This window comes from Amblyomma americanum, chromosome 6, assembly GCF_052857255.1.
Source record: "Amblyomma americanum isolate KBUSLIRL-KWMA chromosome 6, ASM5285725v1, whole genome shotgun sequence".
Taxonomy (NCBI): Eukaryota; Metazoa; Arthropoda; class Arachnida; order Ixodida; family Ixodidae; genus Amblyomma; species Amblyomma americanum.
The window spans coordinates 41,930,284-42,074,462 of NC_135502.1; the positions used below are offsets into that span (position 1 = coordinate 41,930,284).

At 45.8% G+C, this 144,179-nt stretch overlaps 3 protein-coding genes, 1 long non-coding RNA gene and 1 other non-coding gene across 5 annotated transcripts; 3 read left to right on the forward strand and 2 right to left on the reverse strand.

Annotated features, from left to right (window-relative positions):
- Positions 1-27,236: 27,236 nt before the first annotated feature.
- LOC144094673 (uncharacterized) lies at positions 27,237-31,425 on the forward strand. The gene is made up of 3 exons (XR_013306540.1): positions 27,237-27,374; positions 28,903-29,019; positions 31,230-31,425. It is a non-coding gene; the product is annotated as an uncharacterized LOC144094673 (long non-coding RNA).
- A 4,958-nt stretch (positions 31,426-36,383) lies between these two features.
- On the reverse strand, positions 36,384-36,456 carry TRNAV-CAC (transfer RNA valine (anticodon CAC)). The gene has a single exon. It is a non-coding gene; the product is annotated as a tRNA-Val (tRNA).
- A 938-nt stretch (positions 36,457-37,394) lies between these two features.
- On the forward strand, positions 37,395-60,306 carry LOC144136687 (cytochrome P450 3A8-like). The gene is made up of 14 exons (XM_077669217.1): positions 37,395-37,596; positions 40,477-40,573; positions 41,637-41,689; positions 43,581-43,677; positions 45,111-45,227; positions 47,350-47,438; positions 49,157-49,302; positions 51,533-51,648; positions 53,773-53,917; positions 55,270-55,430; positions 57,344-57,435; positions 58,428-58,571; positions 58,700-58,862; positions 59,469-60,306. The coding sequence occupies exons 1-14, from the start codon at positions 37,529-37,531 to the stop codon at positions 59,547-59,549; spliced, it is 1,569 nt and encodes a 522-aa protein (XP_077525343.1). The 5' UTR covers positions 37,395-37,528; the 3' UTR covers positions 59,550-60,306.
- A 9,104-nt stretch (positions 60,307-69,410) lies between these two features.
- Positions 69,411-91,275, forward strand: LOC144136688 (cytochrome P450 3A24-like). The gene is made up of 14 exons (XM_077669218.1): positions 69,411-69,700; positions 71,796-71,892; positions 71,962-72,014; positions 72,123-72,216; positions 74,209-74,325; positions 74,486-74,574; positions 76,364-76,509; positions 79,747-79,862; positions 80,149-80,275; positions 81,004-81,164; positions 83,027-83,118; positions 83,232-83,375; positions 86,234-86,396; positions 90,386-91,275. Exons 1-14 carry the CDS (start codon positions 69,627-69,629, stop codon positions 90,464-90,466), a joined length of 1,554 nt encoding a protein of 517 aa, XP_077525344.1. The 5' UTR covers positions 69,411-69,626; the 3' UTR covers positions 90,467-91,275.
- Positions 91,276-104,872: 13,597 nt separating this feature from the next.
- LOC144136689 (cytochrome P450 3A24-like) lies at positions 104,873-127,409 on the reverse strand. The gene is made up of 14 exons (XM_077669219.1): positions 127,251-127,409; positions 121,618-121,714; positions 121,498-121,550; positions 121,306-121,399; positions 118,893-119,009; positions 115,829-115,917; positions 114,703-114,848; positions 113,833-113,948; positions 112,124-112,253; positions 111,823-111,983; positions 110,461-110,552; positions 110,200-110,343; positions 108,517-108,679; positions 104,873-106,184 (listed from the first exon to the last, which is right to left on the reverse strand). Exons 1-14 carry the CDS (start codon positions 127,322-127,324, stop codon positions 106,092-106,094), a joined length of 1,569 nt encoding a protein of 522 aa, XP_077525345.1. The 5' UTR covers positions 127,325-127,409; the 3' UTR covers positions 104,873-106,091.
- Between the last annotated feature and the right edge of the window lie 16,770 nt (positions 127,410-144,179).

The window sequence follows — 144,179 nt, forward strand, 5'->3', positions numbered from 1 at the left end:
CTGTACGTGACTATGCAACATGGTTGTATTGTGAATGCATGCCACTCTGAATCATTGCCCTTTAGTGTGATATCATCCAGAATGCCGCTTCGCATCGTGCCCCCCTCCTTTTTATTTTACTTTTTATATATATTTTTCTTTTTCTCACCGCACCATTTCGCTCGTGTGCGCTCGGCATTATTCTGCACCTTGTAAGTTCGACACGTGTCCATGTTCCCTCGGTATTTTAGATGACCCCTGATTACATAACTTGGCGCTTTTGCGATTGCATGACTTTGCGCCATTTTAGCTTTGTTATATCATCATAATTGGTGCAGATAACGATAACGTCACCATATAAATTTAAGAACCTGCCCGCAGCTCAGTTTCTTCATACGAGGCCGCGGTCCCCGGCCGAAACTTGAAGAAAAGTACAAGTGTTGCTTGAAGCCTTCCCTTTTTTAAACGTGTGTTACATTCTCCAATCGATGGCAGATCTGAAGCGTTAGCGTCGTGTTCAAAGATATAGTTCGTAGGAATTAAAACAGGAGCACAATTAAAAGCAGAGTTAGGAACACATTTAGGAGCTCGTCTAGTGTTAAGCGTAGTTGTTTCAGTCATTTCGCACTTGAGGTAACAGTTTCCGCGTGATCGCACTCTGCTTGGCTCATGCCCACGTACTCTACGTGACTTTAATGAAAAAAAAAACGATTGAAGTCGCCCAGGCAGCTGCCGACTAAGACCTCCTACCCTCTATCAATCGAGCGCATTCCTGAGCCTTCGTTCTTGCCGTTTTAAAGAATTGCCGAACACTTTCTGCCGAAAGGTCAGCTGTGGAGGGCGTGTGGAGGCGAGACGATTTGTTACTGCAGTTGCCCTGTTGTTTCCTGATGGGCGTGGCCGCGGCAGACAAGCTTGGAGGCGTACAAACAACCGTTTTCTGGCACACGCCCACTGCTTGAGAGTCTGGCTGGACCGACGGAGTAATAGGCTGAGCGCTGCATGTCTACCTCTGCGGTGTCCCTCTACGCTACAGTATCCCGGGTGCTGTCGAAGAAGAGAGTGAAATATGTGACACTTACTCCATTTATCAGAGAGGTCACACTAGCTGTGCAGTGTTTCACCTCTACACTGCGGCACGCGGGTCTGCTCCACTTTTCGGTCTTTGCGATGGGTGACAAATATGCGCTAAATTTCTTTTTACATGGTGCTTGGAGCAGGGGACACACCTTAAGGACATCCGTGTAGGGATCACCATCGCAACTTATACGTATCACGCCTCTCGTGCAGTAGGGCGTGACCCCGGGATAGAACAGTCTTAGACAAACGTACCTCTTGCCAGGAGGTACCAGCGGATCAGGTGCTTGATATAACGCATGGGGGCCATAAGCTTCCGTACATCTCCGGAAATGTAGTTTTTAGTCTAAATCTCATTTCAGAGATCATGGCTCTGCCATAGGTTCTGTTGAGAATGAGTATGAGAATTAAAGGAAAAGAGCACATAATGAATATTCGCGTGGAGTTGGAACAGATAAATAAAATAAAGGCCCTTGAAGAAGAGAGCTCAAGGTGTGATTGTTATTTTCTATGCCCCTTCTACTTGGGTCACATCGGCCTGTAGTTTCTTGAAATAAATAAAACTTGTAACTGCGCAGAGACGCCCACCATCGAAAAACCCTTCGTCACTTCGTCAATGCCGTAGTTACAATACTGATTCCACACTCAAGAATAAGGCTGAAAAGATGAAAGCGATCATGAGCAGCCATTCGGTAGGAATTTGGCAGCCAGCGAGTTGCAAGGCGCGAAGCCAGCTTTTGAACGTTACCGAAAATTCTGGCAAATGTAGTCAATCTGAAAAATGGCGATGGAAGACTTAGGACGAAAGTGAATCACATGAACCGGGGACCTTACAGCGATAAAGTTTGCCTAGGGGTGATTTTTTTTTTCGGATTTTGGAACGAAGAAGAAAATGCGTCCACGACAGACAATGTTCAGAGACACTGCCTTTTCTACCGCGCTTCGAGAAATGCAAATAGCACCGAAGACGGCGGCTCACACAGACGTAGCCACACAAGAGGTACATGTATTTCTATTCGGGGAAACGCGTCTTTCAACGTCGGTGCGACCTACTTCGACAAGTAGAGCGCAGTGATCAACTAACCGTTTGCTTTAAGTCTTGGCTTTTTTTTTTTTACTCGTGCAAACCTCGACTCCGATATTCATGGCGATTTTTTCGTGGATACCCCGATGTCGGTGCAGGTTTTCGGTAGCATCAAACCCAAGGAAGACATCTCATTAGGAGCTAGTTATATATACATCGCTGCTGTCACTGCACACAACACTAACGGAAAGAACACACTGTGCTCTCGGCGCGTGTATACTCCCATAGTGTGCCTGCTTTAAGCGAAACTGCAAAGGAGCTTCTTAAAGCCTTTTTAGGCCAAGGCGGTCATCCAAGCGTCCCAAACTGGACTAAAGCGTGTCGGCTAGTATTGTTTAGCTCCAGTTATGCTTAATGCTTCGTTCTCTCGTGTGTAGCGGTTTGCCCCAACTGATTCTTAACGTCCCGCCATATTCTTAGCGTCTGCATCTTCCGCGATAGCCCGCAGAGGAGATCTGACGTCAGGAAAAGGACTCCTCTTAGCGGCGCCACCTAACGACCGCTAATGCAAAAGTAGAACCGCACAAGCTCTTATATCCGGAGAGACTGGCAATGAAGAGAAAGTTTAAGGAACTCGTGCCAAATAAGACGAAAGTGTCTCACGTGGGAGAGTTCGCGATAAAAACGCAACGGGCGATTCTTCTGGGAGTTCTGTTTTTTTCCTTTCAACTCTAACGCAAAAAAAAAATCAAGTGAACTTGCATGCCATTCTTAATTGTGTGTTCGTGCACGTCCGCAGCTCGACACAAAGCGATGCTTGTGACATGACGCATCATGATGCACAATCACGCACTCTGATGATGCACAGTTTGCATCGATGCAGCAATTTCGCCTCGCAAAAGAACATACGCTTAAATACCTCGCAAGCAATGAAAAGCGGTTTACCATTTTTTAATACGTGTTCAACGCGTCGCTAAAAGTTAGCTTTAGTGTTTTCTCATTACCTAGCGCATTTTTTAGCCTAGTCTGTTGGTTCTTGCTCAATTTTAGGGCGTTGGATTCGGGTTTCGTTTTCACATCGTAAGCCTGCTGCATCTTTATTACTTTGAACTGTAAACTTTCAGAGTGTGCGGAGTGTACCCTGTTAGTTACGGGCAACTGATACGCGAAAAAGTGATCTACCTTCCTCTCTCCTCTTTCTATCTCTCCCTTCGTCCCCCTTCCCACGTGTAGGGTAGCATTTCGGGAGTCGTGTAATTAGCCTCCCTGTCTTTCCGTTCATCATACCCTCTCTCTCTTATTACTTTGGATGGTGCCGGAGGTGTGGGGTGCGATGGCCAGTGCTACCGGGGACCCACCGGTGATACAACGGTTTCCTTGGCCTGGTACTCGGCTTTTCTGGGTTGAAACTTTCGAAGAAAGGGCCTTCGGCCCCACCTTGAGTCGACAAAAAATGCCTCGTGCCATGGCGCTCTTTGGCCAAAGCTGCCTCGATGCCATAAACATTCCCCACCATCATCACTTTGATGGTCAATGCGACTCGTATAAAACACACCTCAGTAGTTCGTGTTTATGTTGAGTGTCCTGCTTTTCCAATTCGATCTCACCCAATCTAATCTAGCGATTCCAATCTAACGCTGATGCGCAGGAAGTGAGAGTTAGTCAAACAGGACCGCAGCCAATGGCACGGGACAAAAGCAACCCAACCAGACAGAACAAAGGACAGGACAGGGGTATCCATTTCTGGCGAACATCCTCATGGCCACTGCAGACAAAGCATAATGGACTCTCCGCTCAGGCTCAATGGGGCTCGGATTCCAGCGTCCCAGTATAGAACCGCGACTAATCAGGCAACTCGCAGAGACGTGGCTACACTGGCGCGATGTCGCAGTCGATATGCCGCTCTTGGACGCCGCCGAAGGCAAGCCAATTAGGCGAAAGCCCCGCCGTCAAGTATATAGGGACGACGAGACACAAACGACGCCGCTTTCTTTAACAACGCGCGTCGTATTGTCTGCCTAAAACTTCGAGGTCACCGAAGCTGCGCGGTGTATAAGTGTGGGTTTCGCTTCCCAGTTTTCTCACTGTTCGGACATTCTCAATACGATCTTAACGACAGCGGAGAAGGAAGGCAACTCATTATCCTCTTTCGAGGAGCTGAAAAAAAGATAGGAAAACAAGAGCTCCCTTAGGGAGGTAGTTTCTCGGGCCAGCCGCTTTTTGAAGACTGCATTGTTCGCAGCCTCCGCCATGGCGACGAGGGACCCACTGAAATGAGGTTGAAATATTAATAATAATTGGTTTTGGGGGGAAAGGAAATGGCGCAGTATCTGTCTCATATATCGTTGGACACCTGAACCGCGCCGTAAGGGAAGGGTAAAGGAGGGAGTGAAAGAAGAAAGGAAGAGAGAGGTGCCGTAGTGGAGGGCTCCGGAATAATTTCGACCACCTGGGGATCTTTAACGTGCACTGACATCGCGCAGCACACGGGCGCCTTAGCGCTTTTCCTCCATAAAAACGCAGCCGCCGCGGTCGGGTTCGAACCCGGGAACTCCGGATCAGTAGTCGAAATGAGGTTGCTTAAAAAAAAAAAAAAGCTGCGCTCGACGCTTAACGCCCATGGCTGTTAGTATTGCCTTGTTTAGGGCATTTACCTGCAACGCCACCACTTTTAAGCAAGGTGAGGTTGCCGTTTAGGAAGGTACATTTGCATGACATTACCCCTCCTAATTAAAGCGGTGAGAGTACACCAGCACATTTTATGGCGGAATGGAGTCTGAGACCCTATATCCATTCGGCAGGTGGTGTCACGAACGGCGTCACGTGCGCTGGTGCCACGAGGTGGTGTCACGAAGAAGACATCCAAGTTTCTTGCGTTTCGAAGTGCTATAATATATTCGCGGTAAATTGTTGTTAGTTTATGCTTGTGTTCAAATGATACAGTTCTGACAGGAACACAACTAGCGGAAAGCGCCGGTTTAATTTCTGCTGTTTGCGAATTTTTTTTCGGCGCTCATCAAAGCGACTGGACAAGTTTAAATGATCCTGTTCCGTGAGGAAACGCTTTAGCGGAAGACTGCTGTTTAATTGCTGCCGTTGTGGCATTTTGTCACCGCGCATAAAAACCACAGCGCAGCTTCAAATGTTACTGTTCTGTGCGGAATAATTTTGGCATAGGCACTGGTTTGATTGCTGACTTTTGGGCAGTTAGCATCGTGCATGAAAACAACACCATAAATGTGCCCTTGAACTCTGCTCTTCATTGATACGTGGTATCGAACACGTGAGTTTTAATGTTTCTAGCCGAACACAACATCCGCTGAGTTTCTGCGGCCACAAGTTTCCCGACACAGCCAAACCTGAAGATTGTAGGCACGGTTTGTTGCGGAAACCTGGATGACTGGATAGTTTGAGCGGGAAAAGACAATTAGAATTGTCGCCTTATCGTAGCCATCGCCGAAAATCAGGTAACCTGCCCTCATGGTTAAATGCGTATCATTCGCAGTGTAAATGGGGAGATAGTGCTAAGAACTGAGCAGAACAATTTATGTGCAATTCATGCGCAGTTTATGGGCATAATAGAGAGACTGTTTTGCTATGCCTTGTACTTAATATCACAGTGGCTCCCATCACCTCACATCATAGTGGCTCCCATGTTGAAAAGCGGCGCGTTTTCCCAATCCGCTTATCGACACCTGCTTTGATCTGCGCTGTGGACATTACGCCTGCAGCTCTGCCATGGTGCCTGTGATGTCGGGTGCACGTTATCTATGGATATATTTCAAGCTTATATCACGAAGCCATCGCCGTGTTCACCTCGCAATAAGTTTCATGGGTTCACAGGAAAAGAAAGTTCACTGTTCTCGCGAGCATGGAATGCCGGCAGTGCTAGAAATAAGGGGGGCGCTGAAACGGTGTTAGGGAGAAAGGGGACCGCCTTGGTCCGCATTCGTATACCCAAACTCGAGAATCCATTGCGCACCATACACTGCCCCCGTCACGGCGGGATCACGGGCATGCAGCTTTCCCCGCACGGGGCGTATGCCAGCACCATGCATGTAAACAGACCATCTGCACAATGCACGGCGTCCCAGAATCACAACGAGGTTCGCTCGCCTCTGAGAGAGACCGCCTTGAAAGAAGCACGGTCCGGCCTGAGGTGCCCCCTCCTCCGCCTAATTCGTTACTCCATTATTTTCCGTTCGCCTCCGACGTCTCCACGCGATTTGCGTCCATCGGTTCGCGCGTGCTTCGGGTACACGCGTGCTTTTTCGCGAGCCTGCTTCCTCTTACCTCCCGGCCTCTTCGGTGAGTAATGATTGCCGTGAGGTAACATGCAGGCAATGCAGATTTGCGCCGCCCCCGTGACGCGTGTTTCTTGTTGTGTATCGACAATGAATGAGCACGTGGGAAAGGCGAATACAAATTGGGGCCGGCGTTTGTCCAGACCTCAGGTGTAATAGAGGACGATGCAGCAGCCGTTCTTGTCTCGCAGCAGTCGCCCCGTTAGGATAAAAAAGAAAATCAAGGTAACGGAAATGTCCACTGACCGGAACTGCATGGAAGCGTGAAAAACGGGACTGTATACCAGTTCGAGCCAAGTAACAGACACTTCTCATTGTCCTGCCTGTTGCCATGGCTGCAAATAGACCGTCGACCGTATGGTCTTGTCGAAACCGGCAAGTGACGGCAACGTTTTTGGTCGTCTTTTTCTGTTATCACGATAGCAATAAGGCCCTTGTTCTGCAGAAAATCCGGCATCGTACGTCGGTGTCGTCGTCGTCTGCGTTGTGAGCGAAAGAGCAGGTAGCCCCCGCCTGCCGCCTACGTCGCGTGACCTTGTGACGTCATCACAACCTACCCATCAAATTGTGAAAAAACTTCCCACTGTGTCAAGTGGTGGTCAAATTATTGTGTGGCCTCGAGAGGTTGCTCCGGAAGAGCAACCTGGTTCTCACAAACCCCACCAGTGTCTGTGTTTGAAACAGCCACCTGCTGGGGCAGTGGCGCATGGCTGCACCACATCGCCAGGAATGGTATGATGACTCCCTGCTATCTATGAATATAAAGAAGAGAATGACCAATTGCGCATATAGGCACAACCAATAGGCGACAGAGAAGTACTTGCGCGGGAGGGATCTCCAATGCTACCACAAACTCTATAGAAGGATGCGTTAAGCGTTATGTAACGAGGTTTCTTTAACGTGTGCTGACATCGCACATCACACGGGTGTTTTTGCATTTCGCCTCTTTCGAAACGGGGCCTCCGCAGCAGGGCATGGATCCTAAGACCATACGTATCAGTAGTCCAGGCCAAAGCCACTGAGCCATCGCACCAAATAATCGCGTTTGTTTTGTTTTCTGATTAAATTTGTTCGCGTTGCATTGATGTTCACGAACTTTAAAGACCTTATGACACGTTATTGCTCTAGTATGAACTCATCGCCCTCGCTCTGCCGCCTGAAGCGAGGCGGTTACAAAACTTTGCCACGCGAGCCACAAAAGCGGCCATTTTAATTCTTCAGGCGACATATAGCAGGAATTTGTTGCGCGTAACACCAGAAAACTACGAGAACAACGCTGCTGCACGAAGCCATGACGACCCAGCAAAAGTGGCCTTGCGTTTCGCGGACAAACTGCGTGCATCTCTATATAGCAGCGCTGTTCCCCAGTCTTACAGAAGGTCGAAGGCGATCAGAGATCACCGCATGCGACAATTCGGGCAGCCAGTAGAAAGCTCAAACCCGCTCGGAGAGCGCTTACCAGGAGCGCGGCGCAGACAACAGCAGCGGCAGCAGCAGTAGCAGCAACAACAACAAAACAAACGAGAACAAAGTCAAGGTGAGCGCGCGCGGCACACTATGGGAAAGCGCGGGTATGAAAGCCGCCGCGGGCGGTGTTATTGGCCTCGAAGCTGGGCGACGTGCTTTCTTTCTTAATGCGTGATATACGCGGCAGCGGCGCTGGTTACGAGCGGAACTATACAGGGAAGCAGTGAGCGAAAATGCGACATTGGAGCATGAGCATCGTCAACTGAAACACCCGAGCGTTATGCCTCTAGCTTGGACGCAGTGGAAACTGCCGCAGTAACCATACAAGAATCTATGAATCTATGAATCTCATCGAGACCGGTGACGCCCGGTCTGCTTTCGGGGATTCGTTGCCAGCCATGATAAGAATACATGCTTCGCGGAATATCTTCCTTCTCGCAGCATTTGCTCCGGGCCTATAGGGGCGGAGCCGGGGGGAAAGGAGGAGAGAACTGCGTAGAAAATAAAGAAGAAATCATTCTTTAAATATGAATTCCCAGCAGTTTGGCGCCCAAAACAGAGCCAAATAAAGGCTGAACTTTCCATTTAAATTTCTTCTCTGGAAAACGGTACCGCCCGGCGATTAACACACTACAAGTAGGAGGTGAATCGGCTTATTGCGGGCCAGTAAAAAACACAAAGATGCAGCATAACAGATAAAGCGAAGGTACTTAGAATAATCTCGCTGCCGCTCTCCTGACGCTGTGCTTTCATCTGACCTCCTTATGCGCACTACTCAACACTACAATGCAGGGAATATCGTGTGAGAGATCTGCAGTGAGCGAGCACCCGTCCACCATGTGCGAGCTGCCAGTTCCCACCCGTCTAGGCCGCAATAAACACTGAGGGGAGTAGCACTTGCCTTCAGTATGGGTGTTGTTCAATGCAAAGAGGCTGGTTCGTTTGGGTGTGATGTTATTCTAAATGACATAGTATTTGAATGGTCTACAATACGCGATAAGTGAGTTGTACTCGTCATTCGCCTCGGCAAACGCGCGATGATATGAGACAAGCTTCGATGTGCCGTGCAGGCTCTCTCTGTTTTGTGCTCCTCACAATTGCCTACGATAACAATTCGTTCTCCGTAGCTCTGTCCGAGATGTGCCTGCACATCTGTAGTCAGGTTTATGTTTCGGTTTTTCTTTCCCTTGTTCCGGGTACGGCAGATCGCAAGCTGCACATAAATAACTGACGTCAAAGACTAAATTTTCATCACCTAGATATTGATTTTATGGGATTGAACGTTGCGGAAGAACAGTTCAGAAAAAACAACAACAAAAGAACTCACAGTACGGTGACCTGGTCACCACTGTGCATCGCGAGATTCGGTGGCAGCTGTATTGACTTCTTTGCGCGGGACATATGCACATGTGTATAAACCTGTATGAACCAGACTTTTTAATTTTCCACACATACCCGTTATTTGACCAGCACTACTCTCCAGTCCGCCGCTCCAAGCACGCAGTGCCACCGCCGCTAAGCCTCTTGCCGGGCGGCGCGTATAGCAGTAGCAGCCTCAGACGGAACGTGCCATACACCTCCGCTCTCGCCGTACCCTCACCCTCCTTCCACGGTAACCACCGTCTGTGTGCTTTCCATGGCAACCACCCTGTGGGTGGCTTCCGTGGTAACCACCCGCCGTCTACGCATTACTCTGCTCTAGCCATACTTTCCTTCAACGGCAACTACCTTCCGGGTGGTTCCCATGGCAACCACCCCAAAAACATAAAATGCAGGTGTGGCCATCACTGTCCCATTTCGCGAGTAAATGCGTGCATCGACTCAGATTTACGGGCGCGGATCCCGCCGGCAATACGCTAAGCAGCCATTTACTTCAAAACGGTGGCAACCCAAGCTTTTTGGCAGTCATGTCTTTAGTTTGATTCGATTGGACGGATTATTTTCAAATTAAATTTTCTCGGTGATAAATGCGTCTTTTGCTGCAGGAAAAACGTGAACATAGCCAGAAAAAGTCACGGAATCAGTTTTGAAGTGGAAGCTTCGCTACGCTAGGTTTTCAAGAGGGCAGCGTCAGTGCAGTCACGTGACAGTGGTGGCACGTGACTGCCACAAGATTGTAATGACCTACTGACGTCATTACAATCGGCCTACCGTGGTAGGTGGCAACTGCCTCATCGGGCATCGGGCACTTCATCGACGCTTTACAGACAACCCAATCGGCAGTGTGTGGCGTTTGTGAACGTAGCAATGCAAAGGAAGCTTTAGCTTCTCACCAGGGTTAACCAAAGTTTAAACCACGGCTATTTTTTTATAAAGAACAACACTTGGATGGCGTTATCTTCAGCATCCATTTAACAGCTATGGCTGTAAGACCAAGAAATACGAACACTTCAAGACTTTTTGCACTTCCATAAAGCGACCTCGTCGACCACGGACAAAGCATTCTCAGTGTTTATAGTGCTTCATTCCCATTAGTCAGAACGTTATCACGTGGTGGCGCAGGAGTGACCTCACTGAGTTTTATTCTAGGACCGACAAACGGCCGCTCAAGTCCAGCATTCTTGGGCAAATATTTAGAATATTAGAATACTTTAAAAAACTGTTATGGAACTTTTGAATGTAATGATCTATTCTTTAGATACGGAGCAAAAGCCTTTCTTCTGAATTTTTTTTCCATTGCTCGCATCGAGCAGTTAAGACTACCATGAGAAAACGAATGGGGAACGCTTTTAACGATAGCAAAAACATTATAAAAATGCAAGCCTGCTTATGGGAGATCCGCGGTTATATAATTGTTATAGTGAAATCTTCGAATATATTAAAAAACTGTGTTCGCAAGCTCTTTCCCGTTGTAAACTGCTGTCCAGAATTGCTGGGTGTGATTACCCACGACGCTGACAGCTCCGGAAGAACTCCGGTACGCAGCTATCGCTCTAAAAAGAAAAGAAAAGAAAACGAAACGATGAGGGACGTTTTGCCGCCTCGTCTATTACCGCACGTGGCATACAAACTCAGGACGAGCAGCATGCAAGAAGAATGAGAGTGAGTTTGTCGCGGGAATTGCCTCGTCGCTCATGGACAAGGCGTGCGTTCAGCGAGGCGTGAAGACAGAGGCGCCGATGAAACTGACTGAACCAGCAGCAGAGGCAATGCGTCGACGCGTTCTGTCTGTGTACGGCACAGTGCTCGGGCGCAGGCCGCGTACGACGGCACTTTCTTTCTCTCTCGTTCTTTTTCTGCCCACCCGGCTGCAGAGCGCTAAACGGGGAACCAGCTGCACGGACCGCACAGGGGGAAAAAGATCAGGCGGGAGACAAGTGGCATACTTGCGAGACGACGGCGACCAAGATTGGCGAATGCAACGCGCGGGCTGTTGTACGAGAAGGCGGCGGCGAGTTTAGCAAGGCATGAATCAGCTGCCGTCCCGACCGACCAGCGGCCGCGGCGAGGTCCTCGATGGGCAGCGGCCGTGACCAGTGGGAGGCGAGTGGTGTGACCTTGGGGTCGCTGTGAGTGTGGGACACAGCCTCCACAACCGTCTGAGGTTGGTTATCTCGGAAGGCTAGCTCTGGACGAGGTTTTATGACGAAGCGTCCTCCAGGATTGCGTGTATGAGGTCCCAACAGCAAATAAATGAGCGTGTAGAATGAAGATGCGTCCAGCAATGTCTAACGCCAGTGCTTCTCGGGACTTGTGTGCTTGTTTATGGCATGCCCTCTGAACATTATTTATTTATTTATTTACTTATACCTCGAATGCCCCTCTTGGGGTATTACATGAGGGATGGGTCGTTACAGCATGTCGATGATTTTTCAGCATAGTCGCATAGTTACCAACAGAAACGGAAGCTATTATTTAACTTTTTCGCATCCCTAGCTGTAGCTTGTCCATAACTGCGCTGCGACATCTGCGTGAAAATGTCGAAATGGTGATGTCGTTACGCTTTATGACAATCGATTGAACTTTGAGCGGCCAGGTTATCACTCATCAGTCAGAATGAGTGTTTTAATTAACGACCCACAGGCGTTTTGCCACAGTAAACATAGAACCTCCTATGGTCATGCTGTGCTTTTCTTTTGTGGACAGAACATGTGTAGGGGATATGCAGGCGCATTAACTCGCATAAAGCGATGCGAGAGCAACAACACGCCGAGCGCAGAGAAAACGGAGATAAGGAGTATCACGTGAGCGATCGCAACATTAACGCAAACCTGAAGAGAGTACCTCTCATTTCTATAGGCAAGGTTCTCACCTACCAATGAGTGGCTTTATTCAAAGCTGTTACAGCGCAGACTGTCGAGTTGTTCTGAATAGCATTCCGCAAAGACCATGAGGGGATGGATATCGTAGCGAAATTATACCTAACCAGAATACCGTAGTAGAGCACACGGTACTTTGGAAGAAGCATGTGCTTGCTAAATAAGCTATTATTTTATATCTCTATGTGTTCGCTTATGGCTGCTCTTACCTCATAACACATAGTCACCAATACCTGATGGCCATTGCGGCGTTTACATGAATGCGATAGATGTCGACTCGAGTCCACTTTAGAAGGAAAGGGCAAAACCACCGGGAAAAGAATAGAGGACGAGACGCATCTTTGCTTCTCAAAGCCCGCTCTTTCTCTCGAAAAATCGACTCAAGCCGCATTCTGTCGCATTCATGTAAACGCGGCTCATAACCTCGCGTTTCAATAATAATAATTGGTTTTTGGGGAAAGGAAATGGCGCAGTATCTGTCTCATATATCGTTGGACACCTGAACCGCGCCGTAAGGGAAGGGATAAAGGAGGGAGTGAAAGAAGAAAGGAAGAAGAGGTGCCGTAGCGGAGTGCTCCGGAATAATTTCGACCACCTGGGGATCTTTAACGTGCACTGACATCGCACAGCACACGGGCGCCTTAGCGTTTTTCCTCCATAAAAACGCAGCCGCCGCGGTCGGGTTCGAACCCGGGAACTCCGGATCAGTAGTCGAGCGCCCTAACCACCCTCGCGTTTTGCTGGTTAGAAAAGCTTAGCTCGTCCCACAAACGTACCCACCACGATTTGCATGTGAGGCGACATATAAGCAAGCGTTCGGGCCGTTGGAAGCCCGCGAAATCTAGTTATTACGACGAGCACAAATGCGATCGCTGTTCCGTCGACTGTCGGACCATGGTACAGTGCAGGACGCGTTGGCCGCCGCGAGAGCTGTCTGACCAGCACCTGGTCCGCTTCGCACCTGGTCCTTTCCCCGAAGCGTTTGCATACTACAAATGCACGCATGCGAATCGTGCGACACACTGCCCCTGCAGAAGGCACACACAGCGAGCCCAGCGCAACTGCAGTGCGCCCGCTACCCGCAATCGGTGACCCCATTTTCGCAACCACTTTCCATCGCGGCGATGACGTCGGACCCTTCGGTCAACAACGAAACACCGTTCGCGCGCGCGTGCGTCCCGCGCGGGACCGCAGAAGAGTCGCCCTCCCGTAGCGATCTTTGGTCGCAGGTGCACTCACAGTGGCGCGCCACGCCGCTGCTTGCCCGCTGGGCTGCCGCCGCCGCCTGCATCTTATCGCAATGCGGCAAATTTAGCCGACCGCGATGCGCGCATGCCCGGGAAGTGCACGTGCCTTACGTCAGCGACAGTTTCGTTGTTCCTTGTGTCCGGCGGCAGCGGCTCGTGACGGAGATTGCGCGCCAGCCACTCCAAACATAGAAGCGTGCAGTGTACGAAACGTGCACCGGGTCACGAGGCGGAAGAAGACGCGTGTTGCAGTACGCTGAGAGGGCTTCCCTAAGAGTGACGGCGACGTGGAAGCTGTGCAGTCAGTGTGTCAGTGGGGGTCCACTGCGCGTGATTCGTGTCTCGCAGCGCGGATCGGAAATTATTCGAAGTTGAGCCACGCTTACTTTTTCCTAACGGTCGCGGACTACAAGACTTCGCCCCTAAGAGCGGAGGATTAGGATATGTGGCATCGACATTATTTCTAACAGCAGACGAAACGCAGGCAGCAAGGAACTTCGATTGACATAGCAAGGAAAGATGGATTCACTGTTATGGAAAACGAGGAGATGTTATGCAGAACGAGGAGATGGTATCAGCGTTAAAAAAGAAAAATAATAAACAACTTGAGGGGACACAAGCTCTGCCATAAGGGTATGACGCGTTAGCGTTAATGGGTTAATGGTCATGTATGCGGAATTGGTAATTCTCGACTAATACCACACTGGCTAATACCATTCCTGGCGCAGTGGTATAGCCGTTAAGCGATGCTCCATTGCTTGTAAGGCCCCGGTTGCCCTTCCCGAGCAACCTCACGCTGTCAATAATTACTTTAACTGCCACGGTGGTCAGTTCGCTCACACTCCGGTGGGCAGATTGTTATGATGACGCCACAGGGTCACATGACATATGCGGTCCCCCCAGGCTGCCGGAGCGGCTAATGCTCCGGCCGCTCCGTCTGCGAGGTTTCAAAAAACGGTCCCCGTCAGTAACGCCGACGACGGACAAAAAGCTTTCGAGTTAAAAGGCATTCAACATTAGCTGTAGCTGTGCCGACGGCCGCATATCAGCGCAAATTATTTTAACACTCATTTTCCAGCGTTTGCTGCGCATGAAGTCTGTCATTACTGTCATATGACAGTGAGCCGACAGATCGAGCTCGACAGTCGTGCGTGGGCTGAAGGAATTGTGATGCAGTGGGGGCCCAGTGCAAAAAAAAAAAAACTATTTGAGGATGCTTTATCAGATAAGCACATGCAGGACAAGCGACATGAACACATTTATAACCATTTCTTTCACTGATCGCAAATTGCGTTTAAATGCAAAATTTTATCGCTTTTAGATGAGCAACCTTAATCGTAGGAGGCTAAAGTAGGCCTGACTTATTGAAATATGCTTTTACGCTGATAAGGAATGAAGAAATAATAAAATTAATAAAGTTATATGAAGACGTGGCGAAGCTCTGTCAACGACTAGACTCTATTAATGCCAGAAATGTTTCTTTTTCAAGCAGCTTACTGTTCACGATTAAATGCTCTACCATAACATAGCACGCACTTCAGAGGCCTTGTGTAAAATTAATGGTCTATAGTATTTTCGCGTACTTTTGGTCTTCTTTCTAATTTGCATTCATTATCTCGTTTTGCTTCTTGTTTCAGACATCCTGAAACCAGTTATCATTATCGCATTCGCAGCTTATTTTTTTCTGCGTGAATGCTGCATCTCACGAAGCGCTACTGTCCAGACGTTAAAGAGGGAAACAAGAATCACGAGGTACAAATTATTAATAAAACGAATCTTGAAGTTGGGCAATCTTGAAAACGAAGTTTGCACTAAAGTAAACGAACAGATGTTTTTAATGTTGACAGTTTGTTAAATCATCCTTCTGCGTTTATTGACGGCGTTGCAGCACGAAACGACAAAAACGTGTGAAAGAGACAAGCACGCCTTCGTCAGTATGCCCAGAAGATAGGCCCAAGAATCAGCTCTCTTGAACTCTTGCACTTACCGGCTAAACTTTCCCGTCTTCACGAATACCGATTGCGGGTACGAAAGCAGCTGTTTAAAACACACACACACACACCAGCCTTTCAAGCTACCAAACGGCTTGTCGCAGAAAAGGCAGAATGACGCGATGTGCTGTTCCTTTTTTCATGACTATCACGCGAGGCCTCGATCCGTCTTTAAATAAATATCATTTCTTCGCTTGCAATGACCCCGTGCGAGGTTACGGCTGAAGCGCGTTCCAACGGCACTACCAACGTCAGGTGCTCGATCATGGGCGCGCCTGTAAAGGTGGCACGAAGCAGATGATGCCCGAGCACTGCGCATCCTGGATGCTTCGGGCTTGAATCAGTCTGCTTTCCTTTTTTTTCGCGCGTGAAAGCGTGATTCATAACTGTTTCTCTCTGAAGTTCGCTTGTATTCCGGGAACGTGCGAGCGCTTCCACACGTGGAACGCGATTGTAACTCTGTGTGGCTTGTCTGTGACAAAGCCCAACTTCGGTTCGTTTCTCTTTATTGTCTTTTCTTTGGTGCGCGCAACCAGCGGGCGCTGCCAGTCAGTTCTGACTTTAGTTCTTGATAGAGCTTTTCCAGTGGCTCTAGTTCTCACGAGAAGAAACTGGAGTTTTTCTTGTCTAAAGCGTGTGCGTTCCGAACGACACGCGTACCTCAGGGACGCGGAGCGATCATCACTATTTGATGTAACAGGCACAGTAGACAAGAGTATAATTATACCTAAGCGCAGTACACAGTGAGCGCAATGAACCCTTTGATCTTGCGCCTATACAAACGCATTAGCTCGGAAGTCATTACGAAGACCTCTCGTCTGGGAATAATAATTGTTTTTTTGGGGAAAGGAAATGGCGCAGTATCTGTCTCATATATCGTTGGACACCTGAATCGCACCGTAAGGGAAGGGATAAAGGAGGGAGTGAAAGAAGAAAGGAAGAAGAGGTGCCGTAGTGGAGGGCTCCGGAATAATTTCAACCACCTGGGGATCTTTAACGTGCATTGACATCGCACAGCACACGGGCGTCTGAGCGTTTTTCCTCCATAAAAACGCAGCCGCCGCGGTCGGGTTCGAACCCGGGAACTCCGGATCAGTAGTCAAGCGCCCTAACCACTGAGCCACCGCGGCGTGGTCTGGGATCGTTGTATCAGGATTCCGGCGCTCTTTGAATAACCCCATCTGTGAATGCAACTTGTCTGAAACCTCCCCAATATACCGCCTCATACCCCGCAATGTTGTTTGAGCAAGTAAAACCTCATTTATCAAACAGTGAAGGAACCGCCATGGGATTCTTACATATATAAGATGCCTTAGCAAGCATATCTGAATACAGGTAGGCAAAATACATACAGACACTGCATTCTTTCGTGAATATTATGTATTTGGACCTTTCACTAGCCGAGCTGGCTATGGGGTCCAATCAAGTTTTGATGTATTGGTTTTATAAAATAAAATGATGATGATGATGAAAAACAAATGTTTGCTGTAACATATTTCGAACCTAACGTACCCGGTGTGATAGACCTCTCTATGGGGACGGGAGGGGGTTTTTCGGTTGATATGGGGGTAGTGCTTGCATGTGGGTTTAGGAAGTGGACCCTCGAGAAAAACGAACTTTTTCGCCTCGCGAATTTTAACACGAGCAGTAGGTGATGGGGTAAGTCTAGTAGATAATAGGCTTACTTAGTTTAAGGGCAATGTACTGGCTTTTAGCCTCTGCATACTGCCCTTAAACTTAATCATAAGTGTTTTTCTGGAACCGATTCATTACGGTAGCGCATTCAAGTGACAATAACTTCGGAGGTGGTCGTAATGCTGTCGACGACACACGGTTTCATTTTAGCTTTACAGGTGCTTGGCTGGGAGAACCGCATCACTACAAAATAATATGCAATTAGTGGTCCGAAAAGTTATTGTGTGCTTGCTGTGAAATGTAGGACTTACAACAACAGCTCGCACCCCGTGAAGAGAACGAATTCATTGTATTTGTAGCGCGTGTAGAAGCTCGCGCATGGCTCTCACTAAGCATAACAAGTGAAACTCTCTGTCTGATGCTCCGTGCCTTGTCATAGACAGAGAGAGAGAGAGAGAAGTCGTTGCCAGGAAGAAAGAAAAGGAAAGTGCACAGGCCTGCCCACTGGCTCAAGCCGAGCCACAATCGCTACCACGTGCAGATAGTAGGAGAGTTGAAAGATGGCGTAGAAAGACAGTATAGTAAAGACGCGCTAAAGACAAGGCCGATCCCGGAGGCAGTGCAATAACGGGCCAACCGGTGGCGGGAGTGAAGCATCCTTCAAACTCTTCGCCACATTTCCAAAAATAAGTCCAATTGGACCCGTAACAGATACTCTACGGGGTCCGGACAATCGCCGTTTTGTCATATACAGCGCTCACAATTCTAGCATGTCTCTACTTTGCACACTTCTCAGCTTAAACTTTCACAATATATTAACTCGGTATTCCCCGCTTACTTTGCCGCTAGTGATTTCAGAGTAATTGTCCTGATCTTACGAATTCCTCTTGATTCAACAAATACTTCCTAGCGCAATGTAATGATATAACTCTTTAAAACTGAAAGAAGGTTCTACTTATGCGTTACCGGCCATTGATCAGTACGAGAGAGATAGAGAAAAGGCTGGAAGGCTAAACAGGCAGTGCTTGTTTAGCTTGTGGCAGGGGATAAAGGGACCGGGAGAGGATGAGGAGGAATGGAAGGATTTAGGATTTTATGGGGTTTAACGTGCCAAAACAACTCTGGCTATGAGGAACGCTGTAGTGGAGGACTCCGGGAATTTCGACCCCGTGGGGTTTTTCAACGTGCACTGACAACGCACTGTACACGTGTCTCTAGAATTTCGAATAAAAGATCAACAGTATGGATTGTGTACACGGTACCCATTACACATTACCCATTAGTTCCTAGCAAAAGAGGTTCACAGCGAGTGCAGTCTTTGAAGATCGCCTCTATTAGTTCCTAGCAGACGAAGGTTGAAGACAAGGTCTCCGAACCTTGGCCTCCGTTAACGGACCTGATTCCAAGAGGCGGAGTGGTTCGTCCAGAGACACTCTTGGAGTGCCAAGGCAAGGCTTTTTGATTACAGACGGCGCTTGCTCGCGAGGAGGCGGTTCCGATAAAGTCGTTCCTAAAATTAGCTCCCTGAATTCCGCTGCGCGGTAAAAGGCGTCGTATATCGACCGTAACGTTCCCAGAAGGACTTGCCGATGCGGGACGGGTCCGAGCTGGCTCCTCGGCCATTGATCAGAGACACCCAAAGCGCCCGTAACGTCGCTTCAACGAGACCGCCGTAATGCTGCCCTCGGACTGTCTGATTTCGCGGGAATGTGTTTCAAAGGCGCAGAGACCTGCAATTACTGAGCTGGCGGACCTGAACAACACGGCTAGGCGCGCGCAGAAAATCAGAGCTTCTAAAACGAGCTCAGTGGAGTGGCGAGAACGTATTACCATAGAGACGGGAGCAACGCCCGTTCGACGTCGTCCGCTTAGACAATGCTGTCGACCGTGAAATAAGGTGTAACCACGCGAGCGACTATTGACGTTTTGATGACCCTGAATAATGGCTCGTGTATGCGCTGCAACAAGTGCCGTTCGATGCCCCACGAGAGGGCGCCAGGAGGGGTGGAGAGAAAGAGAGAAACAAAGCAATAAGACGGCAAAGACGACGATTAACCCGTTTCCTGCTGACATTTTGACACTCGCCCCCACTTATCCCTCAATAGAAAACAAGGGTGTTAAGAGTCAATGGTCGCACCGACGTGGCCTAGCCAGTTACTCCGAGAAGGACGTCAAGCCTTGTCAAGCCCGCATCGAGGCGATCCTTGCTTTCTCCGTTGTGATAAGCAGAGACAGGCTCGCCATAGGAAACACACGAGAAAGACGCTCGGTCACATGTTAAGAGCGCTAGCTTAGGCGGCTTTATTTTCTGCAGCCATAATCATGCTAGCGTTATGCTAGCATTAAGCACGGAACTTATAACCTTCCTAAGGAAAATATCAAGCTCGACATACTACTAACAATAAAACAGAAATAATAATAGCAATAGTTTGTTATGACGACAGGAAAGACGCAGAAACTGTCGCATTCAGGGTGGACCCCCGACAACTCCGTGAGGGAAGAGATTTAGAAAGGCATTAAAAGGACGAAGCCAGAAAGAGTAGCTGTAGAGTAGGGCTCTTTAGGATAGGGCACAGCTCAAGGATCCTTTACTGGGGGTGACTCAGCCGCGTGAGAAACTTTTAGTGACAACACAAAAGGCAACACCTTCATTTGTTTAGTTTCTTATTGCGTTTCCCTGCAAAATGTTACAGTGATTGCTCTGCCTGAGTGCTGAGTGAATAAAAATTACAGACGGCACTTAAGACTACTCGTGTGCTTTGAGGGCGAAAGCATTAATTTTTTAAATGATATATTTCCTTGCTTTCTAATGACACACCTACCCGCCGAACCTCATCACACATGTGGTTTGAGGGGCCGTTTCATTCAAAGTGACCCACAATATACATATTACTCTAAGCAATAACTAGCAGTTCTTAAAATTGACCTTGCGAAGGCCTTTGATCTTGACCGTGACAATTTTCTGTTCGCACTTTTACAACACGTTAATGTTGGTTCAGTCGCCTACGAAGGAATACGTCCTTTCTACCATAATTGCTCCACCCGCTTGATTGCGAATGGTTGCCTTTCATAACCAGTGTCCATCTTTTCGTCTGTCAAACTGGGGCGTCTGTTCTCGCCACTTCTCTTCGCACTCCACTACGCATGAGCATTATGCAGAGTAGTACCATTCGAGGTTTCAGTATCCTAGACAATGAGCTCAAAGTATTGGATTATGCAGCTTATCTGGCATTCTTCTTCGCAGACAAGCCTAGCGTGGATGAAGTTGTTCAGTAGAGCGGATAGCTTGGCGAGTCGTTACATTATTGCAGAAACAAAACCAGCGGGAAGGACGGCGACACAGAACAGGAACACAGGAGTCGATAGTCCAGCGTCGTCCTGTGTTCCTCTTCTGTGTCTCCGTCTTTTGCGCTGGTTTTCTATCTGCAATGAAGTTGTTCGCTTAACTGAGCAGTTTGGCACAGCTTCGGGTGCCAAGATGAACGCTCCAACAGTTGCGGACTGTGGTTTAGATTTTTGGGATCCACACCAGCTGAATATGCTGACGTGGCATGGACGTGTGTACCGCCCAAAGTACCTTGGCGTCCAATTAAGCGCGTACAGGCACAGTGAAAACCACTGGAACGATCGCATATCGGCTGTACAGCGCTATGCTCAGACATTTGTCCCCCTAGTCGGTCAATATTCGGTAACGCTACCGCTTGTAACTTGTAAAAAAATTTATTATTTTTTGCAGAGTATTCACTTCGCCATCTGTTCACCGCTTCCACAGAGTTATTGCAACTTTTGTTTTAGGTTCTTCCATGGGACCCATGTGGTGTGATTATTCTTTCCGACCTGTCAGCGCAGGTGGGCTAGGTTTAGTCCATATTTATGTGCGGCAGATTTTTGTCCACTTAATGTTTTTCGCGACACTTCCCACCGGATACTTCGAGCGTGTTTGCAGACAACGTTTAGATAATGCTTTGCCCAGACTAATTGTGTACTCTAACTGCTCTGACCACCCGTGTTTATGGGTTTATGCATGAGGTATATTTTGCTGTGCGCATTCTGTCAGTCCGTTTTTCAACAGAGTTCTTGTTTTCAGTGTCGCGAATACGTATGTACAAAAAGTTGATTTCAATGGTGTTCTCTGCTTCTATTTACCGCTCAATGTAATTTGGATTTCAGGGACATCATGTGCTTATGCAGGTGCGAAAAAAGATACTTTCACCGTGCGCTAAGACTTTCTTTTACAGGCTACACACGGAAACATTTCCCGTGAAGACTTGGCCTCAGAAAAAGCAAATTTTCGTCTCGTCTCTGAACTGCCACCTCTGTGAAGTTCTTGAAACAACTGAACATTGCTTAACCAATTGCAAAGACGCAGTTCTATTCTGGGATATCTTGCAACGCACCTTGAAAAAGCGATTTTATTTGACTTCTCATGCCATACGACACCTTACCGGGGAGCAGTATGTTGATGAACCTCGTAATATTTTTTTTCTGATCTGATTACGCAGCTTATGGAAAACTAGAGTGATCGAGCGGCACTGGGAATCAATTGTTTCGATGAAATCTCATTTCTGCCAAACGATTGATAATCTCAGAGAAGTGTATGAACAGAAGGACTTTAAAAAAGAGGGGCACTCCCCTTTGGTGATGTGCTCAGCCTTACCTCCTGTCTAATGCTCTGCTGCCCTGTCTTTTTTTTTTAGATGTCTTTCGTGTCGTTTCCTAAAAGCTTTGTAAGTAGTTGATGTAAACAGAGCATAGTTTCAGTTTAGTAAGTACCATGTAAAAAAAAAGCGGCTTTGTGGCCTATGGGTTGCGTGCTCGCCTTACAAACTGAAGGTCCTTAGATCAATTACCCGCACCTTCAGAACATATTTTCTTCTTTGCTGAAGACGTCACTGGGGGTTTTCTGGGCCACTTTTCCCGGATGCCGACGCCGACACCGGGTTTGGTTGTTAATGGGCCATATAAGGCTTTCGCATTAATAATATGTCCGGCACCGCTGGGCATATTATACTGCAGCGCAGTGTCAATACTCACACCGCTTGTTCGTTTCAAGATATGCTTCAGAAGCTGTGAACATAAATGTGAACATATCCCATGCTTTGGCCACTGTGATTAAAGATTTCGGAATGCATTTTCGCACACCGCGAAAAGAACACGGCATAGGAAGCAACATAGAGCTGGACGTTGGTGCGTTAATCGTTTTTTACTTTGTGTTCCTTTTCCTGCCACGGCGGCCGCATTTCCCCGCAGGCTGTGAGGAAAAACATGGTTTAGTGCTTTTATTGAAATAAAATTAAGAAATCGGAAGGAAAAGATGGATATCGGCTACGGAAGCAGCTATCAAATATCTTAAACACCTAACCTGCGGAAAGCGGAGATAAAAGGTGCAGGGAAGAGGATAGAGCGGCGCAATACAGATAAGAGCCGTAGCGAGAATGGATATTTAGAGAGCGTAATTACAACAAGGCCACATTCACATGCATGGACAAAAAAATGGTTGTGGCTCAACTCAGCTGAGCCACGTTACACGGAGCGAAAGCTGGATTAAGCATGGTTAGACATGGTTAGACGCCGCTGCCCTTTTCCGCTTGAGATAATATCTTTTTGCCTGTGCCTCTACCTCTCCAGACGTACTTCCCGTTCTTCATCGGTTCCGTCAACTCGACGAGCCCGCTTTCGCGACTTATCGCTAGCCGACGCGGCTTCGTGACGCTCTCTGTCGTGGGGATCGCTAGAAGCAGCCCGGCGCCTCCAGTGCTCAGTCGAAGAACTTGTCCCAGTGACCGGTAATGGCTCCATGTCTCTGCGGTGTGTAGGCGGCCAGCGCTGGCCTTTATTCAGCAAGAGCGAATCATATGGTTAGTCACGTGACACAGGTGGCGAGAGCGAGCAGTCGAAGCGGCTGTCGGCGCAGCGGCGGAACGAGCGGTAACAGCTGCGACAAGTAACGTGGTATGACGTCACAGCCACACCTGCGCCGAGCCTCCAGTTAGAGGTCAAATCCAAGCATCTTTTGACCTTCAGCTTTGCATGCGAGAAGCAGAGCTTTGCTCCAAACCGATGTGCTATTGAGACAAATAATCGGTTGTATTTACGGCTCTTTCATTAGCCGGTGAGGAAATGACACCTCATACTTCAAACCAATATATAATTATAATTGGTTTTTGGGGAAAGGAAATGGCACAGTATCTGTCTCATATATCGTTGGACACCTGAATCACGCCGTAAGGGAAGGGATAAAGGAGGGACTGAAAGAAGAAAGGAAGGAAGAGGTGCCGTAGTGGAGGGCTCCGGAATAATTTCGACCACGTGGGGATCTTTAACGTGCACTGACATCACACAGCACACGGGCGCCTTAGCGTTTTGCCTCCATAGAAACGCAACCGTCGCCGTCGGGTTCGATCCCGGGAACTCCGGATCAGTAGCCGAGCGCCCTAACCACTGAGCCACTGCGGCGGGTGCTTCAAACCAAAGAAGCCGAAATAGCTGGAATTAGCATTGTGTTCTGGTTAGTGGCTTTTGAGGAAAGGAAACTGAGCGATTACTGTCTAAACTTTGACCACTCTGAGAGGGAAGAGGCGACGGTGGGAGGGAAAGAAGGTGCCGTAGTGGAGGGCTCCGGAAGAAATGAGAATTTTTACCCAAATTTTATAAACGTGCGAAAGAAGAATTGCATGAATAATAACGACGATGATGATGGAAGTTGATGAAGACGCTGATGTGCAACGCACAGCGCGAAAGTGGGTTGCAGTTTGACACAAGGCGTTTTCGGCTGCGGTGATAACCTAGTGGTCTCGCGCAGTGGCTAGCGAAGCTGATCTGTTAGGGCCGCTGCGGGTTCAAATCCCAGTCGCAGATATTTATTTAATTTATTTTGATTTGATTCTTTCACTTGGCACACACCCATAAGCATCGCAAGATCTCCCTCACGGCGCAGTAACTGTCTCACATATTTCGGTGGACACCCGAACCACGCCGTAAGGTAAGGGATAAAGGAATGAGTGAAAGAAGAAAGGAAGAAGGAGGTGGCATAGTGGAGGGCTCCGGGATAATTTCGACCACCTGGGGATCTTTAACGTGCACTGACATTGCCGGTTAAACTCGCAGCCGTGACGCAACTTTCAAAGTGAGACAGTTGCCTCGTCTTTCCATTCCCGATAAATAACTACACTTGCCACCAATGTGATATATGAGAATTAAATAATTCCGATTATTAATGCAAAGGCATTACTACGCTATGTCCCGTGTTTCATGTCCGCAAAACTTGTCCGCACGATTACGTCGTGCTGCGAAGATAAATGCGCAAAAGTTTTATTGTGTTAGACCATGCGTGAGGACATCTTGTTGTGGTAAAAATTTGTTTCAGTTGTTGTTAGTTAATTAAACATGAAAATCACGCTTAGACGTCACAATAGCCACGGTCGTCGACATAACATCTAGATGCCACAACATCCACGGACGTCGACATAACACCTTGACGTCACCGGATAACATCTGTCTGTCTGTTGGGCCAGGAAGAAAAGGAAAGTGCACAAGCCTGCCCACTGGCTCAAGCCGAGCCACAATCGCTACCACGTGCAGATAGTAGGAGAGTTCAAAGATGGGATAGAAATACAGGAGAGAAAAGACGCGCGGTATAATGACCCAGGCCGATCCCGGAGGCAGTGCAATACCGGGCCAACCGGTGGCGGAAGTGAAGCAACCTTCAAGCACTCCGCCACATTTCCAAAAATAAGTCCAATTGGGACCCGTATCAGATATTCTACGGGGTAACATCATAGAACGCGTACTGGTGTGGTGGAAAAAACCCGCGTTCTAGAAAATTCCACAACGTCACATTCGCTCACGTGACTACATGTCTATACACCGAAGCAACGCAATGCTTTCGCATTCCTCCAATGGGGGTCGTCGCAGTGATCTTTTTCCAAGAAGAATGTGAGGAATCTGTCAGCATGCCTACAAAACAAAGACCAAACGTGGAAGCGCATAAGAAATAGAATTTACTCAGTCGCGTGAATTTTTGTCTTTATATTTGCTGTGCTCGACGAGAATAAAGTTTCGAATAGTTTCGAAGATATGGTTTGTGAACGAGGGCAAGCTTCCATGCATGGGCCTTGAGCCGAGACAAACACACACATTTTCCCAGGACGCGCTTGACTCGGCGCGCGTAATCACCGTAATCCCCGAACCAGGAGTGGACGTGTCGCCCGACCGGCTTCGACGACACCACGAAACCCGCGCCAAAGAACGGAGTCAGCCTTGAAACCGGCGCTGCTCGCCGCCAGCCGGCGGTGCGTGGTTTCGCGATTGCATAAACTCGCCGCAAATGCACGCGCCAACGCGGCGTGCTTATGCAGTGCGTCCAGAATCACCGCGGCGAGGGACGCGGAATGCGCGTGAAATGCGGTTCGCGTGTGCATGCGCGTTTATACGGACGCACGAGCACGCATCGAGTAGCCGGCGTCGAAGGATATAATACACACTCGCGCACTCGGCCGGTGCAAGCTTCGCGAAAAGGCAGGGTTTACATTATACCCTGGCTTCATTCTTCACGCACGACGTTTACAGACATGCGTTGACTTTATGGCGCATTCCTGTAGGGACATGCACGCTTCCCAGCGCCCTTCTACGATAGTCACTGTACGATTTTGTCTGACACTATTCACGCTGTATACGAACAAAGATGAAGGGAGAAGAACAGACGGGAAGAAGGCGATCTTACGCAACTCTCAGCCGCCGGAGTGGCAAGATGGTGATGTTTTCGTTTGTTGAAAGTTTCACCTTGGTGTTTCGTTTATCCAGTTTCAAGGTCTCTCCGCGAGGACAAATCGTAATGGTCGTGGCTAAGCATCAAGCAACGGCGAAGGTATATGTACGCATATAATGGGAGAGGGGGTGAGGGGGGAAGGGCACAGCCAATTTTAATGGCCGCCATCTTGGATTCGAGAAACTCTGCCACCATTTCGTCCCCTGACGTCATACTGCGGGAGGGGGGGGGGGCAAGGGGGGAAGGAATAGGAGAGCACAACCAATTTTATTGGCTGTCATCTTGAATTCGAGAAACCGAAACTATGCCACAATTTCGTCCCCTGACATCATACTCACATAGTTCCACCTCTATGCACCATATTGGACCGTGATGTCAGCATTGGCACGCGTCAAGTGGTTTTTTTCTGCAATGCTATTGTAGATGGCGCTACAAGTCTTAATGCGAGATGTGCTGTTTTCTAGTTGCTGCCACAGATGGCGCTGTGATTTCACTGCGCTAGCAGACCCTACGAAATCTCGAAACGTGCTGAGTAAGAGCTCACGCTCTTAAAAGGGTTTAAATCAAGAACAGCCATGCAGAGCTCCGTCGTACTGGCCTTATATTGTATGCGTATCTTCCTAGTAAACTATTCCGGAGCCCTTCACTACGGCACCTCCTTTCTTCTCTCATTTCCTCCTTTATCTCTTCCCTTACGGCGCGGTTCAGGTGTCCAACAATATATGAGACAGATACTAAATAATGTTCACAATGTTCAGACTGTCAAACCAACAAGCCCAGCAACACATCCTGATCAAGATACTGCGCCTTTTCTTTTCCCCCCCAAAAAACAATTATGTTCAATTTTCATTTCAAGGGACGAGGGAAAGCCGCGGACGCCAAAAATAGTCCGTTTTCCTGGTTGAAAACTCAGCTGTCATGAAAAATGAGGCTTGAAATTCTACAAGCAGTTCTCTATACATCATGCTCGACAAATTTCTCAGCCTTGTGAAAAGGTGCGCTAAAGAATTTTGCAGCTTAGTTATAAAAGCATCTGTAGCGAGCGAAGAGCTGTTTCGCTGACGTGCTTTGAGGCTCGCACCAACCTAGGGTGAAATAAAGCAGCACAGCCGCTTCGTCTTGCAAAAGATGAATCCAGACACTGGCCCGCCATCTGGAGCACTAAAGGCTACAGCTTTGTGAGCCGTCACTTGAGATTCTATCAGGTTTTGTTAAGTTTCGTACAAAGGGTTCATGTCCTCCAAGCATAGAGCAGATTGCCAAGCCCTTAGCAATTATACCTTTCATGGCTTCTGAAATCGATGAATAGGATAAGTTTTCAGAATCCAGGCGCTCAAGCAACAATGTGTCTTCCACATACACTTTAAGGCTTGCGTTCCCGGTATTGTAAACAGTTTAGCTGGTAGGGAAGTCATCCAACCCAACAAAACCCATTTGCCCTCTCGTAAATAGCTGATGAATTTTTTGTGCATGTTTTCATTATCAAACGAACATCGCTCATGCGCTGCCGCCGCCCACGACAGAGATCTCTTTCTACAGGCACAACGCCTATTCTCCAGACGCATGACCTGACGACGGGCCAAGCATCTCCTCGCCCCGGGCTGCCGCACGCAGTCGACAGACAGTGAGTGATTTCTGCTGTGCAGCACGGCGCAACAAAATTACTTTCATTTTCCTGTTCGCGCATCCTGTAACGACCGGCGGTTTGACCCCAGACGACACAAAAACACGAAAGAGCCTTCTTGGCAGTTTTTTTTTTTTAACCGACGCAGTTGTGCGAGCGAACGGGGTTAATCACTCCGAGACGATTTGAAAGTCTTTATTCAAACGGTGAACACAATTGTCCGACACGCTGGCGGCAACCGAAGGAAAAGTTGAGGACAAGAGCTGACGTGGAACCTATCCACGAGGTCCGTCCGACGCGTTGTAATGAGCTTTTGACAGCACGCGCGCGATACAAAGAAAGTAAAGGAATAAAAGCGCATGGGGCCGTGTTGAACGCGCGTGCCTGCTGTCGGGTCTGAATCTTTGTCATGTGTGTAAAGAAGAAAGAAAGAAAGCCCGCGGCCATCCGAGTGAATGACGTAAGTGTCTCGTGGCACACGTCGTTCAAACAGGCCGCAGCGCCCGGCTGAAGTAGCGGGCGAAGTTCGCAGCTGGGCTCGAAAAATTTAAAATGGATGGTGACTGCGCGGAGGCGGCAAACGGAGAATTAGTTCGGGTGTACGCGTGTACGGGTGTACGGGTGTACGCGGACATCAAGAGCGAAGGTCCCTGCCGCGGTCATGTCGGAAGCGGTCGGACGTGGCCTCCTTTTGGTTCTTCCGCAGTGAGGTTTCTTATACTCGTTGCTTGATTCGCCACTTTACGCGTGCTACGTCAGCGGCATAAACCCTAGCAGTGAGTGGGAGTCAGATTATAGTGTCAGACAAGAGATGACCAGACTCGCAGAACTTGCTTGAAACGAATTGCTGGGCTAAGTGGTACTTCATGCTTACGTTCACAAAGAACTACAATAAACATAGACAACAGGAAGTTACCACAAAGTGCAGTCGGCGACTGTAGTCGACTCTGCTTTTTAGCACGGGTTGTTTACAACGATGGCGTCACTTAGTGTTCCTCTGTGTGTGGATGTGATGGTTCTGCGGTGATTTATGTAGGCAGATATTAAAGGACCGTGTTCACTACGCTTACCAGACGTTGTGCTTTTTCACCACCTAAAAGGTTTCTGTGGATTCTGCGGCTTGCTATTGAAACACGTTGGATGAGTTGAATAATGGAGGGTCCTTATCTTGTTGTTTGATTACTTTCACCTAATTTATTGAACACTGAATAAAATGTTGAGTGTAAGACCCCAGCTCGCTGTCATCATCGCTGCCTGACTCAGTTTCCTTCAAAATAAGCGATTATATGGCGTTTACCTTATTGGACAGTGTATCGACAAGCTGCCTTTGTCAGCGCGGTGTATGATTGTGAAGCGTGCATAAATATAACTGAAATGCACGTTCTGGGAAGTTTATACCAGCTGTCAAAAATCTGACAGCTGCTTCTCGTAGAAAGACACGAGCCCTGATGGAAAGCTGGTTTGACCGGTCATTACTTCCTTGAAAAGAAAAGGTGGACTTCGACTGTAGAAACTTGTTTTCTTGCAGATGTGTGCCAAAGTAATCTACGGAATCATCTTGGTGATATTCATCGCCGCCACAATATCCAGGGGCTGCTTGCAGAACAGGAGGTTTTACAACTTTTGTCACAAGAGAGAGATGCCGGTACGAATGCAATACCTGTGTCTTCTTTCGTGATGTACGACAAGGCGACGGGCAACTTCTTGCAATGAGTGGTGCTCTGTGCACATTTTTTTTTAGTTATGGACCGCTGCACTAACGCCCAAAAAGTTAGATGAAGGTTGTAGATGCGACACAAGACACTGCAACAAATTGCATTGCTCTTATTGACTATTGTCGTCTGTAACAGATGACAGTAGGGCAAAGCTGCCCTTCAAACCTGTCATGCCCATCTTCTTGTTGAACACTTTTAATTTTGATAAATGTCTCTTTCTTAAGCTTGCTGTGATACAATCGCTAAATGAGCTCGCAGACGTTGTTCTGGCGCTTGTCATCAAATTACGCCATATTATGCCAAAATGAATAAACAAGCCTGATTTTGCTTGATACTCAGCGGCATATTTCATTTCATGCGATAAACTACCCATAATACGTATGAAGCCGTGACAGCTGCGATGTCTGAGCATCGGAGTTTATGTGGAGGCTCCTGAAATTATTTCGCCAATGATTACCAAACGTCCCTGAACGCAGCACTGGGGTCCTTGAATGCTCTGTAAGACGGCACTTTATTTAGACATATGGAAATTTTTGTTGTCACTCATAGTTCCCACTTCCCCGACTCAAGGGAGGGCAGAAAACCTTACAGTTCTTTTCCTTCTACAGCGCAGCTGTTAAACGCCTGTTCTTTGGGTTCAGCGTCGGTGCTGTCGCAGTAGTAAACGGAGGGCGGTTACCGTGGAAGGAGCTTAGTAGCCTCCTGGAGGACGGTATCCGTAGAGAGTGGTAACCTCCTTGAAAGAGGCTACTGAGGAGGGAGAAGGAGGAGGCCTACTGTGAAGAGAGCAGAGGAATGTGGCACGCTCGTCTGCGGCGGCTGCTTATGCTGTGTCACACCTACTTTACAGTGCCGTCTGTTCTATAAAGAGTGTCTTTTGTTTCTGGGCTTTGTTGTCATAGGAAATCGAGGGGTTGTGGGCATGTTTTTTGAGCTCAAATCCGAATTCGGGCTATTGAGCAAGAAGTTGAATAACTCGGGTTTTTTATGCTATTTACTTAGTTATATATAAAATACAAAGCTATAAATATCATTGTACACAATGAAACAGCTCACCCGGCCAGATGTGATCTTTTACTTTATAACAATTACTTCGTCGTGCACATCACCGCCTCCATGAACGACACTTCTGCATCTGAGCTGCACCTATACCCTTTTCTTACGCTGAGATAACGTTCAACTTTACAGCGATCATTTTAAACCCTGAACCGCGCTGGAGCATAACGTCGTCAGAATGGATAGCCCTCGGTACAATGATGCCGATGAAACACCACATCAATACCTGCGTTCACGCCTCTCGCTTCCAATGCATGCATGTAGAAATTTCCCACAGACTAGAACAAGCGTTGAAAGATGTTTAAAGCCATCAACTGATAGTGGAAAATGTCACGCTGGAATAACTACAAGGCATACGCTATTGTTTACTTGCAGTGCCTTGAGCCTTGTCCATCGGTAAACTATTTATTTCTGGTCTTTCGTTTTCGAGTAGAAATCGGTTATAACTCAGCTTTTATTAAATCTCTGGTGCCAGTCAAAATGGGCTGAAATCGAGTTTTACTCGAATACGAAAGGTCCTGTTTATAAGCGGGGAGAGGATAATGATAACTGATAAAATAGTTTGTTAAATATTTAAATGGAGTAAATTAACAAAGATGTACATAGAGAAAGTTTTAGATGGCTTACTTTCCCAACGAAGAGGCAGAAACGCTGATTCTCGGTTTCCTTTGATGAGAATTCCAAAGTCATAAAATTATACACTCACCGTTTGCATTGAGCGGCCATTAGCGATTAGAGCACGCGTTCCTTCTGCGCTTCCAGCCGAAGTTGCTAGTTATTGTGCTCTTAAAACTTCATCTAATGGCATTCTTTGCAGCAGCGGTGGCGCTCGAAACTCATCGCAAAATGCCTGCTGTACACTTAGACGCCAGCCCACAGATCACCACTGTTATACGTGTCGAAGCATGATTTGTTGTATACCGCTTACACATACATGCCAGGTTGCATATACTCGAGTGTTTGTGAAATAATTTTCTGTCTGTATTCCAGCGCCTTATGAGGCATCTTTAAACCCGATAGGTACTGTCGAAAAGCGGAATGTTGCGGTCGAACCCTTCCTCACAGCCTGCGCGCTTCTTTTCAGTGCATGAACCACACGGACTGCTGCGATGGCCGGTGCAGACCTTCTCCCATTCCACCGTACAAGCTGAAGTGTTTCTGATAGGCCAGCAGGAAGCTCCGGCCCCATCACCTAGAGAGTCAGCGCCGGTTTTCCTTGGAACATCGGGAATAAAGATTTTGATCAAGGAAATTGAAGAACGAATAAAGAAGGGAAAACAAGTTTCGAACTTACATACCTGAACGAAAAGAAATTGACAGTATGATGCGGCAAATCTGCGAACGCAGTGTGCTTATGCGATTATGATTTTGGTGATTTATGCTTTGCGTATTTTGCTTTTGTGAGTTTGCCGCATTTCTTTGCCTGAATTCCAGCCAGATCATTTCATCCTATCTTGGTTTATACCTTGGCGTTGTAGGCGGAGGTCTGGGCACTCAGTACCAGACCCCCATGGGTCGCGTTTTGGTTATGTCGCGGAACTTTGAACAAGAAAAACTAAAGAACTACTAAGTGCACCCCCCCCCAACCCCCCCCCCCCCCACAAAAAAAAATTTCACACTTAATTAAATATGCACGATTAAAAAGAAGCCAAATACTTTGCGTTCTGACACCTATACCAGAAGACATTGAGCCTCTAATATGTGTTTTTTTTTGTCTTTTTTGGTGTTTTCAAGAGCTCCAGTTCTGAATAACTATCAACCTGGGCCAAAAACAGCTCTCCAGTTATCGAGGATAAAAAGTCTTTTAAACGCTTCAGGAACAGCCGTTTTTGGTGCAGTAGTTTTTCCAAAACCCTGTGTGCAAGCAGGCAAGTCGAAGAATAGTATTGTTTTATGCCCACGGTTTCTTGCTCACTCCATTCATGCCAACAACAATTATTATTAACAAGGCATATTATTGAAAATTAAATGCTTTTCTATTTAATACGAGCTAAAAGTTGTTTTTCTATCATAAGCGACAGGGCCGTAGCGGTGGCGCAAACGTCGTGAAAAATGTAGTGTTGGACCCACAGGTCTGCGTGGTACTACTGTATTTCCTAGACAAGGTATACGCGTAGCAGGGGGCGGCAGAAAGTTAGGTGGGCGGATGAGATTAAGAAGTTTGCAGGCAAAGGGTGGATGCAGCTGGCAAAGGATAGGGTTAATTGTAGAGACATGGGAGCGGCCTTTGCTCTGCAGACGGCGTAGTCAGGCTGATGATGATGGTGATGAGGATGGTTGTATTTAGACACAAATCAAGAGCTGCAGATATCATCACTCCGCTGCAAAAGCTATAGAAGTGACATGCTGGATGTTTCACCTAAGATGTTTGCAATATAGACTTTTTTTTTTTTGGTTTGAAAAGAGCTTTTTTCGCCATAGCATTGTCACCGGTGAAGCGCATCAGAATACAGTTAAGACGCGTTCACTAGTAGCTTGGTTAACTAATATTTAATAATTAACCTCTTAACGATTACTGTTGGTCTAATTATTTATTGGAAGGCGTGTAGCCCACCGTAAGTAATATCCATGTCAGTTTTTAGAATTTCGAAAACGCAGTTACCATCGACGTTGTGGCTCAACATATTTTGGTAGCATTACCCCGAAATACACATGCGCTTTCGTGAAGATTGCAGGCAAAGCAACCCTTCAAGTGCATGTAACTAGCAGAAATAGACAAAATTTTCCGGGCAACAGCACCGAGGGTAATTTCGTTTGCGAAATTCTATAAACTCATATGATTATTACTTACGGTGTGCTACACGCCTCAATAAATAAGAAGACTAGCAGTTACAGTTAGAAAGCTCAATATCCAGTATTGGTTAACCAGCCTACTGGTCAGCCCGTCTTTGTTGTATTCTGTTGTGCTACACCGCTGAGAATGCTGTGCCGAAGGAAGCGCTTTCCTAACTCAAAAAACCCATTTTTAAATGTTGCGGAGCAGCTCGGGTAGTAGTAGAAAACATTTATTTCAAAAAGGTAGGATATATAGAGAGACGAAAATACAGATTTTTGGGTGGAATCCTTACACCCGGTATGCGCTCGTTCGCTGTTGGTCTGCTATTCGTCAGTCTCTCTCCCTCTCTCTAATTATCTCTCTGACGCTCTCAGACACACACGCACACACACACACACGCGCACACGCACACGCACACGCACGCACGCACGCACACACGCACGCGCACACGCGCACGCACACACGCACACACGCACACACACGCGCGCGCTGTTGAAATTTAGCTGAAAAGGCCAAGAAACAAAGAACATGTGTACCATCCAGATAGAGGTTATTGCAAACGATGCATATGGGCGCATGCTTTGCAGGGTGGGTAAAGGCTTATTAGCGACCGAAGATACATTCAGCTTAGACCTAAATAGCTATCCGACGCTGTCTGTCCACAAACGGCTGGTGCATTCCACGCGACGGGACGCCGAAAGCATTTGCGCGATCACTCCGGGACTTTGCGGAAACAATTTCCTTGATGTTCCTGACAAACCTTGACAGCGTCCTGTTGGCAAGCCCAGTAAGGGCCTTCGAACTACTCTCTCCTCTGCCTGTGTCCCCGATTTCGGTAGTCGTTCTTTCTTCAAGCATCCAGGAGGAAGCGGGGTTAGCTAAGTGCATGAAAAGGTCAAGAGTCCATAACACCGCACGGGAGATTAGAAACTGCACAAACGTCATAGATTATGCTCGTGTGCTCAGTGAGCACGAACGGTGTTTTTTGGCCTTTCCTGCGACCTTCATTGATTTATTGTTTCGGATAAATCTTACTTGCTTATCTGAAGCAACTTTACTGACCGGTTGCGCTATTAATAGCATGAACGACACTAAATCAAATTTTTATTTCCAAAATTTTATTTATTCATTCCTTCTAGTTGTTTCGAAATCTTTTTGTTTGCTTTCCTATGTTCCGGCCTTCCCATTAATTGCTCAGTAATTGAATTCGGCACCTGGCGGCAGTGGGTCTCTCCCCGAACAATCCAGATTCATATATCCATTGGACACATGGACCACGTCATCGTTCCCTCCTTGATTTTATTAGATCAGCCAACCTTTCTTCATTTATTTAAGCATCGTAATCATCCCTCACTTTATGCATTTTATGCCCTGAGGCAATAAACATCGCATAAAAAGATTGCTTAACAACGAATCAGAAAGATGGTTATATTCTGAGCAAAACAAAAAAGTTTGCTCACCGCAACTGCATCTCAAGTGGCCTTCGAAACCATGCATTGTTTTTTTTTTTACAAAAATATGATAATATGCATGCGCACAGCACGCAACAGCATAATGAACAAACGCAGCACCCAAAAAACACAGTACTGGTTCATCACCTGAAAGTACGCTTGATGTGCCTTCACACTGCTAAGAGTAACACGCATATTAGGAGTGGAAAAGCCGCTGGTCAACACTAACAACAAATAAAGCAACATACTTTCCAACCGTGCACAGCCTACACTCGGCACTCGTATTTATTTTTACATATACTGCACTCTGGGTGAGGCTACTGCAGGAGTGGGGATGGGCGAAAGAAAACAGTGATTAGCAACAGAATACGAACACAAAAATCAGAATGTTAACAACAGACAGTGGCTTCCAGAAAATTATTCATGTGTAATGAATGGAAAATTTCAGACAGTGAATTACAGCGTTCAGTGTTCAAAGGAAAGCTGCACTTATACATGTCAGTCCAAAGATAAAAAAGAGCATAATTAAGTCTATGCGAACTTTAAGTGATGGCACGCTTGCTACAGTATACTGTCAAGTGATGTAAAACTTTGAGAATTAACCAGTGTGTGCAGCAAAAGCAGGTATTCTCTGAGGCGGCGAGATGATAGCGTAGTTTTCTATTTCTGGAAGATGAAGCGTACTCATTTCTTATAATTCGATTATAATTGTTTTTTTGGGGAAAGGAAATGGCGCAGTATCTGTCTCATATATCGTTTGACACCTGAACCGCGGCGTAAGGGAAGGGATAAAGGAGGGAGTGAAAGAAGAAAGGAAGAAAGAGGTGCCGTAGTGGAGGGCTCCGGAATAATTTCGACCACCTGGTGATCTTTAACGTGCACTGGCATCGCACAGCACACGGGCGCCTTAGCGTTTTGCCTCCATAAAAACCCAGCCGCCGCGGTCGGGTTCGAACCCGTGAACTCCGGATCAGTAACCGAGCGCCCTAACCACTGAACCACCGCGGCGGGTCAAAGTACGTACTCATTTCTTCTGAACTGTTTCTTGCTTCATAATATCGAAATTCTTATGACGATTTCAGATGATGTAGCAGTAATCAAGAATAAGGCGGACAAGCGTTTTGCATGCAAGCAATAAGCGCCCACCGCTTGTACGGTCTTGACTAATCACAAGCTGGGTGTCCGGCATGGTCTGTTGTTAAAAAATAAATAAATAAATGATTGTAGGAGGAGGATGGAAAGTAGCAGAAGTTGTGCGCGTAAGTTCAGCTTTGATAACTGCCAGTGATTTACGTAGGTGAGCACTGCCTACTTAGCCCATCTTCACAAGCTGTTCAGTTTAACTGAAATGTATGCTGCCTGCCACTCCTATTTTAGATTCCGCTGGTTTCTCTGAATTTCGGAATTTCTGGTGTTGTAAATGGGATTATTATTTCTGCAGGGGCCTTCCTATGGTGTCCATATGTTTATTCAACATAAGCAAACTTCCGGCTTCAAGTTCTGGTGAAGAAAACGGCGAGGTACTGTATCCTTCCGAACGCACGAGCACTGACATTAACCACCAGTAGAACACAGTATAAAATCAGGAATGCTTGATTGTTTAGAATAGCACTTCCAGTATGGCATATAGCGTGTTGGCTCAAGCATACAAAGAAAATTATAATTAAGTTGGGAAGCATTCAGCGCAAAGCAGTCAGATTTGTTTACAACAAATACGATCGCTACACTTCACCTTCAAAATTTCTGGAAATGGCTGGTTTACCAACAATTTGGAAGCTGGCCTACAACAATCCACTAAAAATTGACAGTAGCAAGTATGTGCCCTCATCAGAAACAAGAGCTGCCAGGCACAAACACAAGAAATACCTGGAGGAATATAGGTTCCACATAGACACATTTTGTTATTGTTTCCCATATGCAATACGGGGATGGAACACTTTGCAGCAAGAACTTGTGGATTCCCCATATATCACCACGTGAATAAAAAAAAAATAAAAAGGAAAAAAAATACTGTTTCCGCCCGGGATCGAACCGGGGACCTTGCGCGTGTGAGGCGCACGTGATAACCGCTACACCACGGAAACCAGTTGCACATTGTGCTGCATTGAACGGTGAGTATCAGAACACGCACTTTTCGTTGAATAATGTCGCTTTATAGTAAGGGAACCTTAGGAGTGCGATTTCTTCCTCAATTTTGCTGGTTGACCGTGCTATGTTTAAACGCTTGAGGCTCTTGAGGCGCTGTTGACAGATGCTCGCCTTAACCTACGTCTCCTTTCGCTCACTATCCTTTACTGCTTATGGTTTGTCAGCATGTAATGATATGCGTCATTGGAAATAAAATGCCTGCACTGGACGATTTTCTTTTGACGTTACAAATGAAAACGGGTCAACGGTAGTTTGTATTCTAAACGAAGGTAGAAGGCTTACGCATAGCATGCCGGGTATATTGCGTCGTCCGATTCTTACCGGCTTGCCTGTGCTAGGAATCCAGCAGAGACATAAACAGAGTGAAACTGTCCTCCAACCTCCCCCCCCCCCCCCCTCCTTAAAAAGAAAGGGGGGAAACTGCACTGCCATGTTAGGCCCCTGAAGGCCTGAAGTGTCATGCGCTTGCAGTGGTTGCATCATCTTCTTAAATTTGCGCGCCCTCTTGTGTTTTTCGTACCCACTGGAAGAAGACGCCTTTGCGCGCCCTCTTGTGTTTTTTGTACGCACTGGAAGAGGGCGCCACGTTTCCTCGAGGAGGACAAAAGCACGGTGACAAAACCGAGGACCAGTGGACGTCAGACGAGAACGGAAAACAATCGTTCATTCATTAATCGGTTTTTGTTGGCGAGGGTGGCGGGAGCCCTGAGGGGCAAAGTTGAACGGTTAGTTGATTATTAGTGCTCTGGACTCGGTTCGGTATAAGTGGCTGCAGATCGAAAACTTGCCAAGAGATGGCGGCAGGTTTCCGCAGCATCTCGCATCGCACGTGGACGCGCATGGTTGCGAAAACAGCAGCGACAAAAGAAACATTTCCTGCTTGGATGAATCACGCAGGTCGGTGTGGGCGGAGCTGGCGCAGAACGGAGTTCCTGCCCAAGTAATCTGACACAGGCGTACAGACAGGGTGCGTACACAGCGAAGAACTACGCCGAAGCTTTAAGTGACATGGCGGTGGTGTTCGGGATTCCGGATTGGGTTATCTTGGTATTTACCGCGATCTTCTTCCTCTACCTGTGAGTACAATGCAATTTTTTCCTCTTTTTTTTTCAGCCAAATAATTTAGGATGTAATGACAATTTTTCTGTATTATTTTAGGCAACATTCGTAGGGAGAGAGTCCAAATTTCCTGCGCAGTTTGTGAAATATGAATGTAAAGAATAATTTGAAATCGTTTTTTGTGCAAAGCGTTGCGGCCGCTTTACTAGATAAACGTTTCCACATGCCTATGCCTCATCTGGAGCACTGCAGTGACCACTGCAAAAGCCGCTCTTCCGCATGCCGCAGCGGTCAGCTTTCACTTTACGCAGACAGTGTTGTCTGGTAAACAATTCCAAGAAGAACAAGAATATTTTTTGTCAAACAGAAAAATAAATAAAATTTTCTCATGGCTTGACACTGAACAAGTAAACAGCATCCGTCTCTCAAGGAGAAAAGCATAGAATTCTAATTCTAGGTCGCATCTGTAGGGCAGCGTGAAATTCTTTCCGTAGTACCTCCCGTAGGTTATATGCTCACTAAGCCCGTAGTAAAAAATAAACAAGATCCCAAAGTCGGAAAGAAACAGATTATACTTCTGAAACCCAGTGTGCAAGTTGTGTCTCCAATTTTTTTCCTTTTTTAAACGTTTAATTAGCGTATGGTAATTCTGATACCAGATATGACTGACATACCTTCTGCTGCGTTTTGAACTTTCGGTTGCGCGCTGAGGAATGTTCAATATGGAGGAAATGAAAATTCCAAAGCACTAATGGAAAGTGCAGTCCCTTCTCTGCATCGTGTGCTTTTGTGTGCTGGTTTCACTGATTCAGATGTCATTACTTGCTTAAAGTCATTTCATGGTAGCTGGAATGCATGTGAATCTGCTTTATTTTTCTCTTTTTTTAGCCGGAACCTTAGAAAGAGCTCGCGTCGGCTCCCAGCTCTTTCCCTCCCGAAGGGGAAAAATTATACCTTGATCATACTCACTAGATGGAAGCACAGGCCCACAAAGAAGCCGAGGAAGAGCTTCTCGCGTCACTAAACTTTCAAAAATGCTGCTGCCTTTTTAAAGCAGCCGCACCCGCGATTCTTTTGCCGAATATTGGACAAATTTTCTGTAGCCGTGTCTCCAAACGGCATTTAAAATCCTCTATTTCCATACGCAGCAAGTGCGAAGTGAATCAAAACATCTTAAACACGGCACTTTAAGATCAGATTTCAAAACAAATGTCCTCGTTTCCATGAATGTGGACTGCGAATAAAGTAGGCGTATAAAGTGGAACCTTGCTAATTCTAAATAGAGGGATACAAATCGTGTGCTCTGATTTCGCGCAGTCAGAATTAAAAGAGCATCTAAAGATTATGATGCGCCGAAATTAACCGTTCGAATAAACCGAAGTATCGAATTAAGTGAGTTGTAATTAGAGAGATTGACACTAATATGGTGAATAACGTCCGGTGAACCTCGTGGTTGCCAAGAACGGAACTGACAGGTTCCAATTTTCATTTAGGTACTTCTAACTGTTGCAACCACATTTTATTGTACGAACAACTTTTCTCAACGAAAATGCCCCCGATGTCAGGCTTGAACCAGAGCAAAGGCTTTAAGTCGCTTGAAGAGAACACAACGGCCGCCTGTAGCACTGAGCAGGAACGATTATACAGGATGATACGGGATTCCAAACTCTAATTTGAAAGCAACATCTTTCAGTGATAGAATGAAAAAAACTACAGCCTTGGACGCAAAAAGTTATTGAGCACCCCTCGTACTGCGGCACTGCAAGGACGCCAGACTAATGCTTTTCCCCGCTACCTGGGGTTTACAAGCAAATTCCGGCTGTACCGTTTGCCATGGATTGAAATTTGAACGATTATGCTTTTTTTTTTTTAAAATCGGAGCAGTGCTGGTATCACAACGTGGCTTTTTCGTTCAGCCCACTCTGTGGCTCCTAGCCCTTCTGCTGTTGCTATTCCACAGCGTGTAGGGCTGCGGGGTCACCCCGTTTTCGTCCACGCACCGTACTCCATCTGTGACCTTGGAACCAATTGCGCTGCCCTCTCTCCGACGGCCGTTTACGACAATGGCCTTGATCCGCTGTCGCAGGCGGCTCTGGCGTTCTGTCGTTACTCACTGACGCTGTCACTAAGCGAAAATATTCTGGCATAGTATTCGCTAGATGCACGATATATAAAAAAAAGAAAAATGCAAACAAGCTAAGGATGAGTATCGCAAAGACTAATTAAACGACCACAGTGTTTAGATTCACATCAAACATCTGCGACATTACCCAGAAGCGAGGGAAAAAGAAGACTTGTAGTTTGGACTCGCAGCACTTGCAGGATGCACAAAGAACAATCAGTACAAATGCACCTTTCATGCCATGCATGCGTAAATCGTTCGTCGGTGGCATAGGGAGCTATAAAACTCCAAACGGCCAGCGCACATATTCGAAACGGCGCCCTGGTAGCCTCCACGAGCCATGACTGCTGACCACAGTGCGAGGAAGCCTAAAACGGACAAAAAAAATTGATATATATATATATATATATATATATATATATATATATATATATATATATATATATATAGCCATCACGTGCTGTCGGTGTTTGTTGAGAGAGACGTCCCTCTGAAGAAGCGGTTTATCGGTCGCGTATATGCGCATTGCAACTACGTGTAGTCCGAAGGATTAGAAAATAATGTCGCAGCGAGGGCTGCGGTTAATGCAATTCATTTGCACGTAGTAACTATTAGAGGGAACCACGTCGAGGGTGGCTTGAGTAAATGGATGCCGCGGCGTTATTCTGTGCCCACACTAACAAGGAGCCGATGTATCTAAGCGGTGCATTTTTGTGTGTGCGTTCAGTTGATGTGGCTGTTCCTTTGACGTGCTTTTGTTCCCTTCATTCCTCAGTCGTGTGTCTCGACACAGAAATCACTGGAAGAAACAAAATGTTCCCCACGAAGGCTACGCCCTCCTCTTTGGTCCGATGCTCAAGATCATGCGAAAGGTAGGAAAAAAAATCTAGTGTTTTGTGAACTTTTGTAAATCAGGTTTGTTTCAAGATGAATGCTGAAATATTATACTAAATTACTTGTGCAGTTCATCACTGCATTGAACGTGTTTTCTGCAGTATTATTCTGCCTTTTATTACTAAAGCCCTGAGCCCGACTATGCGGGATATATAATCCCAGCTGCGGCTGGCGCATTTTGATGGAAGCGGAACGCAACAACGTTCCCGCACTATAAACACGAGTACGTCAATATGAGAGTAAAAAGGGGAGTAAGGTGTCCTCCAGTGCACTCTATTTTGCAAAAGGGAATGCGCTATAGAGGACAGCTTACTCCTTTTTTTACTCCTTTCTGTTTGGAGTGCGCAGTGTGAGTGCGCATTAAAAATTACCCTCATCTCTCATAGCTCATGCGCAGCTCCGGGACGTTAAGCCTCGCACACCATACCGTATATTACGGAGCCCACAGAACACACCACGCGCTTCTGGAAGACCTTTAGGCTCATTTACTCCTTAAACAAACAAATAAAACAAGGAAGAAATAATTAATGCTTTCGTTGTACGCTTCCTGCTTCTCTTTACCGCGCATGATTGTGTTAACATGAGTGCGCGGCAGGTGATGTTGCTGATAACGCATGCGCAGGCTCTTCTTTGTTGTGAGCACTGCCATAGGTGGAGAAAGTTTCTTTAAATAAATATAATATTGATTGGCGAATTAGGACAGACATAAAAAGCACTACAGCACCCTTGCGCGCAGCCACTATCCAAAGAGCAAGATCGGCGTCGTTGTCACTGTCATAGTGGCGCCGGTGCGATGAACTCTGGGTGCAGCTAGTGCTTTCAGCTGTGGTGGTGCGCAGTGGTAAAGTATAGGGCGCTGGATTATGGCTGAGAATCGAACTGCTAAGAAAGGAGGGTATATTATTTGGTTATGGCAGGAGGCGTCCGGGATCATAAGCAGCCGCGCAGTGGTGAACAATAAGTAATTCGAACCCTCTAACTATCTTTCTTACAAAAAAAAAAACCAGCAGAGTTTTCAACAGTTTTTGTTTTTTTACGCAGCCCTTTCATGAGCTAGACCAAGAACGTTACGAAAAGTACGGAAGGATTTACGGGTGAGTTGGATACAAGTGCACCAGGCTTTTCATGTCTCTAAAGTTCAAGTTCCTTGTGTTCAGTATGCTATAAAAACTGCTGTTTACTGATGAAAGCCTCTTTGCAGCTGTTCACAGGCTTTGTGGCATTTTTTTTTTTGTGAACTGAAGCTGTTCACAGGAGAGCGACACCGTTATGTTTGCGAGTAGAAAGAAAGTTTATCGATACGAACACAGGCAAACAATATTTGTACATGTAATCCTTTGTAGCCAAAGGGCCGCTTCCACAGACGAAAGATTCCACAAACATTGCACACACAAAATTAAAAATAAAATCGAGAGAGGACTACATCACTTTCCGTCGCCTTAGGGCTGGCGAATAAACACAACTGATGAGAAAGATGACGGTATATCGGGGACCGCATTCACTCTACAGTCTGTTTACAGCGTTCGTTTTTTTTGCGAACAATGTCATGTCAGGGGGGCAAATGGGCAAGAGGGCGCGCCAAAAGAACAGCAGCTTGGTTTGCAAAAACGTATTTTCCCGTCCAGTCTCTCTGCTGAGCGGAGCATCGCGAGGTTGTCCGACGATGAGTATTTTTTTGCCTAAGATTGTCATGAGCGATACTTAGATAAGGTCAAAGTGCTGCGGCGCTCGCCACTTCTCGGACCTACAAGCGATTTGCAGCTGGAAACAAGTGTCTGGAGAACGTGCGCTTCGGAAGTATTTTCATGTACCGTCTTTGCCAGGAGTGTGCTTATCAGCCGTAGATTGGTTCTCCTACGGCACTCCTAAAGTCGAAAAGGTCCCGAAACGTGAGGACGAGGGCAGTACTTACCTTACACAGATTTAGGACTGAAGGGCTTGTGACTTCGACACTAGCGCTGCTTTGTAAAGGCCCATCAGTAAGCGACTGTCGAACCCATACGAAGTGTGGTAAACGAAGACATTAACGTACGACGCACCCGTGCCTTATATAGATGGGCGACTGGAGTCTTAACTGCAAGAAAGCAGATTTGCTATCTGAAGTAGGGACATTTCTAGTTTGTTTCCTCAAGCTCACTTTCTGTCTGACAAACGTATGATAGTATTGCTAGAACATACCATCCCGGGTAAGCGTAGCGCTGAACAGCGACTGCGACGCGCATCAATAGAGCAAAACAGCGGGGTAAAACATGTTTTTCCCCACATCGAATAATATACATCCAGAGTATACAAGGGTGCAGTTAAGCGATGTAAGAAAAACAGCTTTTCTACTCGGCCAAGACAGCGCCGGAACGGGGTATTTTGGAATTCCGTGTTGGGGCTGTACTAGAGCGACCATGCTACTGGTCTGCTCTTGTGAGCCGTTTCATACAAAAGCTAGCTTCCTAAACACGAAATACTGCGCTCGAACAAACTAATTATCTAATAAGAAGTTCTTAGCGTGCTTCTCGAGATCACATGCCCTCCGGACATTTGAGCGCTCGATCAGCCATGATTCCAGCACGATTCGTACGGAAGGACGCTAAAGCAAAGCGCTTACTTCTTCACGCGAAACATGCCATGCACATAAGCGTACCCCGCAAAAGCGATCGATCGATTAAGCCATCCCTCGTAGCAACAGTTCGCCGGCACCGAGAAAAACTCAGCGAATTGTCACTACACAAGACCTAATCTACTGCATCATGCCACCACCAGCCGAATGTCTTTGCCAACCAAGCCAAGCGCGGATCCCTTGTCTAGGGTACGCCACAATTCTTGTCTGAGCGTGTGGTTGGAGAAGTGTTTAAAATGAAACTTTTTTTTTCCTGCTTCTTTACGGACTCACGGTTAATGAATTGGGTGCATAAACTGCGATGTCGACGTACATGTCTTATGTGGAGATGTTATCAGTAACACATAACGCGTGCATTAATTGTTTTGTCGCAGCATGTTTGAGAGCGGAAAGCCGTCACTGTTTGTCGCAGAACCTGAACTGGTGAAGCAAGTATTGGTAAAGGACTTTCTTATCCTGCCAAACAGACGAGTAAGTATAGTGGTAATGTGCCTGCTTACGCTTGAAGCTCCCTCCTCAAAATCCACTATTGTCAAATGTCGCTTACTTTGGGAAACTCTCCGGATATCGTTTATGAAATGAACGGACAGACAGAAAAACTTTATTTCTGCAAGTGAGGTTTAAACCCTGCTTGGTCACTGGGCCACTGCGCGGTCCCACACTGCATCAAGAAGGTCATGTCGGGACATGACGTCGGCAGCCCGAGCCACCGCAGCAGGCTGCGATGTCGGTTCTGCAGACGTAAGCAGGACCTCCCAGTCCTCCCAGCTCGAGGTGGGGTGCTGTCCCTGCGGGGGAGGGTCAGCAGGGCAGCCGAGAAGGATGTGGGAGAGTGTGGCGTGAGGGTCACCGCATAGGGGGCATGCAGGGGATGTGCCACAATAGTGGGATAACAGCTGAGGGGATGACAGAGAACGGGTCTGGAGGCGTCTGAAGAGGATCTGTTGGGAGTGCGTAAGAGAGGGGTATAAAATGAAGCAGTATATAGATATTGCCGGCCTGAATAAATGGTTTTGAGGATGCCGGCATGCTCCTCACTTCGCCAATTCACAAAACAAAACCAAGCCAGAAAAGAAGTGCATTAGTGTGATTATGGGATTATGGGGTTAGTGCTGCAACTATACTCTACGGCACCTTCACCTGGCAATGAAGGAAAGCCTAAAGGGCAGGAGCGCCACTAGCTGTGCCATACCGGTAAATAGTAGTTCGGCCAGATGACAGTGCGTCTGGACGCATGACACGTTGCTTTCCCTGCAGTAGGCTCATTCCGTTGCCGCAACTGGCGCCATCTATTGAAGCTTCTTGTAGCTAGACGTGCCTATCAAATTTGTTGTAGTCAAGAAAACTTTTTCCCTTCACTTTCAGCGCGGAAATTTGGAAGTTGTGTTATAAATGTGCCTTCAATAACAAATATTGACAATATATGATATTTTGGGAGAAAATTGATAACTAAAGTGGAGGAGGGGCTATATTACGCTGCGTAGGAAGAAAGGGCGTGTTTCGGCGCCGTAGCTTCCGCTCCATTGCCAGGATAAGTTGCCTTTTATACTGCAGCCACCTGCAACCTCCGTAGGCCGCCAAACAACGTGGCTCTTTAGCAGTAGAGTGCTCACAATTGCTTTAAGTACGCTGTATTTGCGTTACACCTTGACTTATATATATATATATATATATATATATATATATATATATATATATATATATATATATATATATATATATATATATATATATTGTTCGAGCTGTGCTTTAGCCATGCATGTTTTTGTAGTAATTTGCAAAATCTGCCATATTTAGCCAGGTTTTGCTCTCTTTTCCTTGTGCTGTACAATTTTAGCGTCTCTAACAAATTGTAACTTTCTTTTCATGTGCCGTAGCACTAAGATGTTTGTTTTCTCTCCCAGTCGGGGGATTTCTTCGAGCCGCTGGTCGACAATATGCTCAGCGTGGTGGCGTACCCTAGATGGAAGACAATTCGAGGCTGTTTTTCGCCAGCGTTTACATCAGTGAAACTTCGTAAGGTGAACTTTATACGTTTTTCGGCAGATAATTTGGATCGCCAAACAAATTCGCTAGGGCTAATCACGTGACCTTTGGCATGACACCTCAATTTAATGCGATTAGCGTAAATTGAGAATTGAAGGAATTGGTAAGTAGTCTTTATCATTCGCAACTGCAGTTCCTGAGGACTTTCAAGATGGTTTAACCATTTCTCAGAGCGAGTTTCCTATCTATTTCTTTTTTTGATGGCGAAGGCCCAAAATTCGACTTTAGATTAGGTCGCTGGAGCGAAGTATATGTGAGAAGAACGTGTATTTCATTGACTACTCGTGCGATGGCCGTGGCCCCCTTTTATCGTTTTGCGTTGTTTTTGGAACGTATTCATTTTTTAAGGCGCTCAGGAACACTTTTAGACGACAAGTCTTAAAGTCTTGTGTTCGGCGACTTTATTTGCAGCCGCGTGGCTGCGGTCAGGGTCTAGAAAGGGTCAGCCGACAATTCTTGAGCATGGTAACTGAACACAGTTGCACACTCGTCCGATCATTTGCTGATGGACATCTGAGCCAAAAATAGCTGCTTAACGTGCAAGAGAAAACGTAATATCTTGGGTTGAAAATTGTGGCATTCTTCCTTGCTTCTTACACGTCACAGTCGGTACATGGCAGCTGCTGACCGGAATATTTTAGCATCACGAGCAGCAGGTGCTATGGATAGCAGAGGAGCGCATAAAACGGACGGAGGAACTGCCGAAATGCACGCGCTTAAACCGGCAGTTGGTTTAGGCGAGCTGGAGAAAAGCTCATACAAAGCAAGATGATTGGCTGAAGCGTCACGAGTACTTGCAGCGCCGGTGCAGGCGCGTATCCCCAACGCTGTGCATAGGTATGACAAGCATTTTCAACCTTGTCAATACTATGAGAGATGGAAACCAAGAAGGCGCTTAAAAACAACATTCGACCGTGAGTAATTGCGCTAATGCGGATAGTCTTCGAAATACTCTTGCATTACGGGCCATTGGTACTCCTTCATACTACTAAACATATTATGGGGCTTTGATTAAAAAATCTCTTTCAGGGCCTCTTTTAAACGAACACACAGGACAAATAAATGATAGCTTCTAGTCATATGCTACCGCGTTCTAATTACAAGGGGACCAGTCTAACCGCAAACGGAGTTTTTATAAGCTACAAAAGACCCCCTCCCGCCCCCCCCCCCCTAAAAAAACAACAAAACAACAGAAAACAGGCGTTTTCATCAGCGGCCGATATCACAACTAAAATGCATGCGTAGAAACCCATTTCTGGGCGCGGATCCCACTGATCCCATCGAATCCCACTACGTTATACCGTCGTTCACTTCAAAGCGACAGGAAACCGCAAGGACGTCACGAGTTTGGAAAATTTTTTAAATTCGAATTTTTGGGCGATAAATGCGCCTTTTGGCAGTGGAAAAATGCCAACGTAACCAGAAGGAGCCATAGGATCAATTTTTACTAATAACGGTAATTTTGATGGAGTTGTCTTTAACGGCATTTGTTCCACTGAAGCACAAAATAATGTTGCTGAACGCGCTGGAGGAACAGGCTTGATATGAAGCGATCTGAGCACAATAGTTTCAGCAAATACACCTTGTATCCTGTCGTCTGCGCCAAAAATTTTGGAACACAAGCGGCAACTGGAGCGTCTAAATGTGTTTGGCCTCGGATTGGGCCACGCCGGAGTTTTGTAGCTCAGGAGTAGAAGCCCTCAGCCGGTTGTCATTTCAGCAGGGGTCGAACTGAATGTACTCTTTGGCGGGCACATGCGTGAACACATGAGCAGCAAACTCTGGAACCAACGTGCTGCGTGTTCGCGCACCTCTGCCCTTAACTTCGTACGTTTACTAACTTATTTTTCTTTATAAGCCTTTGACGTATCCATCAACTTTCGATAATGCAAAATTGTCGAGTCCTGAATATGGGTACAAAATGTGCTTTCCCGCTTGCGATGGGTTACGTGCTTGTGTGATTACAATGTAGTCTTACGGTACTGGTAATAATTTTCCACCGTTTAACGGACAGAGAAAGCTAACAATACCAAAGAAATGAAGAGACCAACAGAAGCAATATTCTCATCCTTTGTCCTGGTGCCACCTTTTTTGCAGATGGAGGACCAGATTGAAGCTTGCACCAAAACTACGGTGGAACATCTTCAGAAGGCAGCGGAACAAGAGCGTGACGTCGAATTAGGACAGTATGTAGATGTGGAAGCCTGTTATTCCGTCCACTTTATAGTGTTGCAGGACTTCTCGAAAGGCATTACCAAGACAGAGGTTGGCTATGCCCCTTTTCACTAGTTTCGAATGGGAAGACGTACAAGGCAACAAGCCTATCTCAGAACTAGAAGCGCATTTCCAACACATGTGGCCATCGTTAGAAAACCCGCTGAATGAATCTAAAAAGCTAATGCCGTCATCCTCCGGCGCTCTGTAAGTGCAAGTGCAGTAAGTAGAAGTGATATTAAAAATGAGTGAATTGTCACTGACGACCGAGTCGGCACTTTCATTAGACGGTAACTTTAAAATGACTAAAATTTCGTCGACATACCTATAAACGTTAATGACTTGAGCGTCAATAAAGTTTCGATGCAACCTTTTGGCAGAACGAGATATACCAAATGTTTCCGGGAAGCCCACTACTAATTTTTAAAAGATAGGTTTTTCGAGATAAAGCGACGCTTTCTGTGGCACACATTAATGCCGGTGTTGGCAGATATCAGAAAACAGGTGATCCATGCTAACTAGTAATGTGATTAAGTAACTATAATAGTTAACTTTTCAACTATTGCAGATAGGTTTCTGGTTGCAATTAGAGCTTTGTAGCTGTCAGTTAGTAATAGCCATAGGAATTATTAGATTTCAGATTTAATAAAACACGATTAGTCTCACCTCTGTGGCTGAATAAATTTTGCCATTTCTCGCTCGAGGGGGGAGTGGGGGTGGGGGGGTTGTTAAAAAGCATGGTGGATAAGAACACCGCCAAGAAAAAAAAAGGAGTGAAAAGGGGCGGGGGGAGGGGAGGGCCCTGAGCTATGATTCAGGCGGGGGAAGGTGGTGGCGACCCTTTCGGACTCCCCTATGGATACGTGTCTGCTTCTATATAAACCTGGAGTAGGCTTCGCGCTACATGATAATAAATCATAACTAACACGTCAGAAGCTCGAAAAGTCTCAACTGCATTGTACAGATTCGCTGAAAATAAATGCCTAGCTAAAAGTGGCGTTGCTTAATGTGAGCTTTCTTTTGTTGTACGGGTTCACTCTCGCTCTACCTGCCTTGTTCTTCAAGCCACCAAATTAGAAAAGCCCCCAGATTGTTCGCTCTAGTTCAGCGGCGCAGAACATTCCCGTTTAACCGCGCTTGTGTGCACGTGATTTGACGAGTCTATTTCTGCTACTGGCACGCGTTAGTGTCCCCTTATAGTGACGGGATGATTCATTTTTATTGTCCTCACTTTGTTTAAGCCTTTACTGAGTGGAATTATGGGTTCTACTTGAATTCATTTTAAAATGCAGCCTACATACTTCATGCAAACCATTTTTGAGCCTGAGAAAACATGGAACTTTATGTAAGTACAACAGATTTACTACACATCCTGGTCGCATATTCACTCTACTCTATTGACTTTGAGCCGAAGCCATGCAGAGAAGTTTCCTTTGACACGGTGCCTTGTCGGTTCGATTTTGCAAATTGAACTAAATTTTCTTGTCAGTTTCAAATCTCGCGGTCTAAAATAGGTAGTTGTCTGTCTGACGTACTCGTTCTTCTAACTACACAGTACATTGCGATGACGCCACTTGTTTCACATGAACTGGTTTCATCGGTTTCGACTCACTGCACCAAATGAGGCGGTGTGTGTGCCTGAAGTGTTCAATTAATGCTGGTGATGACCAATGCTTTCTCGTAACTGCAGGTTCTTCGGAAACTTTTCACTGGATTTGATTGCACGCTGTGCCTTCGGAACACGCATCGATTCCCACTCTGACGAGAGCAACGATTTTGTCACTTATGCCAAGAAAGCGTTCGGCAAGGACTTCTCACTTGGACTTATCATTTACTGTAAGTGTCCTCGACTGTACTAAGCGAGTGCTTCGTTGTTCAGGTCTACTTGCGTTCGGTTATTTTATTTCCCCTAATTTCACCTGTAGTAAGGTGAATACTGCAACCGTATTTTTTTCCCATCATTTCACTTCGCTTCCTCTCATTTATTTTTTGGCCTCTGCATCATTATTTTTAATGCATTAGAGAAATTGATTTTTGGTTTGCAAGAAATTTCACATAGAAGAGGCACTCTGAAAGTTTTTACCTTTCCGTACTGTGAAGAAATGAGCTTAAGAGCGCTCAGCTCTGACCGGATAAAGCCCTTCATGTAGCTGTTGCTGTAAAAAAAAAAAAAACGTACCATACTGCTTCTGTGCTGTCCTCCTTTCTGTCCATTGTGTTCGGCGCGCTAGAACAATATGATTTCTTCGTTATAACCGTAGCTTCGTTATAGCCCGTGTTGACAGAGCTTCCAAGGGCAATCATTATTCATTCGTTATATCCATTATTTCTTTATAAATCGTTTCGTTATAACGAGGTTCGACTTCACTTCGTTTTTGCGCGAGATTTTAGTGCTCCTTCGCTATCTTAGCGTCGTAGGCATTTGCATAGACGAGTGCAGACGGCTTGCAAGGCTAGTTTATTTATTATTTGCAAGCAATAATAACATGCCGGGAACCGTGCCTACTGCTTAGTAATTTAATTCTAAAAACATTTGCGCTTCTAACGCTCCCCCAAGGCGAATAAGTGAAGTGTCAGTAGGTGCAACCATCCTTCATGAACGCTTTCTGACGCCCTCGTCTCAGGCCTGCTGCCTATGTCATCACAAAAGATGTCTTACTCTCGACAGCGTCGGCTACTTGGCTTACATAGTCGGAGGTAACATTTTCACAGGCCAGCACAAGGACGCCTAAACGTTGTACCCGATTTAGGGCTTCAGAAGCCCTGTCACTTCTATTTGAAGCCGCTGGTAAAAAGCAACTGGTTTTCGTTTCCATCTGCGCTCATTGCTTAAAATTTTAGATGGTTTTAGAACAAACGTTAGCCGAAAAGCATCGAGACGCCGCTCCCTTTGATATGCGCGGGAAATCACGTCGAACCTAAATCCTATCGAAAAACCCAGTCCGTTACCTGTGCGATTAGTTATACCAGAAAACGCGGCCTGTCTCATTGAAGTGGCATGCTAGCAGGGACACTGTCGCAATAAAAAAAAAAAAGTGGCGTTGGCCGCAAGGCTTAGCGGCGCAAGCTATACTAGCTGTCGAAAATTCTTGATAACGGCCACTCAACCAGGGTGTTTAGACGATGGGCATAGTACAAAGTTGACTGGTGCGATGGAAGTTACGCGCGCATAAGTGCATCTTAGGTGCAGATAACAATTTGACAATACGTATGTAATTTTGTGCCTGGATTAGAAGTGTTGCCAGAGTACAAATGTGTTCTTGTGTCAAGTTATTGCATTATCACAGAATGTACTCTACATGCACAGGAAAATGTATTTCAGTAGATGAAAGCAAATACACGGTTTCAACCTCTTTTAAAGTTGCGAACTGCGAGGTTTGTTTCTATGTTTAACCCTTTTTGTTTAACCTTTTTCAGCTATGCGTTAGTTGTCAATTTCACATGTAACTCATCTTGAGTGTACTGCTTTACATAAGCACTGCCACGTATACTACACAGTAGGCTGTTGAGTAGTGACCCACTAAGCACGTAGCTCATACTAGGCACTTCATATTATGCGTCGCCGGTGCTTTGTACTCATATGTAGAGACAAACACTTGATCTGGCCAGGGGCGAAGTGTCACCCGCTTTTTAATGGCGTAAAATTGCGGAGCTGCGTCGTAGAAAAACTAAGGGGACACTTAACCATCATTATGTGATGACAATGCACTAGCAGTAGGTCTTCTCCTTGGCTTTAATTGCTTCTTTTGTTGCTCTTATCTTCTCTTCAGATGTTTTTCTTATATGCCATTATCACTTTAACAGTCATTTTTTTTTTTGGGAGGGGGGGGGGGAGGGAAGAGAGGGTTCTTTCCGTGGCAGCCACCTTCCGGTTTCTCTCTTGTCGCCCCTACAAGTGGAGAGGAGGATTTCACTCTCTCCATTTTGACACCTGCCAAGTGTACACACCAGAACGCAGCCGTATGCCGAGCACTTTTTCTTACCAGTGGAGCTTCTACCACTAACACATTAAAATAGCCACGAGACCTGTCTGAAGTATCGATCCTTTTGTTTTTCTCTGCCGCAGTTCTGCTTCCGGGAGTGGCGAAGTATTTGAGGCTAAAGATTTTCAATCAAGGCACCCTTCGTTATTTCAAGAGCCTGAGCCAGAGCGCCATAAAGGGCCGCCTCGACTCGAAAACGGTGTGTAGCAGCAGCTGCATTCGAGCCTGCAGTAACGCTAATAGAAAGATAGCGTTGTTTTATCGCGAGGCTGTAGAAAATTTGCAGCGTGAGAGAGCATGGGCCCTTCCATATTTCGTCACGTGACCTTTCCTCCATCGACGGCGCCGGAGCTTTGGCGCACTGCTACAACGCGCTGTTACGTCTCTTGCTGTGGGTAATGAACTGGGGAACGGCAGAAAAACTTCGTGTGATTTTGTATGTTATGTGTTGGGGCTGCAAAATGTTTCATACAACGGCATGATTTAGTCGTCATCATCTGACTGCCCGCATAGGGTCGAATGTGCCGACAAAGAGGTCAGTCGTCTGCGCGCTTTTTCATTTTTTTTTCACCAATTCAGCGTCTAACGCTCTTTGTGGACTACCTATTTCGTTGTCAAACTGCACTGGTTACAAGAGCAGCAATGTCTGGGATCTTGCTTTCCGGGGCTCGTTGTTTTTGTCCGAAGAAAATGTGCGTGCAGACTTATTGAAATGCTCAAGTTTGGCCTTATACACAAGATTCGCAGCTGAATACATACGCGCGTGGGATAGCCTGATCATTGCTATTGCCCAGATATTATATTATCTTCCAATAACGTTCCAACTTCCAAAGGAAAAATATGCACGTTGCTCAAAGGCCATTTGAAGCGCTCAGAGGCTTTCGAGTGTGATCTGGTGAAAGTAAGACTGAGAACTGTACGGGAGTTTAGGACCCGCAGATGTAGCCAACTGGAATGAGCTGAAATGTACAATTTTTTTTTATGAGACAGCTGTTCCGTGCATATGTGCAGTTCTAAAAGCATCGATTATTCGATGCACGGGATGAGTGCCGGCGGACGCGAGTAAGCTTACAGGCACCACATATTGACCTGCATTCTCCGCGGGGTGACTTCATAATGAAGATGTTCGCACTAATAGCCGAAAGTGTATTTTTAATACACTGCAACAACAACGCGGCGATAATACAACGGTTGAGTATATAACTGCAGTGAAGATCACCAGCTCGTTCTCGCATTCCGCTAGTGCCCGCGCTGAAATAAACTGGCTCGTGGGGGTTTGTGAAATTTTTGGCACTTTTTTAGTACAGCAACTCGTATACGTTATGTCCTCGCCGCCACCAATTTTAACTTACAAGACAGCTCACAGAATAACGGTGTCCTGTTCCAGGAAGTGCCCCGTAAGTAAATAGAGTAGTCAATTTTACCGCCAACCAACCACAGGAACATCACCTCCACTTCCCTGCACCTTGCTTGAAAAATATAATTAACATGCGTACTTATTCAGTCGTGCTAAACACTAACTGACGTTCGTACACAAGCCGCGAATCAGCGTCTTGCACCGCCCACCAGTGCTTTTATCGGCTGCTCCGAAGGCCAGGAATGACGGCCGCCCAAGTGGTGTTATATGTTGTGCGAAATGCTCTCTGTAAACGGTCTATAGCGATCACAGACGGTTGTCCAGACTTTCAATCAATCAATCAATCAATCAATCAATCAATCAATCAATCAATCAATCAATCAATCAATCAATCAATCAATCAATCAATGAATGAATCAATCAGTCAATCAATCAATCAATCAATCGCCCGATCAGTGGACTTGGGGCTAATCACGCTGCATAAGAGAATGGGTATTAATAACACCCTGTGTCTGTATTGCCCATATTCGCACGAGTACTGGGCTAGCTAAAACTCGTGCATAATGCGCACTGCCTGAATAATGTCGCTGCTTCGTCTCGTGAGATGATAAGAGGTCAGTGTTTGCGTTGTACGCACGGCATACGAGATGCACGTGATATTTCCACAGCATCCGCATTGAATGGCACTGCAGAGTACTATTTTAATTCAGCATCCTCACCTGATCGTAATCTTAAGAGGACTGTAAAGCTGCAGCCTCATGGTTCGTGCAGCGTTCGTACACAAGACACATTCAAGAAAAATAAATGGCTGCTCTGTTCTACACCTTGCTGCCTTTTCCGCGCATATGACTTGGGCATGCTCCATGAGAACTCCTCAGAATGACACCATAACCCCCTCAAAGCTAAAATGACCCTCCTTTCTGCCCATTTTGCTAACGTCTCCGCACTCATTTTCTTTTTTTACAGAGACAGGATGATTTTCTGCAAATTCTTATCGATTCTCAGAAAGGCACTGATGTGAGCGATACTTCCAAAGAAAACACTGAATCGAACGAAAGAATCTTTGACGTGGACTCAAAATTCACGAACTCAGAGGGAGTGTCATCAAAAGGTGGGCATGCTTTAAGTTCGCTTACAGGACAAGATTAACAAAACAAGCAGGCAGTAATACCTCTGTTACACTGGCGGCGTTAACCATGGTCTGGCACGTGCACACATCAGTACGTCAGTTAGTCTAGAACATCAGGCGTCTTACTTGTACAGCAAAATGCACTACGAGGCGTCAGAGCTTCGCAGATAAATTCAATGAACAGAGATAACAAAGGTGGCATGTGGTCTTTAAGTGGACTTTTACAGCTTGTCGTATCTTGACAGCGATTCATAAGTAGCTAGATTACATGTCATCCAGCCCATCTGGCGCTTAATTACATAACACAGTTCCCAACTGTTTGATCTATACCAAATATGTGCTTTTCCGCATTTTGCTACTGCCAGGGTATGTCACAGCAGACCCAGGAAATACACTCTTACAATTGCGGACGTGAAGAAACTGGCATCTGTTCAGAAAAAAAAAGACTGCTGGCTTTATATTCCACTGACATCATAGATATTTTTTTGCCTTCTCGTCTGTCTTATTTGGGGCTGACTCCAACTTTCCTCATGGCGTCGCAGATAATGTTTAAAGTTTTTGCACACACTACCGCTCTGCGACTTCAGTGACTTGGTAACTATTAAAATTTTTTAAAGCAGTCATCATTAACGAGCTATCACGAATTAAAAATTTAACCTTTAAGTCCACGCAGGAACACGTTCAAATGCAGTTTATTCTTCTGCGCACTATGGAAATTTGGAACTCCCTTCCAAGCCCTACTCGTACTTTGAAATAATTATTGCTTTCTGCAGATCTGTAGCTTACGTGTTCTTATTTTACTTGTATTCTTGCGTTTTAATAGTATCTCGATCATATGCTGTGGATAGTTACAGTTGTGTCTGTGCGTTGTTTTTTCTTTCATATCTTCCTGCTTTCGCCTGATAGAAGACTGCAAAACGTGAAATAAAAGAAAATAAATGCTTCAGATCTCCTTGCCCCGCCGCGGTGGCTCAGTGGTTAGGGCGCTCGACTACTGATCCGGAGTTCCCGGGTTCGAACCCGACCGCGGCGGCTGCGTTTTTATGGAGGAAAAACGCTAAGGCGCCCGTGTGCTGTGCGATGTCAGTGCACGTTAAAGATCCCCAGGTGGTCGAAATTATTCCGGAGCCCTCCACTACGGCACCTCTCTCTTCCTTTCTTCTTTCACTCCCTCCTTTTTCCCTTCCCTTACGGCGCGGTTCAGGTGTCCAACGATATATGAGACAGATACTGCGCCATTTCCTTTTCCCCCAAAACCAATTATTATTATTACTTCACATCTCCGGTGCCCTGATTGTACTTTTGTTTCTTATATTTCCTTTTCCTTTCACCAGCACTCAGTGAAGATGAAGCAATGGCCCAGTGCTTTATGTTTCTCGTAGCGGGACAAGGAACGACGTCATCGCTCGTTGCCTTCACCTTGTACCTGCTGGCTCTAAACCCTGAAGCCCAAAATAAACTCAGGGAAGAGGCAGACCTCTGCGTTCAAAAGCACGTAAGTATAGAAATCTCAAGTATTGGCGGATCAGTTTTATTTTTGTTCTCGCTGGTTCAAATCGTCTGAACAGGCTACAGAGCGGGAAACAATATCATATAGTGGAATATTTTCTTCCCATAGCTCGCTGTGCAGTTTAACTTGAAAAGGCAGAGTGGATGAGGGAACAAACGCGGGTTAATGACATCCTAGTCGAAATGAAGAGGAAGAAGTGGGTTTTGGGCAGGGCATGTAGCGCGATGACAAGATAATCGATGGCCCTTAAGGGTAACGGAGTGGATTCCATGGGAAGGGAAGGATAGCAGTGGGAGGTGCATTAGAAAGTTAGGTGGGCGGATGAGGTTAAGGGTGGCCGCAGCTGGCGCAGGGCAGGGTTAGTTTGAGACATATCCAATATTTTCGGACAAAAGTTTTGAAAATTTGAAAATTGTAAGGTACTGCTATGGAAATATAGAAAGTAATGGTCCATTCTTCTGATATATAGCAAAATCTTTCTTTTAAAGTGTTTCCATCGATCGCATTGAACAAAACAATGGGAACGCTTTTGACGACCGAAAAAATGTTAATAGAAAAAAAATTTAATTACTGCCGTAGGGGGATCTGAGGTTATAGTGAAATCTCATAAAAAAAAATTGCGTTCATAAACAGTTTCCAGCTAAAAAATACTTTTGTCCATAATTGTTGGTCATGGTGGGCGCAGTCAGGCTGATGATGATGATGATACTGGATGGAACATAAACTGGATGGAACACTGGATGGATGGATGGATACTGGATGGAACATATGTTTCTCAACCAAAGACAGTCCTCTTTATTCAACGGAGGGTTGTGTCGCGTTACATGAAATACTTCACCTAACATAACAGTATTAATTTGGTTCTGTAACGTAATGAATTCATGGATAGCTAAGGGTGCGTATAAAGCCGCGAGTGTAAGCACCTCGACTGGCATCGGCAAGTCGCACCAACCCAGATGTCACTGAAATACGCATTACAACAATGGTAAACGTTCGGTGTTTTTTTCTTACTTCCGCTTTCCTTCTCCGTGAGCCAAGTAACATGACATATCTTCATTAATAAGGCCGACCTGTAAGATTTGTTTCATTAAATGTCTGCCTTTCGTCATCCTTACTTTCCATTCGATTGCTTTATTTGTCATCCTTTTCCCTAGATGAGCAGATATAGAAGGGTAGGGTGGAAAGTGAGGGTGGGGACCACATGATCCCTTTGTCTCGTCATGCGAGGAGGAGGATGAGCAAGAAAATGACGAAAAGAGCCTGCGTTTTCAGTGCTTCCCATTCTTAAGGCCTCTTCCGGAAGGCGGCGTCCTTGCAGCGTTGTCGGCGGTGCGAATTTACGCATGTACACGCCAGCCATCCGTAAGCCGTAGTTCTGTGCAGCCCGGTTAAGAATTTTCATATATCCTCGAAATTTCGCAAAGGAATAAGAAGTTTCTGAGAGCATTTAACTCTGCTTACGTGCAGTAATGCGGAAGCATGGAACTTTCTGGACCGCGCGTTTTTTCCACGACGGCAGTACGCGTTTTATTTTTTAAATTTTTTGCTGTTATTTTTATTATTTTATTTTTCTTTGTAAATTTTCTATCTTTATTGTATATTTTTATTTTATTTTCATTCATTTTTAATGTTTTTTGCTTTTCATTCCGTTTTATTTTGATGACGTCATCAGTTTGAATGACAGCTATAGTGTGACACTTTTATGCGAACATCCCCGCTGGCGAGTCATGAGCCTATAAAGGCTTTTGCCTTTAAAAAATTACAAAGAGGAAAAAATGGCCCAACAACCATCTTTCGACATTTCAACCTCCTTGTCGCAACCCGTGAAAATGTAGTGAATACGCGCATTGCAGATTGTGTTCGTATGATTAGGCTGTGTTGGAATTTCCTTTGTGCAGGGAGAATATCCTTCGATGGAAGTCGTGTCAAAGTTGGAATACCTGCACGGAGTAATATCGGAGACACTGAGGATGTTCCCGCCAGCGTCAAGGTCAGGACGTCTGAGCATTAGCGCTGATTTAAACACAAGACAGCAATGAGCATGGCCTATAGGGGAAAGTGATGACGTGGCCACCAGTTGAAATTTCAAGTGAGCTCTCAGAATGATGGAAAATTAGCGCTGTTATCCGGTCTTAAGGGTTTTTCGGAAAACTTGCTTCGCACCCACGCCAAGCCTTGTCAGCAAAGGGAGTCTTAAGCGACTGTTGTGTGTTATTTCTGTTCTTTTGTTATGCCATTTCCATCCAAACTGCTTAATTCGAGCAATGGCACCAAGTCTGCCGTGAGAAACACACCTCGTATAAATTCGCAGTTACTGTACGTAGATTTACTGTTCAATGATTATTCATTCAAAACAAGAAAGACCTCGCTAATAAGAGCGGTCATGTGTGTATACGCGAGTATAACTCAAGAACGAAGCGGAAAATGCCCCTCAAAGGAAGGCCTCCATCCAATGGCGTCTACCGATTGTCTAGACGTAGCGGTCAATCTCTGGTTGATCGCAAGTCATACTAGGTCAATCTCATGTCGCGCTAGCGCTATGGAGGAATAACCACGGAATAACCGCAACGGCGTGAAAATTGACTTTCATCCGATCATAGTAAATCCGACTACGCGCGCTTAAATAAAGGTGCAGTATATAAGCTCGTTTATGTCGCAATGGTTTTTTAAAACGGCTCCAGTGTGACTTGAGAGAAACGTGCGAGTTGGTGTTCGTCAGCGAAGTGGAAATCGGTGCCTGCTGTAAAGGCGTCTCACAACGTCACATCGAATTCGTGCGCATGGCACAATGTTCAAATCATCTGGCCATGCTTAGTGCATTCAGAGTCAGCACTATTTTTCGATAATTTAATATTAGATACTTGTGCATTGCTTTTTTTTATCACTGCAGCTAGCATATTGAAAGATTGCTGGGTTACAGCACAAAGTAACCCGTATATATGCTCCAACACCTAAAATATATTCTGCAATTTTTCCCAACAGACTCGAGAGAGAAACTATTCAAGATTACGTCCTCGGTGACACTGGCATTAAAATCCCGAAGAACTGCGTGGTCGCTGTACCAGTCTATGCAATACACCATGACCCCGACTACTTTCCCGACCCTCACGTTTTCCGTCCAGAGAGGTGAGTGACCGGTTTAAGCGTACACTTCCGCGAAGTGCCGTTATGGAGTAAAATACCGAATTCTGCGGAAAAGATGGCAGCAAATATTTCAGCATTGCAAGCAGCACGGTGACCTGCCCTTTTCCCAGGTTCATGAGTGAGAACGCCAGTAACATCCAGCCTTTCACGTACCTGCCATTTGGGGCCGGTCCCAGAAACTGCGTGGGAATGAGGCTCGGTCTACACGCTGCTAAGATGGCCGTCCTGCATTCGGTTCTCAACGCACAATTTGTGCGCACGGATAAAACGAAGGTACGTTTTTTTCCCGCCAGAATTCCGTAGTGCACCGACAAACAATGTCTTTTGTCCTAATTAAGTCGGTAAATTTTCTCAAAAATTAGTATATTAAACTGAAACAACAACCAGCAAGTGTTCAGCAGACAAAGAATTGGAAAGAGGTGCTCTTTATGACATACATGACGGGAGCCAACAGTCACCGAAACCAAGGAGCGTAGGAATCAAGCGAACCAAGGGGAGCATGCGGGATAGATAGGCAATGAGAATTTACTTTATTTCATCAAGACGACTGAAGTTTGCTGTTTTGACTTCTAAATCTCATGCTCATTACTGAACCAGTATCTACGTCATACACAAATTTCAGTGGAATGCATCTGCTCTCAATTTAGACACTGTCGGTATAAGTGGACAGTTCCTCAGTGAATTTTAAGCGTTATTCTGTGGGTATTTCGCAAGCTCTCTTGATTCGTTTCGCTTTCATGAATGCAACATTTGCATTTTACGTGCCTTCTACATAAAAACTGAAACAGAAATGAGATTTTTCTGCACATTTCTCAATTCTTAGCAGCGCGCCCCTTATGTGCTACACTGCAGAAGTAAACAAAGATGCGTCTTTTTCAGGTACCTCTGGACTTCTTTAAAGGCTTCGGCGTCATGTCCTCTTCGGACATAACAGTCGGCGTGCGGAAACGTGCTTCTTGAAGCAGCTGAAGCTTTTGCTCGACATATTTCAAGGTTTCACGTCCACGATGGTGACTCTTATGACACTTGGGTATCAACAGAGTGAAGTCCTCTTGGCGTTGGGAGGTGGCTTGGCAGTTCAGAAGAAAGCTTTCGTTCCTGGACCAGAACGAATTGTTCTTTAACTGCGAAGTTTCTGAGGAAGCTCTATAGCCTTTCCTTGTAGCCGTATGGCTACGCTTGGGTGGATGATAATGAGTAATTACTCCCTTATTACAAATCTACCCCACCTTGGGGGATTGTCCTAAACATTTGACCAACCTAGTTCAATGTAGCATGTAACGCTGCACCCAGGTACCTAACTGTACCGACTTGTTCTATGTCATTATCTCCTATCGATATTTCGGAAGGTACATTCCGGCCTCTTTTATATAAGGCGATATAGAGATAACATACTTTTTGGCTATACCCATCCTAGCTATATTCAGAGAAAGTATATTTGTGGAAAACTATTTATTGACGCGTTGAATTTCTGAGTTTAACATATGTGTGCGGGTTTGAATGGACTTATTAGCAGCCACTAGTGAAGTACCGTGAACATACGTAATGCACGGGTATTACTTAAGCAATCAGGTAGGATGTTTATGTCAAGCGTGAAGAGTATTTCTCTAAGAATTGAGCCATGCAGAAACGGTACGCGAACGCGTGTTCGTCAATAACACATTGTCGTTACTCATAGAGATAATTCCTGAATAAATCAAGTGATCACAACCCTGAACCCATATCTTTCTAGTTTTCCCGCATAAAATGTTGAAATTTTTGTGTCGAATGCTTTCTTAAATATCCAGGAATGCATACATGATAAAATATTGTTACTACTGGGTGCTTCATTAATTACATCAGCCACAAAAATCGCAGCTATGGCAGTATGACTACAAAACCATGCAGGGATAACAGAATGTTATTTTTAGTGAAAAACACACTGAGCAAAAGTGACCGTTAAACCGATTTGATAAGAGATCTTCATGTGTGGAAAAGGCCGAATCAGGAAGGATGTGGTTTAACGTTGCAGCCCGAATTGTTGAGTTTAATGTAAACTATACTTTCCTAGAATGGCCGGAGCATGAGTGTATCCGCTTGCTGAAGTAAAGCATTTTCCATTTACATATAAAAGCAACAGCTTTCCTTCTGTGAATTCTGTATTGATTACTCTAATATATATTTCCTCTGTTTTGTTTCATTTTGGTGTGCAAATTATTTCGTGCTTTCATCAAGTTTAGTACAGTTTCTGTCATCCAAAGGCATAGTGAATCGTAAGTATATATATATATATATATATATATATATATATATATATATATATATATATATATATATATATATATATATATATATATATATATATATATATATATATATATATATATATATATATATATATATATATATATATATATATATATATATTGTGCAATGCTATAATCAATCAGCACAGCCTTAATTCTATTGACACGGCTGCGGCAAAGCTGATTCACATCCATTTCATCAAGGTCTTTAAGGTTGGCTTAAATTATTATAATTAAATTATAAATTATGTTCACGAATTCACACATGCTGTTAGAAATCTTAAGACTCCCTTCTAACCATAATAGAAAAGCAACGGTGAGGTTATCTGACGCAGCTGTGCTGCACGCCCCAACGAGGCTGCGAAATCGCTTAACACATAGTCAAGACATGTCAAGCTATACCTCGCAGTTCGTGCGGGATTAAAAATCAAATTGGTAAACTCAAAGGAAATTATTAAATCGTTGTATTTGTTACAGCTCGGGCCTAAAGTATCTTTGTTAGCATCGCAGACGATAATTACATTTTTGTTCATTTCCGTTTTGTGCATAAAAACTGATTCGATATGATTCAGGAACGCATTGCGATCTTGATGCGGGCGATCTTGATCTATATCCAACACCTACCACGACAACTTCAAGTTCAACAAACACAAGCTGCCACTGTCGGAAGCATTAAATAAAGAATAGTAGCAGTGTTCAAGGGACTTTGTGATGTGCAACCTAAATGTAGAAACTCGACCACAATATGCTGACACTGCCCTGTGTACTGAAGCCTTTCTTTCTCTAGCACAGGGTCTGGTCGCATTAAATAGACCGAAGATTAAAGCGGCTAATATTTTGGCGCATAATCTAATTTGTCTCACGGACGCCTAATTTAACCCGACAGAAATAATCTGAAGCAAAAACATTAGTCTATGACACCTGGTGTATGCTTGAGAAAATCAAGTGACTACGCACTAAACGTCGCTACACACTTCAGAAAACAATTCAAGGATATAGAAACTTGACATTTCGAAGAAACAATTGGGTATTTTTCCTGCCTAAATATTATTGGCGCGCCTCCTTGGGTTATGCGGATATTTTACAGTAGCAAGTGTGCTTAGTTTTTTGAAGAGGTATGTTTAATGGTATCATAATCACGATGATACTAGTTCGCGCAAAATTAGTTTCATGCATTGTTCAAATGCTGCACCTTATTTTCCCAATCCTACACACAGGGCTTGTTTCAGCCAGACTTTTTTGCATGGCAGTACACAGTAAAATACCCCGGCAGAGTTCATTATAAAGGAAATAAAAATAACTATATATTTAAGGACTGATACTTCCTCAGGCAGGTGTTTTTCCGCGAATATCAGTCCAATGTTAATGTTGGCAGCACTGCCTGCTCATAATTTTATCCTTTCGACCATGAAGTTCATACTGTAGGGCACTGGGCACCGTCGGACCTACTGATATGACTGGGAGTCCCAGCTTCTTGTCTTCATCACAAACGAAAAGGGGCGTTTTTAAGGGTTTTGTTTCATTGTTATACTTTCTGTGGACAAATTTTTTAAGCCTTGTGTTTTTGGAACAATATTTGTATGCAAAACGGCGTAAAATTCGCGCTTCAGAAAGGAAGCATTGGCTGCGATATAACAAAAAAGATCTCACCAGGCAAAAAACACCGTTAAATACCTGGAGTTTGAACAGATTCTTACAATAACCTGGCGGGAAATTACAAACATTACTGTTTTACAAAAGCTATATACGTACTGCAGGAAGGGTTACTAAGAATAATTATGTAAACAGACGCGTTATATTTTAAGTGCTATCTCGACTTGATGTCACAGAGCAACAAAAGAGCGGCCTTTCTTAGGGCGCTTCGTTGTGGTTAAGCAGATAGACGACCTGGTCAATATTTTGATAGAGATTTGACTTAGAGGAATGTATGAAAAAAAATTGGCTGTGGTTTAGCTTTGGTTAAACCTGGAGTGACGCCATAGCTACAGCTGGCCGAGTGAAACTTGGTCACGTGACCAACCAGGGGACGAACCACGTGATCAGTCACAGCGCCGCGCCGCCGGCAGCTGCTCCACAACACGTGACCAACCACGTGACAGCATGGCGGCGCAGACACGGCATGCCGGCGCAGCCACAGGGTGGCAGTGCCGCTACGCTGAAGGCTCGAAATGCTGCCGTAATGTAGCTATCGCTACAAAAGTGCATGGTTGGATCTTTGCTACTGACCGAGTCCGACGCAATCAATCATTACTATCATCATTACCTTGACTGCACTCGCTGCAAGACACAGGCCTCTTCCATATGTCTCCAATTAACTCTGTCCTGTGCCAGCTGCAGCCACTTTATCTCCGCAAACTTCCTAATATCATCCACCCACCTAACTTCCTGCTGCACTTTACTACGCTATCTCCTGACGCGATTATCCACATCGCGTAAACGCATACGGGTTTCTTGTCTACAACGAGGGCCGCCATAAATCGCTACCACTTGAGTAGGCAGCAGAAGATATAACAGAGGGCAGAATGCAAAAGTGTTTTCTTCCGTTCGGTTCTTCAAGTACAGAGTAGTCTATATCTGCAGCGATTCCAGTAAGTTAAACGGGTGGCAGAATACTTACTTTCTGTTATAGCCACGTTGCTTTAGTCAACATTACGATTATATTTCGAGGTATGTTGGCCCCTAGAAGAGCTAATTTACTTTGCTACAGAACGTTCATAGTTTTTCATTTGTCCTGAAACGTGAGTTTTGTCAATATTGACAGCACGGAATGCTGCTGACTACGCGGACGTATGTGCTATCGAGCCGCTGCTACCTGGCGTTTATCAACTGTATCGCACTGTGTTGGATGACACGCGGTGGACTTCTAATCTGCAGATATAAAGCGCACGTGTCAGGCCCTCGGTTGCGCAATGAGCATACAACAGGTGGCGGCATGAGCCGCGAAGGAATCATAACACAAGGCTTGAGACAGAGGTCACACCTGCGAACCGAGATAAGAGACCTCGATTAGTCGATCTTCCCTTTCAGCAGCTATCTATCAGCTCACCCTTGACTTCCTTCTGATCCGCGAAAATGCGCCTTACACGTGTCGCCAAGACGCACACAACAGAAGAGTCATCGTGGTCCGCAAAGAAACACGAGCTGAAATAACGGCCAATGTGCGAGGGCCTCCCTTAAACGGCGCACTCAAGTCCGCCGTTGCTTCGTCCGAGCAAGCAGGTGCAGGAAGGCAAACAACTTTGTGGTTCCAGCTAAGCATTAAGCTGCATGCACACCCCAGAACTATGATACGTGACGCTCCTTAAAAGCTAAAAAATATACAACAAAACCAGCGGCAGGCAGGCAGGCAGCACAAAGGGGAAGCACGAAAACACAGCGCAGAGCAGATTTTCTAGAATTCCTGTAAAGCTGACATTGATGACTTGAAACACTACAGTCAAGGCGATGATCCGTTGAAAGGACATTCACACTTCAAGTGATGCGACGTGGAACGAACTTTGCTTGTGAAAAAGGCGGTCACAATCAGGCATGTGGCGGAAATGTTGCCAGAGGATTGCGTACGATGCAAGTTTTCCACAATGCCGGGATTAAGATTCAGTAGAAAGGCGAGTGTGACTAGTTAGTAGCTGGTGCCTAATCCTAAAAACATAAAGACAACTGAGCAAGCTGTTATCAACCCGGAACATGAAGACCCAAGGTCTAGACTTGCAAACAGAAAGAATTTATCTTCCTAGTGCCTCCATCACGAAGGTCGCTTACCAAAATGGACTGACTCACGGCCGTCCCGTACTCTTGTTTGTCGAAGTCTGCGGTGCCATGACACAGCAGCGGTGGCCTGGTGGTTTGAGCATCCGAGCATCCGCCTCGCATGCGGGAGGTACGGTGTTCGATCCCCAGTGCCGCCAGGTACTCACTGGTGATACAGTGGGTACAAGCTTTCCGCTGGTCTAGTGCTTGGCTTCTTTAGGGTGAAATGTTTGGAAATTAGTTTCTGACCCACCCTGAAAAGACGAATACACCTTGTGCCAAGGCGCGCTTTGGCCACAGATGCCCTTGCACCACAAAAATTATCATGAAAGAAACTATAGTGGGTGTGTCACAACAACTGCCCACCAGGACATGAAAGACAAGCGCTGTTAAAAATCATCGCAAAACAATGCATTTTTTTTCACAATCGCCACGTAACCGCAGGATCAGCTTTTATCAGTTACGTATAGTGTTATTTAACAAGGTCGCATGTCTGCTTGTGCCATTGTCTAGCTGTGGTGAAGGTGAAGCCGGGGTCTGCCTTGTATTGAACATGTCGGCAATGTGTCCCGAAGTCTAAATTACACCCGCTGCGGTGGTTCAGTAGAATTGGCGTTCGGCTGCTGATCTCAGCCCCGCCGCGGTGGCTCAGTGGTTAGGGCGCTCGACTACTGATCCGAAGTTCCCGGGTTCGAACCCGACCGCGGCGGCTGCGTTTTTATGGAGGAAAAGCGCTAAGGCGCCCGTGTGCTGTGCGATGTCAGTGCACGTTAAAGATCCCCAGGTGGTCGAAATTATTCCGGAGCCCTCCACTACGGCACCTCTCTCTTCCTTTCTTCTTTGACTCCCTCCTTTACCCTTCCCTTACGGCGCGGTTCAGGTGTCCAACGATATATGAGACAGATACTGCGCCATTTCCTTTCCCCCAAAACCAATTATTATTGCTGATCCCAAGGTGGCGGGACTGAGGCCAGCCGCGGAGCCGCAATTCCATGGAGGCGAAATGCAAAAACGCCCGTGTATAGTGCGATGTAAATGCACGTCAGAAAACCCAAGGTAATTTGTCCGTAGCCATCTACCACGGCGTGCCTTGGAGCCTGTGCCGCTTCGGCACGGTGAACACCACAAATGACATACCTAGTAGTGGAAATTATGTGTATATCCTACACAGCTGCCCCAGAAGGCACATAACCTCAAAAAAATTTCACAAGCAGCGTTTCTACTGCGTTCCTGCCAGTTAGTGGACTTCGAGCACAACGCGAATGACGTTGTTTGGGAAAATAAAGTGCGAAAAAGTGGTCTTACTTTGCTGCTATCTTTCGTGCAGTCTACTTCTCTGGACACGAACCAACTAGTCCGCGAGCACGTTCTATACCGGCGCTGTTTCGTTATTGTGACGGTAGGCTCGACTGATCCCTGCAATAAGTAGTCGACGCAGTCATACCTCGCTTGTCTATAAGGCCGGCTTCGAATTTCGCCTTATCGTTAACAAAACAGACTTCTTTGAATCCGGCTCAAATGAAATAAACGAAAAGAGTTGGGACTGTCTAATATACTCCACTTAAATATGTGGCAGGTGCCCAGTTATCGAGAATAGGTAGCAAACATAGCTACTTCCGCGCTGGGTGGACTGCAACGTACTGATATCAGCAGAAACGAGGTAGTCGAGGGGGAGGATATCAGTAGAAAAGAGGTTCTTTCTTGACACAGCCATAACCGTATCGTCTATGCCATGATCGTACTTCTAAGTACCTTCGGCCACAGTTTAAATAGCCCGGTATTTGCTCGCATACTGGTGTATAGGTCGGCCTCCAACTTAGGGAGCAGGAAAAAAAAATTACAGCCGATTTAGCTTACTTGGCCAGATGCGAAGAATGGACGCTAGCCGGTCGCGTTAAATTTCGCTAGCAGTTCAAGTCTACGGTTTCAAGGTCATGCTTCAGCCAATGATCGGCGAAACAGATGACTGGGGACCGTAGTGGTAGCGCACTGTGGAAGTTTAAGACAGTTCACCACATTTAAAGAGGGTACTGTGATAGCGGTATGTTCTGCATTCATTGCGCACGAATGTAAATTGATAAAGACAATGATATGCAATGCACAGCACTCTCTCGATCTTGATACATTTGGCGCGATTCTCTTGAAAAAGTAGGGACTCATGAAACCTCTGCGATATAATGGCGGTAGCAACTGCCGTAACTTCTGAATGCGGGAAGACGGCCAGAACGCGGTATTTTGCGCCGTAGCTTATCTGGTGCCAATAGAGTGATTTAGCATAGCGGTAGACGCTAAAACTAGTTATTCTCTCCCCTCATGTTTTTATCCGTATTTGCGCCTCGCCTGCGCCGTGATTGTCGTAATTCTCGATTGCCGAATATGAACAGCGTCACTGAAAAAAGAAAGCAGGGCTATTCCTTACACGCGAGTAAATACGGCACATACGACGGCTACGTTACGCATAATGCTCTGATTTGCCTTTGAAACTTGCCAGCTTTGTACGAGTAGACGAGTGTGGCGATAATCACAGCGCGCAGCCTTGTTGACAACGCTGACGCACGTAGTACTATCGGGTAGACGGTCCTCGGCGTTTATCAGCCGGTTTCCCAGCGAATAGCATTGGTCACGAGAAACAGACAATCCGTAGGTCAAGAAGATATATAGCTCCGATTACGCGAATTTCTCGGTAATAATTGCGCCAGCCCGTGTGAAGCACTTTCCAGCGCAACGCTTAGCTGAAGATGACAACGCGTTTCTCGACGGGTGAAATAAGAAACACCTAGAGTCGCCATTTTTCAGAAAACTCCTGCATGCTGATCGTTGAGGTCGAAATAAGCTTTAAATGAAAAAGCAAGGCGTCTCAGCTATTGTGTTTATCCCGCTGAGAGGCTACTCTGGGTAGGGAGTAATGAATGAGATAAAAAAGAAACGCCGATGGAGGATAGTGCTGCATGTAACAAAAAAAGAAAAAGAATGGTCGTGGAATTTGGGTGTAGATATTTCTAGAGTGGAGACAAAAAAGGCTTAAAACTTTTATGAAAGGTTGGTGTCTTGAAGATATAGGTAAATAAAAAGTTTAACGTACTTCACTGCCGTGAAGGGCAAAGGAAGCGCCCTAATACACTTTTAATTGCCAGTGGCATTGTGATAACTGCCTCACTTTTTAACTGGCAAGTAATAACACGGCAGTAAATTTTAAAGATGGTTCGTTCCTTTCCTTCGAAGCAGCTCAGGCCTCTCCGATCGCGGTGATGAAGCGGGAGGCGATGATGCCGATGATGGAGAAATATATTTACAAAAATGCGAACTAGCTGCCGCGGTGGCGGAGTGGTTATGGCGCTCGGCTGCTGTCCCGAAAGACGCGGGTTCGATCCCGGCCGCGGCGGTCGAATTTCGATGGAGGCGAAATTCTAGAGGCCCGTGTACTGTGCGATTTCAGTGCACGTTAAAGAACCCCAGCTGGTCGAAATTTCCGGAGCCCTTCACTACGGAGTCCCTCATAGCCTGAGTCGCTTTGGGACGTTAAACCCCTATAAACCAAACTAAACCAAACAAAAATGCAAACTGCAAGTTGCAGGAGCAGAGTCCCTGAGACAATTACAAAATGTGTAAGTTAAACGAAATGTTCTCACACAGAGAGACAACACTACAGGACCTTACTTTTCGACCGAAAATTTCGCTTAAAGCCTATAGGTATTCTTGAAGTACGGGCTATGCTCGGAGCCTCTATCTAGACTGCTGTTTAATGCTTTTTCTTACGTTTTTAAAGCCTTCGAAAATAAAGAACTTGTTGATGTTATTCTCTCGTTCTCGATGTCATTGAGAATTGTGATTTCACTCGTGGAATACTCGATGTACTGTCCTTCTAAACTGCAACTCTTGCACACCGATGGCCTAGTTTCTTCCTGTTGGTGACACATCGAAACCATTAATCGGTACCTCTTCATCTTTCCATGTATCAAGCATAGCCAGTAAGCCACTCTTCCGTAGGACTGGATCTGCGCCTCACGGTGCTCTTACTCCGTAGGTGGTGCATAAGTCGCTTGCCAGGCCACATGCCATTTAATGCGACAGCTTTAAAAGCCTCGTCGGGAAAAAAAAGCATTGTCGGTCATAAAGTTCGCCCATTGGTTGGAGGAGGGATGTGACGTCACTTGCGGTGCGATGACGTCACGTCGGGTAAATGCATCAACAACTTCTGATGCTATCACATTGATTGTCAACACCTAAGGTAAATAGGTGTCCCTGCGAATTTTTTTGTTCTTTTGACGGCGATGGCGTGATATGGCTCTACCTCTTGTTCCACTGGCGCGCACCGGCGCTCCCGCTGACCAGTGACTTGCAGCTGGTATTGAGTGCGTTGAAAGTTAAAAGAAAAAATACCCGCTTTATTGCAGCATAGCGGAACTACCTTTACCACGTACCAAGTGCGCAGAAAGTCGGTTACTAGCCAAGAAACGCGACTGTCTAAGCTTATTGTGTGACGCACGTTTAGAGCACAATGCCGTCGTGACTGCCATGTGTTTGAGAGTCCTTTGTGCGGGTCTATCTTTCTCCTCTCAAAAACTTCTTACGCCCCGACTGCTGCAATTCATAGATTACATTTAGCCTCACTACGCCACTGTTTCCATAAACACTCGAAAAGCAATCAGCTCGCCGGCATGCTTGCCAGGCCGTTCCGACAGATTTGATAAGGAGGATGAAAAGGTTCGATAACGGACGGTGGAGCAAGAACGATAGTCCTCGTGCACAAGTACGCATTTGTTCGGGTGCATGGCGTCGCTTGACGCCTGCGGCAGATAAGCACCTGCCCGGTAGTCCAGTGCTGTGTCTTGCGGCAGCTTCAACGTAATCACAATAATTTCATCCTGTTATCGCTAGCCAATCATCTATAAGTTGGAGACAAGAAAAATAAGCACAGATAGCTTGCAATAAGAAGACAAACTGCCGCAGCTGCTCAAACTACCCCGAATTGGACTGAAGCAGGAGCCGCAGCCAGCCGGCGGACATGTCTTTTCCGAGCTTCTTTGTTTTCTACGACTGGGTATTTTTGATCATCGCCATCGGCTTTGTGCTGTACTGGTGAGTAGCCCAGCAATATACGGCACCTCCAATCTGCATTTAAAGAAGTGCAGCGTAACACATTAAAGCGCCAAACCCTGTAATGCCCAGTTAATAACATTGGCGGATAAAAGGCCTTTCCGAATTTCGCTGTAACTGACCCCTGAATTACAAAAGTGCGAAGTGCTGATTACTTATTGTGAAACTAAAATTTCTGCGTGCTTCAAATGATAAATTAGAACTAATTTATGCAAGTTCGAGGACGACAAAATTCTGAGCACGAGCTCAGGTAAATGCGAATTTGTCGACAGCAAAATTCAAAGTCACTCCACCGCCACTGAGGCTTCGGTGCGCCCGTTCATATTTTAGGCTGTTTGTCGGTAGGATCAGCTTTTGCAGTAAGAGACCTTTCGGAACGCCACCTCCAGGCTGCCACCACTTCGGCAATCATTTCACAAATATGTCCGGAAGTGCGCTTTTCGGAAAGCTGGGAGGACCTGATATGCTTTCGCCACCACAAACGGAAGACTCTTGGCATTCATGTAGGCTGCACAAAACGTGATGCACCGGGAATTACCAAGTTGGGAGGCAAGGATAGTGCGCAAGCTGTTAGCCGATGTGTGCAGTCTGTGTCACCCTTGCGCAGAGCGGTCGAGCGGTACATCGCCCTGCATAAAAATCGACACCTCATCGCCGCTTGCGTGGAAGTAAAGTCACACAGACCTGAAAGCAAGTTAGGCGCGAGGACTTTGCCCGAAAAGAATGGTCTGCTTTCTAGTTTCAGATTTTAATGCGTGGCGCACACTGCTAGAGCGCTGTACACAAGTGTGACTCAGGCTGTACTGCAAGTCGGAGACACAAGGGACACGTACAAGGAAAACTAATGTTTCTTGGGTGTGCGGAACGGAGAAGTCTATCGACTTTTAACCGAATGAGCCAATGGGAGAGTTCTGTGTTGTAAAAGTCGGCGGGCTACTGCCATATTGGTTTTCTCATGCACTATGGTACCAGTTTCTCTGCACTTTAATGAGTGTGAACGGACGGATTGTTGCGCTACAGGGACGGACTTGAAATGCATTGCAGTACCAGCATGCTGTGCGCAAAGAAATCAGCGCGCACACACGCACACGCACGAATACATGCACACGCAAAAATGCTTTAGGGAACGCAAGAACTACCCGAAAAAAAAAACAACCTTTGTACAAAACTGCGCCGGCATCGGGAAGCCTCTTTTCTCGATAAGTTACTCGTAAAATAATCTGAATACATTTGATTATAATATTGGTTACGGGATTTTTTAAGGGCTAATGTCGAACAGTTCTACGCAGCTTCATGAATCGATTGAATGAAATTACTAGAGAGCATTGTTCATATTTTATATTCTGCTCTTATTTCATATTCGGTTGCCATTCGGGAATTGCTAGTGCGATTAGAGAAATTTAATCGATTCACGAAATCTATTTGAGTTAGGAAACATAAGTTTCACTTGCATTTCAAATAAATGAGGGAGTAGCTCACGATGGCCGTTAGAACTTTCCACATAGAAAAAGGCATTACAGCGCTGTCGCCACCATATTCCGCTATGCCTTCTTGTTATCATCGGAGGGATAGCTATCTTTTCGCAACTCGCTATAATACGAATTCTAATTTTCCATGCATCTCCACCAGCCGGCTCGGGTGCGGAAAGAGTGCGCAAGAGGGAGGGGAAAACGGAGGCAGGCTGTCGAGCAAAGGTAGAGAGAAGTTCACGTTAGGTTTTGTGGCCTTAAAGATAAAGGATACCATGCTGGAGGTTCTCGTGAGTTGGAGCTCTTGCATGTAGCTATTGATTTCGGTCTGTGCGGCCAGGAGTTTCGTACAATAGCGCATGTAACCTAATAAGAGATTATTAGGAAATCGTATTTGAAGAGAAGGAGGACTATGTATCTTTACTGATATGAATTGCGTTCTTCGTACAGATGCCTACATTTATTTTTTATGCATCACTTACTTGGAGTATTGCTTATCTTGGATAAGCGATTCCATGGAGCACCGTGTCGACTAAGTTGTCTTAAACTGGAGTGTGCCTGAAACCTGTGTTTTAGAAGTAAAATCTTTGCTTCTTTCTCGTTCGCAGCCGGGCAACCAGATACCGCAACTATTGGAAAGACCAGAACATTCCTTACGAGAAGTTTTCTCTTTTCTTTGGCGCACAGTGGAAGCAACTGTTCAAGGTGAGATGACTTTGTGCACTTTACCGCTCTCACCACCTTCCGTGACAATCATCTGTTCTTTTCTTCCAGCCGCTGCACGCTGCAGACGAAGAGCTTTACAAGAAGCATGGCCGCCTCTTTGGGTAAATAGGCTTTGCGATACCTGCTCATGGGATGGGCGAGGTCAATCGTAAGCGCGGAATACAGTGACTGCTTGTCTTTTTTTCGCAACTCTTTTGACTTGGAAACAGGTCCTTCGAAGATGGAAAACCGGTACTTTACGTCGGTGACCCGGATATCCTCAAGATCATTATGGTTAAAGACGCGGCACTGACTCAAAGAAAGGTGAATGAGTTGCTTTTTTTAACATTTCCATCTTCCTTTCCTATTTCTGCGTTTTCTCTTTGTCTTTTCTCTTCTATGGTGTTCCTGTTAAACAGTCCTTTCAAACAAGCCGCTAGGGCGCAAAGCATGCGCCCTCTCTCAACAGAAGGTTTAACCAGAAGATAATCATCATATTGAGATGAAGTGCATGGTTGATGCACTTGATTGCGAACCACTATAGTAACAAGCTTTCGAAAGTATAGCCCTTGTTAAGTGTAGTTGCTGCAAAAAGGTGTTCTGCATTCCACCAGGAAGCTGAGACACAAAGCTTTTCCTGAAGGCCTACCTTGCCAGAAAATCGAGCAGAAAACCCTTTAGCCATGCGATACGGCCTTTCAGGATTGCTCTGTGGCCACTTAAAAGACCCGTGTTGTACCTCAACAACGGCTTGCGCAAACGTGGAGGTTGAGACAACTTGTGATGAAGCGTGCTGGCTCGAATAACTTAATTACAAAGGTAACTTTCAGCGCCTGCTTTACTCCGGCCTTCGCTTGTCGGCATAAGCTGAAACTTGACTTTGAAACTGTGCGGTAAAATATAAGAGGGCGATTTATTTCTTTTGTGTGCGAATGCTCCGGTCCTGGGAATCGCAATATAGATCACTCACGCTCACTGTGCCGTATCACTGCATTACTCAGTCACTATATTTTTTTCTGTTAGTTTTGTACAAAACTCCGTCTGACGGCGAAAAAGTTCATGATGCGCAAGAAAAGAAGACAGAAGCGAAAAACGCCAACATTAAAATTATGGCAACATAAATGAAAGAACTTATTGGGGTGTCCGTGAACGAGCTCTGTAATTAGGCATACGTCTAAGCTAGCACGTCCCCGCTATGCTAAAAACCTCTACTAACTTGTTTATTGAGTAGCGGACCTCAGAGCTGTGCTACGTATATCTCCTTTCCCCCCGTGGCTAAAGTTCTAAAGCTAACACTTTTGCGTTGATTGGCTTCGTCTTTATGCGTGAGGTGTCTCGGCTGTGCTCGCAACGATTTCGAAGCCATGCATCAAACGACCTGAACACCATGCTCAGAGAACAACCTATAACGTTAGAGGTTGAAACCTCCTCCAAAAACGCCTGTCATCTATGTCTCAATAACGATTTCAACACTTCCTAGATTACGAGCCACTTTTTGTGTTCAGAAATAGGGCAGTTTCGTGCAGCACCTGCAGATGGCAGTTGGAATAGAAATTCACGCACGTAATCGTGTACTATGTGGTAGCGTACGATCTAGGCGAGAAGATGTTTGATATGTGTGCTAAGTTCAAAATATCCTTAAAATATCTGCCACAATGTAGACGATGAAGAGGACGTATATGTTAAAGATTCGCGCTAGTTGAGGTTATCTCCGTATAGCGAGACACCAAGAGAAATACTTAATTATGAACTTTAACATGATGACCATGCGGGCCAGTTCGTGTAAATCAAACATATTGATACCAGCAAACAGTCGGGATCACCCAGAAGGAGTACACGCACGCACGCACAACTGCACGCAGGCATACACACGCACGCACGCACACGCACGCACAGGCACACAATACAGGACAAAATAAATTTTTCCTCTGAGTACTTAGACAGCTTGTGTTGTGTTTCTTGCCAAACTGGGTAAGAGATACTTTTGCCTAACAAAGCAGTATTGATTACTAATTTTTAGCTATCCTTCAGGGCTCAAAACGTATGTGATGTGATGTGTCCTCCTTTCCTCTGACGTGCCGCACTTCTTAGCATCACACTCGCCGTCAGCAACAATTTCGTCGCTTTAAAAATGCGTCACGTATTTTCTGTCCCTTCTGTTGCGTAATTCTTTTAAATTAACGACAATAGAAAGCGTGAAACCGCTGCAAATGATTTGAGCGTCAAGTCAGAGAATCTGGGTGTGGTTCCTTCTAGCGCTTCCATAAACAGTGTGCATAATAATGAGCTACCATTCTTGATTTCGTTTCCTTGCAGAATTCGAAGTTCGACGACCCTATCTTAGATAACCTAATGATCAACACTGAACCAGAACAGTGGAAGAAGCTCCGCACTGCGACGTCGCCAGCGTTTACAACGGGGAAACTGCGAAAGGTACGCTGCACACCTCTGATGTATGGACTAGAAGATAAATGAATGCCTTTGATGACGTCTGCGGCATTTTACGCTGCCCTGTGTGGCTGCATCACCGAAATGATGATCAGTGCAAAACTTCGCCAAAAAGTTCGCTCTCTCTGTTCTGTTCTCCTGACAGATGCAAGCGATCGTAGACAGGTGCGCTGCACTCACCACTCAGCGCTTACAAGAAGCCGCCAATATGACAGAAGACATCGACATGAAGGGGTAAAAAAAACACTTTCAATTTTGAAAAACAGCTGAGGCGCTAAGCTGAAATTATAATCAGTCACAAAAAAATCAGGGGGCACTTTGTTGACCTAAAGCGCGGTGAGGCGAAAGCCTTTAGCGCGGTGTTGCTGTTTGTGTCACTGATGTGTGGTTAAGATGTCAATTAAGTACACAATTGTTTGTGAATCTTAAATGCTGGAGACACTGCAGGGCGTTTGGAAGGCATCCATCTGATTCGACGACTTCCTGCAAACACTCCCCAGCGTCCTAGACAAGGAGAACTACACGTGCATTGGCAGGAAGTAGCGTAGTCGTTAGCACGCTCAGCTGCGGAACAGAAGGATGGTGGTTTGAAGCCCATCGTTCACAATTTGTTTTTTCATATCGTGTTGAAGAGTGTCACGGACGGACGGACGGACGGACACCGCGTGTATGAAGTATTAAAGGCTTTCGCCTTAATATGTTAGTAGGAGCTCCAGTCGGGCAGCGATTTTTACTTTTGGTATAGTGTCGCCACTTGAGTAGTATCTTGTCTGATTATGCCAGAGTTGTGTAGATCTATGTGGTAAATCTGACGGCCCGTACTCAAAGTCGTAATCAGTTCAGAGATTATCGCAGTTTTATTTTTTTTCGGTCGGCCAGGGCCGATAAACCTTTCCTGATGTCATGGTCTCTTACTCTCCAATAAAAAATTCTTTTTCTTTTTCTCTTTCTCTTTCTCTTTCTCTTTCTCTTTCTCTTTCTCTTTCTCTTTCTCTTTCTCTTTCTCTTTCTCTTTCTCTTTCTCTTTCTCTTTCTCTTTCTTTTTCTTTTTCTTTTTCTTTTTCTTTTTCTTTTTCTTTTTCTTTTTCTTTTTCTTTTTCTTTTTCTTTTTCTTTTTCTTTTTCTTTGTCTTTGTCTTTGTCTTTGTCTTTGTCTTTGTCTTTGTCTTTGTCTTTGTCTTTTTCTTTTTCTTTTTCTTCTTCAACTCGTGCATCTTGTTGAGCCTTCTTGTGCATATAAACTTCACTAGGGACACTTCAAACCAAGTATGTTATGCCTGAATTGACCGTCTTGAAGTCACATCAGGTTGTGCGCTTAGATTTCGGCTTGTACTGTTGTGCTTTTATTATTGAAACACAAGAGAACGACCGCACTCACTGTTAGCAAAGGTCCGCATGTTTGTAGTTTCATACCGACGAAGCACGCAACTTCAAATCCACTGGAAATTAATAGGGCAGCTAGTGTTTACCGAAAGCTTAGAGAATGAACTGGAGGCGCGTCGAGATACAGCCTGCGCGCACGCATTAACTATACCGTCAAGGGCATATGCTTCATATGTGCCTTGCGAGAGAAAGTGGAGAATATAGGAAAATTTAAAGACAAAGTTCTTTAAAAATACAAGGACAGGCGCACAGGTCATAATTATTGATCTGCATCCTTTGGCCCGCCGCGGTGGCTCAGTGGTTAGGGCGCTCGACTACTGATCCGAAGTTCCCGGGTTCGAACCCGGCCGTGGCGGCTGCGTTTTTATGCAGGAAAAACGATAAGGCGCCCGTGTGCTGTGCGATGTCAGTGCACGTTAAAGATCCCCAGGTGGTCGAAATTAATCCGGAGCCCTCCACTACGGCACCTCTCTCTTCCTTTATTCTTTCACTCCCTCCCTTATCCCTTCCCTTACGGCGTGGTTCAGGTGTCCAACGAGATATGAGACAGATACCGCGCCATTTCCATTCTTCAAAAACCAATTATTATTATTATGCTGCGAATGTTTCAGCTACGGTTTTGTTATTGCTTTTCTTCGAAGATTCTACGGCCTCTTTACCTTGGACGCCGTCGCAAGCTGCTCCTTTGGAGCCAAGCTGTCTCCAAAGTCTCCGGAGGAAGGAGCGTTTGTTAGCAGCGCGAGGAACGCCTTCTTTGCCTATGTGACGCCGTCAGTTGTACTCAAAGGTGAGAAAGACTTTAGTGCTACTCGGCATTTCCCTTGCCGAGTAGCACACAAGCGCAGGTAGTGGCTTAACAGGCTTTCTTTTAACTCGCGATAAAATGCGTCTGCGACCAAGACCATCATTCATGACACCTACGCAGTAAACCTACCGATGAAATATCAGCAGCTAGAAATGTAAGACCATGAAAAAAAGAAAGCTTCAAAAATTGAGGAAAAAACTTTTTTTGTCCGGTTCTTTTCTGCACTTTTTTCCTCTACATAAATGTCCTTACACCTCTTGTCCTTACTTCATGCTGTCCGATTGGTCTGAATGGGAGATTTTTTGTATACTTTCCTCTAATATACACTTATTCTGAGGCAGCTATGTGCAACAGCATGCACTCAGGAGACTTCGCGTGACCATTGTGCACGTCTTATAAGCTTTCTTTTGAATTTCGCAGAAATTTAAAGACTGAAAAAATTACAGGACGATGAGATGCAGCGACTATGGAGATAGGGTGGTTCTAGGGTGGCGGTAGATGGGTAGGTAGCCCCATGGGGTGGGGAGTCAGCTGGTGTGTGGTGCTTCTGGAAGGCAGCTGGTTTTCGCACTGCGTCTTCCAATTGCATTTCGCCGTCGCTTTTTCGGTCCGCTGATGCGTTGACTTCAAGTGGGTGCTGGTCTTGTGAAGGGTGGAGATAGATTGGTTGGTGCGGGTGGCGTTTCTAGACGGCAGAGTTGGATGGGAGGTTCGGAGGTGGTTGGCGGGTGGTGATTCTGGACTGTGTAATAATAATAATAGTTGGTTTTTCGGGAAAGGAAATGGCGCAGTATCTGTCTCATATATCGCACACTGCGCCATGCGTAAGCTTCTCTTTCTGACGATAGACGCCAACTTTTACTGCGTCAATAGAATCTGTGCCATTAGGCAAACATGCCGGCGTGTGTGTCTGCGTGGCCCCTTGGTGAAGTTTCCGGCGCCGGCACGAGCTGAGCACGAGCGAGAAAAAAAATGAAAATTAGTTTTGAGAAAAGGAACTGTGCAGAGACTCATTTCACGATGGACACTTCAACAGCGCCGTCTGGGAAGGGATGAAGGAGGGAGTGAAAGAAGAGCTAAAGAGGTGCCATTGGGGAGGGCTCCGGAATAATTTCGACCACCTGAAGATCTTTAATGTGCACTGACATGGCACAGCACACGGGTGCCTTTTGCGTTTCGCTACGGCGCTTGGCTACTCAGCCAGAGTACTCGGGTTCGAACCCGACCATGGCGGCTGCGTTTCCATGGAGGAGAAATGCAATGGTGCCCGTGGGGCTGTGTGATGTCAGTGCCCGCTAACAATCCCCCAGGTGGTCGAAATTATTCTTGAGTCCTCCCCCGCGGCATCTCTGTCTCTCTTCCTCTTTCACATCCACCTTCCTTCCTTCCCTTACGGTGCTGGGAGCACAGCTGGGAGCACCTGTCATTGCAGGGCAATGGCGCATCGCTTAACCGCTGCTTTGCAAGGAGGGGTATGAGGACTCCGATCTATTAACGTGAAGTAGAGAATGACCTTCTGCATACGTGGGAATTAACCCATTACGCTATTGCGTCATAGCTTTAAGGCGGAGATTAAGCGTTTTCTGCAATTTTATTTTGCGTTTCGATTCCATCAAAACGCGGTCATCGCTGCCGGGTTCGAACTCGGGTGCTTCGAGCGCGAGCAAGCCGAGCGCGAGAACCGCCCCTAATGAGAGGCGAGAGAGAAAATATGCATTGGGGTTGCGGAAAGGAGGGCGCAGCGACGCCCTCAAGCAAGCGGCGAGTAGTGAGTAAGGATCATGTCAACCCGTGCGCTTCATCGGCCGATCCAACGTAGCGCGCCTAGTAAGGCGAAATAATAATAATAATAATAATAATAATAATAATAATAATAATTGGTTTTTGGGGAAAGGAAATGGCGCAGTATTTGTCTCATATATCGTTGGACACCTGAACCGCGCCGTAAGGGAAGGGATAAGGAAGGGAGTGAAAGAAGAGAGCGTATGATACAACAAATGTAGGAGATAATATAATCATTAGCTTTCCATCAAGCCAGCTGAAGTAAAGCGAAGTTAAGTGCTGAAACTTTCAGACAGTGGAATGCGACAGAACAAAAAAAAATGGCTGTGGTTTAGCTATGGTTGAACCTGGAGTGATGGGATAGATACAGCTGGCCGAGTGGAACTCGCTCAGTCGAATTGCAAAGTCAGTCTTTCGCCGCTCCGTTTCGCTGGGCGTTCCTTCTTCATCTTCGTCCCTGGACGTGGATTCACTCTCTCCCTCCCCCTCTCCACTCCCCCCCCCCACTCGGTTTCGCCGGCCGCACCGCGCAGCCGGCAGCTGCTCCGCACCACGTGACCAGCCACGGCGCCGCCACGATGGCCACGGGCCACGGGGTGGCCACGCTGAAGGCTTGAAATGCTAGGGTAACGCAGCTATCACTACAAAAAGCATCAAATAGAAAAGCATCATCCTCAAAGCGCGTTCTGCTGCGTTTTTTATGGATGAAAAACGCTATGGCGCCTGTGCGGATGTCAGTGCACGTTAAAGATCCCCAGGTGGTCGAAATTATTCCGGAGCCCTCCACTACGGCACCTCCTTCTTCCTTTCTTCTTTCGCTCCTTCCCTTATCCCTTCCCTTACGGCGCGGTTCAGGTGTCCAACGATATATGACACAGATACTGCGCCACTTCCTTTCCCCCAAAACCAATTATTATTCATAACGCAAAGACGCCCGTGTGTTGTTCGATGTCAGTGCACGTTAAAGATCCCCAGGTGGTCGAAATTATACCGGAGCCCTCCACTACGGCACCTCTTCCTTCCTTTCTTCTTTCAGTTTCTCCTTTATACCTTCCCTTACGGCACGGTTCAGGTGTCTGCCGATATGTGAGACAGATACTGCGTCATTTCTTTTCTCCCAAAACCAATTTTCATTTTCTCATCACATCACACCATCCGAATGTCTGTCAATTTTTTGAGAAATGCAAAAGCAGACACTGCAATGACGATGATCATATAACAGAAGACAATGAAATCTTACGGGGTGCAATATTTTACTTACTTCGTCTTTAATCGCAGTGCACAACGATTTACTTTGAGGAATTCACAAATTTAATTTCGCTTTGGATAAAAGTATTTCATTGCCTGGAAAATGCAAACCGTAACTGCCGCAGCAGCATCATTCATTGATCAGTGATCATGCTGAAAAACTCCATTATTTTATGCTCTTTCTTGCAGCATTCATTCAGAAGCTAAGCGAAGCCTTCCGCAAATCCATCTTCAACGAAAACGCATTCAATTTCTATAGAGATGCAACAGTGGATATCATAAAGAAACGCACAGAAAACAATACTGTAAGTATATTTTCTTCAACCGGTAACTGCACCTAACAGAACGGAATGCTTATTGTGGAAAATTGATCGCAGCGTATTGTAATTGCTCGTAACTTAATTTCTGTGCGGTCGTTAGTAGACTGCTGCAGTCAGACGACGGGCCCAGAGCTGTAGTGCAAAGGCATTTGTAGATGTGCAAGATCATCACCATTTTTATGTGACGGTAGCGCCAGTCCCGGAAACATAAAGAGGGCGGTGCTTCTGCAGTTGTTTGTGCTGTTGTCTTATACTCTTTCCCAACCCCCAGCGGCACGAGGACTTTCTTCAAATGATGATGAATGCCAAAGAAGCATCAAAAGAAGCGGCAAATGAGGAGCAATCAGTTTTTAGCCCTGAAGGTGAAAGTGCGCCAGTCAAGCAGAAAGATATCAAAAGTGAGTGCACCTGCGTTTATTTATTTGCATTGTCGATCATGTGATGAGGGTCTTAATTATACAACTCTTGTAAATTCCTGCATACGATTCACTGATGTGGCAGTATATGTGCACGTAGCAACAAAGCGCTGTTTTGTTGAGGTAGTATTTCGTAAGACGTGCCGAGATAGAAGTTTCGCTTTCAGTGATGTGTCTAGATCTAAAACAAAAGGACAATTGCGTTAGTTTTGTTTTATTTTTCGGCACGTACTGTACACGCGCTTCTTACTTATCAACAACGGGCAGTCACTCAATCCGGCGCTTGCAGGGACTTACAACGGAGAGCCTAATATAAAATCATCTAAGTTCACAATTAAATTAAATTAAATTAAAGACTTGCGCCTAGTTTTGTTTTCCACAGTGCATAACTCTGTTCTTATTAACGTTTGCATGTGCTCACCTCGGACCACAGAGCGAAACAAAAATTCACAGGGACACCTAACCCCATAATGTATCGGAAATAGGATAGCGTTAGCAGCTCTTGATGCCCTTACCAGAAGTAACGGCACATCCGGATCAGTGACGTAACGCCTGATCTGGTGGCATCACTTACCCCCTGCCAACGGGCAAATTTTACGACCGGCGATGAATTTTGGCCTCATGTGCGCTTCTAATGAAAACTTGCGCAGTTCACTCATGGCCCTTAACTCACTCTCACTTCATTTCGCCTTTGTGCATCGCCCGTGAAGACCTGAGCGAAGAGGAGGCACTGGCTCAATGCGTACTATTCTTCCTGGCGGGCCAGGACACGGCCTCCACGACCGCTTCGTTTGCCTCATATCTGCTGGCAGTCAATCCGCACGTCCAGGACAAGCTACGAGCCGAAGTGGACGAGTGCTTCCGCAAACACGTGAGATGCCCTTCCTTGTACGATCTCGGTCCTTTCCTCTGGCTCCGTCTTCCTTCTTCGATCTCAACTTTCAAGCTCGGTTGTAAGAAATGCTGCCGTAATTGGCACGCTTAAAAGGTTGCCTTCACGAGTCCTTATACAGCGTCACAGCTGAATCTCATTAGGCAAGAGCTGGCCGTAGATCTCTCAGGTCAGTGTGACGACATTACGTGGTGTGGAGTAGTGCTTAAATAATCACGTTTAGCACGAATTCAAATCACACTTCACTTCCATCAGCTTTTCCCACCAATTAAATTTTCAAAAAGAGAAATGGCGGCGTTATTTGCAAGCCTCTTTTCCGGGCATGCAAAATACACCACTTATGGAAACATACAAGGTTTTCAATAATTTTCACAGCAGGGGCCGCGGAGCAGGGGCCATAAATACTTATCAATCCCGGCAAGATATCTGTTATCACCTTAGAAAAAATAGGTTCAGGAAATCTCAACATCGATTACATAAATTAAATGTTCACGAATTGTATCATAACTGCGATGCACATAGCTATTCCTCAGTGCGGAAGCACTGCTAGGCGCATTTTCCGATTTCGGGCCCTGAAGCCTGCTTTGGGGAAGGCGGCTCACAGGGTTATGGGCAACCTCCAGATGAGTACACCTGGCAGGCCTTCACCTCGAAGAAGGTCTAGATGAAGGGTACACTTGGGTGAAGGCCTTCAAGGTAAATGCCTGCCAGGTATAGGCCTTCAGGGTAAATGCCATCCGGGTAAAGACCTTTAGGTAGAAGGCCTTTATGGAAAAACCTTTAAGCCAAATGCTTTTAGCACGCAAGGACCTGAAGTGCCCACCGTTACTAGTGCTACTGCAGAATATTCCGCGCTTAGCCGTGCTAATTAGTCTTAATAAAGTTTGGAGAACAAAAATCTTGCAGACTATTCCAGGCGAGTCTCTCAACAGAGTTCAGTTGTCTTCACTGAGCTAGGACATGCCGTGTTTTTCAAAAGCTTTGTTACATTTAGCTGCGCCCCTATATGTGTGTGAGCGCGTTATGAAGAAGCGACTGATAGGCGGAAAATGTGGCGGAGAGTTTGAAGGTTGCTTCACTTCCGCCACCTGTTGGCCTGGTATTGCACTGCCCCCGGGATCGGCCTCGGTCTTTGTACCGCGCGTCTTTACTATCCTGTCTTTCTATCCTGTCTTTCTAGCGATTGTGGCTCGGTTTGAGCCAGTGGGCAGGCCTGTGCACTTTCCTTTTCTTTCTTCCTGGCAACAACAGACAGACAACAGACAGCCAGACAGAACACAAGTTTTAATTGAGAGCGAAATAATTTATCAGTAGCTTGACGGGAAGGAATACAGACTGCGGAAGCGACAGCAAACGAGAGGCTGACTGGAAATTGCGTGCCAAAACATTACAGGCTTGAAGATCATTCGATGAGGGGCCGTTTAAAGTAATTCGGCGCCGCTGACGCAAACTCTCTAAATTCGGTGTACAATACCCTTCGCATTTTCAGGAGCCAGCTCGAGTTTTTTCTTTTTCTTCTGTAGCCGTTTTTTTTTTTTGCTGCCAGATAACGAGCCACGGCGTGTCTTCTTTTTTGTTTGTGGTTAGGGGGGGGGGGGGGGAGGGGGATAAGGATTGTGCATTGGTCATTGAGGTATATTAGGAGAAGGATGGCATTTTATGCAGTCCCATACTTCGTGTTAATGTGTAATAAATACGCTTCAACGCTAGAACTTTTCTAATTGTACACGGAGAGACTATGCACCACGGGCTTCCGCCTTCAACTTGAAGCCTATTAAATTTGTCAAAAAAAAATTCACAAAGTACCCTCTTATTTCCTCCTTTTCTTCTCCTGATTCCAGGGCGGCTCACCGTCTTACGACGATGTTCAGAAGCTCCCCTATTTAGACTGCGTCGTGAACGAAACCCTGCGAATGATGTCGCCGGCACAAAGGTAATTAAAACACAAAAGCAATGTTCTCGCGTTCTGCGATGTGACAAACAATTTTTTTCTCAGACGTGCACCTCATTAAGCCTGAATTCTGAAGCTTGCACTCTCTCTGACAGAATTGAAAGGGCACCGACTCAGGATTACGTTATCGGTGAGACGGGAATAAAAGTTCCTCGTGACTGCGTCATTGTGATACCCATCCAAGCAATACACAACGACCCCGAGTTCTTCCCTGAGCCGCACGTTTTCAAGCCTGAAAGGTAAGTGTCATTCTACAACGGAGGCAAGACTGCCCTTGTCCACTCTCATGGTTATAAAAATCTGATTGAACGTGATTTATCAAAACGCCAATATAGAGCTGCCATTGATATCTTCTTAGATCCTATGTGCACATTCATAGTCGTGCATTGCTCGAAGTATGCCACTGCATCGAGCTGCTGCATTCTTTGGTTACTCATAAGTACTGAGCTTTGAAGCGCTAAAAATGAGCGCATAAAACGAATTTATTCACCGAAAGGCAACAATAGGCCCTAAAATTTATGCTGAAGACGCAACCAATTTCTGATTTCGCGAAAATGCTGAGGTCATATCGATGTTCAAAAAATAAAACTAAACGAACGTTTACTTGCGAGGCCTGAAAGTCAGAAAAAGATTTGTTTTCGCCAAACGCTGCGCCAACCTTCAGGTAAATTTCAGGTTCCCATAAAGTGAAATTAGACTACCTAATGGAAGTGGTCATTCTTCTAAAATTAAAAAATTGCAGACTAGATAATTTATTCCCGCCGATTAGCGCCAAAGTAGGCCACAGATGAAGGCAGAAGGAGGAAGAGAAGAACTTTAATTGAACTGGAGAGGTCTGCCTGGTTGTCGGCCTGGCATGCTACTGCAGGAAGACAGAAGGTGATGTCATAGTGCTAATTGAAGCTCAAAATTTGTGGTTTTTGGTTTATGAGGGTTTAACGTCCCAAAGCGACTCACGCTGTTAGTCTTGCGAGCCTTTCGGGACCCGCGTCTTTCGGGTTCGATCCCGGCCGCGGTGGTCGAATTTCGATAGAGGCGAAATTCTGGAGGCCCGTGCACTGTACGATGTCAGTGCACGTTAAAGCAACCCAGGTGGTCGAAATTTCCGGAGCCCTTCACTACGGCATCCCTCATAGCCTGGGCCGCTTTGGGACGTTAAACCCCCATAAACCATAAATTTTGAGCTTCAATTAGCACTATCACATGGTCTTCTGCATTCATCTGTGGCCTACTTTGCCGCTAATCGGTGAGAATAAATCATCTAGTCTGCAATTTTTTTCATTATAAAAGAATGACCACTTCCATTAGGTAGTCTAATTTCACTTTATGAGAACCTGAGATTTACCTGAAGGTTGGCGCAGCGTTCGGCGAGAACAAATATTTTTCTGATTTGTTTTCATCCAACTCTGCGCCAACCTTCCGGTAAGTGTTTAGCGGCTGCCCTTTTTATAAACATGAAGGTAATAATCCTGACAAACTCCACATAAGCTTGCTATTTCAGTGGTGCTTTATAAAGACCCTGCTCAGCGCCTGTCCGAAGATCTTTTTCAGTGATGGTAGAGAAGAGGGGAGGAGGAAAGGCAGGGAGGTTAAACAGAAGGGTGTTCCGTTTGGCTACCCTGCACTGGGGAGATGAAAGAGGGCCGTAAAAGAGCAAGGGAGAAAAAAGAAATGCCAAGCTCTCCAAGCACATTTATATGCGATGAAAGTCGCATGCCGCCGCAGCAGAGGCTTGCATACCCTGAGGACGGCCGTGGACTGCGACCTCTGTACAACACCGCGCCTGCCCTTCGCTGCCTAACTCAGGGCAGTCACCAAGCGCAGATATTCCACCTCGAAGGAAGGCTGCTTGCCGTTGGTGATGTGGATTATAAACTAAGACACACGGCAGTCTCAAACTCTTACTTTTTTTTTTTTAAAGCGAAAGCCTTACTAACCCACTCCGTAGCTTCTTCGCAGTGTGCGCAGTGTTCGCGAGTTTGACCTTGAACCGAGCATAAACCACGTGACAGCTATGACGTCACTCAGCCGCCGTCGCTGCCGCCGAAACCGAGGGTTCGCCTGTTTTCTATAGGGCCCCGCCGCGGTGGCTCAGTGGTTAGGGCGCTCGACTACTGATCCGGAGTTTCCGGGTTCGAACCCGACCGCGGCGGCTGCGTTTTTATGGAGGAAAAACGCTAAGGCGCCCGTGTGCTGTGCGATGTCAGTAAACGTTAAAGATCCCCAGGTGGTCGAAATTATGCCGGAGCCCTCCACTACGGCACATATTCTTTCTTTCTTCTTTCACTCCCTCCTTTATCCCTTCCCTTACGGCGCGGTTCAGGTGTCCAAAGATATATGAGACAGATACTGCGCCATTTCCTTTCCCCAAAAAACCAATTATTATTATTATTTTCTATAGGCCGTCGGCGTTCATCGTGTTCATTGGCGTTGGCATTGACAACGTTCTAGACTCCGATGATTTTGAGGAAAGGAAGGCCGCATAACTGGCTCCCTGGGTCAGTGGACGCCTCAATCACGCTTTGAAATACGTGGCGGTGGCGAGAGAGAGAGAGATGTGGGCTGCGTGAATTAGCGCTGACAACCTTGTGGCAGACATGCGGCACTACAGCAATAGGCCGCAGCGTTCATTGGGTGGCCAACCTCTCCCGATCAACCATTTAACTGCCAGCTGCCAGGGAGGCAGGGTGGGCGCGCTGCCTATCCAGTGGGCGGAACGTATGCAACGTTACAGGCGCCAAGCCGCGCCTAGTTGCCCGTTACACCACGGATTTCGCTCTCTAACCAGGTTCAGCAGTATTTGAGCCGCAGCTAATTTTTCAATGCGGACAAGTTACGTTCAAGTCCGCAAAGCTGCAACACGGAGAGCACCAAAATCTTTCCTCCGAATGTCGCGAGATGAATCCAGCGCAAGCACCATTCTCAGAAATATTTTTTCTAGCTGGAGCAGTTTTATGCCCTGATTTACCTCGGATTGCTTTTATTAGCTGCATAATGATGTTTAAAACTTTCTCCATGTTTTGTTCCTTCCCTTATGATGCTGATGGCCTTGAGTGACGGTTTGTCTTCATTCACATTGTTCTTTACCTACACGCAGGTTCAGCGCAGAGAATGTCAAGTCCATCCGTCCGTACACTTTCATTCCGTTTGGTGCTGGTCCCCGAAACTGCATAGGAATGCGATTCGCTTTTCAGCTTGTGAAGACTAGCCTAATTCACGCCGTCCACAAAGTGGAGTTTGTGAGAAGCCCCAAAACCAAGGTGAGATGTCTAGAACAATATCAGTGAGTCAACAACCGATCCATTATCTGCCAAAATATATAGGCCTGTTTGTTCTCACATTTATTCATCGCGAACAACAATAACGATGTTGTTTCGTTATGTTAGAACTCATCCGCTCTACCGTGTCTACTAAGTTGAGGCTAAACCTTTCAGTCGTTCTAATGATGATCCAGAGATTTTTCCAGCGTGTTGAACGCTTACATTTGTAAATCATAGTTATATGCATGCGTCTTTCATGCATCATGACTACTTGGAAGCTGCTTTCTAAATTTCAGAAGCTTATTTCCTAAACAACCAATTTCGCATTTGAAGATGAGCTCGAGAAAAGCTCGGGTGCTGCAGAGCTGATGCGCACTGCTAGACAGGTGTGCCAGATTGCGACCGATGCCTGTGCAGTCTACAGATGGGCACTTCAATCCGTTGTTTTTTATGCGAATTATAGCCTAACCCTCCACCCCTACATGACAGTCTTTTAAGCTCTCCTTCATGCCCAGCTTTCTTAGAGATTCCGAAACTAGTGTCATCTGCCGGCTGCCGGTACTGAACTCTGTGCAACTCAAACGGGATATTTTATACCTGTTATTTTCAGGTAAATAGGGCGGCCCGAGAGATTCTGCGCAAACTTGGTGATTATCATAGCCGACTCTATCTCCTCACTGCAAAATCTGACCGATCAAGTGCTTCCTGCACTTACATGAATTACTTTCGACGGCCACAGAAAATCAGTCAGATGCACTGAAAATTCTTAATTGCCGCCGTCGATGGATGGATGGATGGATAAGGCTGAACCCTTTAATTCAGGCGGTGGCTCCAGCCACCTAGCCATGACTTATGAAATATTACTCTTGTCTTGATTTTAGCCGCCAATCAGAAAACCTTCGCTTGGTTACTTCTACCCGCTTAAAATCTACTTTCCCTTCACTGTCTTTAAACCCCAATGCCTTGGATAAATCAGCCCCACTGCCTTCCACTGTAGGGTGAAGCCCTTTACAGAAAAGTATCAAGTGTTCAGCCGTTTCCTCCCCCTCTCCGCACGCAACGACAACGTGTCTATCTCGAAGTACCTGACTCTATATGTCTTAGTCCGCAAAACGCCCGTCCTGGCCTCAAACAACAAAGATCTTCCCCTACAATTATCATAGATATTTTCTTTGGCAATTTCCTGCTTAAACATCCTGTATGTTCCCAGTGCCGATTTCGTCAGCATCCGTTTTCCACAAAGCTCTCTCTGTTTCTTTAACCTTTTTCTTAACCGATAATTGCTGATTTGCCCCCTTACTGCTGTCCAGATATTTGCTTGTAAATTTTCTAGTTCGCTTTCTCCATTCCGTGTCAACATTCTTTATATACAGGTATCTGAAAACTTTCCTAGCCCACCGCTTTTCCTCCATCTTTCTCAATCGTTCCTCAAATGCTATCTTACTGCTAGCCTCACTGCTCTCGAAAGACGCCCATCCCATATCACCCTGTACCCCCTGATTTGGTGTATTGCCATGTGCTCCCAAAGCTAGCCTCCCTACGCCGCGTTGTTCGATTTCTAACCTTGCTTGAACATCTGGTCTCATGCACAGGACCGCATTACCGAAGGTCAGGCTAGGAACCATCGCCCCTTTCCAGATCCTTCTTACCATTTCATACCTATTGCAATTCCACAGTGCCCTATTTTTCATGACAGCTGCATTCCTACTAGCTTTATTCAGTACACATTTTTCATTCTCTGTCAGATACTCAGCACCGTTATTTATCCACACCCCAAGATACTTATACTCATCCACTACTTATAGCGTGAACTCTTGTATTCTATGCTCGCCGCCCTCATCATTAAATATCATGACTTGTTGTCAGCCATTAGTACTATATCATCCGCGTATATTAGTCCCGGTAATGACTGTTTAATCCATTCCCCTTGCTTGAAAAAAGAAAGATTGAACCCTAGTCCGCTCCTCTCTATCTTGGTCTCTAAACCTTGCAGGTACAACATAAACAACAAAGGAGACAGAAGACATCCTTGCCTAAGCCCCCGCTATATCTCTACAGGCCCTGATACATTTTTTTCTTTTTATAAGCACTCTGTTACCTTTATATATATCTTTTAAAAGATTAATTACTTAATGTTCCACATCCAATGTGCCCAGTATGCCCCACAAATACTCTTGAATAACGTTGTCTTAGGCTCCCCTGATATCCAGAAAAGCTAGCCATAGCAATCTCTATACACTGCGTCAATGAAAACAGATTGTCCTCCAACCTCCTTTGTTTCCTGAACCAGTTTTGTAGCTCCCCTAGCACCCCCTCCTTCTCCCCCAAGCCTGCAGTCTGTCCTTTATAATCTGCATCACCACCCTGTAAACCACAGATGTCACTGTTATGGGACGGTAGTTACTTACGTCAGCTTTGTATCCCTTTCCCTTTATATCATGTTCACTCTACTTAATCGCCATTCATCAGGGACTTTCCCATCCACTATCATTTTATTCACTACCTGTATTAATGTTTGCTTGGAATTTGGTCCTAGCTTCTTTATCAACATAATCGGAATACCATCTGGTCCTGTTGACATGCCACTAGGAACCTTCTTCTCTGCCCTTTCCCACTCTCTTTGCTCAAGTGAAGCAATTGCAGCAACCGGTCTATCCTCCTTCGATAAATTATGCCCAACATTTCTTTCTTTAAATTTTTCTGTAATCCTTGTTCCTATGTGTCTCATTGCTTCATCCCCTTCTAGTCTAATACCCTGATCTGTAACAATGAACATTTGCTCTAGCCTAGTCTTATTACTCATTGCATTTAGGTGTTTCCAGTGTTCGAGATTTTCCAGATTCAGTGTTCAGCGTCACTTGGCATGTGGTGGCAGCCGTGGAAACTAATAGCGTTTGTCCGGGTTTCATGGGATTGTACAACCATCTTGCAGCGTATTGTTTAAGTCCACGGGCATACAGCGCTCTCATCACCCTGCTGTCTATAACAGACCTTTATTTCCCTGTACCAAAGAAGAATGAAACCAACCACAACAATTTGCGTTCCAGATTAACCCTTACAAATTCAGGCAAGTGCTAACTGCCTGGCGATATCATAAAAGCAAACGTTATCTTGCGTCCTTTCATTGCATATACAGTATTGTTATTCCTGACTAGTCTGTACTGTTACATTGCTGATTGTTTAGTTTGCTGATTGTTTACTTTTACGCCTAAGTCGTCTGCACGCGGGGCGCACCGTGGATACGGAATGGGACATCGCTGTAACGCCCCTCTGTGTTCCTGAAAAAAAAACCTGCTGTCCCGCACCAAGTAGCTCATCGCCCCATGATGCATTGCGCGCCCATGGAGGTTCAGTTGCAGTGCCGCCAGCTTTCCCTCTAGTTAATAGTAAGAAACTCTATGCGCCACGGGACTGGCTCACGCGTTGGTTGACTCTTCCCGCCTACCGCGTTGAGTTAAAAAAAAAGAGCGGGAGCCGGGACGTTTAATACGATTTAATTAGGGCAATCGGCCGCACAGGACAATAATTCCAAGTTTCTAAGAATGCCCGGAACGTGTAGACAGAGCTTCTGCGGTAAAAAGACGAGTTCAGATTCCTCTTTAGTGCACCTTTAAGTGTCCCCTCCAATGAAGGAACACCTGCTTTCTCACGTTTACTGGGTTTAACTACTTAAACCCACACGATTTTTTTTGTTATGGTGGCCATTTACTTTTTGTGCGTACGATTGTACACAAACTATCTGCTCCCCCCCCCCCCCCCTTTTATTCAATGTACCGTTAATCAATGTTATTCAACTGGATATTTAAAGATGAATGAATGAATGAATGAATGAATGAATGAATGAATGAATGAATGAATGAATGAATGAATGAATGAATGACGTTCATAACCATTTCATGCTGAGTTACTATTCGGTTTTTACCTCAGCTTTTGCTGTACAGCGGATTGCGTAACAGCTGCTTTAATCAATTCATATACTGTTTCTACAGGTTCCTCTCGAATACACGCCAGGATTTGGCCTCCTGCATCCCAAGGATCTCGTCGTGGGAGTGAGGCAGAGAAGAAGCTAGTGCACTATATTCGTTTACAGGCGGAGCGAAGTCTTCCCCGCCCCAAAAGTCCATAATCACACCCGTCTGCTTTCTCCGCAAAGCCCTGCTTTACGTTCATCTTATAACCAAAAATTCATTAACCAAACTTGCCTGTTTTAAGCGCACTTTACTTGCGGCACAGCGCAGCATCTAACATACAAAACACTGATCCGACCGATCCCAGAGGTCGGCTTCCATTTTGAGCTCGGCTGCATTTTATGCAACCTACATAAGGTTACGAATGATATTAAGAGTTTTCGGTAAGATACGAAGTCTAGCGGTTTCATGCCACAATCATGACTAACTTTTCATATTCTTCCCAACGAGCTGTTTTAGGCCTCAGCTTTCTTACCCACGTTACAGTGACTGTCTGAAATCTCTGTGCAAACCGTCACCTCTGTTTATACCACCTCAAATGAGTATTTATCTCCGGTTGTGGTATTGTACTAGCACATTTAGGAACAGCTAGCTCTTGAACAGCTAACCTCGAATAATATCGACCATCTTTCTGCCGACCGTTTGTGCCCTGAGACAAATTTTCTGAAACCGCTAATAGTCTTGACCTTGCTTATAATTAATTGCTGCTTACACTAATCACGTCACTGGTGTCAGTATTTATTACCTTGTGGTCGAAATTGCAACTTTACGTTTCCGCCCCTGCGATAGCCCCTGGCGGCCTCCAATGCGTAAAAAGAAATGAACAAATGAGTATTCAAGGGTGAACCATGCATTGAAAAATTGTTTTTCCGAAATAAAGAAATGTCGACGAAAGGCGTACTCCACACGTGTGCTGTAGGTCTGTATTTTTTTGTGCTTGTCTGCCTACATTTTTTAATTATCTAGGTCTTATCTAAACTACATGTTAAACGGATTAGCCTATCTTAGAGGGTGCTATCAGCGTCCACCATTGGGGTTTCTTGCAGAGACTATAAGGAAAAACAGTGTTGCGATTGTTCAGCCACCCCTAACAGGCCGGAAAGTGTTAACTTCGCACTTGCTTTGGCTAGTGCTTGGCTAAAAATGTGGATTCAAGCTCAGAAATGCCCTAGCTCTTTCTTCAGAAAAGTTTTCTAAGCAAATAGTTTGTGGAATGCCAAAATATGCCTAGAGCCGAACGAAATGTTCACTGAAATAAATTTTATTTAAGATAGCAAAAAAAAGAGCGGCTGAAAAGAATTTCATTGACATGACTCAAGAGAGTAGCTTCTGATCTTTCCTTTTTCGTTAATATTCAGAAACATGCACGGGCATATAACAGGTTAGATCGCGATCGACTGCGGCGTTCTTACATTTGAATTTCGATAGTGCTGTTTAATGTACGCTATAACCTATAATTTAACCTAAACCTTAAACAGCCTTAGTTTCAGGTTAAACTTGCCTAGTCTTTCCTGTATTGAAAACATTGGTTGCACTGATATCACTTATGAGTGGTTTTGATTGTGCCGAAGGCACTGATCGCGCCCCACTCCAAGTCGCCAGCTATTTTTCTACTGCCGAGTAAGTGTTTTTAGCGAAACACTAGTAAAAAATTACGAGACACTTTGGCAACTGAAGTGTTGAGAGGCGAAAGCCGACCATTCTGTGATAATTTTCACTATGCCGTGACGACTTCCGGTGGATGGGACGTCAAACCGTTCCCGTGGCTATATTGATAATAATAATAATAATTGATTCTTGGGGAAAGGAAATGGCGCATTATCTGCCGCATATATCGTCGGACACCTGAACCACGCCGTAAGGGAAGGAATAAAGGAGGGAGTGAAAGAAGAAAAGAAGAAAGAGGTGCCGTAGTGGAGGGCTCTGGAATAATTTCGACAAGCTGGGGATCTTTAACGTGCACTGACATCGCACAGCACACGAGCGCCTTAGCATTTTGCCTCCATAAAAACGAAGCCGCCGCGGTCGGGTTCGAACCCGGGAACACTTTGGATCAGTAGCCGAGCGCTCTAGCCACTGAGCCACAATATATAAATTTTTAGAAAATTTTAAGTGTTAATCACGCTTAATTACACATTTTCCCATCTAATTTGATACAAATCCGACGTTTTTCCGAGCATTCTGTGAAAATTTTTATTACGCTGTGACGACTTCCGGTGGCTATATCGATACAGTACCCGTGGCTATATCGATACCCAAATTATACATCTTTCGGGGATGTTAAGTACTAATTACGCTTAACTACACATTTTTTCATCCAATTTGACACAAATTTGACGTTATTCCGACCATTCTGTGACAATTTTCACTATGCCGTGACGACTCCGGTGGATGTGACGTCACACCGTTTCCGTGGCTATATCAACGTCCGCGCTATTTCGGCGCAATTTCTACATTTTTTACTGTAATCAATTAACTAATGACTCTACTGTCATAAAACATGGCTTCTTGGTTCATTTTTTCGTCCTCTATCTGAAGCAATCATTCTTTTTCTACTATCTTCTTTAGTTCCTGAGTTAAACGTGCGGCACCCTCTGCGTACGGACGGACGACAGTACGAGCCATTAAAGGCTTTCGTCTTTAAAAAATAAGTATGTAGTGCATACGCTGCATAAAATAGCTGCAGGGACTGAAACCTCCTTAACTGCGTTCCTTACCCCACACGTTAAACTGTCGCTCTGAGAACACAGTTTTTAGAGTCGTTGTTTTCAAATAAATTTTGCCCTTGTTTTGTATAAGGACTGTTGGTGTGGCAGCCTTTCCAGTTTTGTTATTACGGACCGCAGAAAGTGGCTTCAACCATGCGTTACCTGCAACAGGTTCCCTTCCATGTTCTCCTCAACATGAATGCAGAACGTGGGCGGTATTTTTGTAACAGTATAGGGTCGGTGTTGTGAGCGAAAATCACGAGCATGGCCCGAAGGTCCTCTTTTGGAGCGCCTGGGATACCCTGAATTTCAACATTCATGTTCCCCCCGTACTGTTTTAGTTCAACGACCTCTCTCCTGACCACTGGAAGTTCTTTCTTTAGTTCATGACATTCTTTGCTACACTGATCGCTGTCATTTTTCGCTTCATCCAGTTCACGACGAAACACGTCGACATCAGACTTGAATTCCTCGAAACCTTGATTGAGAAAATCAAGAGAGGTGCGCATCTTCCCGAGATCAGCGTGAATTCATGCGTTCGAGCTGCACGATACCGGAACAACTTTTCGTATGTCTGCCGCAAAAGAATCCAGCTTATTACAAGCTCCGACAGTACTTTCACGACTTCATTTAAACTGCTAGCCTGTTCTTCGCGAAGGGCCGAGGCTATTTCGCCTATGCTTCTAGTCTGCTTCTCACCCATTCTATCTGAAGTGCACACAAGACAAAAGTTAGCACCTTAACAAAAACCAAGCCTCCAGCACAGAAACACCAAACGACAGCGCCCTTGGCAGCAGCAGCGACGGCACGACAATTATATCCGGGTGTGAATGTAAAGGCAAATTTCACAAACCTGGAATAGGTAGAAGAGCCCAGTTATTCCGTGTGCGCCCTCCGTCGGCGCCGCTACCAAAGTAATCGCAGTCCGGGCGGCAACGCCCACTACATGTGCACGATAAGAAGTTTCAACTTTGCGGCCGGGCCAAACTGGCGGCAGTCCCGCCAAAGTCCATCAAAAACGCAGATATTCGCGATGTCAGGTGGTACCGTGTTGAAAAAAAAAAGGCCTCTTTCAGCGCTTGAATTCACGGGAGCCCCAGCGCTGCATTGCAGGTCGTAGTCTGGAATAGGTAGAAGAGGCCAGTCATTCTGTCTGCGCGCTCCGTCGCATACGGATGACGGTGTATGACGGGTGACCATCTGTCTGCCTCCGCGCTCTCGTCGTGGAATGTTCCTCACGGGACATTGAAAGGTGAATGAATGATGATGGTAATAGCCGTTGCATACTAGACAACTCGAAAAATTAACATGCAGAAAACCAAGGTAATGTTCAACAGCCTAGCAAGGGATCAACAGTTCACAGTTGGCAGGGAGAGCCTAGAAATTGTCCCGGAATACGTCTACTTAGGGCAGGTAGTGACAGCTGATCCGGATCATGAGAGGGAGATAACTAGAAGGATAAGAATGGGGTGGAGCGCATATGGCAAATTCTCGCAGATCATGAGTGGCAGTTTACCAATTTCCCTCAAGAGGAAAGTGTACAACAGCATAATCTTACCGGTACTCACCTACGGGGCAGAAACGTGGAGGCTAACGAAAAGAGTTCAGCTTAAGTTAAGGACAACGCAGCGAGCCATGGAAAGAAAAATGGTAGGTGTAACGTTAAGAGATCGGAAGCGGGCAGAGTGGGTGAGGGAACAAACACGGGTTAATGACATCCTAGTCGAAATCAAGAGAAAGAAATGGGCTTGGGCAGGGCATGTAATGCGAAGGCAGGATAACCGCTGGTCTTTAAGGGTAACGGAGTGGGTTCCAAGAGAAAGTAAGCGTAGCAGGGGGCGGCAGAAGGTTAGGTGGGCGGATGAGATTAAGAAGTTTGCAGGCAAAGGGTGGATGCAGCTGACAAAGGATAGGGTTAATTGGAGAGACATGGGAGAGGCCTTTGCCCTGCAGTGGGTGTAGTAAGGCTGATGATGATGATGATGATGATGATGATGATGATGATGATGATGATGATGACTAGACAACTACTACATATGTGCAAACAGAATATTCTTTCTTTGCGGAATCGAGTACAAAAAGCCTAGCTTTGCAACCAAACGGAATAGGAATAATGTAGTTAAAAACCGATTCGAATACTAATCAAATTGTGAAAGAACCGAATCAGATACGAATCGAATTTCTGTTGATAATTCTCTACTTGTGCGGATATTCGTACAAAGAGAAAATTCATGCGAAACAGTGAAGCGAGTGCGACAACGGTTATAATTCATGGAGTTATACCTGGTAGCTATCCAAATAGGCATCATTGTTCTACACTTGAGGATGCTCTGCACTAAGTCAGTATATTAACTTAATGACCATCACATCTGACGCGCAGAAAAATTACATCTTGTTTCTAAAGACCACCGCGAGAAAACTAGCTCCGAATCTAAGCTGATGAAAAGGACGAAAGTTTGGGCTATGTCCTACTTCAGTGGGCAGTTAACCTTCGTAGGACGTCCTGCGGACATCCTGAACGTCCTCAGGACGTCCAAAGGAGTTTTAGTGCAGATTGGGGTACGGTATCGGCGTGAAGGCAGAGCTTGCTAAACCTGGCTGAACCTTGTGGCGCCACCCAATCATTAAAGCTGTATGTATGAGCAATATCAACGCCGCCACACGAATAGACAGCGTCGTTGTGCCGAACGCTCCTTCCAGCGCAAACCTATCGGCACCTTGCTGCCGGGTGCCGCACAGGGCCCTGTCTTATGAAAAATTTGTCCTAAAGAACTGCGGCGTGCGCTGTCCGAATTCGTGCTGATTATCCGGAACCTATTCTAAAACATGTGATTGTATTCGATTCGGTTCGCATAATTTTGAACAATTCCTATTTGATTCGATGATGATGATGGATTTTTTTGACACAAGAGCATCTGTGGCAAAAGAGCGCCATGATGACACGAAGGTATTTTCTTCTATTCAAGGTGGGATCAAAGACCCATTTCCCAAGCATCTCACCACAGATAAGCCGAGCACCAGACCAGGGGCAAGCTTGCACCTATTGTATCATCGGTGTGTACCCGGCGGCACTGGGGATCGAACCCCGCACCTCCCGCATGCGAGGCGGATGCTGAAACGTCTAGGCCACCGCAGCGGTAGCCCTGTTTGTCGGCTATTCGAAAGTTTTCATAATCGCACACCCCTACCTTGACATAAGCTTTGCACGTTGTGCACTGACTTCGCAGGCGCCTCTTGAGTAGCTGACAGGATTTGGTATCCCGCATCCCAAGGACCTCGTCGTGGGTGTGAGACCGAGAAGTCGCTAGCCCGGCGTCTGCTACCATTACAATTTTCGTCGCGAGCTGAATAAAATATTCGCCGCCTGAGAAGTCCATACTGTATCCCTTCTGCTTTCTGCGGGCAGCCTTGTCCTACTTATGTTCAAATCATGTTCAACACTACACTCTATACGCTTGCCCATTTTAAATTCACTTTACGTATGTCAGAGCACAACACTATGCTTCTACCCTTACAAAAATTTCTTTAGAAAGTCTATAGACTGTACATAGACTTCTTTCTATAAAGTCTATAGACAGTCTTTAGACAAACACTAGAGAACAGTAGATATACAATACAAATTCTATAGACAGTCTATACACAATCTATGAATTTATGGCCATACACTTTTAGTAGACTTTTGTCTTTAGACAGTCTATAGACTATGACTAGACAAAGAGAATTGTTTATAGGAAGGAAATAAAGTCTATAAGAAGTCTATAGACTGTATATAGACCATTTTTGTAAGGGTAGTACCTAAATGAAATGAACGGCGGCGCAAACAAGGACGCTAACAAGAAATAGACACCACATGCGCATACTACCAACTGTTTATTGCGCGGAAAGGTGGCATATTTAAACATTCAGATCAAGCATGCGACATCGCATTATCGCTCCGAACCCAGCACGTGCATTATGCACAAACTCGCCCCTCAGGCCATTTTTTTGTAGTACCTAAACACCTCACCCGACCGATCCATGAGTACGGCTTGCGCTTTATGAAGACCTGATATGATGTCAGACATTATGAGCGCTGGATAAATTTAGCAGAAAGCTAGTTGGCTTTTGCTGCAGTTGTGAGTGGAACTTTCTATCTTTTCAAATTGCTTGATAGGCATCAGCTCAGTAAGCGACACCACGATGAGTTCCTGCAAGTTCTGTATGCACTAACTTCTCTCCTTTGGCTACCTCAAATGAATATTTGTATGCGGCTACGCTGTTGTCAACAAGTAGCAATTATAAATGACATATTTCTCCCCTATTTCCTCAAAGTGGTACACTATCCTACCTCTGCTATTTCCCTTAGCAGGCTGCGGTGTGTAAAATAAATAAAATGAACATGAAAAGCATCCAAGGGTGAAGCAGTGAAAAGTTATTTTGCTGGGAGCAAAATGCTGACGAATGCCGCACTAAACAGGGTGCTAAACGTGCGCTGTAGGTACTGTCTCTCTGCTTTTCAGCTTAATATATCGGTCACCCTATCACTGTGCTATGTGGGTCTGCGACCGGATCTGCAACCGTTCAGCCACGAATGAAATGACAGAAATCATGAACTCCTCATTTGGTATGGCCAGTGCTTGGAATGTGATTCAAGAGCAGGTGCAGACCAGCGCTTTTCTAGGAATATTTGCTTACAAATGTTTCGGCGAATATTTGAATAAACATAAGACTATACTTGACAGTAATAAATTGTGTTTAATGAAATGAAATAGATATGTCTGAAAAATAACTAATTTCGTGATGCGGTCTGGTTTGGTGCTCTCGTGAACAATTTGGGAATGCCGACTGCGAATTGGCTGCAGATGTGTGAAGTTTATGTAAGTACGTGGTAAGTGTTTCACATGGTATGAAGCTGTGCCAAACGATCGGGCTTCAATCCTTCCCTCTTCCTCCGAGATGTGGCGCCACGTTCCCTGCGTGGCGGTTACCTACTTTCGAGTCAAAAATGAGGGAGAGGGTAGGAAGAATCAAGCGGCTCAATAAGCTCATGTATTTTTTTTCCACCCTTTTGTAAAGATAATATTTGGTAAAGAATTTTGATCAGAGTAGGTTAAGCCTGACGTGATACCCTTCAAATTTCGTAGGCGTGCATATCCGTTTGCGCTGCCTGGCGGTGGAGGCGCTGTGCGTTTTTTGGCGAGTTTTGAATGCCGTTTTTGTTCATACTGTAAGGAAATGACGTCTCTGACGTGTGTACAAATACGCATGACTCCTAGATCAGCTAGTAAAACGTCGTTAGATGTTTTTTGAACACGCGGTGTGATTAGCACCACCGGTGATAAATCGCATTTGAGAGGCGTGGTTTCCGCGAGCCATATCTGCTGTCCGAGATACGCTATCAGTTCACGAACTGTTATGAATCTGTAGCGTTCTCAGCAAAATTCAAGCTGCTCGCTTGTGGTCTTTAGTACCAGAACTTGTGCTATGCCTGACACCCTTATATTTTGACCTAATCAATTCTTCACACTCAGCGCTTTCGAAAGAAGACAGAAAACAAAGAAAAATTATGGGAGCGTTACGTCACGTAAGAGTGCAATGTGATAGCATTGTGTTCTGTATCCGTAGCGCACAAATGCAAGATGATGAAGACGACGCCTTCCAAAGCACAGCCGAAAGACTGGCAGTTAAACACGCTAGATGTTAAACTTCGGCGATGGCGCAGTGTTCCGATGACGTAGCCAGCGAAGTTAATCTGTGCGCACGACAGCAAATTCGAATTCCTCTCGCGACCAAAGAGTGTTTCATTTATTTATTTGTTACGTCATTCACCCGTCCTCGCTTGCCCTCTACGATAGCGATGCCGATATCATAGCACCCTCCCGGCTTCTCCGGCGGTGATAGGCTATCATATTTGGCGGTGCGCAGTGATTGGTGCTTGGTGGTCATGTGCCACCTGTGACGTCATCACTGCCTCAGTCAATCAGGAAATTTCCTGACATCCGACGGTAGTCTATCGTACTGAAAAAGCAAAGCAGACAGGCTGAAAACAGAGGCTAGTTTACCTGAGTGCTGGTGGGCAGTGTGGTAGGCAGTGCTGGGGTGCAGTCCCTCATGTAATGCCCCATACCCGAGGTCTTTGAGGTAATAAATAAATAAATAAATAAATAAATAAATAAATAAATAAATAAATAAATAAATAAATAAATAAATAAATTAGTATTGTGATCTATTGCACAAACATTTAGCATGAAAATCTTTTAGCCTTAATTCTCGGCGCTCGCACCGAGAAAAACAGGAGTGGGCAGTTGGAGAAGCGACAGCTAAGAATAAGAACTTGTATACTGCGCATCTCGACGCATGTTAGTTCGACTGAGAAACTGGTTTAGCTAAGGAAAGACAGAGTAAACGCACGGTGGCAACCCTGAATTTCTTTCTAGTGTTGCAATGCGCCGGTTTCAAGCTCAGCTGCAGAGAACCTTTCTTTAACTCCATGGTGTTCTGGGAATCACACGAGAATTCTAAAATAGTAGGAAGAGCGATTGCATATAAGAGTCTTAGTTTGTTTTTGTTTACTTAGCCCACATGATTCGCGCGTGCGGCTGCTGCGTCTTCAATTCCTTCATTTCGCATGAATGAACTCAATCTCCATCCCTCTTCGTCGACGGGCCCGCCATAGGCGCAGCAACGCCTTCAATTGGGGGCAATCTGACCTAGTCTAGTTTACAGAGGGGCGGCATTATCGGCGCCAGCGAGTTCCAACGGGACGCCAGTGCAGCCCCGTATGCCGCGTGCTCATCCGGCGACTGCCTTCAACGACCTCACGCCCACATCCTGTAAACTTGTGCTACTGATGGTATACGTTGCGTGAACATAGGTGGCGTGGCCACCGCATCCGTATACGCAGTGAAATAATTCTGTTTGAATGTCTACGCTCTACTCTGCATTGTAAAAGATGTTGTTGGCCTCGGTAATGGGCAAGAGAATTTTCTAAACCACGTTAACGCGTTGTAGTGCCCGTGATTGGTCATGACATAGCTGTGGACCACTAACTGAAAAGGGAGGAACTATAGGGGGACTGCAGGGTGGCGTATCTTGCTCAGAGCACTATAGCTATAGTCCAGTTCATACCAATGGTTCATCATGTGCCATGGCCGTTGGTGCGCTCTCTAGCGCCTTTGGCGCAGATGCAGTAACGAAGCTGTGGATGCAATAGTTAAAAATGCGTCCAAAACAGCGTACGTCAGTTGGTTATTGTCTATGTTAGAGCGAAGCTTCACGGACATTTTTAGTTCGCCGAAGATTAATTGGCTTCTTCGACTTTCCTGATTATCCTCTTGCTTTGAAGATTATTAATTACAGGGCGAAAATTTCTGCTTTACAAGAAGCAGCAACGCTGCGCGACACGTAGACAACTCGAACTGACTTCTCGAAGTTCAGATTAGAAAAAGAGAAGCCTTTTATTTAAACTGCTTGTTGTGAACTCTGTCTTTGGTGTTATTTCCTGTCCGCGCAGAGCGTAATCTCGACTACGAAAGTTTGCAAACTACGGTCGCCGTGAAGAAAACTTACATCAATTGCAGTGCAGAGACATGCAGCGGGCAATTCAGAATTAATATTTATCCTAGCGTGTGCTAGAAATGCGGCGCACGCCTGATATATATATATATATATATATATATATATATATATATATATATATATATATATATATATATATATATATATATATATATATATATATATATATATATATATATATATATATATATATATATATAGCAGTAAAAAAAAAACTCATGGCTCTGGCGCTCCTCCAAATTTCGCGGCAGATGCATCAGTGCGCGAATCAGACATGTTACAAAGGCACACAGTTATTTTTTTTTCTGCTTCAAATAAAGCGCTCGCAACAATTCGCAAGCGAAACGCAAACTATCCGACGACAAATAAATTGCGTAAAATAAAATTTCTCTTTATTCGGGACACTCTACAAGAGAGAATGGCGGTCCCAGTAACTGGTAAGTCCACAGCTTGAGCATTAAAATACATTGGGCAAAAATCATAAAAAAAGGAAAGACAGAACACAAATATGCGTTGATAAATAAAAAAGAACAATACGAATGCTGCTCGGCCCATAGCTCTATCTATAGGAAGTTTGAACCGATTGCAATATAAAATAAATGGGCCTGAGACACTGTAGATCCTCCGAGGAAAAAGAAGCAAACAAAAAAAAGAACATGGAGACTAATCCCTACTCACAAGTAAAGGAACACAGCCAAGGTAAGTATCAAGAGACCTTGTCCGGAATCGCAACTATAGCCGCCATCTCACTTTCGAAGCTTCTGCGCAGCGTATACCTGCTCAAGCGCTCTGCCCCAGACGCTCTAACCGTCGACGCGAAAGCGTTCGGCAACAGTCCCGCTCCCGACTAGCTTACGCTCCAAGCAACGCCGTATGCCACTATTCTTTCGAGACTTTCTTCATTCGTCGCTTGTACTATTGCATATAGGAGCGCTTCGAAGTGCGATGGGTCGATGATGATGAAGTGCTGGCTGGTCCCCTCACAACCACTGGACACCACGTTGATGCCACCAGCGAGAAAAATTGAAAACATGAAAACAGACAAAGAAAAAAAAATTGACACAAAGCACGCCATCGCACGCTCACGCATAACGAATAGAGACTGAGTGCTCCTGCTCACACAGTGCTATCCACCACTCCACCCAGTGAGCCTCTTCTTAGGCATCCAAAAACGGGTTATTCATTTCGACTGCGCTGACTGCGCTGCCTTCGGCAGCATTGTGCTTCTTCGTTATAACAGCGCCATCGTCGAATGCGCAGAAAGCAAGCGATTGCGTGACTGTAACCAGGCTGGGAGCGGCTCCAGTGCAAGCTGCGCGCTCTTCGAGGCGATCGAGGCACCCTAGATGTACCCGGGGCAGCCTCCCGTGGAAGCTTCCCGCCATCTCTCGGCCGTGAACTGAATGATGGCAACCATTTTGTGGCCTCAAGACTCGAAACCACCTTCTAATCATGGAGAAAAAGAAAATTGCTTTTAACCGATGGTAGATCGTTATACAGAAAAAAAAATGGCTGTGGTTTAGCTTCGGTTAAACCTGGTTGAATAGCGAAAGCTCGCTTAGCAGCTTCGGCTTCTCGTCGTTTTCGCAATTGTTCTTCTCGTTGTTTCTCTGTTTCCAGGGCACGTTGCAACCTCTTTCTCTCATTCTTTCTAGCTTGCCTACCTTTCGCCTTAGAATTTAACTGTTCCGAAGCAATAGAGCAACTAGATCCAGATATAGACTCTTCGTCGGTAACTTCCATGGAGAGACTGATCAACCAACGCGTAGCGCACCGCTATATATCCCAGTGAAGCCGCCACGGAGCGAGCGTAAGGCGAGGAGGTCGTCATATCAACGGTGAGACCACCTGTTAGGCGCGGTGCCGGCTCGGGGGCCAAGGCACACGCGACGAGCGGCTCCCTTCTAGTACAGTGCTTTAGAATATTCTAGAGCACTGTGCTTCTAGCTGTTGCGGGGAGCAAGCTGACGCCACACGTCGTCATAGCAACGGAGAGAGCTGACGTCACACCACCTGCTAAGCGCAGCGCCGGCTCTGGAGGGGCCATGGCATACGCGACGAGCGGTTAGACTTGGCGCAGTCTAGCTTTCGGAATAGAAATGTTTAATAAATGAATGAATTTGTGTGATATTAACCAGGATGGGACCGGCTCGAGAACATGCTGCATGCGATGCGCATATGCGCATCGAGGCGATCGAGGCCACGGAGGCATCCTCGAGGCAGGCGCCCGTTACCTTCCCGTGGATGCCTCCCGCCATCTCTCGGCAGAGAGCTGACCCGTAGCAACCAGTTTGTGCCCTTAGCATCCTTGCCGATGCGCGATCCTTATAAAAACTAAATGGATGAATGAATTCTCCTTTTCTCGTTTATTTCTTCTCGTAGTTAGCTGAAAAAGTGCAGCCCTCTTTTCGAACACTCCTGAACATCCGATTTCGCAAAATTAAAAAAAAAATAATTACCCTAACGGGCTCGTGTATCTTACGAGAGCCAGCTTCTGACCAGAGCGAGCACCCAATTCTGGCTACCTCGCTCCCTATATCTTAATGAAATTCTTGAAACTTCTATCCTTGTCGCCCCCGGTTGCTTGAAGCTCAGTGCATGCCTATTCCGTATTAAAAGCCATGAAATACCTTGCGATGGTAGCACACTTAACGTGCTTCTTGACCGCGCTCTGGATATCATCACTCTCGTGCCAAATAGTGTGTTAGAAGCTGCAAGGACATAGTCGGTGCCGCATGGGCAATGCGTCATATCCTCGACATGATGTTACAGCTCGCTCCAAGTGCTCAAATAGGGAACTTTATATATGTGGTAAAAAATTTTGCTGGAACACACCCGTATAAACCGAAGAAACCCCCCTTTTTTTACGGAACGCGTGAAGAAAGTTCAAACGTGGAAGCGTGCTCCGTAATATATTAACCGCACTTGTATCTACTGCGGGCACTGTTATGATGATGTTTAGACGTGGTACACACTGGACGTAGCCGGAACGTCCGTATTGGGATGAAGACGCTTGAACATTGTGATGACGTTCTCGGGACTTGGTAATGTCGTGACTGTGTCCTGCGGCCGCTTAATCCAAGATGCTCCGTTCTTGTGGTTTTACACCTACATCTTTAGTGTTATGGGAGCCAACCAAAGCTTTATGCAAAACATTTTTGTGCTATATTGTCACCTGAGACACAAACATCAATAATTATTCTTCAGCAATGAACGGTAACTAACATTTTAAGCCGACAATAAAACTAAATATGCTTTCTAACGTTGCTGTAGCGTTAAGCACTGTCCATGTGGCAAACTGCATGGCACAGATAATGTTTCACGCTGACTAATTCTGTTACAAGAGAGCTGAAGAGAGCCATTGATGTTCATGTTGGCAGAGGCTTTGTAAAACATATTATCGAGACTATAGGCTCCTAAAATTGTGTGCCCTAACTTTCGAAAGATTTCTCGAGGACCAGCGGAACGCACAAGTGAAGACTCGGTGACGGGTGCGTGTGTGCATGTCTAATTTTTCTTCGACATCACGTGCGCAGCTCATGGTATTTGTAGCTATCACCTCCTCTCCTCACGCTTCCCATATTACTGCCATTCACTTTTGCCCTTTCACCTAGTGTGCAGTAACGACCCGGAAGCAGGTTGCTGCGGCCGACTTCTCCATCCTACCTCGTATTAAAGCTTTCTTGCGTCGCAGGCCTCTTTTCAGTTTCGGCAAACACCGCATACGCTGCATCAGATTAACCAAAGCTCTGCAGAGCCAAGCCAACCCAAGCCTTAGGTGGGCAAAATATCTTCGACCCCACCATGACGTTACTGCAACTACGAAGCTGGAAGGGAAACGTTGTGTTCAAATTCGACGGGCCCATCTAGAGCTAAAAAATAAAATAAACCATTGCATGCAAGATTTTTCATAAATGTGACATTTCATCTTTATTATTGCATTCTTGAGAGATTTCGCATAGCCCTTCAAGGTACCCAACTCTCGAAAAACGCGAGTTACATTGGTTCTTTGTTAGCAGTTCAAGTGCACACCCAATGTGAGTTATCACACCGCCTTGCCTTGACTTTTGTCATAATTTCTCTTAATTTGTTGATTAGGTGGTGATGACGATGTGTAAGCACAGTCAAAGGCAAAATAATTTCAACCACGATTCGACGGTCAGGTCCTCTGACGCGTTAGCTAGCGAAATATATTGGATGTTTTGATGAATATGAAAGTAATATTTACTTTTTCTCTCACACATAAAGGCATCAAAACATTTTAATCTTCGTTAGACAACGCGACAGAAAGGCTAGAACACAGAAGCGTTTTCCTTATTATTCTGTCCGAGACTGTACATGCGGGTTTAGCCTTACAGTGGCCTCTTAGCGATTCTCAAGTTGGAGTTTTTTAATTGAATGAAGGCGTCGCTACCTGTTGCAAACGTGCTAGCTTATCGCAGTGACTCAGTCTGTCAACAGCTCCTGGTACATGTCTGTCGCGCATTCCCTCCCTCTTGCTTGCTGCTGGTAGCTAAGCCGAAGCGAGCCGGTCGCCTGTTTTATGTCTATACCGGTGCATGCGTCAGCCGTCCCATATGCTATCAAGCCGATAACAAACGGCGGCCAGTTGCCTGAAGACGCCGCCTCATGTGGTCACTGCCAGTGGTGCGGTCTCCAGTCGAATTTTTAACAATACCACAGTCCCATATGGCCAGTGTCCTCTAGAAACCTCAAGAGCGTTTTGCCACTGCTCAGCGGCTCTGTTGGTGAATCCTCATGCTACAAAATGCGACAGACATGCTCTATAATTGTTATTTTGCTAACACAATATCGCTTTCATTACATTAAAAAATTGATGTACCTGCTTGCTTTACATTTATAAACAAAACCTGTCACCCGTGTGACGTCAGTGCTGTGGTAGACGGAAAGCGTGCAGGTTTCCATTGGACGACCTGTATGGTGTCCAACAGTGGCCGCTACAGTTTGTTCGTAGGCAAACTTTTGAACCGCAAGTGTTTCCAAGTTTGCTTATCTGTACAAAAACTAGGCCCCCATTTCATGAATAGACAGAATCCAGCCCAAGAAAAAGACGCAGACCTCATCATTGAATACGTCTTTGCGTTTATAATGACAAGCAGGTACCGGTATCAGCGTCAGTGCTGCATCACGTTTGTGACAATGTGGCGTGAAGGTGTCTACTCGATTGAACGCACAAGCACACGAAAAAGACAAAAAACACAAGCGGAAGTGAAGCAATTGGCTTAGCGAAGCTACTGACACTTCTTTTTTTTTTCATTTTTCAACAGCTTCATTTTTGAGCCATGCGGCTCAGCGAGGCTGCTGCCAAGTTTTTCTTTTCTTTCCATTTTTCAACGACTTCATCAGAACTTATGAATGGATAATAAGAATAAAGCAAGTAGGAAAAAATAGATTAGGGTGAATGAGTTCCCTTTAGCTCGGCTGGGTTGATTTCGTGGGGTTCAATCAGCAACTGGCCGACTCCTCTCCCTGATGCCCACGATGAGCTCCTTGGGTACAAGGAGACCGAACCCCGGTAGATACTCGAGAGGAACCTGCGTGGTCGGTGCAGAACGAGATTTAAAAGCGGGTAAATTTGCTGTGACGTAAAGTAGCTCCTGTACACTTTGCTCAAAAAGAGCAATTCAAAGAGCATCAAGTAAAATTAGAAATAAGTTGGACATCGCTCGTGGTTTCGTGCGGGATTTCGAAAATGAACTTTGGTTTCCTTCCAAAGCGAAACAGGTGCAAACATGCCAAGTAGTTGAGTCGTCTTTCTCGATACCATCGTTGTCATTCCCCACCTGCTACCTGAAGAGCAGGTATACATAGAAACAGCACAAACGAATGCCTACACATAATATAGATCCTACTTCATCATATGACACAGATCGTTGCCTTCGGGCTTACGTATCTATTGAGCCTCTACGAAAAACCATAGATTTAATTGTGTTGCATGTTTTAGGACACGCGGAAAATTCAAAAGCAATCTGAAAGAAAAATGGCAGCCCACCCATCATTCACAGTGGCAGCCTATATCATCCCCTATAATTTTACATCATTATCTTGTTCTTCGTCGCCGTCTACAACCAGCTGTTTGCTTCGACCATTCGCTGCCGCTGTATGCAAAGCACTTATCCGCCAATGTGCTAAACGGTCTTCTGGAGGAATATCTGTTCCAGTATTCGAGCCACGCTGCAATTTTCATAGATGCCTCTCAGCAAGGCGAAAAGGCGGCGGTAGGTGTTTATTCCCACACACTCGATTGGAGTTATTCTCTCCGGGTCCCTGATTATACACCAATTTTCGCTGCTGAATTTCTCTTAATTGGTTTGGCCCCTCAAAAAGTTCCCTGAAATACTTCTCAAGTGATCATGCCTCATCCAGCATGCTCACTTGCCTCTCAGTCTTGGTAACACTAGAAAGTTCGGCAACTAGTCTCTTGTACCGATCCCTAATGTACTTTGTACCACGTCGTGTCCAAGAGGTGCGTTTTCAGTGGATCCCGGGGCACTGTGACTTTACTTCAAATTCGATGGCCGATTTCTTAGCGAAATCAGCCATCAATAGGCCTGTTGCCCATGTCGTTCCGAACCTCACCCTGCTGACGACGTCTCGTTATGAACGCTACCAAATACACCATTACCTGAGCCATGATCCCATCCTTGGTACAGCGGATTTCGAACATTTAAAATTCCCATGGAACATACGTTCTTGAGCATCAAGACAATATGAGGTTTCCATGACGCTGTTGCGCTGCAGGATTCCTCGCCTTATTCCATATTTATGCCGTTCTGGGTTCACGCCGTCGAATCTATGTGCGTCATGCGGCGACGTTGAAACGATAGATCATTTCATCCTGTCCTGCCGGCGGTTTGCACGGCACAGAATTAAGTTTTTGCAAAATCATCTCTCTCAATTAGTGCTACCGTTTACTCTTGTGGTCCTCCTCTCCTTCCGTGCAACCCTCAAAGGGCATGCTATTAGGCAGGTGTGTCAGCTTCTTCACAAGTATATTATTGAAACCGGGAGACTTTTGTGTTAGCTTCTCGATGCATTTTCTTTCCTCTCAAAATTATGTTCTTTCCGATTAATTCTTTAAAATTTAGTTATTCAACCACACCGCTTCGTTCCCTCGATTTTCATTCTGATTTCCTCACGATCTCTCAAAATGCGTGATTTTCTTTATCTCTCAGATTCTTATATATTTATGAGCCGCTTAAGATAAACCTGGATGAGGTTTTTCCTGTTTGGATCTGCACCAAACCCTGCCCAATCCCCCACCGGGAGTATGTGCCATTGTATTTCAGGCAACAACAACAACATATTCGCCTTATTCATCTTCTTATTTTTGCAAGCTCACATGGATAGCACGAATAAACTTCCCTCCTGCCTACGCAGCCGTGTTTGCAGTGTTCCACAGAGTTTCTCACTATGACCTACAGGGAAAAGTAGCGCCACCGTCTATGCGAGTTTCTAATAGAGCATTGCATCCACGGCAGGAATTAATGCCGGGGATATGAGGTTTCGTATCTGGCTCAATTGTCTATTGTAAGGCCGAGAACGTAGATTCTGCGTCGGAATCGGTCGCTGTCAGTAGGTGCGCCGCGATTCTGTCATCTATGCGCAGACTGAATTATTTTATTACAGCATTTTTCACTTCTTTAATAAATTTAGCGCAATGAAGATTTGGTGTTAGGCTGATATGGAAAGTTCCACAGCCTTTTTTCGAGGTTTACTTGAAGAAGAGTCGCATTTTTAAAGCTGAATCCATGTTTTGTGCCCAACAATAGCCAAGCCAAATACCAACTCGAATCTTCCCAGCGTTCCTGTGCATTTCAATGGTGGATGACTCTCCATGGTGGGGTACTGTTTCACCCTCCTCACCTTTGTTCTGGGGCACTTAACGAATTCCACGCTGTGAACGGCGTGGAGGAGGCAAGTCTTCACGAGCTGAAAAGCAAATCGTTTCCCCATGCAATGTCTGGGCCCGGCGCCGAACGGCAGGAAAGTGTACGGGCGTATGGAGTTTATATTTTCCTTGTTGAACCTAAAACAAATACACAAAAGCAGGCCGTAAGCCTCTTGCTATCAACGCAGTAAGACGAGCAACACAATGCTCGTGATTTTTATTTTATTTTTGTTTATTTAACGGGATCATACAGCTATATAATGATAATTTCAAGATAACTTATAGTAGTCTGACATTCTTAAAACAAACAATTTTCTTCAAAAGATCTTTGGTGTTGATTGAGAAAATCCTACAGAGATGGCTGTGCTTACGCACATTGATTTGTGGAAGACTAGTCACATGCAGGCTTGCAACATTATGAATGTAAAGAAATACCGTAATTGTTCAATTCTGCCCACGGATTTAGCGAAGGAATTGATAAAATGCTCACCTACCCAGAGGAGCAGAGATTGTTTGCACAACTAAATCGAAATGTCTGCAGTTAGGAACTCTAGCGTAGGAAAGTTTCTGAAATTTCAGTTCATTTTTGTGTTGATGCCATAGCGGTCTGAAGTTTTCGTCCAAGACCCGGAAAAAAAATATTTGGTGTGATAGTGGCGAGCCGTATTCAAATAATTTCCATCATGCTGGTAAAGCAGCATTAGAAACGCTTGGCACACATGCTTTATGAAAAGTGTCTGACCAACAGGGTACGCTGTTGAGCCGTATACCAACGTACGTGAGGCAATCGTTAAGCTTCAGTGTACCGCACAGGTGAATTCCCGACGTCTGCTGACCTTACAGCGATTGAGACTTTCAAGGGTGTCGGATTCACCCTGCTGCACAATTCAACAGAGTAATCTGTGGGCTAGGTCAATGTTGAGGAAGCTGGAGCGTTCGTCATGTTATTCAAACGCTTTTCAAGAAGAAGAATCTTTTCGTTACCGTATATAGTTAGATGGGGAACGCAATTGACACCTTCTACACGAAAGACAACCAACGAATGTAAAGTATGTTTACAACCGAGAAACCGAGAAATCCTCCAGGCTGATATGCGTTGACATTATCCATCTTTCAGTCTCCTTAAGTCTAGACTATAACTGCCATCTGATGTATCCCAACGGCTGATTTTCACACAGCGCTAAATCATGTCTATTATCTTTACGCTAGCTTCATACGCGTTCTCCTACTACCTCTACCAGAGCGCCCTTGAGCTGTGTTCTCGAACTTTAATTTGCTGCTATAAAGAAATCGATGGTAATTCAAAATGCATGGGAATGGGAAGCCACGTATGTTAGGGTAATTTTAGCGGCCGTGTCTTCTAACTGCTTCGCTGTTAACTGCAATCGTGGAGCGTTTTAATTGTTCATCTCGTAGATAATGTGATATAACTTCTCGCGACTTTTACTTCTGAGTGCCAGTGACCCATGCTGCCGCAATGATTAAGGACGGCGAACTGTGAGTTCAAGCAAAAAAAAAAAATCACACCTCACGTGTTGTATCTCGTGCGCAGCAATGACTGAGTTTGCTATTATCATCTATTCCTTGTATCAATATTCTCGTAGACTTGGAAGCTGAGCCATAGGGTATTCTTGCCTACTTTAGACAATAACACTCACCTGTCGGGGTTGAAAATCTCAGGGTCCGGGAAGAATTCAGGGTCGTTGTGTATTGCCGTTACGGGCACAATAATGGCGCAGTCGCGGAGAACTTTGACCCCTGTGTCTCCGAGAACGTAGTCCTCAAAAGGCGTCCGTTCTAGTCTGTCAGAAAGAGTGCAAGCTTGATGGTGAAAATCGGCGCAAAATGCACATGTGGCATAAAAATCGTTTTTTTTTTCAAATTCGTGCAACAAATGCGAACTTTCATTTGCGTGTTACCTCACTGTTGTTGGCATTATTCGGAGAGTTTCGTTCACGACGCAGTCAAGGTAAGGTAGCTTCTGAACTTCGTCGTACGGCGGCGAGCTGCCCTGTGGTGACAAGCAGGAACAAAGTGCAGAGTGAAGATATCATAATCTATCTTAAAATGAAAACAAAGCTAAGACTACATGTTCTGCGCGCCTCAAGCTCAATTTTATATGCGCCTAGTGTAAGTTTCGCCCCCTAAAATCTAAGTACATGGGCTTTCTTGCGTTTTTTTGCCAAGATAGGGTCCGAGACTTTAAGCTTGATGGCCAAGCCTCACAGCCACATAACCACCGCGGCATATGCCTAATAATTTGCCGCTTTCGCTCAGTAACAGCATATCATCCTGGTATTTTGAAGGGAAAGCTTTGGCGAACTATGTGTGTCTGTCCTTTTTAAGCTGTATTTCTGCCGCTTCCATTTTTCCCACTGAGCTACTCATAATCTTCTCATTTTATATCTTTTGAAACCTATTTAATTCTTTTTAAAGAATTCAGCCTTGCAGCAAATTTCTCGAACCCATTCCTTCGAGCACAGGCCGCAACTCTTTCGAAAGGAACTCACTAGCCGATTTCTACAACAGTGCACTTTTAATCAGCAAATTAATTGTAAACGTACGCGCTATTCTCTGACGCATTGTTTTCTTATGTAATTATCTCTCTTACAGTCTGCGTAACTTCATCATTGCTTAATAATATTTTCTTGTTGTTCTGGTATAATCTGAAATAACGCTTCTTTTGATTATCTTGTATACCATCCGTTGGCAGCTGTGCATTATTCGTTTTGTCTGCTTTCACTTTTCGGCATCTTTATCCGATGCATTCCACGTAGCTGCTGCAGATACGCGCTCCGTTACAAAATCACCCTTGACCCTCAGAGTGCAAGAAAAAAAAAAGAACAGGAAAGTCTAGCTGACTCAGCCATGTTCTAAATCTCGCTGGCGTTTTACAAAGACACCAGTGCTGCGTTCAGACTAATTCGTGCGTTGAAAAATAGTGCAAAATGAAGCGTACATGGAAATCGATATGTGCATTGGATGCTGTCGATAAGGAACTAGTTTGATAAGCTTACGGACATTACAGTACTGCAGCAACAGACCTATCATGTAAAATGTAAAATTCACCAGTGATGCCCGTCCGATGTTTTAAGCTGCGCCATAATGAGTCTTGCTCTAGAGAGTAGCAGCAGAATAAAAACGCGTGATTTCACTTCCACTATCTTATTATCGTTTGGCTGAAGCTAACCGACATAGCAGGTGCAGCAAGACAAAAAAATAATAATAATACAAGAGAACACGGACCAAAGTCCTGCAAAAAAAAAAAAAGTACCGCTCACGTGTTTGCGGAAGCACTCGTCTACTTCGGCTCGCAGCTTATCCTGGATGTCCGGGTTGATGGCCAGGAAGTAGGAGGCGAATGAAGAGGTCGCGGAGGACGTGTCCTGACCCGCCAGGAAGAACAGGACGCATTGAGCCAGGGCCTCCTCTTCGCTCAAGTCTTCGCAGGCGAAAAGAAACGAAGATTATCTTTGAACTTCATTGTTTTTGTGAATCGCTGCCCCAAAGTGTTTGTAGTCGCATTCCTTCCTTCTTACCACACGCTAGACATTCGAAATGCGTAAAACGTAATAAACTCACTCTTCACATCTTTCGGCTTCAGCGGAGAACTTTCAAAGTCGGGGCTCGAGTTTTCCTGGTCTGCTTTGGTGACGTCTTCTTTTGAGACTTCTTGGGCATTCAGCATCATTTGCAAAAAGTCCTCGTGCCGCTTTTATTTTAATGGAGACACAGAAGAGACACAAATTAAAGCGCCAGTATATAGTGCTTCAAGTCTATAAGAAAAGGTAAACTTTTAAAAGAAGCAATGCAAACCGATGACCCTCGAAGAATCACCTGCATCTCCATACCGAGTTTGGATGAGAGTGCAGAAATATATATTTAAACTTTATTTCGAAGCTTCTCACCAATTAAATCGTCTCTAATCCGCCTTTCTTACACGCCTATTTTCCTGGAGCTCAACTGGTTGAAAACAAACCGTCCGCTTCTGCTGCGGCATGCGCAGTTCATGATAACGACAGGAGCAAACGAAAGGTGACAACAGCAGCCGTTAAGCGAACACTAGCCATTTTGCAGGCGTAGTTGACACCTCGTAAACCAGACGGCGCCTTCGTCACCCATGTGAGTTTGTTTTCAACCAGTTTTCGCGCGCTCTCTCCTCGGAGGTCTCTGTACCTCCTTAAAAAGTCTAATTGCCGCCAAAGAAACGCCACCACAGTCACGAAAAACGCAGTTGTCGAAGTAAACTGAGAGCAGAAACTGGATTTAGTTGTTTTTGTCAACCTTCGCACATAACCTTGGCGGTAGTATTTTGTCTTGTTGCCCTATTTCTCTGATCCCTTTATCCTCTAGGTGATCCAGAGGATAAGCGACTTACAGAAAACCTGCACTTTCGCCAAATAAGTTAAGCTTAATTTCTGTTAAACCCAAATTTTCCGGATACCAGTACATTCTTCCTCGGTCGGGAGGAAAAGCAGGTTAAGCTGCAGTATTCCTCTCTTGATTGTAGCAAGAACAAGCAATGCTCGCGTCTTCACCTTCTATCTCTACGGAATCGGTCCTCAAACTCCCATCCCTACTGCTTCGTGCCGAGAACAGCAATTATATCATTTCTAATTCCTTATTTTTTATAAGTGTGCAAAGTTCAAACTTCGCAAAACATGTTTTTCGTTTCGAACTTCCGGTGACGTCCTGTTTCTTGCCTTAACCCTTGCACACATTCGTAAACAGCCTTATTCGTCCCTTCCAAGCAGCTTTAATTCCTGAAAAATTCTAGTATCCAAAAGTACCGCATCAAACAAAACTCTAAATTTTTCGTTTAAAGTTCGTTTAGGTTCTCTATCGCAAAATATGATAAGAAAGGGCAGCCTTCATTTGTCAGTGGAATGAATTATGAAGACTTTTATTTACCCTTTAATACTGAACTTGATTTCGGTATTTCTTGTTCTGGAAGTAGCCACTTTAGAAGTCTAGAACAGTTTACAACAGGTTCTGAGGTAGTCACTGACGATGTCATTTGCATCAGCTGCCAAATTAGAGTTTCAGTGAACACTGGACGAAGAGCCCCGAGAAGGCTTTCGAGTCGGCGTCTTAATGAAATGAAAATTGCCATGACATCATATTCACCAGGCTGCTGTTGAACCACGGGGGCTGAATATGAATACTAGCAACAACTTCCTGCTAAAAGCCACACAGGAATCACATTAACATGACTTTCATGTCGCGAGGATCTCGCTACTGAAACGACCATATTTTCAAGAAAAAGTGGGCAAGGGCAACATAACGCTTACAGTGTTGCTTTCTGCGCGTTGTTTTATCATTTCCGTTGTTGCATCTCTGTAGAATGAAAAAGAATATTTGTTGAAGCGGGCTTTGTGGAAACTTTCGCCTAGCCTCTGGAAGAATGCTGAAAACAAAAAGTGGCGCATGCCCAGAATCAGTAAAGCAGTAACCAATAAGCAATTTTGCATCTGAATAAGAAGCAAAATTAAAGGAATTTGCGCACACAATCATGTTGAGGACACAAGGGATTCAATTAATCACCGACAATGCGAATGGACAGACGAATCAAATGGCACTTAGTGCTCAGCTACAATCGGAAGTCTTAGGAGTTAAAGCGCTTTTGAAAAGCTAGGTTGGCCTTGTGTATTGCAATGAACGTTTTTGTTTGCACTTTTTTATTTTTGATTCTTATAACCAGTTGTATGACAGTTGTATGAGACCGGAAAGATTCATGAAACCTGCTAATATGTCTAGTAAGAACTGCGCATCACATGTACTATGAATGTATTAGAGTATGTTCGAAATAAAGTGCGATATCTAGAACAGAACTTTTTTTCAGTCCCAGCCCACAATGCATGCAGCCAACTAAGCAAAATAAGTGCCGTGATACTAGCACTATGAAACTGAGCTCAAGGCACAACCTTTTTTTTTCTTTGTTATCAATTATAAAATGCAACGACATGGCGGAATACTAAGTAGCTGTAAAAAAAGAAAAAGGCGATATGGGCGGAATATAGCAGTCTAACATTCATAAAAAGTCGTTTGCCCGCCAGGTCCCCCTCCGCTCCGCATCTCTCGCGGCCTCCTTCCCTCACTGCCACTCTCAAATGAGCAGGTCTCCGAGTTACCCACGACAACAAAAGGGAAATCCTTCTGACCTGTGAGCACAATCCAAGCCGTTACAGGCGTAAAGAAGGCGTGTCTTGCGCTTCGGACAAAGGCCCTTTCTTCATCAGACTTTGGTGAAAACCTGGCCCCGAAGGAGCACCTTGAGACTGCCTCAAAGGCGAAATATCCATAGTAGCTTCGAAGACAAGAAAATATCAGTGTGGGAAGGTTGGAACATTTCCAGCAAACAGCACGATATGCGCGTCTTTTTACCACTTCGCTACACATTGACTTTCCAGGTATTGAGTGCGGTATCTCCTTTTTTAGCATTATAAAGAAACAATATCAGACATCCTTAAAGACAGCACTGGTGCATCCTGGCATTGTGCCTTGAAACGCCCGCAGTGTATTTTATTTGTTGGTAAATGTGTTATATCATGTGAATATCTAACACATGCTGGTAATAAGGGAGTAATTACTCATAAGTTATCTCCGTTGATTTCTAAGGAAAACGCACAGGATTGGCTACACTACTTAGTTTCTGCAGGAAGGTTATTCCATTGACCACATATCCCAGCTATCACGCCCGATTATCTTTTCCGATGACCAGGAATAACGTGCACCGCTTCAAGGCTTAAAAACAAGTAACTTGTTTCGTGTATGCGCCAGTCGAGTAAAGTCTGGCTACGGGAACAAAGTCTGATTCTTTATTCCCGTTAAAAAGAAAACGCTTCTGCTCTTCTCTAAATCGAACCATACAAATAAAAGTGCTAAGAATACCGAAATTGCCAGCACGTACGCTTTACAAGGCTGACAGCGCCAGAAGCTAACGCTTTAATTCAATTCTGCCCCCGTCCCCCTTCGCCCCTCCCCACGAAGAAGAGATTGCATAGTGAAGGACACTGCTCATATAGATTTTCGCAGTGACCGAAATTACAGCACTAAGTGGGGCGAATTTATGAGAATGGAATTTCGCGTCTCGCGTCCGTCCAGCGCCCTACAACAACTGCTTAACAGATTACCTTAGCGTTTTGGGGAGGCCTAAGGTTCGTCAATTACATCACGAGCCTACTGTTTGGGATATTAATCTATATCAAGTCTGTAGCTGAGAGAAATTAATTTCATGAAATTAAATAATTACAGGCGCAAATCTGAAATAAAAGTACTCATTTTTACCCTTTAGTGTTGACATCTTCTGATCGCTTGGCAACTTCTTTCAAGCGCTCTGCCATGTGCAGGGCGCACTTGTCGATGGTATCTTGCATCTGTGAATAGGAGGAACCGTGCATACAGGGTTTACTGGGAGCAAAGCTGTCCGCTCAGAAAGCGAATAACGCCATCGAGCATTCGTGAAGCTCCGTCACGAACCTTCATCAGCTCAGATTAGGAAGCAAGATTACAGGCGATCTGAAATGCAATCCAAAATATTATCTGTCTTCACTTTGGTATGTTCTTCCAGACGAAAGACAGGTAAACTCTGCGATTTGGCTTGCTTCATGGGGTTCAACGTCCCAAAGCGACTCAGGCTGTTATGCACGGTATAGTGAAGGGCTCCGGAAAATTTTCACCACCTGGCGTTCTTCAACGTGCACTGACATTGCACAGCACACGGGCCTCTAGCATTTCGCTTCCATCGAAAGACGACCGTAGTGCCCGGGATCGAACCGCGCGTTTCGGGTCAACAGCCGAGCACCGTAACCGCAGAGCCACCGCGGCGGCTTTGAACATTCTGATTTGGGGACTAAATAATATTACGGGGACTCTTAAAGTCCGCGTGAAGAGAATGACGCGACAGCGTTAATGTATATTTTTTACTTTCTTGATTATTGAGTACTTTATTCTAATTACACAGACTCGTTAGCATACATCAGTAGGTGTACTAGACCACGTGATACACCATAAGACACACAAGGTCTCCCGTTAAATAAGTCGAGCAGTAATGCCTCAATGGCGTGGGGGTAGCGCGTTTGATTCGCAACCCAAGTTTGAAGGATGTTCGATTCCCAACTGATTGCTGCAATTTTCGTTTGAGCGCAATTAAAAATACTTGAGATTCTTACATGTCGTAATGACATTTGAGTCGCGCCACGACCTCATGATCACTTTTATTTTCGCACACTCGCCATAAAGGCATAATTTGGGTTTTCTGTATAATAAAGGAAATCATGTGAGGTATTCTCGTGAGAGAATCGGATAAGGCTCCTGCTCTTATTGGTGTCTCTCAGTCACTTGGAGAAATTCTCCTCCCTGGTCGCCGTTAGTCACACTTCCTGTAAAATTCGTGTCCTTGAAGCCCTTGTCCTTGCACAAGTCCACAGCAGGGGGCGAACATCAACCCCTGCAGCTGGTGTGGAATAACCACAGTTTAACTGCAGTTTTAATCATCGTCATCGAGGAGCTCAACGTGGGACGTCACGAACCTCCCATACCATGACGTGTGACGTCACGAACCCGAAAGACACAATCGGGTCTTTCTCGACACGCCAACGTTAACAACTACGGTGGTTTTTCCGCTCAGCGGGAGCTTAATGCTTTCGCGTAAAACGTGCTTTATTTTATGCCTTTCAAGCACATTTTGCCCGCGACATCAGTTCGGGCGTATAGCCCCACCGTTGCAGTGGCTGCCTAGGCGAATGCTGACTTGTTCTCAACAAGATGCCACTAAGCAAGAACGAAGCATGTCTGCAGGCCGTGCGCTTTTAATGTGTTCAATTCGGGCAAACGAATTTTAGAGGGCTTCTTTGTCGACGTGGTCGCCAGCACACTCCTCGATATTTTCTCTGATGAGTCAGGAAGCGTCTTTCTAAAACCGACTGGCCTTTCACGTTTTTTTCTTGCCCCCTCACATGTCTTGTATTTCTCGTACTCATGTAAGACAGCTAAACACTAAATGTGCATACCTGACAATAACCTCACGGGGTGGCTTAGATGTAGACCTTGGTAATACCTGCCAGCTATGTTGCTTATCGTGGGCTGAAACTTATTCTATGGCGCCGCCGCGGTGGCTCAGTGGTTATGGCGCTCGGGTGCTGGCCCGAGAGACGCGGGTTCGATCCCGGCCGCGGCAGCCGAATTTCGATGGAGGGGAAATTCTAGAGGTCTGTGTACTGTACGATATCAGTGCACGTTAAAGAACCCCAGGTGGCCGAAATTTCCGGAGGCCTTCACTACGGTGTCCCTCATAGCCCGAGTTGCTTTGGGACGTTAAACTACTATAAAACCATAAATTTATTCTATGCCTTTAAATACGCTATTATCTTTGTGGGCATCAACAAAGCCTCAGAAACGGTCACATGTACAAACAAACCTGTTTATAATGGTAACGTGCTCCATAACTTGTAAGGAAATGGTAAACTGTTGCGTTCAACGCCCCGAAGCGAGCCATGAGTTATGAGGGACGCCGTAGAGGCGAACTCCGGACTAATCTAGACCTCGAGGGGTCCTTTAGCGTGTGCTGATATCGCACAGCACACGGGCATTTTTTGCGAGCCGCCTTCATCCAAACGCAGCCGCCGTGGCCGGGACCGAACACGCGACCTTGCGATCAGCAGCCAAAAGCCAAAGCCTCTGAGCCGCAACGGCCGGTTCCTATTCGTTGCCGCTTTATCCACGGTGGCGCCCCCAGCGACTGCTTTTGTCGCTATATCGAATTTCCAGAGAAGCTCCGCAGCCAGTAAGAAGGTATTCAAACACCCCGGTAACGCTTCCGAAGCATTGCTGATCATTTTGAACGAAAAAATAGCCCAAAGGATGGGACGAAAGAGAGAAAAAACACCTGCGAGCACTGATTGGATTCGCTGCTTTTTTGTGCAGAATGTTCAGTCACCAACAAGCCCAGCAAGATACATTGGTTGCTTATGATGCTATAACAACTTGCATACTGCACAGTTCTAATGCACTGCCTAGCCATTTTCCGGCCATGGAATAAATTACAGTGCTATTACCAGTCTTTTCGAATCGTTTCCACAATGGAACTATGCGTGACTGGCCAAGGCCTCCATAGCCACCGTATGCTGCATGGAATTTCATGACCGCCGAAGTCGGTGGGGGAAACCAGTAGCGCACCATTTTTTTTTTTCGCGTGAACATTTTTTGAATATGCACCTGCTTTCCTGGAGCTAGTTGTAACTTCATGTTTAATGTCAGTACATTGTGAGAGACTGTATAGTACAAAGGATAACTTCACAAGATGCTATTACACGTTCTTTTTTGCGTATTACGCCCGAGAACTGCGGCTTACCTTTCGCAATTTTCCTGATGTAAAGGCTGCCGATGTGGCAGACCGAATCCTCCGCCACTGTTCTGGTTCAACGTTAAGCATCAGGTTGGCCAAGATTGGGTCGTCGTACTTAAAAATCTGCAAGAAAATTCCTGTCCCTATAAATACTTCAGTCCACGCGTTGAAAGTAGAATTTGTGCACAAGCTCTGACCGGTTGTTTAGATAGTTTTCAGGAGCTGTATGTTATGTACGCATAAGGCTGACTAAAAGACACAGACATGAACGGTCGTGACGGCAAATGCTCGGCATTCGTAAAAGGTCCAGATCACCACCGATTGCGAGTTCCCCGTATAAAAATGGTCTATAGACAGTCTATAGACTTCTGATTGACTCTATTGCCTTCCTATAGATATATCTTTTTGTCTATTCATAGCCTATAGACTTTCTATTGACACATGTACTAAATGTTTATGACCATAAATCTATAGATTGTCTATAGACTGTCTATAGGATTTGTATTGCCTATAGACTGCTCTTTAGGGTTTGTCTATAGAGAGTCTATAGACTTTATCGACAGAAGTTTATGGACAGTCTATAGACTGTCTAAATAAATTTTTGTAAGGGTCGTTAGTATAAAACCCAGTAATATGATACTAGCTCTCGGCAATAACTGGGTTAATGGCTATAATGGTCGTGAAAAGAAAGCATTCAGCCATCGCTGTCACTTTTTCCCTTCTTGAAAGGGTGAGAGCTTCGGAAATTCCTCAGCAGTAAGGCCACTACGCCATGCGGAAAAGAAGAGCGGTACAAAACCGAATATTTGTCACAAAGCTCAGCTCGATTGCGTTGTTAGAGACACACACCAGCTGGCGCACCCTTTATTTATCAACATTTCTGTGCAATTTATTACAGGCTTGCTTTATTCTCTTCCTGCAGCGCTCATATGCTTTGCAGCGAAAGGTTCGCCCGCTCAGGGAAATCTGTTGCAGCGGTGGTTGCTAGCAGTCAAGCGTACAGCCATAACAAGCCCTTCTAAGCCACTGCACACAACATGCCTTTGTACCGGTCGCCGCAAGTCCCTGAGCAATTACCTTGTAGATAATTTACGTCCGTATTCTGAAGTTCCTCTGTTAAGCACATCAAAAACCCTCATTAGACAGTTTTAGCTGTGCGTACGCAAGTGCTTGCGTACGCAAAGAGCTACGGCGCTGCGTGCGTTACGCTGTCCGCTCCGAAGTATAGTTTTAGCTGACCGTGCCGTAGCGTCCCTCAGGCGCACGTGGCGCCATCTAGTGACAAGAAGTCAAACCACATCAACGCTCGGTTGAAGAAAATTTCATTCGTGATTGCTGATAACTACTGTGAGTGCATTGGGAGCCTTTTTTGTTCCAAGAAGAAAAACTATGCAAACCGAAGAAAATGCAAGATCTGGCTAAAAGTTAGAAAACTGCTTCGCCAGGTGTCGTTGCTACGAGGAAAACACACTGAATATAGTTAGGCCTAGGAGCTTGAAGATCGCCAAATTATCTGAAAAACAGGGGCTAGTTATCGCTTATACCGCTACGTGTGGGCAAGATTAGGCGAAATAAAAGCGAACCGCTACCATTTCAGCGAGCTATTACGTCGGAGAATCCAGCGGCGACATGTATTTATTCCGAAGCGGGCGAGCAGGGCGCCGCCATCTTGTCAAAGTTAGCGTACGCAAGCCACGCAAGCGCCGCAACGCAAACTCCGCTGGCTAGCGTACGCAAGGCTACCGTACGCAAGACGCAAGGCCTGCGCTTGCGTTCTGCGCATGCGCACTACCGTCCCCGCAAACTCCTCGCGTACGCTAACTCTTTGCGTACGCACAGCTAAAACTGTCTATCGTTACACGCAGGTTTCAGGGGTGTTCAAATGAAGGTGCGTTGCGGTGAGGCACATTAGACAGACTTTTAGCCAGATCTTGCATTTTCTTCGGTTTGCATAGTTTTTCTTCTTGGAACAAAAAAGGCTCCCAATGCACTCACAGTAGTTATCAGTAATCACGGATGAAATTTTCTTCAACCGAGCGTTGATGTGGTTTGACTTCTTGTCACTAGATGGCGCCACGTGAGCCTGAGGGACGCTACGGCACGGTCAGCTAAAACTATACTTCGGAGCGGACAGCGTAACGCACGCAGCGCCGTAGCTCTTTGCGTACGCAAGCACTTGCGTACGCACAGCTAAAACTGTCTAGTGTTGAAATAACCTACAGTGTTATACTAGGTTTTGAGCGACAGCATGTCTGCACGTAGCTGAACTCTCTGTCAAACTTGAATGCCCGAAGTTGATTCGGCACGCAGTGGAAAAGAAGGGGAGCAATGTGAGCGATAACTGTACAGAGTTTGTACTGGTAACTAAAACGATGCGCTCTACTGAGTGTACCGTAGGTTCTCCATAGGGCACGCTCACCCTTCTTTGGTTCTTAGCGCCGTCTTTAACCAGAGCGACCTTGATGAGGTCCGGGTCGCCGACGAAAAGCACTGGCTTCCCATCTTCGAAGGACCTGTTTGTCAAAGCAAAGTGTTGAATAAGCACAAGCTTACAACTCGAACGAGCGCCTCCGACTTATCTCGCCTAAAAGCAGGAGCAGCACTTTTTTACCCAAACAGGCGGCCGTGCTTCTTGTAAAGCTCTTCATCTGCAAGGTGCAACGGCTGCAGGGGAGACGAGGTGATCGTCAGGCGGAGTTTTTCTGGCGTAAAAGGAGAAAACTTCTCTCACCGTGAAAAGGTGTTTCATCTGTGCACCGAAAAGCAGGGAGAACTTCTCGTGTGGAACGCCCTGGTCTTTCCAGTAATTGCGGTACCGGGCGGCTCGGCTGTGGACGAAACACGAACACAAAATGGCCTTCATTAAAACGAACTCGTGGCGAAACTACACGAAAGGGAACCAACGGGACACATAGCCCTACGAGTCGTTCGGTATTTTGCTGGATCTCTGCAAATTAGTAAGTTACTCAGTTTCTTCGAAGGAGCCCTTCATTTCACCGAACTTTTCCGAAACGGTATACCCCATTTATGTTTTAAAAGAGGCAAGGATTATTGAAATATTGATACATAAACCTTTTGGCGAGACCTGTGCTCGATCAGATACTCACAGTTGCTGTAAACGACAAACAAAAGACGCCGCGAAAGTCTGGATAACAATAGACCCAACTTGGTGCTCCTGTATAGCTTGCAGGCAAAGCAGAAAAAGAAAGGGAGTTTAAGGTTCAGTTCTACCAAAACTATAAAGCTGTCGACAGGCAGATTGATCAATCACAGTTCAACTAGGGCAATGAATGAATAAACAGTGTATGTTATATGGGCTGAAGGTTAATCCACACTCGCCGCCATACCTGTCTGCAACTAGAGATTGTCGAAATAGTTTAATTTCTGTGAGTGCAAGGCGCGTTGCTTGAGAATTAGAGAGAGACTGAGGACAACTCCATGCAGCTATCGTTATTTATTTATTTATTATTTATACTGCGAGCCTTTACAGGCTCATAAAGGAATGGGTCACAAGGCAAACAGTGCAAGGTAAAAGAACAGCATGAAATATAAAACATGTCAGTAATTATTTCCGAGCAAAAGTAACAAAATGCAAGCACAAAAAAGCGCAAAAAAAGCGCAAAGTGCGACGCAAGTAATGCTAGGAAACGGTCAAGAAGAAGGAGAAAAAAAACATTCCAAATCAATTAATAATTCAATTAATAATGAGTAAACATTCATTCCGTGGCTCTTCTTGGCTACGTTGACGTTTGTCCGGAGGCGAAAACAAGAATTCTTGGAAAGAAAATAGGATTTAAATACCTTGATGCCAGCCGATTCAAACTGATAATGAGACGGCTGGTTATAAGGCGTGGATAATATGAAGGACATATATATCCCTACTGAAAGCTTCCATAAGGCGAGTCTAATAATTCCATATATTTCCATATGAATCATATGCAGTCTGTATGGAGTGTGTAAAGACGGTATGGACGTTATGGGAGGCGTTATGCAATATTACGGACCCCGTATGACGTCATGCACATGCTATGGAAACTCAATGGGAATTTTATGGGAAGTTTATGGACACCTTACAGAGAACGTATGGATGTCCAAATAGTCCTCCATATCATATGGACTCCATATTCCCATAATTCTATACAATCCCATTTCAGACTCATATGGAACGTTTCAGTAGAGATCCATTCCTTTAAGACCATAGCGGCGGTTAGTTGATCATCTTTTCATGGGAATTATTTGGTTTGTCTGTCGTTTCAAAAGCACAATGGTGTATGTGACTCTCACGTTCGCCTACACTGGAGTGTGATTAACCCTGGCCTGTTTACCTCGTTAACGGGTTCTCCCTCGATACTGACCTCTATATCAGTTTATAGGGTATGTCCTCCTCGTGCACTTTTTCAGGATAAGCGATTCAGATTTTTGGACGGCGCATGATAGGCCTCCAGCTCGGGCATAGTTCTACGCATTGTCTGTAGCTTATTGCAGTGCGTCTACATTGTCTGCAGCTTATTGCAGTGCGTCTACAATCTCTCCATCCGAGCCGTCTGTGGCCCTGATAGTGATATCGTCCGCACAAAGTGCCTGTCGGATTCCCGGGTAACAAGAGGGGCGAATGACCCATGGCGATATTGAAAAAAGTGGGGGATTCTGTTCTGGAGGAAACCTCTAATGTTATCGTAGATTCTTCTGCCGCATCTAGTGGCCGCTAGGTTATCTAAAATAAGGTGATGATTTACATTGTCAAATGTTCCTCGCTTTAGCTTTGAGAGGAGCGATAACGCACCACGCATCTGAAACGCCTGTGTCGGTAAAAAAAAAAACCATAGTCCATTCGCACGGCGTCAAGCTATTTATACATCCGTCGCATTGCAGCTTGAGAGAGAGATAAAACTTTTATTGCGATTCGGGAAGGTTGCTCGAGCAGCTTGGGTGGCACCCCTAGTCCAAGGCGCCACTGGCTTTCGCTGACCTACAGACTTGCTGAACCAACTTTAGTTGCTGATACAGGGCCTCTCTGGTGAGGGCCACCTCCCATTGCTCATATGTCGGGTTGGACACGGTTAAGTGTCTTGGTTTCGCTGTGCATTCCCACGATATGTGGTAGAGCGTAGGGCAATCTCCAGACCAAGGGCATGTATTCTGATATTGAGTGGGGCTAATCTCGTGTAGGATGAACAGGTTAGGGAAAGTGTTGGTTGAGGTTCCCATGAGTCATTTCCACTGACTGGCTGAAAAACTTTATTTTCAAAATACATACTGGAAGCGAGTGGAGCGGTCCTTAATTGGCCGTTCCTTGCAAACGCTAGGTGGGCTGCTCATTACAGGAGCCCATTGGCGGCAGCTGCTGCTCGGGCGCGCGCCCGAGCATGGCCTTTTGGCTCGCCAGGTCAGAGCAGCCGAGCAGGGCCGCCTCCCAGTACTCCCGGGCAGGGTTGGGGATAGGGGGAAGATGCGCGGTTGATTGGCATGCCCACACCGTGTGGTAAATGTCCGAGGACTTTTCCCTACAGTGCGGGCACTCCCCTGTGCACGCAGGGTCGAAACGCTTGATGACTGCCGGGCACAGCAGTGTTTTAGTATAAAGGCGAAGGAGTAAGCGTTTCTCCGCCTTCGTGAGGCCCTTGCAGGGCTTAGGAAACATTGCATGGCCGAATTGGTAATCCACCTCGATTGAGCGGTCAGTGTGGCCCGGGACTGCAAATTATCATCTTTACCGACAAGAGCGCTTCAGTACGTGATAAAATCACACAAAAACAAAAATCACACAAAATCACCTTTCGGCAATTCTGAAATCCGGGCCTCATCAAATAAATTCTTCGCCGATCGCGATTGGCCCACGTCTTTCACGCGCAACGCAATTTCAGTTCGAGGAAAGCGCTGGGTGCTGTGCGATGTCAGTGCACGTTAAAGATCCCCAGGTGGTCGAAATTATTCCGGAGCCCTCCACTACGGACCTATTGTTCCTCTCTTCTTTCACTACCTACTTTATCCCTTCCCTTACGGCGCGGTTCAGGTGTCCAACGATATATGAGACAGATACTGCGCCATTTCCTTTCCACCAAAAACCAATTATTATTATTATTAAGCGCTGGGGCCGCCCAGATATGGGAGTGCGACGCGCCGCTCGCTTCACCTGCCGCTCAGTCTGTATGCGTGAAGCCTTGGTCGAGCCTAGTTGATAGTTAATTGGTCTTGAGGAAATGAAAGCCGCTGTAACCATCTCACTTCTCGGTGGGCCGCTACCTCAACTGTGCCGTCAGTGAAGGGAGGAAGGTCGGAGCGAAAGGAGAGATAAATAGGTGATGCCGCAGTGGAGGGCTCCGGATTATTTTCGACCACTGCTGGGCATCTTTAGAGTGCCCTGACATCGCACAGCACACGGACACTTTTCGCGTTTCACCTACTTCTAAACGCGGCCGCCGCGCCCGGGGTCTAACCCGAGCACTGCGGCTCAGGAGCCGAGCGTCCCAACTACTGAGGCGCCGCGGAGAGTGGTCGAGCCCGAGAACTTCGTGAGCGCGAGCCAAGCACAAATCTTATTATCGCTCTTTCCGGGCGGTCACTGGGGCCGCTATGTCTTAAAAAAAAAACGACTTCAATGCTTCACAGCGTAAGGATCAGAAAACACTGGCGGATTCAAGGGAGGTACGCCCTCTCTCATTTTCCTCCTCCGCTTGAAATTTTAAATAGAAACACCATGAGAAATCTGTTTTTTTTTTTCAACGAAGTCCTAGAAATGAAATTGCACAAATAGAACTGTCCGTTCCCAGAGCCACCCGCAAATCTGCCGCTTGGTAGAAAACGGCTCAGAGCCGGCATCTGTTAAGGAGTATTGCAACAAAGGGCAGGCCAGTCAGTAGGTCACGTGGCTTGGTCGTCATTCATTTTCCTTGATTCGCAGAGAGCTCGGAAGGTTAAACGTCGTAGAAATTATGCAATACCGCCAACGTTGCGCTGGCTCGCTAAGCATAAAAGGAAGGGGGGTGGGGGTGCTCCATTTGCAATGTTCACAGTTCACAGAAACTTCCTTACATGTACAATTAGCAACCAAGAGGAGAAAGAATATACGATTAATACATTTATGTGAAAAGTACCGCGCAGAAACTTCTTTAAAAGCAAGATTATACTGGTGGCATTGCCTGCTATCGACGTTGAGATCTTTAACCCAGTCCCTATCCGAGGTGTCAATAAAGTGCGTGGATATGCAGAATTGAGAAATGTGTAGTAGTGTGTTATCGCGAATGACGAAGAAAAGTAACAAGCCAACACCAGGGTGATTTTGTTGCTTTCATGTTGCCGAAGACAAACTCACGCACAGCAGGAAAACTTCATACATATATCTAACCAATAAGAATTGTTTAGCCGTGCATCGACTGGGCTAAACTGCCCGGCCAGAACCGCCATCAGTGGGCACATTATGTGATACTGTTCTTTTTTAAGGTTGCAAGCGGCTGGCCTAGACAGCACACGATTATCGCAATAGAAAACTAAAAACTATTAAGAGATGTTATTGGCGCGATATGCGGAGTGTAACGTCTCAAAGCAGCACATACACATCGCGCAGCACGCCAGCGCTTTTGCATGTCGCTCCCTCATCGAAATGCGGTCGCCGACGGCTGCTTTCAACATCACGACCTTGGGATGATCCGCAGCTCAACGACATATCCACTAAGCCACAGCGGCCGGTCAGAAGATCAGAGACATTTAGCGTGAGGTGTACCACCACCACCATCGCTTATCCCATGCCACGTGGCGTCGGTCCGCACGTGCTGACTGGCCCCTCCCGACGCGGCAAGCATGCGTGCGCAGCTGGCCGGCACGTGGTGCCCGCAGGGTGATCTGCGCATGCGCAGTGGTGCTGCTCGGTAAGCGGTAGCGGTACGCGCTATTTTAAAGGCCTCTATTTAAGTACAAAGCTAAAACGCTCTTCAAATGGGGCGTTCAAAGTTGAGGAGAGACCAAGTGCAGCATGGACACCAACGCGAGTTCCGCATGAACCTTTCGGACCAGGGCCGATAACTCGAGTAACTCCCTAAGTGTATTTTCCTCACCCCTGTTGTGTTTCACGTTGCTTGGTCTCGCGCTTTCCGTTCTGATGACAGCATGGTTCGGACACCGTTAACTGTGGGAAACACTTCCTAAATTGCTTAAAGCACCAGCTGACATCCTTATGTCTGGTATGCCACTTATTGGCACTTTTTATTGAAACGCGTTTTTATGGTATCTGTGTTGCTTTATCACTTCTTTGCTACACAAAGCAGTTGACAACTAAATACGTCCATGCGAAAACAGTTTTAGGTAAATTAGCGCTTCGCGCTCCTCTGGAAGTTCAGTTATAGAACAAAACATCTCGGAGCAACTCACCTGTAGAGCAGAAATCCAATGGTGATTATTATAAACGGCCAGGGAAAGAAGGCCAATATGCTCGGAAAGTACATTTCGGACGGTAAGGCTGCACTCTCGTCTTCCACTAGTTTCTGTCCTGCTTCACTGAGTATAAATGTTTTCTGCCTCCACCGTTGTGACGATTGGCTAGCGATAAGACGACCTTGTCACTCTGATCAGGTTCGGGCTGAGGGGCCGAAAAACTAGGCTGCAGCTTATCGGTCCGAAGCGTCGACAGGCGCCGGCGCACTCAACCAGGTCGACAATACTTTGGCTTCATCCAAACTATGTTTGCATGCAGATAGCAGCCGCACAAATAAAAAAAGAATAGGCGGGAGATGGAAGGGGTTCCAGACATGGAGCGGTTGTGCATACCTACGAGTGCCAATGTAAGCTCACACTGCTGTTGGCTTGCAGTTCGTAGGCGGCCCAGTCGCACGAGCGGACAGTGTTCGCCTTATGAGGAATAGACAGAAAGTACAAAATGTTTGTTTTCTTGATATTGTTAGGTTTTTGGATAAACTAAATTTTTGATTTTTTTTTTTTGCAGCGAACAAGCGTAGTAAAAGTCGTGTTGATCACAATTTATACCCAAGAACTGCCTTCTAGAAATGTATTTATACACTGTATAAGTTTAAACTAACCTATTGATGGAAAGCAACCGATACATTTGACTCGTATGAGGAAGGTCTCTCCGCTTACTGACAAATAATCATCAATGGCCGCCCTGCTTTGAACGCACATTGACGAAAAAAAAATAAGTTGACTAATTCGACTGTAAACAGAGCTACGAAAGGCAAAAAATTGTAGGGTTTTAACGTAGATAAACCAAGTAGACGTGTGAAAGCATGTTTTTAGCCTGCCTGGCTCATCGTTTTGCTATGCTGGGTCGTCGGCACGTCTGGCGACGATATTAGTTCACACAAACTAGCTGCTGCGGTGGCTCAGTGGTTACGGCGCCCGGCTGCTCACCTGAAAGACGCGGATTCAATCCCGGCCGCGGCAGTCGAATCTCGACTGAGGCGAAATTTTAGAGCCCCGTGTACTATGCGATGTCATTGCACGTTAAAAAACCCCAGGTGGTCGAAATTTTCGGAGACCTTCACTACGGCGTCCATCATAGCCTGAATCGCTTTGGGACGTTAAACCCGATAAACCAAACCAAACCAAGCCAAACATTGGTGAGCCGGTTAAACCTCCAGGTGCCGCCATCCCCCGGTGATTTCGCAAGTAAAATGCGCGCCTCTGCACCCAATTTTTTGCAGATCTCGGAGGCTACGCACCGCCGTTCACTTCAAAAATGCGGCCACCCTTCTTTTCGGCAAGGCCGTCACCACTTCAAATCGACCAGCGGGAAGGTATTTAAATCCAATCTCCTCGTCGATAAATGCGTCATTTGCTGCTGGCCAACGCCAGCATAGTGACAAAGAGTCAGAGAATAATTTTTTACTGAGAGTATTAATTGTATATAGTTAATAATAATAATAATAATAATAATAATAATAATAATAATAATAATAATAATAATAATAATAATAATAATAATGAGTTTGTTTTTACCTCGGTACAAGGAAAAGGAGCAGCCGCAAAAAGCTGCTGCGAAGAGCAGCTTGACCGGGCGACTGCCCCCATATTTGACAACAGCTGGCAGCATGACACGAGTCAGCACACAGTGAAACAACCAAAAAGGTTAACAATGAAAATAACTGAAAATCAAACTGCAAAAAAAAAACGCAACGAAATAGTCCAGGCAAAGTCCATGGCAATCCTACAGAGAAACATATGAAAGAAAACAGTGTACACTTGACAGGACTTCTCATAGGACGGAATGAAGATTTTCATTGATAATACGGCATCTAAGACATCCTCAATAAGGTTGGGGGGGGGGGGGGGGGGGTATTGTTCTTGTGGAATAGTGTGGGTAGTAATCTATGATTGTAACAGTCAGAAAGTATAAAACCGGCGCGAAAGCACCGGTGAAAACATGCGTTTATATTCGCAGAAACATTTCGCGGATAGCTTTGAAGGAAAGTGAGAAAGCTTGACCACTATAGAATGTGTGCTGGTTTAGTAGAATGGGAAGTCTGAAGCGAAGCATCTGGTGGCCATAGTACGGCAGCCAGTAACGTGCCAGCGTTCGGGATTCCGGGTGCTGTAAGCAGTCACATTTTCTTGAAGCGCTGCTAGTAGTATTAGTGTGTTGTCTTTTTTTATAATGCCTTGCTTATAAAGTACGGAAAGCCTATAGTTATACAACGATGTTAAGTTAATGATTTTGAACTGCCTAAATAATGGTCCTGTATGTGCGAGGTAAGAAGCTTTAGTAATTATTCTGATGGCTCTTTTTTGAAGCATTGATAACTTAGTGAGGTTTTCTCCGGTTGTCGTTGCCCACACTAATGAGAAATAGTTTAAAATAGAGGAAAAAAGTGAATTGTAAAGCAGGATATTTACTGAAACGGGAAATAGTGAACAATATCGGCGTATGGAACCAATTACGCGTGATAGCTTGGTTGCTAAATATTCAACATGAGCATCCCACGTCATGTGATCCCGCGTTGCCCTCAGCGTCCCTTTAACCCTAATTTAGCCGTTGTTACTCAGATCAAAGCTTCACTATCGGGCAGTGTCGAACGCTGCCTTTTAAAAGGCACCCCGTATAACAAAGGTTGACATCACTGCAGTAACATCTACCAGTCGCCTCGCTGCCATTAGGCCATTGACATTAAATGTGGCAGATACGACAATTAGATTGGAGAGTTTGGTGACACTGATATGCCGACAATGGAAACAAACGGGAAGGTATGTCGTCAGCAGCAGCTCTCAAGCAGATGGCTGGCGCCTGAACTGCTGTTGTCACTGAGATGGCTGGAGGGATAATACAGGAGGAAAATGCAGACGGAATGACGTTACAACGAAACGTTCATTGCAAGCGGCGTAAGACAATAAATACGCGTACAAAAGCATACTATCACAAGTGGAGGGGGGGGGGGTGGCTTTAAACATACCCTTAAGCGCACGTGTATCGGCCGTCCTATCGTCGGCATAGAGAAGTCGAGATGTACCGCTGCGGTTGGACGCACAACACTCGTCCTACTGACGTCGTGTTATTGCCGGCATTCGGCCGCAACAGTAAAGGGTTCTGCGCGGAGATGCTCTGAACAGGTTTTTCGGAGTGCTCTGCGGGCACTTCTGGACGCGAAAAAAAAAAATTTAACTTCCATGCTTTAGGGTAAATCGCGCGATTCAGCGAGAGCAGTGTATTGTCGGACAGCACAGCTATCCCTCTTATTCTTATTATTCTTAGTGATTTGCTTGAAAATGAAATAAACAAAAGGAATGAAAAGATTTGTGCTGGCAGCGGCATCTGCCATCCAAGCATGAAGCGCCTGAGCTGTGGCCAGGGAGAAAAATCTCTTAGGCGATCCTCGGTGGATCGTTTGAATGCGTCAACAGCCAAAGGTTCGTTACATGCCCAAAAGTCTTGGACAAAAATGTTTGAATATTGGAATATTGTAAGGTATTGTTATGGAAATATTGAAGGTAATGGTCCATTCAGCCGATGGGTGGCAAAGTATTTCTCATCGAGTGTTTCCATCACTCGCATCGAGCCGTCAAGACTGCCACAGAAAAGAGACGGTTAGCACTTCTCGCGACAGCAACACTGCTAAGGGTAAACACGCATATTAGCAGTGGAAAAGCCGCTGGTCAACACGAACAAAAAATAAAGCAACATCATTTCCAACCGTGCACATCCTACACTCGGCATTCGTATTTCTTTATTTTTACATATACTGCAGCCTGGGTGAGGCTACTGCAGGAGTGGGGATTGGCGAAAGAAAACAGTGATTTGCAACAGAATACTCCCCGCCGCGGTGGCTCAGTGGTTAGGGCGCTCGACTACTGATCCGGAGTTCCCGGGTTCGAACCGGACCGCGGCGGCTGCGTTTTTATGGAGGAAAAACGCTAAGGCGCCCCTGTGCTGTGCGATGTCAGTGCACGTTAAAGATCCCCAGGTGGTCGAAATTATTCCGGAGCCCTCCACTACGGCACCTCTTCTTCCTTTCTTCTTTCACTCCCTCCTTTATCCCTTCCCTTACGGCGCGGTTCAGGTGTCCAACGATATATGAGACAGATACTGCGCCATTTCCTTTCCCCCCAAAACCAATTATTATTATTAGACGGGAGCTCTGCGGATATTTTTTCGACCTGAAATGGACTGATACACCCATAATCGGTCAGTGAAGGTGTTCGGCACCCGTTCCCACCATTTTCTGTGCAATTCCGACCACTTTTGCCCGAAAAAGACTCTAACGCGCCGAGCCAGGCGCGGAACGCTAGGCCTCGCGTTGTGCCTAGCACAACAATGGCGGTCCTCCAGCCCATGCCTCGCCCCGCGCCACGCTGCGCGGCGCTGGAAATGAACTCGGAGGCGTCCCTGCTACCAACAACAAATGAAGGCTTGGATTCCGACATGGACTTAACCGACTCTCAAGACCGAACGGAAAACGGTCCGATGACCAGTTCGTCCCCGGCCTCGCCACCGCCTACTACCCCTCTGCCCAACGGCTGGAAGATAGCCTTGAGCAGACATCAAGAAAGGAAGCTTCGCAAAGCAGCCCGGACTGAAACCAACAGCCAAGTGCAGGGCAGCACCGACTCCCAGGACCCCCCACCATATCACAAACATCCTACGCCAAAGAAACGCGGCCTTCGAGTCCGCCTCCCGCCTCTACCGCAAACGGACATCAAAATCGTGATTCGACCTCGCCGAGGACTCGCTTTAAAGAACTTCTCAAATCTCGATCTTTCCCAAGCAGTAAGCAACGCCTGTCCAGAACCGCAGCAGGTGGAAGGAAGGTGCCTCCTCCGCCCCCACTACGGATCAAATATCCTCGTAGCGACGAGCACTCCGCACGCAGAAGTTGCCAACGAACTTCGACAAATCAAGACACTGTCCCTTGGAGACCTCACTCATGACGTGAACGCCTACATACCTTTCACAGAGCACGACAGACGAGACGTAATCCACGGAATTCCGGACCACGTGACACCGGGAGCTCTTCAGACGGGCCTACACATCCGCTCACGTGGGACCACCGTACTCGACGTACGAAGCATGGGCAAAACATCGTCGATGCTGATCACTTTCAACGGCCCGACCACCCCAAAAGTTGTGTACTTCAAGAGCGCGGAGTTCCGTTGCCATCTGTACCGCCCAGCAATAATAATAATAATAATAATAATAATAATAATAATAATAATAATAATAATAATAATAATAATAATAATAATAATAATTGGTTTTTTGGGGGAAATGAAATGGCGCAGTATCTGTCTCATATATCGTTGGACACCTGAGACGCGCCGTAAGGGAAGGGATAAAGGAGGGAGTGAAAGAAGAAAGGAGGAAAGAGGTGCCGTAGTGGAGGGCTCCGGAATAATTTCGACCACGTGGGGATCTTTAACGTGCACTGACATCGCACAGCACACGGGCGCCTTAGCGTTTCGCCTCGATAAAAGCGCAGCCGCCGCGGTCGGGTTCGAGCCCGGGAACTCCGGATCAGTAGCCGAGCGTCCTAACCACTGATCCACTGCGACGGGTACAAACTATTTACACAATTAGAAATGTGCACAGGTTGTGCGCGTGAATACTTCATGATGAAGCATCCAACAACAGTTTGGGCTACAGACGATGGCAGCGTCCTCTGCTTTCATGTGGAAGAACAGAATTGCGAGCCACCCGCGCTGCTACCCTATCGTTTACCCGCCACACTCTTCAGGGTTTTTCCTCCTAGAAAGAAAAGGTCTCTGCAGTCCTCTTGTGCATGCAGACACGCCCTTTACCCCGTCGACCATATCACGGCACGAATTTGGAGCATCAGGCTCGAGATGGCCTTGTCGGCACTCGCTCCTTGAGTGCGTAAACACCACTCGTCTTCTAGTGTTTTGTCCTCGTCTCGTGCTACGATGCATATCGCTACGATACATATGCAGAAACCAACTAGCTCAACTGTCTGTTATGCTACGTTTCTTGAGGTATCTGTTCTAAATTCATGCCATGGTATGGTCAGCCGTACAAGGTGCGTGACGTCACAGGAGGAGTGCAGAGGCCTTTTCTTTCTAGGAGGCACTGGCTAGCAGCGCTGTGCACAGCATGTGGCAGTGTACTTGCCCTCCTCCACTAGCATTGGTAGTGCTGACCCTCGCCGCTGTTTTGCCCCTTGCCCGGGAACAGGCTGTGGGCCTCCGTCCGCGGATGCATTTCGAGCGCCCTATATACGGTTATCGGTGAAAGATACTGTGAACGAGTTTGATCAACACAATCTGCTGACCGTCCTAGTTACCTTGGTTGATAAAGCGACTGCCCCGAACAGGCGGTGGTCACGTGTTCGAACCCCGGACCAGAACAAATTTTAACTGCGAGCCGCAGTTGGAGGAAAAATCTGAAAAAGCCCTATCTTTCCTAGCCGTGTGACTGCGCTCATGTCAACGGAAATGAGGAATTACCGTAATTGACCAATTCTAACTTGCACCTGATTTCTGAGCCCACTCGTTCATGGAGAAGGTTTGGTTTCTTTTTATCCGAACCTAACTCGTGTGCCGTCTCGAGGTTAGATTTTTGTGAAAAAATTGGGTTTGGAACCGGGTAAACGCGTTACTCCGTGAACGCGTTGTGCGCATGCCGACGCGAGAAGTAAAGTTAGTTGTATCTAGAGCCCGGTTTCTGCAAGCAAACTATATATGTCATGCGCTGATAATAACAACCTTGACTAATTAACTGCACCAAATGGGGTATTTCATTTACAGGGCCGACTTTGGTAGTACTTTAAGTGAATTTTTCATTACTCGGGATGCTTTGAGACCCGGGTTGGAACCCGACAGCGGCGGCTGCGTTTTTATGGAGGAAAAACGCTAAGGCGCCCGTGTGCTGTGCGATGTCAGTGCACGTTAAAGATCCCCAGGTGGTCGAAACTATTCCGGAGCCCTCCACTACGGCACCTCTCTCTTCCTTTCTACTTTCACTCCCTCCTTTACCCTTCCCTTACTGCGCGGTTCAGGTGTCCAACGATATATGAGATAGATACTGCGCCATTTCCGTTCCCCCAAAACCAATTATTATTATTATTATGCTTTGAGAAGCAGCACGTGAACTCTGGAGTTTATGGGTGAGATGGACAGCGACGACACGAAGGACAAAAAAGAAACGAGGCCTGGGGACGTCGACGATGAGAGCACTATCGCAGAAATTCCAGCAATTTATTTCCAGCTGCTAGCAGTCCAAAGGATGAGATTTTTTTAAGTTTAAAGATTTTTATTTTAAAAACTGCGAGAGACATACCGGTGCGGTCTTTGTCGGCGGATTTTTCAGCAAAGCGGACGTTATGTACGTGGTAGCGCTCCATAATTAGACGACTACTTAACTAAAATGTCCTTATCAAAACTTTTATTTTTCATTTTGAAGGGCAAGATTGTATCTGCGAAATTGAAGGCCATCAAAATCTATTGTGAACCCGCATGTAAATTTTCTCCATCAGCAATACCGTTCGAAATATCAAACACGAAAACTGCGCATTTCAAAGCTCGCTGAGTTGGCTTTCAGGCACTGGGTAAATTTAAATTGGTGCCGCTGCGCGTTGTATCGTCTCCGAAATCACGTTAACTGTTTTTGCGCCTCCAAAGCCCAGCTCCGCCGATTTCCGTCCGCTCAGAGTCCCAGATAAAGCATGGCTACTGCTCTGAACTTTGTCTGCCTTGCCCCCATTCGGTTAATATTTCCGCTAGTGTGGTACAGCTGAAGTACGGCCAGCCTCGACGAGAGCGCGCTCCACGCGAGGCGGGTCTTCGTTGGAGCTACTATATAGTCTCGACTGCTCTAGCTAGATGGCGACACCATCCCAAGTTGCTGAGTGAAGCACGGCAGGAGCGGTCTTGTAAACATTACAAATAAGTAAACGGTTGCAATTACAGTTACTCTATCTGAAATGTAACTTATTACAGTGGTCAATTACAGCCCCAGAAAAGTAACTAAATCATAAGAAAGAAGTAATCGGTTACTACTGCGTTATTTGGCTTAGAACTTTTTTGCCATGCGCAAATTTACTCAGAATACGATCATCTACTGCGGCTTAATTGTTTAATATTTTGTTACGCGTTCTTAATTCTCCAGAGCAGTTTTTTTTCGCGAAGTTGCCGTCGCTAATTTTCCCAGTTTTCTTCGTGAAGAGATCAGCAGCTACACTCAAACACGTGCTGAACACTCTCTCAATGTATGAGTTGAAGGAAAAGGCGGTAAACCATAACATTATAACGTATGAACACCTGGCGGCAGTCATGTTGGCCGCGACCGGGACGTTTATTTTTGACACCTTTATCGTTATCGTTTTATCGTTTTGCAACCTTTATCGTTTAGTGGAGCGTTAAGAGACCGGATGCGGGCGGAGTGGGTGAGGGAACAAACCCAGGTTAATTACATCCTAGTCGAAATGAAGAGGAAGAAATGGGCTTGGGCAGGGCCTGTAATGCGAAGGCAAGATAACCGCTGGTCCTTAAAGGTAACGGAGTGGATTCCAAGAGAAGGCAAGCGTAGCAGGAGGCGGCAGAAAGTTAGGTGGGAGGTTGAGATTAATGGTGTCTTCGACTGGTCGCTCCCGCGATCCGGTTAGGATCTGGCAGAGTAGGAGCCGCTCTTGCTCTGAGCGCACAGCGACACTAGTCAAGACGAATGGTCAGCGAGGTTTTAGAGCGGAAGCGCAGGAGGCAGAAGGGGGACGTAACTTCCGGAACCACGACGCGGCACCGCTGCTGATGTCAAGAGTAGCCGCGCGTAAGGTCCCTTGATTACCTTTAGCCGCACGTGGCCGCACACAGTTTGCATCGCGGTCACCGCTTAGCCTGTATCGATCGCTACCCCGGCTTTCCGTCCCACGGGACGCTCATTTTTCGAACATCGCCGTGTGGATAGCACTGTCGTCCTCGTCTGAGCTGCTGCTGCCCAAGTAGCGCATAATGTTGCTTTAACGTTGCGTGATTTTTACAAAGTTTGCGCGACGTTAAATAATAAAGACTTTACGTTGCTAACTCTACGTTGCTGTAATGTTACGACGGTACGTTGCTGCAATGTCAAAGCAGAAACGTTGACTAAGTGTTCATAATGACGTTTTTGCCATGTTTCTGAGGCAAATACTAAGGCAACGTTTAGTAAAAATGTTACGACAACATTTCCTATCTGTGAGAAATGCAAGAAAACGTTTAGATACAGTTAGACAATGGTTAGACAACGTTTGCAATTGAAATTGAACACCAGCTGAAAATACATTGCAAACGTGAAGAAACTGCACAGGTTGAAAGCCAAACTTCCAGCTGCTGTTTGGTAAGGAAACAAACCACTGAGAAAACCAATAACGCGGGCAAAGAAATCTGTGAAAGCAATGCAATGCAGCAGTCACATCTTTGCTACACAACCATCAATCAAAAACGCGAACTCCTTCATGGATAAGAAAAGCAAAGGCACAATAAAATATTGCTCACTGCAATGTTTAATTCAGTAGGTACCTATTAACAACCAGTCACGCCTGCTCTTCCTGCAGATAAATGAAACGCTGTCAAAAAACAGCAAGCAGCCATAATTGCTGCAATGACAAGGATGATGTGCACTGTCAATGCCAGAATGCAGTGTTCCTTCAGGATACTGAGAAGGAAATAATAGCCGTTTTTTTGGAAAGTACTCTGAAAGCATGAATTTTCTGTCCCTCTTTTACTTAGTTTGCATTAATTGACACGACTCTTTCTGTACTCAGCAGCTTTTACAAACATGTGGGCCAGCTGACAGCCTCAGGAGACTATAGCACATTGCCAACTTGCAAAAGATCAAGGCTCAGAAAGAAAAAGCTAACAAAAAATGAGGCGTTTTCTTATTCGCACTGTATTTTATATGGCTCTAAGAATGCTGCTAAGACATGGCATGAAGATTGTTTTTTTTCTGCTCAGTTACAAACTTTCTAGTCTGTGCTAACACATCACTGCAATGTAAATAATTAAAAATACCTGCACTGTACAACATGCTGCAAGACTTACGAAATACTCCACCTACAAGGCTACCACAAACCTCTTACATGCGGTAGAGTTTATATCTACCAAACTAGCTAGCCTGTAAGGTGAGGAGACATCAAGCCCCTGACATCTGGAGATGTGTATACCTCCCATGTGATTAGAATGATTGCAGATCCTTCTTTTTGATGACACTTCAGTTGCCGGATATGGAAGGACCAGATATGAAGAGGAACAACTAGACATATAGTTTTTAAGCAGCATCACAGTGAGCAATGTGCCTTGGCTTTTCTTCTGTCCTTAAAGGAGTTCCATTTTCCATGTTCTGTGTTCACATAACTGCTTGCGTGTGCTCATTTTTGGTTGCTTGGAGGCGCTTTTCTGTTTTAAACTATAGTTTTAACTCTGGCCTCAGTTCTCTGCACCTTCTTAGTTTTTTGCTAGTGTTCAGCTTAAGTCGTGTACCGACTCGCGCAGATCTCTATTTTTCTACATTTCCAACTGTCTCCGCCTCCATCATGTTCACCTCTGCGCCCGACGCCTTCAAGTATGCTGTGTATAATGATCTCAATTAATCTGCCTATTACACATGTATTTTTATTAGTCACCCACTCCTCTGTGTAATGCCAATTCGCCCTGAGAGTTAAAACAAATGAAATGAAATGTAGTCTAGCCTGAGCAAGCACGCATTATGTTCAGTTTATTTTACCATTTGACCAGTAGAGAGCTGTTAAAGCTGCTAAGTTGAGCTTTACATGCCTATCACCCCTACACTTAAAAACAGCAGGCGCCAAGGCATACGTAACCACTAACGACAATAGAACATGCCAAGTGTGAAGTAATTCAGTAACGTTCCTCGCATTTATCACAGTGCATACTCGCTGCTCAGTAGTTTATTACCCCATTAGACATCCTGCAAGAAGAGTGCACAATGATGTGTTTTAAGTGATAAAACTAACCACAGTAAGCCTATTTCCTATTTCTTTGCTTTTTCTAAGCTTTCTTGCTGCATGTGTGGATAGTTGATTTGTACATTTTTTTTAGTGTACAGCGGGCACATACAAACATCAACTCTATGTTAAGCAGATCGCGGTGTCCTCTTTCCGAGACTGTTTTTATGTTGAAAATTTAGTGCCAAATTGTTCTCGTTCCACTCAAATTTGGCAGCTCTGCAATGCTTGCTGCCCAGGTCTTCCTTTTAATGTGGTCCATGTCGTTGAAAATTGGTGGGCAAGCACCGGTGGCATGAATTGCTAGCAAAGTGATCATGGACCTTGATGTTCGTGTCTAAACTTTTGGCGGAGTAGTGCAATAGAGCAGCATGTTTTCAAATATCAGAACACGCGTGGTTTGACAAAGGTGCAGATGCCCTTGTGCCATTAAAGTTCATAATTAGGTTCATCTTCTTGCCCTAAGAGACTATTGGTGATTCATTCTCTGCATCATATGCCCAGCCCAGGTCCATTTTTTTCTTTTAATTTCTACCAGAGTATTGACTATTCAGGCTTTTTCTGAAATCAGTTTTGCCATAGTCCAGTCTTACCGCTAACATTTTCATCTCTGTTGCCCACTATTCTTCCTGCATTTAATCTCAAGCCTCATTGTTAGTATCCAAGTTTCAAAATGTGCCTTTTCTTTTGAGCAACATCCTTAGGCTGCTTCAGAACACAAGAATGCCCACCGAATTCGCTAAAGGCAATTCTGTATCTCCTGGTAATTTTTCTCATGGTCTAGCTCTCCAAACTCTACTTGGCTTACATACAGCTCCCTTACCACTTCTAACGTTCCTCTACTCATCATAGGCTGTTGGTTGCTTTCAAAGACTATTGGACTTCACTTGTGGTTTCTCCTTACTCTTTTTATGCCCGCAGTTCTTTCTCTGCTTAGGTCCTCAAGCATACACTGCAGTTAATAGTCTTAGATACTCAACGGCACCATCAACAAATCGGAGCTTACTTGCTTTCTGTCTCCTACTGCTTATATTTCGCTCCTGCATACTCTCTTTGCTTGTTGCAGCTTTTAGGTTTTCCTCCATGATTTTCTGTTCGCTCAATCCTGGTCTTGATATATTTTCTTCTGTTGCTTAGCTTCGAATTATTGGCTAGGTTTGATGCTTGTGTTCCTTCTATGTTCACTGTGAGGTTTGAGAGCTTCATGCTTTGTTGTTTCTTTATATCTTTTTCTTCTCGAGGTTTTATATTCTCTAGATACCCTACCTCTTGCTTTTCACTTGTTAACTTCTTGATTATTGTGGTAAGTTCACCTTTAAAAACCACACCGCATTCTCCTCCGTTTGGCAGACCTCTGTATGAGAATGCATGCATGTGGTTCACCAGTCCTCCTGACTGCTCTGGTATGTAATGCCTAATAGCTCCATAAACAGTATAGCTACTCCAGCTACGGCTCGAACAGCTAGGTCCAGAGATTCTTAGCGGCCTCCACTGCGTCGCAGTTCTGGCAGTGATTTATTCAATAACTGCTGGAAATAAAGAATCAAACAAATTCAAGCTTTATTCATGACGAGAATCACTGTTTAACAGAGCAGAATTGTGGAACTTGAGGCATTATTTGAAGAAAAACAAACATTTGTAGCTTTGGAATGCTGTAAACAAGGTTATCTGAAGAAAGCGAGATTAAAGGTTCCTGAGCAGTTAATTATTTGTGGTTTTCTGTTTCATCTGTGCGCAGGAGTATTCGCCGACATCGCAATGGCCATTATTAGTTGCTCGCGGAGCATGCCTGAAGGCTGCTACGCGTGTGTAGTCGGCTTATCCTCACTAGATCTGGTGTGCACCGCTGAAGCTACGTGCTGAACAACAAAATGGCACCCATGACATTTGAATACCCCCTATCCGGTTGTATACATTTACAGTGGTGAAGTGCCTCCTTGATACACCAGCGTTTATCTGCCTCCTCATTTTGGTGTATTTGTAACTCAGTGGTTATGGTGTCCGGCTGCTGACCTGAAAGATGTGGGTTCAACCCCGCCTGCGGAGGTCGCATTTCGATCCAGGCAAAATGTTAGAGGTCCATGTACTGTGCAATGTCAGTGAAGTATTGTGCACTGAAGTTTCACAGTACATGGCGTCCTGGTGGTCAAAATTATCCGAAGCCCTCCACTACGGCGTTCCTCATAGTCTGAGTCACTTTGGGACGTGAAACCTCACAAGTCAAATCATAAATGGGACTCTTTTCAGGACAAAAAATTCCTAATTAAGAGACCAGCTGCTTAATTGGAACTGCTACTTTGTTTCAGTGTACTAAAATGTATTGCAAATAGCTATGCTAGCATAGTTCTAGTGTGGCCGAAATGTTGCAGCAGCTTTTTAGGCATTTTTCAGGGAAGTGCTGCCATATATGCATTTTTCTCCTCAGTGCATCTGTGATCATTTTCTTATGTTTTGCTATTTGTGCAGGACAAGTGTTCCTCTGAAGACTTCATGGGCTTAATGCTCCAGCTCACTGCATAGATCAAGGGGCGGGTATATCTGGGCCAACAGACAATAAATTCTGCATGGCCTTCATGGCATCTTTACCACTTTAATCAGGTGGGCCTTGTTTGAATTCCGTACCGAGCTGCAGCGGTATGCTACCATAATTGCTTTAAGCTCACAGGCCTGCTGTGCTGTGCAGCCCTTTCATTTGGTGGCACATCATCAGTGGAGCTCATGGTAGCTGCTGTTGCTTAGCTTGCCTACATTTTACACGTACGAGCCCTCCCTTCTGCTAGCATCTGACATTCCTCAAATCACTTATACAAGAAACTGCTCAGCAGCTTTTGCACATGGTTGCTGGCTTTCTGATGAGCATCGTCAGGAACCAGTAACAATGGGCAAGAGCTGGAGATGCGGTTAAGTTAACCATTATGACCGCCATCGGCACCCGTAACACGGTGCTAACGCTGTAAGAACGTTAAGCTGTATGTTACCTGCAATGCAACTGTCACACTAAATTTAACATTGTGTAAACGTTACATTCTATTGTAGAAACGTTATGAGATAATTTTCTTTACGTTGCGTAACGTTTCAACAAACGTTACCACACATGCAAAAAGAGGAAACTAGCAACTTTCAGGTGACATTACCGGGTAACATTTCATGTCATTCCGATAACATTGTCACAACGAATTGCGTTACTTGGGTGCAATCGCTATTGTCTTGCGACAGCAACACAGACCGCGTTCCTAGCGTATGCTTATCCAGCGTTTCTTGCACATTTTGACTCACACAGCGCGGCACCCGCAAAACACAACGCAGCAAGCGTGACTGCGTCAAAAGCCTACACTTGCTTCTGCCTACGCGTAGGGGACGCCGAGGCCTGGCACCGCTTTCGCGAAATGGCGGAAGTGGCTCTGTAACGTGAACTCATCTCGGAGCCACTCCGACTTTTATCTCTGAGCGCGTCAGCGCGCTCTGAGCTGGAGGCGAGCGCTCAGAAAGAACCAGCCGAATGTAGTCAGAGCGGCCGGTTTCGACCAGCCGAATGTGCGGTCGCCTCTCAGAGCGCTCTAGAGCGATCTAAAGCGACTAGTCGAATACACCATAACAAGTTTGTGGGGATACGGTGGGCGCAGCTGGCAAAGGACAGGGTTAATTCGAGAGATATGGGAGAGGCCTTTGCCCTGCAGTAGTCTGGCTGATGATGATGATGCTCTCCTATCTTCCCTCTTCCATGTATGCACGCTTACAATAGCGTAAGCATGCATACGCTATTGTAACATAGTGTATTAAAGGTTTTTTTTTGTTTCGGTAGTATATGTGGCACCCCTGTGCGACCAAAAGTCACGTGTTATCTTGACACTTTTGTTAACACTTCATGTACCAGTAATCACCGCAAAAATCTTAATGTTTAAAGCAATGATTGAAACATGGAATGTTCTCGCGCTAAGAAAAAGTAAGAGTGAAGAAGCTCAGTAATTCGGCCTCAAGACAACAGCGAAAATTGAATTTTTAATTCTAATACCACGCTTGCGAAAAACCCACTAAGCGAGAAAGGCTCCCATGTGCTGTGAATCGAACCAGGGCCTTTGCGGTTTGACCGGTGCGTTTGACAATGTTAAACACGGCGTCATATTAAAACATCTTAGCGAGGCTAACTGCGGTCCTCGTACATTCAACTACATCAAACATTTCTTAACAGACCGCTTGGCCTATATACAAGAGACCGAGTACGGCCCGTTGGAGATGGTAAAGCGGGGCACACCACAAGGCGCTGTGTTGTCCCCGCTTCTCTTTAATATTGCCATGATGCACCTCCCGACACAGCTGGCGGGTGTCGGCGGTGTTCAGCATGCACTGTACGCCGATGACATCACCACCTGGGCTACTACGGGAAACATAGGAGAGATGGAGGAATGCCTGCAAGCAGCGGCGAGCACTGTAGATCACTATGCTACGTACTGCGGCCTCCAGTGCTCCCCGTCCAGGTCTGAATTTGTGCATATTAGACATTCTCCGAAATGCAAAATCTACGTTCAGCTTTCTTTAGCCAGCGGCCCCATCCGTGAAGCCCAGGAGCTTTGAATACTCGGTGTCTTAATTAATCAGCACCGCAAAGAAGACACGACTCTTGCCAAACTCCGCAAAGTCGGCGACCAGGTGGGCCGAATGGTTCGACGCGTTTCCAACGAGCGAGGAGGGTTGCGAAGTAAGGATGCGGTGCGGCTAGCCCATGCCTTCGTAACTAGTCGAGTATACTGTACTCGACTCCTTACCTCCGCTTACGAAAACATAACGAAGACTGCTTGGAGGTTGTACTCCGCAAAATTTTCAAGAGAGCCCTCGACCTCCCGATCTCCACTTCCAACGCGCGACTACTCGCGCTGGGTGTGGTGAACACCTATCGGGAACTTCTCGAGGCGCATCTCGTTAAACAATACATGCGTCTCGCCCAGACCGTGTCCGGTCGCCGCCTCTTGGACCGGTTACACATCAAACATGACCATCATGCGATGGAACGGGTTCGAGTGCCCGAACTGTGGAGACGCGCCCTCTACGTTCGGCCCCTTCCGACTAAGATGAGCAAGGAGGACTATACAGGCCGGCGCCAGGCGCGGGCGGAAGCCCTGCGCCGCCACTATCGCTCAAATAAACACGTCTTTTACGTCGACATTGCAAGCCCCTACCACACCAGGGGGGAATGGTACACGGCTGCAGTCATATACGAGGGAAAACAGGTGGACGGCCTCTCGTTCAGAGCACCCAGCTCAACTCATGCGGAGGCGGTAGCGATCGCCCTCGCAGCCTCCCATCCAGATTCTAAATTCATCCTCACAGACTCTCGCGGAGCCTGTCGTAACTTTGAGTTCGGTTGGATCACTCCACTTGCTCACCAACTTCTTCATAAATGTACTCGCGACTGCGATCCAACTCATCGCTCAATCATATGGGTCCCCGGCCACCAAGGCATGCCAGGTTACGAAGTTGCCCATGAGGCAGCCCGCGCACTCACTTACCGGGCACCAGGCGTTACTTGGGAGGACCTGAACCCAGACCACAGCTTTCTTTCTTTTAAAGATATTAGTGAGCACTATCGTGCCGAACACCACCGCTACCCGGTTCCTATGAAGGGACTGGGTAAAGCTGGCGAACGAACTCTCCTTAGGCTCTTTACAAACACCCTGAAGTGCCCGGCGGTTCTCAAGCAATTTGATTCTTCTTTTGACGGCCGCTGCTCATTCTGTGGGGAGGTGGCCTACACCTTTCACATGGTTTGGGCATGCAGGTAAAATCCTTATCCCTCCCCCCATCACCCCTTCCCCTACCCGAGAGGACTGGGAGGCGGCTCTGCTCGGCAGCCAGGAACTATCGGCCCAACAGGCCCTGGTTCGGCGGACCTGCGCAGCGCTCAGGACCAACG

Coding starts and splice junctions, on each gene's coding strand:
- LOC144136687 (XM_077669217.1), top strand. CDS start 37,529: ATGGCGGTGGTGTTCGGGATTCCGGATTGGGTTATCTTGGTATTTACC. Junction 45,228..47,349: donor CATCAGTGAAACTTCGTAAG/GTGAACTTTATA, acceptor CCTTTTTTGCAG/ATGGAGGACCAGATTGAAGC. Junction 57,436..58,427: donor ATGTTCCCGCCAGCGTCAAG/GTCAGGACGTCT, acceptor TTTTCCCAACAG/ACTCGAGAGAGAAACTATTC.
- LOC144136688 (XM_077669218.1), top strand. CDS start 69,627: ATGTCTTTTCCGAGCTTCTTTGTTTTCTACGACTGGGTATTTTTGATC. Junction 72,217..74,208: donor CGGCACTGACTCAAAGAAAG/GTGAATGAGTTG, acceptor GTTTCCTTGCAG/AATTCGAAGTTCGACGACCC. Junction 81,165..83,026: donor ACGAGTGCTTCCGCAAACAC/GTGAGATGCCCT, acceptor TCCTGATTCCAG/GGCGGCTCACCGTCTTACGA.
- LOC144136689 (XM_077669219.1), bottom strand. CDS start 127,324: ATGTACTTTCCGAGCATATTGGCCTTCTTTCCCTGGCCGTTTATAATA. Junction 121,551..121,617: donor AGATGAAACACCTTTTCACG/GTGAGAGAAGTT, acceptor TCTCCCCTGCAG/CCGTTGCACCTTGCAGATGA. Junction 106,185..108,516: donor TTAAGTGCCCCAGAACAAAG/GTGAGGAGGGTG, acceptor CCGACCACGCAG/GTTCCTCTCGAGTATCTACC.